This window comes from Cyanistes caeruleus, chromosome 6 (genome assembly GCF_971803275.1).
Source record: "Cyanistes caeruleus chromosome 6, bCyaCae1.hap1.1, whole genome shotgun sequence".
Classification (NCBI taxonomy): Eukaryota; Metazoa; Chordata; class Aves; order Passeriformes; family Paridae; genus Cyanistes; species Cyanistes caeruleus.
The window spans coordinates 50,219,111-50,363,289 of record NC_141706.1 but is presented as its reverse complement, the minus strand read 5'-3'; the positions used below and the strand labels follow the sequence as shown (position 1 = coordinate 50,363,289).

The window sequence follows — 144,179 nt, the reverse complement described above, 5'->3', positions numbered from 1 at the left end:
TTCTTTTATTACTCTGAGAAGCTGTGATGGGGCATGCTACATACCAGAAATGTTAGGTTTTGACCAGGTTTCAAAACAGATTGACTGAAAGATGGCTTGCAGAAAATCAAGCCTGTTACCCCTCTTAACCATAAAGCAATCATAGCTATTTCACAATGATGAAATTAAAACCAGAAAGAATCATGTTTAGTAAAATGCATGGGATGGTTCTTCACTTACCTTGAAGAAAATGTGCTATGGAGGCAAATTTTTAAGTGTTCTTTTAGATTGACCATGAAAAGACATGCTTGAAACTCTATTGAGGAGGCACATCCAGTGAATTGTTTTAAAACTGTAGTACCTCTGGCCTGAAGAGTTAATTGCAGACAAAAAATGACATTTCTGTTTGATTACAGCCCATTTCCTGGGCAAGTTGAATGTAGCCCAAGGTCAAGCATTTGCATTGTCTCCTTGAATGTCCCTTCTTTAGACCTCTTACCTGCAGTTCTGGCCTTGGCCTTGCTCCATTTTAAATTTGTTTTTCCTTACATTTATGCCAAAATTCCAGTGGATTTCTACCTTTCCCTGTGCAGTAAAGCCCTCTTATTTTTACTCCCCATGGAACATGAAAGCATAGAAAACAGAAGACAGCTTACACATTTAAAAAGTTAATTTATTTTCTGCATAATTTGTCACTAGATGCATTATGTTCCGAGTCCATATTGACTGGAAATTTCCCTCTTATTGTTTCAAGTCTATAGAAATTTAAAATTTTCAGTACTCCTCAGCAGCACTCTCATGCTTTGGGATCATTTTAGTGATCTCCACAAGCACTGGCAGTAAAACAGGGGATCTTGCTGGTAACTAAGGATTCAAAGCCCTTACTCTGCCCTTTCTCCCTTTTATCTGCTCTTCCTTTCTTAGCTTTTGCTTTCCCCTGATCACTCACTACTCCTAAGAACCTGTACATAGCTAACAGGCAGTCTGCTCCAGCAAAAATTGTTTTTTTTGAGGAACAACTAGTTCCTCACAAACCTCAGCTAAGTTTCCACAAAAATCAATGTTTTCTCCAGTCCCTGAAGTGGACAACACAGCTCCTGGACTCTTTTTTTATATTAAAAGACAGTGTCTGGGCTTTTTAACCTGTTGGTGGTTTATGTTCATCTATTTCATCAATCGAGATACAGTAAAACTTAGATTCTTGAACATATTGTTCTCCTTGGATTTTCTTCAGATGTCATTATTAGAGGTCTCACAACTCTGAGTGAAAAATAGGTGCTGCCTATTATCATGAAAAGAACACGGAAACTTTGCCTCTTCATATAAATTATTTTATCTTCACAGACACGCAGAGAAAAAAGGCTGAAATATCTTGGAGGAAAGCCAAGTGGCAGTGTGAGGTGGAACAAAATGATTAGCTAGACGAAGAGTAAAATATTCAGGTACAGTTATAAAAATGAGGTAGCTTTATGTGTACATGTAAATCAAGTATCTAAAATATAGAATCTTCTTCCTCTGTGAGGTTTTACTATGCTTTGCTTAATATGTCTACTTCTCCTGTCTCCCTTTGATTATTTGTACAACATATGTCTTTACTCAGCTTGATTTCTATATATTTCTCCAGTTTGTTGGACTTCAATTGCCACTTTAATTACCAAATTGATAATAACTTAAAGGCTGCATAACATATAATTCACAAATGAGTGAATAGTTCTCAGATGCTGGTTAAAAGTTCACAAGCCATATCCACCATTGCAATTCTCCCATTATCTGACAGAACTGCTCCTTAGCATTCACACAAGAAAACAGAAATAACCAACAGACCTACCAGAGGGATGTTTAGATGATTAAGTATTTCTTCTGTTTCATTGATATAATAGATGTCACAGCTGATACAGAATAGATATCAGCATATATATCATCAGGGTGAGAATCAGAGTACTGAAGACTGAATGTGAACCTAAAGCAGCCTGCTTCCCTTCATAATTACTTATCATTAGTAATTTTGTATATTAAAAATATACAAATATTTTATTATATTAAATATATGTTAATATATATGGATATTAAAAAAATAGAGATAAAAGAAAGAAATATTGTACTGTATCCACTGCACAACCTCAGGGATGCAAGCACTATATAAAGCAAGAAAAGAAATACAAAACACCAAATCCACACAAAATCTTCAAAGACACAGGGGTGAGTGGTATAACAGCTTCATCTTTCTTAGCACTGTAGATGAACTCAGCCCACACCATCCCATGTTTTTTTAGGTTGCCCTGCTGCAGTGTGTTTGTTCTGACTCTATACTTGAATCATCATCACTTTAAAGAAACAGGTCATCTTCCTTGAAAATATGCATAGGGGAAAGTATAGCAAAATCTCTTCCTTGCCATTAGAAGACAATAAAGACTATAGGGAATTCCTCTGCGAAACTACACAAGGCTTGACTCATGAAGGTAAAATAATAAGGATTTAATCTGAATTAAACAGAAGTGGATAGACAGACCACATAGCAGATTCAGCCCTAAGTCCTTCTCTATTTTTGCTGCTACATCTGGCTAGCTCTTTTCATAGCCAGTCTTGCATACACTAGTAGCTGTTCCAGAAGGGAGGGCCTGGGAATTCAGACAGGCAGGAGATGGATGAGGAGAGGTCTTCTGCATGTAGGATCAAGGTTGCTAATGTGGCTTGCTGTCTAAACTGCTGAAACTCTGATGGATTCAGAGCCCTTTCAGCATGCTTTTGGACACCTGAATGCCCATTTACTCCTACTACAAATGCACCATTTTACTGAGGCAAAGTTCTTTTGTGATGTTGAGCAGAACCAGAAATCAGATCCCTTATGACAATGTTTATATATTTCCTACAAGGCTTGTTTCCCCTTGTAAAATGTACATCTCATATGCCTTGATGTATGACATCACAGACCTCCATAAACATCTTTATTTTACTATAGTCCAGGTGTAGTCATTCACCTGAGTCAATATATCCAACACAATTAATTGAAATAAATCTATAAATCTTGAACAGCTGCAGCTTTTGGAGGAAAAAAATGCTTTATGAACACAGATCTATTGTCACCCCCCGCACAGTCACATTTTCACCTGCACACATAAACACACAGACACTCATCGTATATGACTCTGTAGCCATTCTCAATAGCATTCATTCCACTTTAAACCACCTGTCAAAACAGCCATTTAATTAGGTTAAGCTGTCTGGCTTTGTGAAAAGGTTTTACTGTACTCTGTTGTCTTTGCTATAAAATTAATAGTTTGACCAACTTCTGAGGGGACAGGTTTTTGCACTTGTGAAAGTCAAATTAAAGCCACCTTTGCCAAACAGAATAATAATAATATAAAAAATAAAATGTTGATGTCTGAAACTTTGAAAGCAACACTTCATTTATAATCTTTTCCTAGCGCCAAAGTACAAATTATGTAACAAAACAGAGCTGCAGCTGCAAAGAAACCGAGAGTGTAACCTGGAGCACGTTATCCTTGGAGTTCTTGGGGCAGTTGCAAGACAATGAAGTCAAAGGACTTGGACTTTTCTCTGCACAGCATGTTTGATGTGCAGTTGATTGAGGAAGAGGGAGTGTCTTCATTTTCCTGTCATCTCTCTTACACCTTTGTAAGTCTCATTCCTGTGACTATCAAGGTAACTTTGTGCTGGCCTTGTGAATCACAAGCTCCCTGAATACCGACTTAGCTGAGATGGATCAGTTGACTCAGTTGAGTGATAACCATTCTGTCAGAATGATCTTTTTTGTCAAGGGACAGCACTGAAAGTGGAAAGCAAAAGGCAGAATTGTTGGGCATTGGTAGTTACGTCCTGCTAATTGCTAAGGAGCACAGCCTCCTGCCAGCAGAGGCTGATTTCAGTGGGAGTAAAAATGTCCAAATTCCCATCTTTGCTTCTACCTTGATTTGCCTGGGGTTTTTCAGGTTTTTGAGGTTCTGAAATATAATTCAAGAGAAGCTTCCATTTTTCATGGTAATTAATACTGGTGTCACTTGCTAATACAAGTGACAGTACTGTGCTGAAAGTCTATTATGTATGCAGGACATGTTCTTTAAATTTATAAAAAAATTAATATGGTCCCTGAGGCTCGTACAATTTAATTAAGATACAGTTATGAAGGAGATGATCAATTAAAGTTTACCTGACAAGGCATATGCCAGTTTTAAAATTTTATTTCACTTTTGAGCTAACTGGTTACTTACATGGATTGCCTACTAAGATTTTGGCCAATTTATTTATTTGTATTGAAACTGCATGGTATGAAATTTATTTAATTGGAATGACAGAACTCTCAGTACATTAAAAATCAAATAAAGGAAATGATAAATTAAAAATATTAAACAATTGCAATTATTAATTAACTTAATCTTTTGCTAGTTATCCATTTTTTTTTATTTTTTTTCCCTGGGAAAAAAAAATTATTTTAACTGTTGCTTTGATTTGCTCGCTCACAGAAGGGTGGGCCTCTTGGGATAAGATAAAATAACTAGGTTTTATCAGTAGCATTTCAAAAGTACACTGCTTTCAACTACTCAAGTCTGCACACAGACTATCCTAAGGTTCACCTATCCGACAGTTACAACAGAATATAACTCAGGTGAGATTTCAAATATGCCTAAAAAGCTTAATATATGAAAGCTTGAAGAATAACTTCTATTTCAGTGTAAGTATTGCCCAGCTTCTATACAGCTGTGAAATAAGCTACTTCTGTTCATACTTCTCCTAATTCTGTAGATGCACTTTCACAGCATAAGCTGAATTGGAAGGGCCCCACAAGGACCATCCAGTCTATCTCCCAGCCCTGCACAGCACCATCCCCAAAAAGCTACAACATTGTCCAAATGCTTCTTGAAAACTGTCAGCCTGGTGCTGTGACCAGTTCCCTCACCAGGACTCTATTTTGTTTTGGTATAAGCCAGCCTCAATCAGCAGTTTGCATTCTACCTTCCAAAGTCAACAGAAACTGGTTTTGAACAAGCCAGAAACCCACATATTTACTCATTAAAAAAAAAAAAATATCATTCAACATATTTTATTTCTGCTAGCTTTTCATCCAAGCTTCCTTCTCTTTATTTTTTTTCTCTCTCTGTTTTCTGTAAAACTGTATGATATGAGTGAAGTAGGATTTGTTTTCCAGGATCATATTACACTTCCATGTGTGGCTTTCTTAAAGTCTTCCTGTTTCTCCGATGTTGCTCTAGCTGAGCAGAAGCTGTGGTTTACCAAGAATGTTCCCTGGAATGTGCAACTGCTGGTAACTACAGTTTCCATAAACCTAGGAGTTCTTTTTCTGATAACCAGAAAATGTCATGCAAATAATTATATATTTTTATGCATGATTCTACTTAGCCAATACCAGTTTTCTGAATCCAAGTGGAACTTTTCTGCTCCAAGTAGATTGCATTGCTTTTAGGCCTTTCCTTGCTTCCTTTATTTGTTGTGCAATGCCTGAACCACTTCTGTTTCACAAAGTGTTTATTGTAGACTGCTAGAGTGAGGTTTATCTGTTCATTTCTAAGATTTTAACTTTATGTGGTTTGATACAATATCTAATAAGTACTTTCAGAAAAAAAAAAATAAATAAAATTTATACCCCCTCCTCATGTTCCTAAGCATATATTACTGCAGTTTTCCTTTTTGCCAGGTCTGTTATTATACAGCTGCAAGGCATGATGCTTTGGTAAGGTGATTTGACAGAAAAAGAAGTACAAAAAAATGTTCTATGGAGCAACAATGCCCTCAATGGTTCCTGTAAATCTTTCTAAACTTTCATAAAAACCTGCATAGCTTTTGTGTCAAAGAGATTTCCTGTAGATTTCCTGCAGATTTTCCTGCAGCATCATTTCCTGACAGCACAATGAAGGTGTCAGTTGTGGCTCTGCTGGTCTTGACTTGTCAGCATGATGTGTACCGAAAATACACAGTGGAGATGTCCTACAGCTGGTCACATTTTCTGCCTTGTTCTTTATTATCACTTTGTGCAGCACCCAAGATTTAAGCCCAAAACCATTAAATTACTAAATATATGAGCAAATATCCTGGGTTCACAGAGTTTTTGGACCCACTTTCTTAGGTCATATATCTCTTTATTTACTGTCAAAGTCAGAAAAAACCAGCTAAACTTCTATTTCCTTGCTACTCTTTTGGAGCACCCTGGTTGCAGTGGAAGCAGTTTATTTCTAACATTGTCTTACATAAGAGGTTTAATAAGTCTTTTTTGCATTTAGATGAATGTTGGCATTTGGTTAGATTACCCTCAGAAACTGAGAACAGTGCTGGAAAAATAAATAAGGCATAGACATGTTAGGATGCTTTTCCAATATACTCTGTTCTCAGCAGCTCAGCTCATCTCAAAAAGGGATGTCCAAGAAGTCATGTCCTGGGGCATTTGCTGTTCTGGGTTCTGATGGGGTCAGTGCAATACTTACCTAACGGTGCATGAATCTAAGTTAGCAGTTAGATTTAATATAGCTGAATTTATGAGAGCAAGCAATTTAGCCTGTGCCTGAGCTACAGACTGAAGCTCATTTTCCTTACATTCCCTCTTTGCTTGCCCAAACAATCAGCCCAGTGGTGCATAACTTCTTTCATTTTGCAAAAATTCTATGCTGGGTGGTATGACAACTCAATATCTTATTCTCCTGGTTTCCTTATATCCTGGCAGCTGTGACACTACTGCTGCTAAAGTTTTAATTTTGTACTGGATCGTGGTGTGATTGTTAATGCTTGTTCTTCATCAAAAGCATAATGGATGGGAGCAGTAATTGCATGGAGTTAAAAGGGGTTAATTGGACATGCAATCTTCTCTGCAGGTTGTCTGCTTGGCTGTAAAACCTTGTGACACTGCAAAAAAACATCACCTCAGTAAAAATATGACGTCTCTATATAACATACAAAGCACACTGACATAATTCTGACACTGCACTATGCTAAGCCATTAATAATGCCATGAATAAATTTATATAAATATTTATATAAGTTCTGAATTCATTTTGTTAGAGGTTCTATTGCCACAATTTAAAAAAAAAAAAAGGAGAAAAAATGTTTTCTTTCAGAGCATATATGTATTTTATAATCCAGTAAATGCAATTAAGGAAAAAAAAAGTAACCTGCATGCCTCTAAGTGTGCATATGAGAAAAATGGGGGAAGAAGGAGAGAGGAAGAGTTCTCATGAATTTGTTTATCTGCAGATTCCTTTCTCCCTCCCATTTCATTCAGGTCATTTTCACTTTATAGCTTTGCAGGAAAACAATGATCAGTGTCTGAAAATCACAAGGCCCTGAGCAAGCACTAGGCACAATCCTATTGCATTTACATATCCTCATGTAGCTGCTGCTGCTGCTGCTCCATTCAGCCTCTAAAGGCTCCATGTATTGATGATGCTCAAGAGTTGTAACTGATGGCAGAGACAGATGCCAACAATTGTTATCCCAGTGCAAAAATTTCCTGCTGCAAAAGCAGCTGACATTAATGGCCCTTCTGTGACATCCCCATGAGTGAAAAACTCTTCAGGGAGAGTGGAAAAACTCAGATTCTGGCTGAAGTTATATACTAAAATAAATTTTCATCTTCAGTGCCTCTCAGAAAATAATATATATATATATATGTGTATATGTAATGATGCTTAAGAGTTGGGGTGACTTTAAGGGATGAAAATATTTCCCCATTTTAGTTGTACAAGAAGTATGTCTATTTTATTAAGGTTAGAAACAACTCTGCGTAGGGTTCTTTGGGATAGGAGTGATGGGACTGATTTCTGTATGCATAAGTGTAAGCAACTGAGTAGTTTGTTTATTCACAAATTCATTGTCCCACCTGACAGCCAAACTGATGGAAAAAGTACAGATAATATCCACAATAACTGCACATACAATGTTTCTCAAGACAATGGATGTAAACAGAAGACAAAATTATTTATGTTTAAAATACTATTGTTTAATACTCCTTATGTTTAAAAGCCTGTTAAATATAGTTACAAAAACTCTAGTTTTGCTCAATAGTTTTACACTAGCATAAATTAACTACTCACTGCAATATGCTGCTGTTTGATAATATTCAGAGGGACAAAGTATGTTGATGATACTGTGTTTACCACATTTTCAACCATGTCTTCTCATAACCTTTTATCCCATCCCTGTTTTGCTGGCACATTTACAGAAAGGATGTGAACCAGAGTATTCACATTGACAAAGTTTTGTTGATAATTTAAAATAATTTTAAATAAATTTAAAATCAATTTTAAATCAAATATTAAACACATTAATATTAAACACACTGTATATTTTTTGATGAATTCAGGAAATAAACAATAATCCTCTGCAAGAAGCCCTGTTTGCTTCACTGTGTGCCAGATTTTATGCTACAAGGATTTTGTTTATGCATCAGAAGGGAGATACAATTCATAATAGCAGCCAGGGTGATATCCCACACTTCCTTTAAGGCAGTGCTTTCTCAGTATTTTGCAAATTATGATTAAAGTTCACAACCTCATTGGATTTATAATAAAGTATTGCCTATCAATCATAAAGATGAACAGAATTATGTTTTAGAGAAGAGTTCACTCTCTCAAGCCCTGCTGTAAATAAGACATGCCAAGATAGCTTTGAAGAAATCTTTCAACAGTCCTACTGGGTACGGTGGCTACTGTATTAGAGATGCAACCAATAGTTAATAAAGCAGCTCATAAATCTGCAATCTATTATCTGGCCATAGAAATGATGCAGCTCCTTAAAAGTACATAGAATTGGGTTGTATTGAATGAAATTAAAGGGACACGGTCAGCCTGATATCTAACCAATTACTAAATATGAGCTAAAAGTGCTTCTACAGAGGTTTTTAAAATCACTTCTTGCTTCCTAGAATTTGCAGGGGGATTATTTCTAGGTAAATCACATATTTCTGACTGATGCTGGCAGGTCATAATCCCAAATTTTTTCTACTCTTATTGCTTTGAGTTTCAAAGATCTTAGAAATGGAAGCTTTCCTTCCCTACAGAGAATAACCATTCCATACAGACTTGCACAAGATGTAACAGATTAAAAAGATTCTTTGTGTGCTTCTCCCAAGATGCAAACACACATAAAGAACTGCTACTGTTTGGCTGCAGGTAAGTACTGTGCTGGGAAGAACAAGGAAAACATTAAAATTGTTTTAAAGTGTTTTCTGTTCTGTTCAACCATCAGAGAAAAACATTGCAGGGCTGGTCTCTTGACAATACAAATAGGAGATTCTTCATTAGTGGTGCTGTGCATAAATAGACACATTATACCTATCTGAATGGGAAAGATGAGTTCCTTGTGTGGGGGAAAAATTCCCAAATAATTTATGGGATTTGGAGTGGTACTGTACAGAAAGCAAAAGACACAAAAAACCTTCCATGGAAGTAAAGTTAGGGTTACAAAGGAAATAATTATTTAGCACAATTTTTACTGCTCAGGTGGTAGTGACATGAAGAAAATTTAATTCTCACCAGAGTCTTCAGTATGCTGGATCTCCTCTGGCAACTTCAAGCCTTCACAAATTTTATCCTATGTAACAACTGGGAAATGTCTAACAAATATCATTATTCAATAAAAGACTCCTGAAGGTTAAAATGGGATTAAGACATCTGGGAGAGAAAATCTTAGAGATTGTTTTTATTTTTCAGGTGCCAGGTAAAAATTCAGAAGATATTTTGAGACATGCTGAAAACCACAGAGAATCTTTCTTTCTGGACATTTTCATCTTCAGGCAAGTGTGGACAGCGTGACTGTGTCATGACAAGCTCAGAGTAACCTCCAAAAGTGTCCAGAACAGGATATCATAGATAAATCTGACTTGTGACAAATCTCACTCTCTCCTCTGTGAAGACTAATATGAGTAGGTATGAAAACGAGCTACTGTTCCATTAAATTCTCTGCATCATCCATATCTGATTTAGTTTTTTTAATCATGAACTCCCAGTGGATTTACAAAGATCACTCTGACTGTTTATGTAGTCATACTGAGTTGGGTTTTTCACAAAGCTAGATAGACAGTGAAATTTGTCTGAAGTCCTACTCTAGAGAAGCAGAAAATGTGTGTCTTTGCAGAGATGTTGTTTAGGTAAAGATCAGGAAAAATACTACTTAGAAACCTTGATGACGCTTTAAAGTAGTTCATTAAAAGACTAAGTTGTTTACTGAGCATGGGATTCTTTGTGAAACTTTCACTGCTTTTCATAAAAGTCAGTGTTCCCATGAAAGAAGCTTTCATCTGCGGCAAAGCAGACTCCTCAAAGTGGTTATTCCAACTCTATAGGTGTCTTGAGCATATTAATCATACAGGGTGGAGGGGAGGATAGAGCAATATTAGCACAAGCTAATTTTCAGGTTTCATAGAACCAGAGAATATGCTGAGTTGGAAGGGGTCCACCAAGATCTAAGTCCTAGTCCTGAGCACAAAACCCTGAGACAGTACATGCCTCCTTTGGATGCTATCTAATAGCTTCATGTCTTTTGTACCATGTGGTGCCCAAAACTTCATGCCTTATTCAAGGTGAGGCCACACAAAGCAGAGCAGAGCAGGACAAGTCCCTCCCTTGCCTGGCTGGTGATGCTGTGCCTGATGCCCCACAGGACACACCTGACCCTCCTGCCTGCCAAGATACACTGATGGCTCATGCTCAACTTGCCATCAACCACAACTCCCAGCTCCCTTTTCGTGGTGTTTCTCTCCAGGCTCTCGTTCCCTAGTTTAGGCACACAACAAGAGTTGCCCAGTCTCACCAGCAGAATCCAACACTTGCCCATGTTGAACTCTGTATTTTTGGTGTATTTTAGCCCATAAAAAATCTCTCTAATTTGTGAGGGTCTCTCTGCAGGACCTCTCTGCCCTCAAGGAGGTCAACAAATACTCCCAATTGAGTGTCCTGGGTTTGTGCTGAATGCACTTTATGAAGATGTTGAAGAGAACTGGACTGAGGACGGAGCCTTGCCAATACCACTTGTGACTGGCTGCCAGCCTGATGTCACCCCATGCACCATAACTCTTGGTGAGCCAATTGCTCACACACTGTACAATACAGTTATCCTGCTGTGTGCTGGACATTTTGTCCAGAATGATACTGTGAGAGACAGTGTAGGTAGCAAAGGTCTAAAAAAGCACAGGGTTAGAATAAAAGTAAAATTAAAAATCTCATCACTTGCATATGAGAAGGACTACAAAACAATAATATGAAAATTCCTGGACTTATTCTGCGTGCAATATGCAGAAATAATTGAGTCTCAGCAGTAGAATGCTGCCACTAACACATAAAGGTGACCTGCTATTCCTGAACCTCTGCCTATGGTGTGTATCAGGTCACAATGCATCTGTCCACATCTTCCTGTAAGGTAGAAATCCTAGTAATATGTACTAATGGAGAATACTAATAATATTTCTCACCTGGACTTAGAAGAGAGCATCTTGCTTTGTGTTTGTGTGAGCCTTATTTCCAGGCTCCAGTAGAGTCACAAAGCTCTTCAGAGCCAGGGATAGTGGCTCAGTGTGACATTTAAGCAAACTCTGTGCCATGCTTACCTGTAGTCTCAATGGCCAGAGACTGGCCTTTATGCCATTTGCACGTCCTAAGTCACTTTTTTCTGCCTTTGAAATCAACGTCCATAAAATGAAAGATTAATGAGATCATCTGCAGCCATCCCTCACACAAAGAGCATTCGTCCCCTCATCACTCTGCCTGCACCAAAATGACACACCTGCTTCACAGAATGCTCTGATATCACAGGTTCTGCAGGGTCACTTCCCCAAACCTGGATTTTAAACTCATGTGCCTGAACAAACTAAGATATCTGGTAAATTATTAAGGCAAATCTTTCAGTACAACCACAACAGATCAATAAAATAATTGCTATAAACAAACTCGGTTTCCAAAATTGTTTCCTAACTTTTTTTTCCTGAAAAATTGCACAAAAAGTAATTTCCATATTGGGAATAAAAGGAGGTTTTGCAGAATAAATAGAGAGAAGGAGGGAGGGAGGGAGGGAGGGAGGGAGGGAGGGAGGGAGGGAGGGAGGGAGGGAGGGAGGGAGGGAGGGAGGGAGGGAGGGAGGGAGGGAGGGAGGGAGGGAGGGAGGGAGGGAGGGAGATAAAAAAAAAAGAAAAAGAAGGAATAGGAGATGTCTAACTTTCATTTGCACACAAAATACATTCTCTAAAGTGCAGGAAACTGAATACTACATCCTTGGTGAACTCCTGTATTAAGTGATTTATATTAAAGAAAAAGTTTCATCTCACTCTATACTTTCATAAACTGTTTATTTTGGTTACAAAGGAAACTGCAAATCTGCAGTTGATAACTGATATTTCTCCTTTTTCTATAATCAACTATTTAACTAAAAACCATCTGGTAACCTTCCATAAGCATTCATCTCATTCTTCAGATTTTCATTTCAAATCATTTGTTATGATATCCAAAAGACCCTTGCTATAAGGGGAAAGTAAATTAATCCATGTCCCATTGTTTCTTGCTGCATAAAACTAAATCCTATGCTTCTTACTCCTTCCTTTGGGAATTCCTGTGGTGCAGTACAAAGCATGCATTAAAGAAGAGATGTTTTAATGGATCATTAGCTTTCTTACTGGAGACTTCAGCCAACGAAATATTTTGCTGTGGTCACTGGTAAGCACCAAAGATATTAATGGATGTGAGACACATTTATGTACAATTTTTTTCTGTGCTTCTACAAAGTCCAATGCAGAGAAACTTAAAGAAGCTTGAAACGGATTAATATTATGGGCCTGATATATAGAGCTTTTGCCTTTGTCAAGGACAACAGGAAACTCAAGTTCCAGTCTTTATTCAGGCCATAAAAGTGACTTTGGATCCTTTCTGATTACCAGGTGTGTCCTACAGTAACTGTTCTCTGTTCTTTTGTGGGTGCTTGCTCTCTTTCTCCCCGTTCTTTAAAAACAGAGCAAATAAAAGTTGTCATATTGAATAACCTGCAAGAATATTCTATTCTTGGAAAAGAACTATCCAAAACAGTTCTTTTTCATACAACAGTAAAGCCTTTATCCACTACTACTTACATGAACCTCATCATTAGTACCAACACACTGGATCACTCTCACCACTGAACTGAGGCAGAAAAAGGTAGAAAAACATCACATTTAGCATACCAGACATGAGGCTAGCTGGTGCAACTTGATTAAAAATATTTAGGAAGCAACAGGAGTCAAAACTATCTTGAATCAATGTCCAGAGAACTAATCTTGACAAATGATAACTCTAGCTAAAGTAAATTAGGGGATTAAAATAATACCATTTGTTGTTGTTTTTTTTTTTTTCATTTATTTCTAAACAGATTTTTTAGCTATTTTGTACACTGAGTCCAGCGAATGAACACTGCAGCTCTTGACAAGTCTGCAGTGCTCTGTCTTCTTTTTTTCTCTCATATGCTTCTCTGCCCTGTTTGAAGGAATCACTTTGACATACTGCATCAAATAAAAATCCATACATAGCGTTTCTAGGTAAAACAGACAAAAGAAGGGAGAGGGAAGACAATAATAAATAGAAAAACAGCCTAAATCTGAGAGTATTTGAAACCTTATTTCTCTGTCTGTATGTACATGTAACAAACAAAAAGCTAATGTAAAGAAGGGACAGTAGTGAGAAAACAGACTGTAAATTTGTGAGTCAGGAGTCTGGATAGTGGAGTAGAACAAAAATAATGATCAAGCTTTGGGTGTGGCAGTCTTACCATTGAAGACTCTCATTTCTCTTTCATCTCAGCTCTTGCTATAAAACCCAGTGAAATGGATTTTGGAAATTGTAAAGTTGATTGGTAAAGCTGAATTTTTCTTGGGAAGATGAATACTGTGGGTATTGCTACTGACTCTCACTCTCCCATATTCTGTCCTGCTCACTCATGGAGTCCATTTTTGGAGCACAAGAAAAACCTTTCTCAGCTAGCATGACATTATATTTTTTACCACTCTTTGACACTTCCATGGCCTGTGATCACAGTGGAATTTTCTCCATAAAGTGATATCATCTCCACATGACTAAACTAGAGTTGAAAAACAAGTTTAGGAAGAAAACAAGCCAAACATACCTGACCCCAGCCTTATGTCAGGAAGGAAGGTGACCTGAGACTGCCATGCAAGGGGAACAGGTAGAAGAGGGAAAGGTTCCCAATGGGAGTATAAATTTCCTTGTTCATGCTCTTTTAAATAGTTTGTGTGACCTCTAGTGGCCTTTGCTGCCTGCTGTGTCCCTGTGACTTCAATTTTTGGAAGCCACCTGGACCTCCTGATTCAGCAGCATATTCACATGGATGTTAGATACTTCTAGATTTCTTTTGTGGAAGCACAAGTCAGACTGGGGTTAGACATAGCTGTATCCAAATTATTTCCTTAAATAAACAAAGGGGAAAATATTTTTAATTAAAATAAACATGTCAGCTTCCCTTTTCTCCCCAAAGAACCTCTCCCAAGATAGATTCACAGAATGGTTGAAGTTGGTTTACTTCAAGCCCCTGTTCAAAACAGAGTCACCTAGGACAGGCTGTTCAGCTCTATGCCCAGCTGTATTTTGAACTATCTCAAAGAATGGAGACTCCACGGCCTCTCTGGATAATCTCTTCCGCTGTTCAGCCACACTCATAGGAAAAAAAATCTCTCTTTTTTATGTTTAAAGGGAATTTTTTTTATTTTTGTTTATGACAATTGCTTCTTTTTCTCTCACTGTGTTCCTTTGACGAGATCTAATGCATATTTTGGTTAACAAATGTGAAGAACATATGATACTCACAGGAGAGACAGATTAAAATAAGAGATTTTAAAACTACACACACACACACACACACACACACAAACACACATATTTTTGCAGAGTGGATTTTTCTTCCTTTCTTTCTCTTACCCCAGAAACTTCTAGGGCCTCTGAGCTGTAGCACACTACACACAGTTCTCACTCTGTGCTTTGTTTGACTTGGCTACATATTTGCTCCCTACTGCTCTCAGGAGCCTCCTCTTCTCTGCTCCTTCTGGATGTTCCCAGATTGCCCTTTTTATTCCATCCCTGCTGACCTGTCACGTTCTCTGTGGCATCCCCCACTTCTGTACATTCCAGCTCATGAAAAGGCATAAATTCTCCCTCAGTCTCCAAAAAGGAGAGAATTTTGCTGCAAAGAGAATTCAAACAGGTGGTCGTCTTCTTCTATGTTTTTCAGTCCTATTTACTAATGGATCACAATATAAATAATGTGCTGTAGAAAAAGAACAAATAAACCAGATACCTTCCATCATTGCTGGCTTTGCTGACTGTTATGTATAAATGACAAACATTACTGCTAGTTTTCCAGGATACTGGTGTGATTAGATTAAGATGGAAATTTTCCCAAAACTCCCAGTGAAAAAGATGCATTAATCCAAATGAGAACAGTTTCTTTTGCAGGTTTAGTATTGCACTAAGCTGTGAGCTGCAGATGGTGGGAGTACTTGTGTAGTATACACAGACAGATGATGTAGTGAAGGTATTCATTGCTTGAGTCATTTTATGGTATAATTTAGATATTGATAGATTTATCTTTGTAGATATTTTTGCACTGCATATCACTGTCTTGTCCCTATTTCACAGAAAAGGAATTGAGTCAAGGACAATAATAAAGATCATTAAATGTAGTCACATCAATACATTATACACACTAATGCTAGATTACATACTAGAGCAATGGTTTGAATCACTTGGTTAAACCAACACAGGAAATTTTTAGGAGAAAGGATGATGTTCCAGCATTTTAAACTTTTTGTTCTTATCTTTTATGTTTTTTTAACCACAATGTCTTCCTCTTCTAATGAAAAAAATTTGATATATAATCCCCCAGTGTATCACCGTGTCATCAACCTTGATTAACTTTAAATAATGAGGATGGCAGTGGGAATAATATCACATTAAAACACCACCGAAAATGAATAGGTGAATTTAATTTTCTCATATATAGAAGTAGAATTTTCTGATTCCAACAGCATATCTTAAAGTAGGAAGCTTTTTTGCAATCAGAGAAAAGTTAAAATTAAAATGCTGAATTAAAGCAAAGAAAAGCAAAATGCAAAGCTAAGCAACCCAAAGAACAACAAAACAAACAAACAAACAAACAAAACCCAAACAAAAAACACAAAACAAAACAAAAATCCCCCAAAAACAAAGAAAAAAACCAAAATTAACAAAACACACAACTCAACCCAACATTCATCCTAATCATCAAAATATATTTCAAGTCATCAGATTTTGATCCACCTTGGAAATTTTCAAACTCAAGGAATATTTATTTTGATCTTTTTGGCCTTTTGATTTAATAACTTGCAGTACAATTGAATTCTAATTCTCAGGTATGTCCAGAGAGATGACAGGTGCTGAGCTGCTCAGGCTGAGCAGATTCTGTTGTTCTAGGAAGAAGAAGCTGATGTTTTTTCCTAGTTATGTTTACACTGTGTTGCAATTAAATAAGCATAGCAAATATACATACCTAGTTTTTTAGGTTTTAGTGATTTTTTCTTCCTAAAGAAAAATCTGAGTCTTTCCCTCTTTTTGAGAGATAGGATACAATGTAGTGCTAACACTGAATTTTTATTTCTGCTCAGCTATAAAGATGGTTTATAAATGCTATCTCTGCCATAAGGTAAGCGAAGATAATAGACCTGATTTGTACACAGCATATGGGCCGTTGTATCCAATTTATTTCCAATTTTATTTCTTGGATTTGCCTAAGGCCTGTGTTCTGTTTGTATAGGATTTCATCCAAAAATGAATCCTAAAAACATCTCTTCAAAACGTGCATTGCCTTTTTTATTAACAAAGTGTAATTCAGACAACTGCTAAACTATCCCCCAATATAACCATGAGTGCGTCCACTTGAATCGTCTCTCAGACTAAAAAAGAATGAGTTAGATTAAACTACTTTCAAGATTATTCTTTATTAAAGTATTATTATTCTTTATTAAAGTAGCTTTGCCTTTGAAATGGACAAAACAAAGTCACAGAATCTAGAAGAGAGTTCAGTTCCAGAATTTTGTCTTCTTTATGATGTCTTAGTTTTACTGAAGTCCATTAGTGCTTAACATAAAATTCCTTTGTAAGAAATCCTCATTAACTTCCAAAGGGTTTCACCCCCAACATTTTTCAATGTCAAAATTTACCACACAAATCAAAAATATGTCATTTTGTTTTTTTTCTTTTTTCCACTTCTTGCACTCTTCCTATTTGGAACTGCTAAAGAAACCAAAGCCAGAATGCAGACTGTGATTTATAGATCTTGCCACAAATAAGACCAAAACTATGCTTTTTCTCCCTTCTGATTGGGACAGCTTGAATGGCAACCCCATCTACCATGACTATAGAAATATTAGAAAGGTCTTACCTCTTTTAAATGGAGAGTCTGTTTTTATACTCTGCCTGGGGGAAAATTTACCTTTTGTTTCTAGGTTCCAAGGTGACTAAATGAAATGAAATCCAGAGCTGGGTTCAGAAGGAAAAAATATTTTCTCAGAATCTTGAAAATTTTCATTGTATCTACTTCCCCAAAGCAGTGAGTAGAAAACAGAGTGTCATTTTCCATACCCATTTCTAGTGAGTGCTCTAAAGAAGCTATATTCCATTAACTCATTAGAAGATTTAAAAAGAGACAGCTGAAGGTGTACAGGGTGCTCCACATCCCATCTGGTCTTTATCTCCAGAGACAGTATTGCCACTCTGGCACACATTTCTTATAGGTAGCTCAGAGGAAAGGGCTATGAAGTTTTACACCTATAAAGGTGTAGTTGTAAATATTATCCAATTCTATGATGTTCCAGTCCCCTCAGATGTTAAGAGGTAGTGTTCAGGTTAAGTTCTTAATATTCAGATAAGACCTCAAACTAATCTGAGATATTTGCAGTAATTTTAAAAGCCACGTCCCTCAGGTATCTATGAAAAGACATTAATGTAGAAAAAAAATTAATGAAAATTCCTCTTGTCATCACATGCACACTGAAGAAGCTGTAAGTCATATTAAAATAAAACTGGAAGGTGGAAGGGACTCACAAGATTATTGAGTCCAACTCTTAAGTATATAACCCATTCAGGGATTCAACTCACAGCTTTGGTGTTCTTAGCACCATGCTCAAACCAGCTCAGCTAATCTCACAGTCATTCATACATGGATTCCATCCACATATCTTGAAACTACAAATTGGCAAAGAAGAATTTGAAGATAGTAGAACAATCAGTTTAATTTTAATTAATTTGAGTAGTTCATCAAGCTAATCAGATTTATAAGCAGTTGAGGAGAACCTGATGATTAATATTGGCCAGCTCTGACAATCAAGGACAAACAGTAACAAGACAGTCTCGTTTCTATGATATGAAGCAGTACACTGTTTTCTGAGAAGCTCCTGTCACACATGGAATTTTCATGATGAAATTAGGGATGTACAATAGAACCATTCTACATGAGACACAAAACTAGCTCCTGCTCAGAGTGATCAGCAATTGAAGGACAGGATGCCGTTCAGAGGGACCTAGACAGAAGAAGTGTATGCCTTGGAATCTCATGTGGTTTAACCAGACCAAGTGCAAGGTGCTGTACCTGGATTGGGTAAACCCTCGGTATCAACACAAGATGGGGGATGATGTGATTATGAGCAGCCCTGCCAAGAAGGATTTGGGTGTGCTGGTGAATGAGAAGCTGGATTAGATCCAGCAAACTGTGCTTGCTGCCCAGAAAAGCCAATTGTGCCCTGGGCTGCATCCAAAGCAATGTGGCCAGCACGGCACGGAAGGTGTTTCTGCCCTTCTACTCTGCCCTCAGGAGACTCCACCTCAAATTCACCTCCATCCTCAGCACAGGAAGGATATTGACCTGTTGGAACAAGTCTGCAGAAGGGTCATCAGCTTGATCAGAGAGATGGAGAACTGCTCCTGTGAGGAAAGGCTGAGAGAATTGGGATTGTTCAGCCTGGAAAAGAGAAGGTTTCAGGGTGGCCTAATTGTGGCCTTCCAGTACCTGAAGGAAACTTGCAGGAAAGATGAGGCAAGACTATTTGCAAGAGCGTATGTTGATAGCACAAGTGGAAATTGGTTCAAATTCAAGGAGAGTAAGTCTAGATTAGATTTTAGGAAAATATTTTTTACTGTGAGGGTGGTGAGGCACTGGAACGAGTTGTCAAGAAAAGTGATGGATGCTCCCTCCCTGGAGGTGTTCAAGGCCAGGCTGGATGGGGCTCTGAGCAACCTGGTCTGGTGGAAGGTGTCCCTGCCCACAGCAGGGGAGTTGGAAGTGGATCGTCTTCAAGGCCCCCTCCAACCCAAACCATTCTATGATTCTATGATTCTGTGAACTAACAAAGCACAAAGAGAGGTGGCAGAATGGGATATGTCCATATTCATATTCAGGGCACATTGACAAGAATATAGTTTAGAAGATTAAGAACATGTGAGCTCAGAAACCTCTTACATATAACAGAACTTTTTTGACCTGAGCATCAAACTGAGTTTTTAAAATAAACAGATAAAATTACCATTAATAAATAGCCAAGCCATGCAATATTAACTTTTGAGTCTTACAGAGACTCAGAAATTAAATTTCTGAAAGGTAGTAGAAAATTTAATAGTTTTGAAAGACACTTCACAGACATAAATGCAAATAATTAAAAAAGTGCTTCTAGGGACATTCACAGCTAAGGAACAACACATCTGACTTTCATGCTGGAAAACAAAGTATAAAAAGAAATAGAATTAATAGAGAATATATTGTACATGAGCAGGTCAGTATAAATAAATAAAATTTTTTGTCTCACAGAGTCACCAGAACTCTTTCAAGGACCACTTAGCATATGGATAAAACATGAGGAGAGAATGCTATCACAAGCTGAGCAGGAATCAATTTTTCATTGGTGCATTGTGACAAATTTAATGCCAAACCTAAGTAACAGCTGTGAGAGAGCAACATAACTCTGATTTCCTTAGCATTAGCTGCATCTCAATATTCTATGTAGTTTTGTTGTAATGCACTCTGAAGGGAAAAAAAGAATCAAACAAGCTGCTTGGACATATTCATCAGGAAAGAAAATATCTTAGAGGCATGAACAATAATGATTGAACAAATCTGACCTTGCATAGTCAAGACATGACAGAGGTTAGAAAAACTAGCAGTTCCTACAACCAAAGAAATCATGTAGAAACAGCTAATAAGTGTTATTTCATTGTCCATGTCCAGGGCTAGTAGGATAAGTAATAATGTGTTTAAGTTTGAGCAAGGGTTAGACAAGGTAACTAAACTCCAAATTCAATTCCCCAGAACATGATACTTTTTCACTAAATAGAAAGCACAGCATGGGTACCTACCTGGAATGTCATCACATAGAAGAGAGGGAAGGATTACAGGGTTTAGAATACACTTCCTAGATTAATTTTCTATGATTCAATAATTATATCCACACATTTCAAGTTCTGTTTCAGGAATTTTAATCTAAGCACTTAACCTCAATAATTGCAGTAGTTTGGTTGACTTCAAATCTTATATTTCCAACAAAATGTCTCTGTTTTCCCACCAGAAAAGCACAGGTCCAGTGTTTGTTGACAGCTTCTAGAGTATTCCTCAAAGATTAGTTTGGATTAACTTTATCCCAAACCATCATCAAAGTGTTGATTAATATCATGTCTGGTCTCAGTCAGGAGCTGGTAATGAACGACAGGCATTTTTTTCCAACTGCAGCCTTGAATTAGGCATGCTTTTCAAATTGTGGGTTGGTTTCAAATTTAAGGCTTTTTATGTGGAGATGTTTTACATTGGAATGTACACATTTAGTAAGCAAATGGGGAAGAGAACTTTACTACTAAAAGAATTCAAGATAAGTGAACAGGCAATTGTAGCACAGGTGGCTTTTCATTTCCAAAGAACCCAAAAAAGCCCCGAGCACCACTGTAATTTAATAAGAAGAATGTAAAAAATATCTCTGTATACTTACAGGTAAACAAGCTTTGGGGAAAGAAAATTATTTTGGAAAGAAAGTCTTGTGGAATCCAAAAATATTATGGGTTTGAAGAGTTCCTAAGAGAAGATTTACACTAACAAATCCAAAACAAACAAGCAAAGTTCAGTGTGTCTTAGAAAGAACATAATATTGTCCAGAAAGAAGCCCTCAAAAAGTAATTATGCTCTTAAATAGACACCTGTCTTGAATGAGTCTTCAGTTAAATACTAGGGGCAGAAAAATCTTATGTTAGCATAATTCAATAGTGTTCACATCACCCCTCCTTTACAAGGGTTTATAGCATTGCTGTATATTTAAATGCATAAATAGTTTTTATTTGCATTTTACCATAATCTAGTTCAGATTGTGGACATTAAAATAGAGTTAACAGAAAGAAATTTTAAATCAACAGATGTGGTGATCCTTGAAATTGAATTTTTCTCAAGTTCATAGCTTCCCTAAATATTGATGCAAGAAATTCGAAAGGTAAGAATTCTATTCTTTAAGCTGCATGGATAAGAGGCTACATCAGGAGACTGAGAAAGAAAGAAATATTTGTCAGTAGAAACTGTGTGTCACTATAGAGAGCAGGACAACTAAAGCCTGACAGTCCCAAAGGAATTGCTCAGAAGTGCTGCAGCCAAGGTATTTTCCTGTTCCTACTGCCAGATTATTTGAATCTCAGTCTATTAAACAAGCATGAATAAGTGTTCTGAAGGTACTGTCAAGGGGAGATACTCACTTTACAGAGCATGCAAGAGAAAAAGAGGAAGGTTTGTTTCCATAGGATAAGATAGAACAGGGAATTTGCAAAATAAAAAATCCTCTGCATGACTAAGGAATGCTTTACCCAAGAGAATAGTCACAGCTAGAGCTGTAGCCACACAGAGAGAATAAAGTGGCTGCTTTTGATGACAGCTAAACAAGATATAATATGTCTGTTGAGAACATAGACATTGAATATAGGACTGTGAGGGAGAATAAATCACTAAAATAGACAAAAGCTTTTATAGTCCAGGAATACATCATGAGGAAGGGGGAGTGTTATTAAGACAATATAATTGGAAGAATTGGCTGGGGAAAAGAAAAAACTTATCTTAGAGCAAGAGTGGGGGGACTCTCATTAGTGGGAATTACTGCTTATTTGCAAGCACACTGACTGAAAAGATGACCTCTCTTCCATAATAAATGCTGAATGGCTAAAACCAGAAAAGTTAGGGATAACAGCACAGATAGAGCTGCCAGCAAGCCAAGAATATCTAGGGACTACAATCCTAGAGCCACTGACACAAATACTGGAAGAGGTCAGAGTAGTTATGGAGATCAAAGACTATAGTGCAGACCTGAGGAGGGAGGTGATGCACCAGCACACACCACAAGATTTTATGTGTCACAAAAGAAAGTCGAGGTAGACCTTGTCTTAATGTGCCATTGCAGGCATAAAATAGAAATGGCTCATGGAAAAGGAGCAGAGAGATATACACAGAGGTACTACAAAGATGAGGGGATTAGTCAGAGGCAGACCTGTAGATTCCTATACACACTACACTTTTACAGATATCACATTATGATACTCATTTTAAAAGTTCTTCTTTTTCATGCTGACAGACATGGTAAAGTAAGCACTGCTGCAGCTTCTATAACCAGACTCAAAATGTGAAAAGAATATTTGCTTCCAGGAAAGCAAATATTTATACTCTCTCAGATGGTCCAGCAGGCATTTTGATGGTCTCCATCTTATAAGTTGCCCTTATGGATCAAGCTAGATGGAGAAAAATACTCTGCCTCTAAACCTGGCTGGCAATTTTGCCATCTAACATCTTAAATCAAGTTCCTTGCCTTTCCAGATAACAATGAAAAAAACAATTTTTATAACCTATTAAATAATTATAAAATGATGACATTTGTCTCCTATTTTATCCAGAAATAAATTATTTAATAGACATTTTTGCTAAAAGTGCTTAAGGCTAAATTGAAATATATGCAAGGAAAAAGATTATAATGGCAGCATAGTATTACCACATTTGCTCCTGGCTACTGCAAGGTCCTTAAGGAATCTCTGTGTTTCATGTGTTTGTACACCCATAAACAGAGATAAAGCACAAATCTTCAGATCTCAATGGATACTTTTTGTGAAGCAGAACTAGATTAAATGGGGAACTTCAAATATTCAGAGTGATATGTGGTATGATTTCAAATGCACATTACATTTGACATAATAATATATGACCAAAAGCTAAAGGGCCTGGAAATTGTGGTACAGCCAGAATTGTTTCAAGAATTCTCTTGAAGTGGAGGTCTTGTTGCTACCCTTAATCCTTGAAAACTCCATTAAGATGCAAACTTCTTGGGAGAGAAGCCTTTGAGGAAACAAAGAGGTTAATGAATCTACATACAATGACAGGAAGTGACACATTCAGGCTGTACCACAAGCAGTGCACAATAATAATTTGAAAGTCTATTACAGATGTAAAGAGGTTATAAACCTATTTACAGGTTTGTAGGAAAGAAGAGACACTCCTAAGCCCTCCCCTGTCAGATACTCACCAACAATGAAAAGACACTCTTTTAAGAACATAATTCTGCTTTGGGATGTGTCTCTTCCAACAAGGACACATTTTACATAATCAATAGAAAAATGTTTCTAATAAAATTGCAGGCTGTGATGAAGATACCATCAGACAAAGTTGCAGTCAGTAATAAGAAATCAGGGATTTAAACAGTATAAATATGGACTAAGGCAAAAATAAGGAGTTCTTGAGACATAGTAAGAATATTTTGAAAGTTATTTTTCCATATGACTTGGCAATGGCTGAGCAGAATGGCAACTTTTCATCTATTTTCTTTTTTCAAGACAAATAATCTGCTGGTAACTTTGAACTGATTCACCTATATCAACTGTACTTTCATTTGGCTTGATAATTTTATATGGTCAGACTCTGTTCAAAATGTTCAAATCTGCATTCACTATAGACAATTTGTGAGATCAAGATATCATCTCCTTGTCTGTCCAGTGCCAAATTAACGTTTCTGTATCCAGCTAGAGAGATGCCATGACTGGCTTGGCAACAGCCATTTACAGAAGCAGCTACAGAGAATACACAGAGCTGGATGGAGTCTTTGAAAAACTAAGATCTGGTTGTTAGAAGAACATCTGATGCATTCAGAGTTAATCACTTGGGCCACCAGAACAAACACCTTTCTAGTCCCCAGGCAAAAGGGACAGTGGACTGGGAAAAAATATGAAAGGTGAAAATCAATGGCTAATAACATTCTTTGGACTGTGAAACCATGCTGAGGAGTGTGAATATTGGAGGCATGACATAGGAACCTACTCTTGTTGCTAATTGTCTTTTTAGAACTTTATTGCAAAGATATTTTTAGTCAAAATAAAGATGAAATTCACCTTTCTTAACTGTAGGAACAAATAAAGCTGTAAAAGTAGGACACTGAAGTAAGGTCAGAATCAAAAGATGTTGTTGTGGGATTGATTTTTTCTTTTTTTAAAAGTATTTCTTAGATATTTCTGTGGACTGATGTAAATTAAAAGTTTCAGCATTCCATTTCATTTAAGATACATCAAAGTGCTGAAATTCATATATGTCCTTTGAGACCAAAATTTACTTTTTCTCCACATTTCTAGGCTTCCCTTCAGTGGAATGAGTTCTGATTCAAAAGGAAATCAGTATTGTATTCTCTTCTGAAAATTGTTTGGGTTTTTTAATTCATTTGATTTTATCACCAGTGGCATAACTGACTATATTGGTATTTTGACATCTTTTAAAATTAGAAACAAGCAAAAGTATACAATTAACATAACCTTTTTTTATCCAAATTTAAAATTGTGCAAAGAGGTTTGAAAACCTGTCTGATTACCAAATACTCCACAGAAAAAAAAAACAAAAAAGCAAACCACACACAAAATGTATACCTTTAATATTTTTGTTATTTTAATACTAAAGTCTGATATTGGGTGTCTTGATTCATAGATTTTTAATTTATAGACTTGGTAATGCCTCACTAAATCAGCCCATTTCATCCCAGATCAACATGCTCCAAGGCTACTAATGTGCTGCAGCAAATATAAACTGCAATTTAGTTCCTAAGAAAACCCAAGAACTTAACATAGTTGTTAACATAGTTTTTTTAGAAGTGCTGTTTAGTTTGAAGTTTAACTGAATTAGAAAAACAAAAGTACCCATATTCTGAAGTGCAGAAAATGGGCTTGCATTCAATGCAAGCAATATTGTTATTAAACAATATGCTATAATAAACAGGCTTAGAGTAATGTCTTGAACCAAACCTCTGTTGAAAGGCCCCTCAACACACAGGATAATTAAAATCTACATTTAAATCTTACCATTTAGGACATATCTGTTTAGCTTAACATATGCCAAATTATAGGCCATGAAATTTCTTTGCAAAGACATCTTTTTAAATGCAAAGAAGCTGTCACAAATGCCATCTATTTGTTAATGTTTTAACAGAAGAACAAAGTGATGCATTGGGTGAATTACATCCTCTTATTCTGCTCTTATTCTTCTTATCCTTTCTGGTTTTCAAATTTTCAGACTCTGTCCCTAAGTGAGGCTTATGTAATCATCCTGATTTTTCTAATATGTGGCATTGCTGTAAACTCTATATGTAATTTGTTTGATTTTCTTGCTCTTTTATCACAGCAAAACCCTGTTATTCCCTACTCAGCTGGTCTAGTGTAATTCCTTGGACGATTTTCTTGCAGCATCACTTAACCATTTTTGATTGCTTTACACAGAACACAAACATTTTACGTTCTGTGTCTGTCTGTTAGATTGCCACACCTGTTTTTGTTTTGTTTCATTTTGTTTTATTAGCCTGGTTTTAATGTTTTTAGTTGTTTTTAAGGAAGCAATCAAATAAGAAGTATCACAAACAGCCAGATTGCTTTAGAATGTGTGAAAATTGACGGAGAGGTAGGTCAAAAAGACTCTGTAAATGTCTATTCTCAGGGAGAGAACTCAACCAGTTGGTCTGCCCGTGGCCATGCACTGGCTTATCACTACATCACCTCATCATTATTTTCTTTCAGTCACTGATGGCAGCTTTTGCCTATTAACCAGCCAGACTCATATTTAAATGGTGGAAAATAACATGGACAGAGCTAGGAGAGCTGTTTAGGCACAACAGAGATATTACACTAGTGGTGGCATTGAACTAAATGTAGGGACAGAGGGGAAGTGGACATGAGAAAGAGGGGAGAGAAGAGTGGAGAAGGAGATGGGGCATAGAAATGGGATTAAGAGCTACAGATACAGACTTCTAGTACTTCTCTGTACTTGGAACACTACATCTTCTACCTATAAACAGTGTAAACACTAAGCGTAAGGGAAACCATGGAAGTATCAAGAGGGAAATTTCCTAATAAACAGAATTTTTCATTAAAAACACAACAGCTGAAATAGCTAACATTTAGACTCAGAAAAATGCTTGAGGAATACTTAAGACTAAGCAAAGCTTTAGCAAATGAACAGCAAAAAAATCTTTGCCAGATAAATTGACAGAGTTATCTAATGCTATTTACAGCCATATTTGGATGAATGGGAAGGGCACAGAAGTGTGACTGGAATTCATTCTTCCACTAGCTAAAAACAGATTTCTGCCAGCTTGAATGAACTATTTTTTGCATCATATCTGGGATGGAAGAATAAGTGACATTCAAGAATAAAAAAGACATACGTAGGACATCCAGCCGAGCAATGATCAGAGGCAAAGAATCATATTCAGGAGTTTGTTTTTGCTACATTAAAAGCCTGCTCTGAAAACAAGTTCAAATTGTTTCATTTGATCATTTGAGGAATGTAAGCAACACCAGTAGGTTTTTCAATCAAATTATATGGGCTTATTTTCTCGCTAGCATTTTTTTTTTCAAAATTCAATATATGGATATTTACAGCTGAAGCACAGATATGCCTTCAGTTATATTAGCTCTAACAAAACAGTTATTATAGAGGTTTATTCATTTCAGCACTATCTATTTAGTGATGTTTTATTTAACAGCAGAAACTCTGAGAATGTGTAGCAATAATGAAATCATGATGTTTTCTTTTGAGACTGGGTTTTCCTCCTTTAAGAGAGGAAGATTTTATTTTTGTAAAGGCAAGGTGATTTAACCATCTGATAACCTTTAATTAAATTAAAATAAAGACTATCATCCTATTACAAATTTACAAATGCATCAAGCAGACACATTACTCTGTAAGAAAGACAAGATATAATTAGATGTTCACTAAACAAGATGTAACAGAAAGACTGCCTTTCAGAAAACAAGAAAATAAGAAATCAGGACATTTTGGGAAAGCTGCAAAGGATTCTATTTAAGTAATAGAAGTATGGAAGAAGCTCCACAGAAGACACTAAAAATATCTCCTGATATTCTCTTAATATCTGTCTAGTAATGCATTTAACTTTATTCTATCAGATTCTATCAGATTTCTGATACTGATCTCTTTAGATGGGCAAGCAATCAACATGTAACATACAACCACATAAATGTATGCTTCTGAGAGAATAATTGAGTGATCTGGAATATAGATCCACTGCAGATTAAGCAACAATTCCCTACATTTTTAACTTAGAGAGCAATATCTCAATATGAGACTTAATTAATCAATTACTTTAAATGTTGGTAAAGTTGAAGATTCAGAATCTGTTCAGAAAAGAAAAAAAAAATCTAGAGCACGAGAATAAGACTTGAGGAAAGTCTTATAAGAAACGTAATCTCATTAGAGAAGCCAACCATCACAGTGAGAAGGATAGTGTCTTCTAAAGTAGAATTGACAGCTTGAAAAGACTTCTCAGAAACAGATTTCTGTTATTTAAATTAAGGTTGCAGAATCACTGCAGAAACTATTACTTACATTGTCATGGGTTCCCACAATACGTTCTCTTTCAGAAGGCTTTGTTTAGACTAAGTAATAAACCTTAAATTTTAGAGCAGTAGTAGTAGAAAACAAATAAAAAAACAACTTTTTTTTAACCACACTTTTGTGTTTTCAAACTCTTTAAGCAACTTCATAGGTATTCCTACAGCTACATTTATTTACAAAAATAAATTCTTTGTAATCTTTCATAGGTTTTCTTACAATCATGCAGGTACTAGTCTCTAGAGTACAGAGGATGTACAGTGGCTTTATTAAAACATTTTAAACTCATACACTATGTGTCCTAGCCTGTAGCTCAGTATTGCAGTATTTTTATTGCTAGAAGTGGGCCACAGGATTTGCACTGAGTTTATGAGGCCTCAGGACTATGGCTTGTCAAGCTTGCTTTGTGTGACTTTTTCCTCATCTACCTGGAACTTTGTTTTGACCTAGTTAAGCTGTAACAGTCTTTTTCTCTCGTAAGTGGGTAGCTATGTGTAATTTGTTTTAATATGGCTTGTCTTCCTCTGGTATAACCAGTTTCATATATAGTTGTAAAAAGCAGTTTCTCTATATAAAATGAGATATTTGTGAGCCTAATGTAATGAAGCAATGCAGAGAATCACAGGGCTGGTATGTGGGCGGAGTCCTTGAGAAGAGGAAGCAAAAGAAGTATAGAGGAATAGCGGTGTGGGACAAGAGCTGAGTCACAGCCTGGCACCAGACACCCCATGGCTAGGAACAACTCATCAAAAGTCAGTCAAAGAAATGCAGACCTGAACAAAACTGGGGTTTGGGGGTATGACAAGTGCAAATTACTACATTTTATGTAGTGAAATTGAATGTACTCTGGACTTGCACAGCAATAAGGAAGAAGCTATGTGTAAAAGACCATTAAAAAAAGAAACAAATATTACCTCAGCAGATCCTAAGGTGAAGAAGGAAACTACAATTTCATCATAGTCTTCCCTGCAAAATAGTTTGGGGGCTGGTGGTTTCTACATGGTACCATAACATGTAGGTGGATGTCAAAGAAGAGTGAAAGCTTCAACAAAACCATTAGCAGCTAGGAAATGTGTGATACACTTCTAAATGTATTGTTATTGAGTGTTGTTTTGAATTTTTTTACTTTGGTTTGGTTTGGGGCTTTTTTAGTAAAGGTGGTATTCTTTTTTATGCTCTTTATTTTCTTAATATTCTGTCATTATTAGGTGTTGGTTGGCTTTCTGATTTAACTTTTCAGTTATACTAATAATGAAGTCCTAGCTTTATGTACAACCATTATTTACTTCTTTAGCTATCATATTTTTTAAGTAGAAGTGTGGACATCGTGATGATATAATTTCATTATATTTTGTATATTGTTACTGAGTTCCTATGGAGTCCATATATTAAAAAAACCTATCAAAATGTTAAAGCAGGTTCTTATGTTCTATTAAAATGGCTCTAGGCAAGTTTTTCAGCAGAGCTGCATATTGTGAAATAAGAAAAATGCCTAGCTTTTACCCAGTGCTTATCTCCAGGTTAGTAAAGGATGTATCATTTTCCCGGTTTTAAGGATGAATCAACAAGTATCCAGGCTCAGGATCACTAACATTTCGGTGTCAGAATTTGTCTTTTCAATGTACTAGATGACAATGAGGATTAGAAATTTATATGTGGATCTACAGAAGAAATCATAACTGACCTAGATGGTCTTCTATTTAAATTATTCTAATCTGACAATGCTTTTTGGCTAAAAAAAAATATGCTTCAGGATTCATTCCAAAACGTGAAACTCTTAGAATAATTCCCTTTGAAGAAGACTGTAACAGGATCCACAGATTATTCCAGTCCTTTCAAATTCCCATGCAATTTACATTTTGTTAATCTTTTCTACAGAGATGCATCCAAGTATTCTTTAAAGATGTGGATACCCTATTAAAAATATTAAGATAAATTCTTATATAATGTGCAAAACTAGAGCCTTTAGCATAAACTTTGAATTTGCCATCAGTTACAAAAGCCTTTACTTTTGTCAGTTTAATTTATGGTTTGAACGCTTTTTCAGGAATGTAGCATGTGTAGCTGGCGGAACAGGAAACTGGAAAATGTGGATCTGATGCTCAGGGAGCAGATTCCAGTCCCCTCTTGGCCCTTCCTGCTGTTCAGCAGGCACTAGAGGTGATTCAGCAGGGAGCCATTTGCTGATGCACGTGTGTTAGACGGGATGCTGCAGAAGCACAGGGCAGGCAGAGTGATGCTGAGGAGAGGTGACAGCCGTGATGATCATCCATCACACCATTGGCATCCTCCCCTTCACAGCACCTGCTGAGGGCTCTCAGGCAGCTGTGTGGGGGACACTGCGTGGCAAACTCCTTGTGGGTCACCATCAGAGGGCTGAAAGGATCTGTCATAATTTGCCTCTTCCCTCTTGTCCTGCTGCCCTGAGAAAAACCTGCACATGGAAAAATGGCATATGCTTCACATGATTGGCTCCAGCCAGGGTAGTCAAGCAGGAAAAACAAAAGGAAAAAGCCTGCAAGCAAATCCAACAGAGCATTACCAAGGGAAGCAGTTGAAACACCAGAGTATTTAGCATGGCTAAAAACCTTTCTGAAGGATGGCTTCTGAAACACGATTTTTGAATAATTATGAGAAATATGATGATCAAAATGTTTTGGAGGTCATAGTGTTCATTAGAAAACAGAACTGCATTTTGCAGCAAGAAGTAAATTCTAACTTGAGGAAATTCATGTTATTTCAGGCATATCATACACTGCACTAAACTAATGCTGTTAGTGTTTTACTCATAACTTCATTATTTCCTATGATTATTTCACTTATCCTTCATCAGTTGTCTAAATCTAAACTCAAATGAGTGCATGTCATCCTTTAGAATTAATGTGAAGAAAGCATTCATCTGACAGTGGATTTCTCTACTGCTTCAAATTAACATCAGTCTTTCAAACACTGTTAAAATTTTTCTCCGGATCCAACTATTTGCTGGATTTTTAGGGCTTGAAGAAATGTTTCTCCAAACAATTTATCTTCTATAGCAAGTTGGAGGAATGTGTACTGTGATGCTTTGTTTTAACCTATAAGCGTGCAGCTTCCCAAATTCACTGCAACACAGCAGACAATTGTTTCTTTGGGGAAGAAAATGGAAAAAGAAAATTCAAATTTTGAATAGAAAATATATGAAACAAAGAATTTTTCCCAACCCAGGCAAAGATTTTTTTAATGGTGTACTAATTTAGTCATTTAAAATAAGAAGTAACCCTAAATGAATCCCACGGTTAGAGAAAAAATAGAAGCAATTTTTACAACGTTATATTTACCACAGTTGTTTGGTACTCTAGGTCTGAACAGAACTATTATATTTTGGCCCGTATTTTTTAAAAAAAATATTTTCATTAGCAGGATTTCTGTCTTTCAAATCTATCTCTCTCTCTCTCCACCCCTGCTCCAAATACTAAAAGAAGTTTTGATGTTCAGAGTAGTTCATTAGTGGAACTTCCTAAACTAGAAGGAACTTCACTACTTACATCAATTAATTTCCTATTACTCCAAAGTAAAACACTAAAAGAACATTACCCACCAAATCTCTAACTTTGCCTGTAAGAGCAAACACTGGCTGTTTGGCTCATCTCAGAAAGAACTTTTTCAAAGATTTAGATTAATGACTTGAGGTGGATGAGTGGCAATGAATGCTGCCCACTTGGGCTGCTACACACAAATGTATTTGCTCATGTGTAAGACAAGTGCTCTTTTGGGGCATTCCAAAAAATCCTGTATGAAAAATCAGGTTCTTATGAAGCAGAAGGTGAAGAGTGATTTAAAATTGAGGGAAGGAAATATAGACTACAGAGAAAAATAATTACAAAGAAAGTTGTCAGTAAGGCTAATGATGTAGAAATATTCAAATTTATCCCTTATTGTCCATACTGGGTTTCAGTTTCATACGGCCTTCTCTCACTTTCTCCTCTGTCTACACTTTATTTCATGACCACACAGAACAGTCCTGCTATAAACTGATTCCTCAGATGTGCTTTGAGCATTCCCAAGTGTATTCCAAAAAGTGCACACTATCTGCTTCCAGGAGCTGGGATAATCTTCTCTGTAATTTTCAAATTTTAGTGCATAGGCTGTCAAAGCAGATAAATTATTGAAAACATGCTCTTACTAATACTGACATTACAGTTCTTAAAAAAAAAAAAAAATCATGCTATTCTACCTCTTTACTCCCTTGAACAATCTAAGGTGGAACTGAATTGATGCATAAATCCAGAGCAAAAGATCCACTATGGACTCAACATCCATATTTATAATACAGATATACATACCATATGTCCATATATTTGTATATTTGAATATTTGAATATATGTAAACGTAAAAAAAATTATAAATACAGCATGACTGTGAATATGTTTATGTGTGTGTGTGTCTTATGTGTGTGTAAAATGGTGAGAAACTAATAGTGCAGTGGACAGGTACAGAGTAAATTACTACTAGAGCAGCCCAAAGATGCAGGCAATCAGAAATGAGCTTTGTTTTCCTTGTTTTAATCTTAAATGTAAACCCTAATAAATCAGATAACCATGTGAGGCATCAAGCAGCAATCTGCCCTCTAAGGTAATCATGCTAGAGAAGGTTGATGTGACATAGAAGAAATGAGGCAAAAAGCAACAGAAATTGTGAGACTGGTGCCTCTGGATTTTTTATAGCCTGGATATAAACTGAATTGATATCACAGTAGAAGATCATTACTTCATGACAAATGGTTCACTGTATTGGTAGGATTTCTCTGTGACAAATAAGCAATAGTACAAAATTCTTAGTTTCAGGCATTAAGAAAAAAAAATAATTTGACAAGAAATAAGGGAGAAAAGTAATAGACATCTAAACTGAAAATAGTGTCTGGTCTGACACATTGGCTAACACAATGATCACATCTGCTGTGGATTGGAATCCACTTGCCTTCATGGACCTCACTAATATTTGCACTGATAAAAGGAGAGTCATCAAAAATGTGACCATTCAAACCTGCCTTGTTGCACACTCTTTGAACAGTGTGGTGTATGTAGCTGGCACTCCAGAACTTACAGGAAAGAGTAATTAAATACCCACAAAACAAAGTAAAACCCAGATCCTTCCTTGCTCTTATGGGCATGAGTTTTGCCTTTTGACACAAGTCCTCCAAGAACACGAACCTCAGTGAAGGCACCTCAGTAGGGTCCTGGGCAAAGCAAATGTCCTGTTTAATGATGCAGAACACCTGGAATTTGCTGCATCCCTTATAATATGATTCAGCTCTACTTCTGCCAGATTCTGTAGTCATCAAAGAGAAATGGTGACTGCATGTATTTTCTTTCTGTTCTGGCCACCTCGTTTCTTGAGGGAGATCTCTGTGAAGTAGCTGTATTTCCTCCTTGATCACTGCAGAAAGGAATCTGATACTTGAGTAAGGAAGAAGAAACCTTTGTTCCCTTCTCCTTGTGCAGCTGCTAATAATCATCTGTAAAACTGAACCTATGAACCTAAAGTTCCTATAACCACAAACCTGAGTTTACTCAGTGTTTCTAGCTCAAGTTCTCAGCATGAGTATTGCAATTAAGTGTTGAAAAGTAATTAATTCAACTGAAAATTGATATCAAAATTCCATAAGATAATTTTTCTCAACAGTATTTTTAAATTTTGTCTTCTGTTAGAAAGAATATGACAGTCTAACCACTGCTGTAATTACAGCAGAAAATAGTTTAAATTTGCTCTACTTCAAATTTGCTCAATTTTTGTAAAGTTAAATTACAAAAAGGAAAAGTTAAATTACAAAATCAGAAAGCTCTACACATATACTAATTTCCCATGAAAGCAAGTATTGCACACAAAGTAGTCTATTTCTCAAACTCTTCATAGCCAATGAAATAAATCAGTGCATACCAAGACTTCAAATAAACATCATGACCAATTTTTAAAAAAAACAACAAAAAACACTTGCTTTGAAACTAACCTCCAATGAAGATGTAAGTAAAAAGCTGTCTGAACAATGTTCTTGTGAACTGGAAATGGAATATATGCTCCTAGGGAAGGGAAATATGAAAAGCTTCAATACTTTTATGAACTCCTTTTTTAATTGTCTAAAGTACTTAGCTGTATACTATTAAAATAACTACAGTACTATGGAGTATCTCCCCTTACTCAGGTTTCTACTTGTCTGTTTTTCTAAATCATCTGTTCTTGATAACTCATACCTGCTTCTTGTCAGGTGTAGTGTTTTCTTGAAAACCAAATACTGTGTATGCCTTGCTTCTGCAGTCCTCACAAACACATGCTAATGTCCTGCTTGAATAAATGTCATTGCTCACATCAGCATATACTGCAGAACTTGACTTCACATCAACTCTAGAATTTTCTGAACAGGTTTCCTAAATGGGGAGAAATTCCTAGCATTTTCATTGTAAGTCAGAGAGCAATGAATTATGCATTGGCTCCTGACCTGTGAATGCCCAAAGCAGCTTGTGGAAATATATGAGGTCAGGATTATAAGACAGTCGTTTAAATTGTTTGACTTTGTAGTCAAACCAACACTCTCCCTTTCTTTCTTCTTCTCTTTTTTTCTTTCTTAATATTCATGCATGCATTTTTCAGTCACAATTTAGCCAAAATATGAGATTATAAGAAAAAAAATGTGTTTTTGTGAAAAAAGAACATTCTTGCTATGCTCACTGGACCATCTGTGGCTTTAAATGCTCTTATCTTCCATGGCTTTATATTGGCCAACGTTGCTCAGCACATACTTATCTCCCCACTCATTTTCTGCACAGTCTTTTTCACAAATTTCCCAGCTTTTCATAAGAGAGACCTAGGCCTTCTGCCTCATTCAGTTGATGCATTTCATTTGGGGATAGATAGTGTGACATATGTGTCGTAATGCATGTTTTTAATAATCCTTCTGTTATATATTATTGTGATTTATAGTTGAAATCAGTGGAGGCAGGATTTCACCATAAATATGTGCTATTTTTTTTTTTTTTTTTTTAGGAATGAAAGTTATTGCTAAAAAATTCACCAAATCTTTCTCTGTGTAATGGAAGTATTTTAGTAATTTTTTAATTTCAGCCTTTGAATATCCATGTTGACAGTGGCATTTCAAGTAGAATCAAAATATTTGTTACATACTTTAATTGTGGAATGCAGCTTCTCTATGTGGTACTGTAACTCTTCTTCAATGGAAAAACTCTTTTTAAAGTGGAATATTAAAAATTTTGATTGAACAATAATGAAAAATATTCCTCCATGTGTTTTCTTTGAGAGATCTTTGTAGCTAAATCCTCTCTACACAAGAAATTTATGCACAATTGTACATGTATAAACAAGTCCAGATAACTGAGCTTAGAAGTATTAAAAATAAAGTCTTATCTTTGCTACAATAAATAATTTTGGGATATTAAAAGATTACCTGATGAAGTCAGTGGTTGTCGACTCTTTTTTTTAACAGCAAATATTGTCAATTGAAAATGATGATGCCCTCATTGTCAGAAATACATAACTGATGGCAGGCATTTCTCATTTTCATTATCTCTTGTTCACCCTCCTGTGGTAAGTAGGTTTAGTTGCCAGGGTCTAATGTGCTCCAGCAGAAACACCAAATGAGGGGAGGCAGAACTTTACAGGGAAAAAGAGGCAGGACTAGGTGTGGATGTACTGCACACCAACCCTTGGTTTTACATGATACTCGGGGTTAAGAAAGCGACTAAGATAATTTGTTGAGGAACTGTGACACTCAGCAATATTAAATCTCTAAGCTTTGAAATAACATAGCTTGCAACATTGAGCATTTCACTTTCTGTTAAAGCAAAAAATTAGTTCTTGTATATGGAAGTAGGAGAGGGGTAATTTCCATTTCTAAGTAGCTAAGCCATCTCTTTATATATAGTATATATTACCATATATGCTATGTATAAGATTTGCTTTATACAAAAATTTATTAAGGCTTATGTATGAATGCTGCGCATTCTGAAAATTCAAGAACAATTTTGAAGGGAGAATTGGAAAAAGATCATATTTCATGTCAAGGAAACAGATTAAATATATAATAATAATTAAAAACACAGTTTCATGATTGTCATGGATGAATGTCAAACACATTTATCAAATGGCTATGCATATAATGAGTCACAGCTTCCACATATATATTTTTTATAGGCATGTAGCTCCTGAAGTGTACCTATTAATTGCAAACACTGGAGTACAGTTTGTTCTCGTTTTACATTGCTTTTCTGTATGCATATTAGAAAGAGATAACTTTTTAAAGATAAGATTAAATCTGAGAAACTGAGGTAAAAAATTATTTAACTCTTTGAGAGACAGAAGACATTTGTCTTTTAGAAAATGAAGAGAGGATGGAACAGACAGAAGTTTCAGTAGAACATCTGAAAATATCTCCATGAATGAAAGTACAAAATATTGATATTTTTTGTCCCTTTCAGATACCCACATCCTTATTTTAATTAACTTGCTCATATAAATACAGCAAGATTGTTGTATTTTTTTAAATAACTCTTTACTGAATATGTCAACAAGATAATATATAGTGTATAGTGAGGTTTTGAAGTTAACAATGCGTGCAACATGGCAGATTGCAGAAAACAGATAACGCAGACTTCAAACCATCTATTTTTCCATGTTAAAGATAGAAAGTATACCAAACACAGAACAGAATCAAGTGTGCATATCTTAGCTAAAATCAATTTCATGAAAGATCATCTTCAGATATTTGGGATCAACTCATGATAAAAATTTGTTTAGTAGCTTATCTGTTTCTGAGAGGATCAGAATTCAGCTCTCACGAGGCACATTTCCACAGAGCCCCAGTGTAATAAAAGGTTGCCAAATCTCTTCTGTGCTAGTTTTCCATATGGACTACTAGCCAGCGTCCCTTTAAAGAGCAAAACATTCTCTGCTGTACAAAAGTTTAATGCCAAATGCTTCAATATTGCCTGTAGTATCATGTGGGATACAAAGTGCCCTGTTCAATAGAGTTCAGGGAAGGAGTAATCATCAGCTTCCTAGGATTATCTCTGTGTTTAGAAGAGAGCATCAGGCAGGATTTGATGAGGTTCAGAGCCAGCAACTTTTGGTTTTGGCACTCACTTCTGTTTAGTTTTTCCACTGAGCTGTAAAGACAAGTCATGTGTAAAACCATTATTCTCATGGTCTAAAGAAAAAAAAAAAAACTTTAATATTTCCATGTTAAATTTAAGGTGAAGAAATACTATAAATGTAGAATTCAATGGGAATTAACCACTTTACTGTCAAAAGCTGAGACTGAACTTTCACTTCAATGCCATTAATAAAGTGCCTTATGTAAACCCTTAAAACAACAATATCAATATGCATGAAGTTCTTTTGTTTGCAAAATTGAAATGAATGAATTTTTCAGAGGGAGAAACTTGCTCTCATGAAAAAAGGAAAATGATTCAGAGAAAAATATAGCTGAACTACTCTAGTAGCAATTTTCATATGCTATTTCATTTTTTCTGTTTTACATGATATTCACTATAGTCCTTTATTGGCTTACAGGGAAAACTGCTAATATATTTTCAGTTCAAAGTAGCTTATACCCTAAATATTCTTATAAAGAAATTCAGTAATAATATTCCAATAAGAACCTGTTAACATGAAGTCCATGCATTAATCAGGTGTTTGTTTCTGCCAGCAAGCCACATGCAAGGAACACTTGTTAAAATGTCAGAATCCATGAAAATAAGGACCTCTTTGTAAATAAATATGTCTTTAGAAGGAACCCAAGCACTGGTAACAGCAGTGTCATGATACTTCTTTAACACAATTTCAATGTTTATTTTATTCTACTCACCAGTCTTTCTGCACATCTGTGTCAACCATTAGCACTACACAATGGAAGACGGGTGAGATTTTGTCTGAAAAAAATAACTTGTCCCCAGATCCAATGAACTTGATCAAATCTGGACTTCAAAGTGAACATTTTGAGTGAATTGTACATGCACATATTTGGCACTTCTGCTCTATAGCCTTTAGTTATTATATATGGTCAGATATTTGTCCTAAGTGAAGATCACCCAATTTTTACAAAGCCTAAGGAAAAAGATGCTAATCTTGAACTTTAAATTTCAAAAATATCATTGTCCATTTTTAACTCTGACTTTTCCCACATACTTTACCTAGTGAAATTTGCTCACTAAATGCTTATCTAGGTGGGAACTGAAATGAAATCTCAGGTGTTTGTGTGACTGGCACTTTCAGAAATCCCTAATTCTATGGTAGGCTGAAATACATTGCCAAATACATTTTGGAGCTAAGGAGCAATTAAACTGGGAGAAACATTCTTCAAATGACACATATGACACTTCAGTTGCCTACAACTCCAAATTTTTTTCGATAATATTCCCTGCTCTATCCACAAATTTCAGTATAAGGCGCTTGTTATGCTTTTTTCAGAAGAGTCTTTATAGTAAAGAATCTTTTATCCCATACAAATTGATATATTTTTCTTCATAGTGAAAGGAAGCATAAAGTATGTTATCTTTAATATCATTGCAATTTTTGATCAAGGTGAGTTATAGTCTACATATATAAATATACATATATGTGTTTCATCGTTCAAGATCAAAATGAACAGTTTGTAAATGCCTTCTGCTTTCACCCTCTTTGATAAATAACCAGATTTGTTGTCATCAGGTTGGGCTTGTGGATCATTCACCTGCAGTACAGGCCAAACTCCCTGAATTAAGTCAATTGCTACAAATAAGGTGCCTATGGTACGCTGATGTCCAGAACTGAAGATTCCTCCTGCATCAGTCACTGAAGTACAAAACACTAGAAGCATGTACTTTCCAAGGAGGCCTTTTGAAACCAAATGTACAACCAGTTATTTCATTGAAATTAAATACTATGTCCGCACCCAATGGGAATCACTGGCTCTGCTTAACGTCAAGCAAACTCCAGCATGCAACAGAGGCATCAGGAGCACAACTATTTGCTGCTTGTCTTTTGAGCTGTGGCACCTAAAATATGTTAAACAAAACAAAAAAACCCAAAAAAAAACCAAACAAAAGACACCAAAACCAAGAACCAAAGCTCTAAAGTATCAGCCTTACTATCATCTTCAGTAAACAGATCACAGAAAAAACCCTCCACTTTGCATAGACATTCCTACCTAGAATTATGTCATTTGGAAATATATGGTAAACTTTTAATCAGCAAAATTTTAGTGACTTAAATATTACAGTAGCCACACAGGTTGCTTAGAATACCTGCTATAGCTGGCAAAAATAGCAAATATATAGAATATAGAGTGGAATTTCAAAATGTGATTTTTAAAGTTGTTGGTGGGAGGATGTGGTTCCTTACAAAAATGGTTGTACTTTGCCATCATAACTGGGTTCATTTTGTCATTGCAGAAAATTAGTGTTATCATGTGATTTGAGTTGCAAAAAATACATGCTTATATACTGCTGAGTTTCAAGAATGGGTTGAGTGAAATGAGAGACGGAAAGGATTAAAACCATCTCTTCCATCATAAGGAGCTTCATAAAGTGAAAAAATCTAAGCATTCAACTGTAAAAGTGCTTCAGCCTTTATTTCCAATCCACATGCAGCAACTTTCTGTCTATCCCTAAGTGATCACTGTAAAACTTTCTCTTTGGTTCTCTACTACCTCAGGGAAGTTTTGTATCTATCTGTTTCTCTTTTTCTTTTTCCAAGGTGATGTAGCTTTAGCTTGTCCCCAAACTCAGGAGAAAATTAGCTACATTAAAAAAGCAAACTGAACCCCACCCCAAAAATCAGATTCCACTACAGTTCTCGGCAGTCAATGACTTAGCAGAGTGGCTGAAACATTACATAATTTTGAGAGCTGCATTATGGTTTTAATACAAACGTTGTTTTTTGCAATAGTGCATGTAAAGCTCAAGGACTGAGAAGGTATTGCAACCAAAGAATCTGAGGGTATGAAAAAGCAAATTCTAAACCCACCTACTGCTTGTGAAGCAGAATCATTATGGGAAACTCAAAAATGCTTAAGGTAAAAGAAAGGTAATTCAGAGGGACACTGTGTATCTGTGTTCTCAAAATTCCCCAGTCAATCAAATGCTTAGCTAATGTCAGTCTCTGTATACTTTAATTGGGAAGGAAAAAAAGCAAAACAAACAAACAAACAAAACTCACCAAGATTTGTACATGATTTTCCCCACTGAACATATTTCAGTTCTTTATAGCCCTGGGGGTCTTTCCAGTACTAAATAATTTTTTAACAATATATTTCTTGTTTGCTTTCTCTTTTTGTTATTTTTTTTCCCACCTATTTCTCCGTAATGAAGATAACTCAGACCGTTAAGTGGAACGAAGCTTGAACTATACAAATTATTAGCAAAACCTTTCCATTGCCATTATATTTTGCAGCATGTTTTCAGCAATACGCACTTTTAGATTTCAAATTACATGAACGTGTACATGAATACTGCAGAGCTTGGAGCACTCGGGATTTCCCTCGCTCTGGCTTTACCTGAACATGCTATGTCAACAAATGATGATTCATTAAGAGGTGCAACTTAATGACAGCCCTCTTTTACACACTATTACATGCCTTCACCTCCCACTGAGAAGGGTCAGAGAATGCCTAAAGCTTTGAAATCCTAATAAAAAGCACGAACAGTTTCTAAGATAAGGTATCTAGCACTGGGGAAATTTTCGGAGCAACTTTTGCAAATAGGAATCAAGGTCACTTTGAGTTTGACACTGAGCTCTTTCCACGTTTCCTATTCCAAGTAGATTGAAAGGAAACTAATCAAACAAGAAAGTAGCTTTTTTGGCAGCGCTCCGAACTCCAGCATTCAGTTGGAGGTGAGAGGTGCAGAATTGACAAAGAGGAACGGATGTGTTTCCAATTGTTTGAATCTCAACAGCAACTGCTGGGTTCAAGTCAGAAGAGTTGTGCCCATTTTATCTGAATTACTTTTGTCTGCTCCTAGTGACCCTGTTTTAATATGCACTTATTTGCCTGTATTCCAGGACACCTAGAAACTTAACATCCCTCAGACTGCTTCGACAGCAAAGTGGTTAATGTTTGAAGAATGAGTCATTCTTTGCCATGACATTGGGTTCTTATTGTACAACCCTGTACAGTACTCAGCAATATTTTTTTAAAGATTTAAAAAGCAAAGAGTTACAAAACCATTTGCAATTAACTTGAAATAGAAAAGATAGCACTTTTTTTTTTTAAATCCCATTATATAGTACACCGTATAAATTACAGAGTATTCAAATGCATAAATGCATCTGTGTAACATTTATCAAATGTAATTTTTTTTCCATTATCCTTGGGGGGCTTATTTTTTCTAGAGTTCTTTCTCCTTGTCCTAGAGACCCCCATGCTCCCTCACTATCACGTATGACAGTGCTCCAGGTCTGAGACGTTGCTGTTGCAGTATCGCATGTTGTTGGGGATGTGGCAGTCTGTGTAGTTAATGCCCCCGTTTGGGGTATAAATGGGCTGCAGTCTGAAATCTCCTTTAAGGAGCTGATCGTTATTTAAGGAGACAATCTGGAAGCTGGTTTCCGTCATCTCCAGGATGGAGTTGTCCTTCTTGGTCCCTGCCTCACAGTAGTCATCTTTCCGACGGCCCCGGTTGTATTTCCACTTCTGGGAGGTGTAACGACCTTTTTTGTGCATGTGCCAGCAAAAAATGCTGAGCAAGACCACGAGGACAAATATCACTGCACCCCCAATCAACCCTGCCAGCAGAAATGGGGAGCCTAGGTTCTGAGAAGTCGTCTGCTCATGGCTGGAAGGGATGTTGCTGCCATTCAAAAAGGAAGCCTTGGTTGTGGCTTCTGAACAGACAGTGTCTTCTCCAGTTCGGTAGTTGTTGTAAGTATCCAGTGGAACCAAACAAATCCGGTAAGTGGATTTGGGCTCCAGATTTACCAAGCTTGATTGCTGCTTCTCACCGCTGATTATTCGTTCATGAACAATTCCTCCTACCAGACTATGGCCCATTTTAACCCATGTGAGTTTATACGCCATCACGGTAAAAAGGGACATCCAGTTGACTTGGATGCAAGTGTCATTCACAAAATGGATGGAGAGCTGAATCCATTCAGACAAAGGAGGCGTCACCCTTTCTCTGTCCTCCCTGTCAGGCACAGTGGGGAGTGTGGCTATGATGGGAGTGAGAGGGTTATATTTACTACTTGAGGAAGGAAATGATGAGCTGGGAACTAATGTAGTTGGCAGGGTTGTAGCTGGGACTGGGGTGATGATGAGTGGCAGACCAGGGGTGGTGGTGGGGCATGACAACATATTCATATTGAGCTCCCTGACTGCCATACCTCGGACCTGCTCTGGTCCCTGGCACATAAAACCCCGTACATTGATGGAAGCAGGGATAAATTTGAGCCATTCGGTGACCCACTTAATACTGCAGTCACATAACCAGGGATTATTCCTTACAGTGAGCTGTCTCAGGTTATGGAGATTATCAAATACTCCCTTTGCCAACATCCGAAGTTGATTGTTGGAAATATCAAGACGTTCCAGTTTGTGGAGGTTTGAAAAGGCTGTAAGTGGTATATGGGTTATCTGGTTGTCCTGCAAGTAGAGTCTGAGCAGATGTGTACCTGGAAGATCGGGAGGAGGGTAAGTCAGTGAATTCCGAACTATTGAGAACTCCTTGAGCTTGGAGAGGTGGCTAAAGGTGCCTTCAGCTATGCCTTTATTAGTAAGGAGATTGCCATCCACAATCAGACGCTCCAGACTTGTAAGATTCTGGAAGGCCAGGTCTGAAATGACAGCAATTCGGTTTTCATCTACACGAAGCTCTTGTAAGTCCAGCGGAAGGCCCACTGGCACACTGCTTAAGTGATTCTTGGACAAGAACAGAAGCTTGAGGCTGATGGCTTCCTGGAACGCCCCATCCTCAACGCCAACAGTGGAGATGGAGTTGTCATCCAGGTGCAGTTCTTCCAGCTTCAAAAGCTGAGCAAGAGCAGCACGTGAAATGGTCTGAATGTTGTTTTCCTGCAGGTGGAGAACCCTGACATTTTTGGGCAGGTTCATGGGGAATTCATCCAATTGATTGCCATACAGGTAGACTGTGTGCACAGACTGGACATTGTGCAACTCTGCAGGAAATCCAGCATTATTAATTTGGTTATTATGGAGGTAGAGGACGGTTACACCCTCTGGTATCCCAAGAGGCACTGAGGTCAAGCTTCGTTCATTACAGTAGACAAAGTTTCGGTCACAGCGGCAAACTTTTGGGCAGGCCAAAGTTTTGGAGACCTGTATGTAGAGCCCCAGGGAAAAGATAAGCCATGATTTCATGAGAAGAACCCAATCTGTGGGCAACATTTTAGTCCACGAACCCATTTCTACTTTAAAGAAATAAAGTACCAAAGTGTTTAAGAACTGATAACGATACTAACGGACAGGTAACAAAATCTCAGGTCATTAAAGCTGGCTTCTATTTATGTCCAGTGTTCAGGCCAGAGTTAAAGTCCTGGAGGCTAAGCATGAAATAATCCTTTTATAAGTGGCCTACCTCCTACTTTTGATAAGGAAAAGAGAGTCTTATTAGCCAGGTTACAATGTTTGTTGCCTTCCTCCATGTGTGCTGAAGGTACCAGTAGCCATGTCTTTGCAGATGAACAACAGGTTACTTTAAAGCTACCATAAGTCTCTGTGCTTGGAGGGGTATTTCACTGAAGTCTGTTGGTTTCTGTCAGCTTTCTGATGTCAGCAAAGTCCTCATATCCGCTATCTGTCAGATCTGGCCTGCCTGTAAAAGGAAAGAGAAAAGAAAAAGCTGAATAGCATGAAATGCTATTTAATTTAATAGGGAAGATCAAACCCATTAGAAGACTATTCTAAGGCTGAGCTCTTTATGGATTTCTGGGGAAAAAAAGGGGAGAAAAGGCATTAATATTAAACATTAGCTTAATATTTCTGTTAAATAGTCTTGAAATAGATTTGATGCAAAGTCGTTGTAATGACTGAAGGACTTTCAGTGACTTCAGTGAAGACTAGATCTATTACCTCCATTTGCATACTATACCTACATACTTTGTCCTCTCACAGTCTGTTTAAAATTCTAGAGCTTAAAACAACCCAAAACCAAAACCATTTAGCCTGAAATTTTTTGGTCAGGTAATTATTTCTCTTTTGAGGAACCACTGACTTCAATGACTGCTATTCACTGATGCCTGACAGAGTAGACTCTAGGCTGTATTATTAAATCACGCTCTATGGTTTTTTTCATTTTCTACCAGACTCTGGAATATTCTGCTTCTATTTCTGTAATAGCATTATATATATTCTCCAAATTAATGCAGAAAAAATGATAATAGAGACTTATGGGGAGAGTCCTTTAAACAAGTATGGTAGTCCACAAATGTAAGATACCCTGCGGTAAGACATGTATTTGCTAAAACTGTCATCTTGATATTGGTTCTGATGTGAACAGTGCTGTCAATGGATTTCACAACTTGCTTTCTGCTAAATGAAAGAGGCTCACATCTGCTAAGTTTTTGCTTCAGCTCAAACTATGGCAGTTTTGCAAAACACTTCCTTTGAAACCATAAAGGTTAGATATGGCTTTTAATTTTGCTACACAGTTATCTGTGAATGGCTACATAAACAAGTGTGTTAGCTTTAGTACAGTTAAGTTCCTTAATGTGCATTTTCAGCTTGTAAGCATGCTTTTTATGTTCACAGCTACTATTTATTATTCAGACCTATAACCAAACGTTCCCACTCTTTAAAGCATGCTATGAAAGGTACTGTGTCATTTGATGTCGTCTTGTTATATGCTGTTTCCAAGATTGTCATGCCCTTCCCCCGCCACTCCTGCATTATACATAGCTGGACCTAATGAAGGATATCAACCTTGGCAAGTACAAAATGTGCAGCTCTCAGGGCACAGTAATTTACCAAGTTTTCTTTATCCAGATCAAAACTCAGGCTGGAATTCCAAGAAAATGGAATTTTAGTGACAAAAATCCTGTTTCAAAATGGTGATTTCTTTTTTTTTTTTTTAATATTTATTTAAACAATTTAAGAACATCCAGATCATTCAGAAAGAAACTTACTTTGGTCATCCATAAAACCTTGTTCTTCTGATAATGCTGTACAGTTTATAACATGCCCCTGATGCTACTTCTGGGAATCCTATGGACTGGTATTATAGAGAGCACCCTTAGGAGCCAAATTGTTATAACCCTTCAACCTTGTACTTATAGATTACTGCATTTATTTAGAGAACCATCAGGTATCAGCCTCAAGGTTCAAACAGCAGGAGATAAAAAAGTGACACCCTGAAAAATCCTGTTTATCATTATGAATGCAAATTTTAAAGGTATGTAAGCATAATACTGCAATATAGCCCATACTGTATATTGTTCTTTTATAGAAACAGTATGATTAGGTACACCACTGTTCATGGTTTTCTCTCTCACAGGCATATTTCAGTCAGGAGTGATTTCTTTTCAATTATGCCAGATGACGTGATACTGTAGAGAAACTCTTAACAGGATTACATTCTAACATCAGCCTAAGTGTGACGGTTTATCCGCCTTTAATATGGCCTGGCTCCCATCTAGATCACAGTGCCCTGATCCGTCATGACACTCTCTTTTTAAATGAAAATGGATCTGCAGAGCGTCCTCTGAGATGACTGGGACCACACAGAGTAATGATAGTTGCTCTCTCACTGTTCCATCATCATCATCAGAGAGAGAGACAGCCCGTACCTCCTAACAGATCCAATGCTCCGCACTAAGCTCGCTTCTGATTGCAAGTCCAGCTACTGATTAGGTTTTATTTCACTCCCAGGTACAACAGAAAGCCCAGCTGAGAACAAGCAGGCACAGGCAGCTGCAGTTCCTGGTGTGCTGGGAATGTCCTAGGAAGGGACTGTCATATTTAAACTGATTTATGCATTCACCTCATTCTAGTACTCAGTCCAGTGCACCTCTCACATAAGCAGATGTGGCACCTGAATTAAAGATTTCAGTAATGATTCAAACAAATTAAGTCAAGCACACTGTACTTCTCATTAGCTATTACAAGAAAAAGTGATTTGATTGGACAGTCACTTCTGGAGTTTCTCTCCTTTTCTTGTTACATGGATTTTGTTGTTAGAAATCTGTTAAAACTCTCCTAAAGCTTTCTTCCCTTATGGTGGAAAGAAAAGTAGTCCTCTTATTAATGCCAGTATCCTAAACTCTAGATATCAGTCCTTAATAAACTGGTACAATAAAAGTCAGTACAGATTGTATCTATTTGGGACTACTCTTGATCATATTAAGCAAAAGCACAAGTTCATATCTAACTAGATACCTATGACTTCAGGACTGACTGTGGTGTGGCAGAGGTAAAGAATGAGGATGCAAGGATAAAACTGAATGTATTTAAGTAACTTTCTTGGAAAGGGTTTTACTTCAGTAGACTTTTACAGCTGCTTAATATTAACTTAAAATAGGGCTCACAGTTGCTGTATTTTTCAGCATATCTCAGGGATCCTAATGCAAAAGTGAGTTCTGTCTCTGTGTCAGAAATCTCTACCCCAAAGATATTAAAAAGATCAAAGAGTTGGAAATCTGCTCAATTAAAAAAAAAAAAAGAAAACTTTTTGAAGGAAAACCATTTTCTGTAAATTCCAAAAGGCTAGAAAAGTGTGAACAATTTTTCCTTCAGTAAACTGCCAAAATTGAAGGCAGGTAGAGTCACTCAGCTTCCCTGACCATTCCTGGCACGCTGGATTTCTAAAGCAAGCTGTTTTCAATATAACTGCAAGTACTAAATTGAGTCTCTCTTCGACCTTACTGCTTTTTTTCAGAAGTAAACATTTGGAGTGGAGGAATTAAAGGCATTCCTTAGCTGTTGTGGTTGTAAATCTTGGGACTTGACTGACAAGCTATAGGTGGGAGTAACTTTGCTTATTTGAAGTCAAAAAGTTCTATAACCCAGTCTAGGTAGGAAAAAAGTCAAGTGTCACAATTAACTTAAAATTAAAGAAATCAACAAGAAAATGCCTCAATAATAACACATCTGTCCATCACCAATTTGGTAATTTTTGTTTCTATATCCTCCCATGTACACTTGATTTCTATTATTTCTCACTATATCCTCCTTAGACACAAGTTATGTCTTCCAAGTGTGTAAGACATTTCCTGCCTTACTGCTGCCAGGATATTAAATCCCATTTGGCTTTAAGGAATGATACAATGAAGTTAAGAAAACCACATTGAAATAGATGAGAAAATAGTACTTGTTTTAGGTGGCCAAGTCTGAAAATTTGGCTTAGCAGTTCCTGCAATCAGTGAAAATATTTATTTTCATAACTTAAAATGCATTTCTGATCAACATTTTTATCTCACTGACTTTTTTTAAACCTGCCTTGTTTAAATTCCCTTTTGTCATAACTGATGATAGCTGGAAAAGAAAAATTCTGACTTTATGTACTGGATAAAAGATAAGGTGTTTTGATTAAAGATATTTTAAAGGTTGAAACATCTGGCTGTGAGTTGGTAAGGTGGAAGTTTTTTAATATTTGTACCTTTATTGGTCAGAGTTCTCCATACAACTTCCAGCCATTTGTTACCCTGCTGTGCATAGCCATGAAATAATTAATATATTACTGAAAATAATATTCAATTACAAGTTTGTGGCATCTAGGGGAAAAAAAAAATCAACTCACTAGTAGTCTGTTTGTGGAACTTTTCCCTACCTCACCAACTGGTATATTTCCTCAGTGGCTCTGCCTATGCTGTCTAAAGAATCTCTAAAGCTGCCCTTGGAACCAACTTTACCATTTTTCATTCTGCAGTCTTCCAAACGTGTAGTCAAGGTCCCTGTGGCTACCTGAGAACCTAGTGATATTCAGGGAAGATAAAAGAGAATAAAGGGAGAAGACAGCATACAGAACCAAGCCTGCATTTAAACACTTACAGCCCTATAAGCACAGAGTTTCGAGGTGCTCCTAAAGCCAGGCTGTCTGTCTTCATTAGCCTAGACATGGTTTACATTAAGGCTATAAATTTTTCCGAGATAATAAAATTAAGAATACTTGGCTATTCTTTCTTTCAAGGAATCAAGAAAATAATAAAAAATAGGTCAAAGGAATCCAAGGCCTTTTTTTTTCCTAACAGTCTAATCACTTAGCACCACTTTTCCCAGCAGTTCATCCGTTTATCTGGACCTGAGTGCCATGCAACATAAATTGAAAGGCAAACAAAACCAAAACCAAATGGTCATACTTATTCTTTTCACTATTACCAGTCAGTGACTCTTATTTAGCACTGAACCATTTGGCATAAATTTTCTTGGCTGTACTGAAGACCAGGGTTATAATCAAGTCATAATCTTACTCTAGGTAATTATAATATACAGTAAGTACAAGGCTATTATGTCTGGAATTGAATGACAAACAGAAAACAAATCTAATTCCATTTGTATGAAATCTAGTACAGAGTTCCTTGTTCTCAAGAAAAATATGCCTGTGTATCTATCAACTGGTAACAAGAAAAATTACAGAATAATACCTGACAAATGCCTTTTTTCCATATGAGTTCGTATCTATGAGTGTACACATTAATGAATATCCTTGTGGTTTATTTTTTGGAACATTTATTTGGTTGGTTTTTTGTTGGTTTTTTTTAAGTGATTAGAAACCTTGAGTGATGGTTTGCTGAACTAATTTCTCTCTGAGTTACTTGGATTTGAACTTTGTGTTCAAATGTTAATATGAGTCTATTATCTCTGCATGAAAGGCATGGGGAAAATGACCCAAAGGAATCAAAACACTTTTACAGGAAGCCCTTTTGCATGCCTGCTGTTCTGGCTGCTTCATAGCTATGGGTGTGTATTATGTAAGAAGAGGAGGTAAGGAGAAAGAAAAAGAGGTGAAGAAAATTAGACAGAGAGGAAGAAACCACCCTTGGTACCCTCTTCTAAAGCGAGTGTTGATGTCAGGATATGGATCAGTAGCTGGTATAGGAAGGAAAGAAACCTTGGAGTGTTTCTGTACACTGTTACACACACAACAAAATCTATATGAACTGATTTTGGCAGAGAAGGGCATTATTGTCTTTGCAATATTGTTAGCAAAATGATCCAGCAAATGTACACATCTGAACTCTTGTGCATTTTTCTACTCTGATCAGGATGTTTCTGGTTTTACTTCTCAATTTGCATTTATAATTATTCTCAAAACCTCAGATCAGGCAGCCTGAGGATGCAAGTGAAATTGATTTGGATCTGCCTTGGTGGAGACAGGAAAAAATTTAGAGACCAGTACATTTTGCAACGATGGGTGTAAAGACATAATTTGCCATGCTTCTCTTTCTGGTTCTTTTGTAACCTTCTGGTCCTCCAAGCCTTTTTTCTCTTTTTAGCTACATTCCTACAAAATATTATGCAGACACACTGCCCAGAAGGATGCAGGCTTGAGGAAATCCCGTTTTAAAAGGCAGGCCATTACAGTGAACACGAGAACTATCTCTGGAAATCTGGGTAGTGCACAGGTTAAACAGGACTGATACAGCCCGATTCCTGACTGCCAGGAGAGGGAGCTAAGCCAGCAGGAAACCTCCTCTCCCTGAATAAACAAATAAATAAATAAATGCGGGACTTGTTTTCTTCCCACCTTCTCTGTCCTCACACACATGCACATACTTGGTCCTCAAAGTTGTCTGTGACTGCTGACTTGACTGTTACATAGCTGACAAACTGAGTTGTATAGGGCTTTGCTACTGGGAAAATTAATGTTCATGTGGTCTTGCAAAAACACTATTCCCAGATTCACAGTTCAAGACTTTTTTACTTGTAGGTTGCTACAGAGTGGAATTACTTCATAGGCATTAGAAGACATGTAAGAGGGTGGGAGAGAAAAGAGAATAAATAATGGAAAAAAGATAGGTTTTTTGAGGGGGGAAAGCTCAGGGAGAATAGATTTTTCCTTGCACACATTAACAGGAACCAGTAACAGGTCAAGAGAGAGAACCTACTACAAGACATAATCATTGGAGTGGCTGCTGCAGTCCAGGAAGCAGAGCTGAAATAGCTACAAGATCAATAGTATTAGTGCCTCAGGTGGGGCCATGAATTCAAGGCTGCCAGTCATCTTGTCAGGCTCTGAGCTGTACGACACACCCTGCTCAGCTCCTCAGAGTCCTCCATAAATGGGTGTTGAAGTGCCAAAGTTCAGGTGTGCAGACTACCTAGACTAATGTTATCACCATTCCTGTGTTTAACAGTTCCTGAACTGTAACAGAGGGAAGTTATTCTGAAAATTTGACATTGCACAACTTCATCAAGACTACCTCACCTGTGAAAATTAACAGACCTCTGAGCCCAGAAACAACTGTGTTTGCAATCATGTGGCAAAAAAAAAAAAATCCTTGCTCGTGCACACATAGGTAAATAAAAATTTTGTCATTAAATAGTCTTAAAAATAAGACTCTTTTTAGTGATAAAACCCATAAATGAAATACTGTAGAATGTCTAGTAGAAAACATGTACCTAAATTCATGTTGTGGTTTGTCATATCATCCAGTCTTATCTGAATGACTGTCTGCATGAATTTATCATGCATGGACCAATTTCTATTGATAATTTCATCTTAGGCATCCTAGAAATGGAAAAGTGCCCACTAAGAATGTCCTGCCTGTGGAGTCCTAACATAGAAAACATCCAAGCTTAGTACGTCAACTAATTGTAACTGTTAGAGTACAAGTTACTGAGGACACACATGTCAAATTAAAAAGCAAAATCTTTAATTGCCTCTACATGAGCAGACAGGACACCCTCACAGAACACAAGGAAGAAGAAAAGGTGCAGAACTCCAGGTTTTTATCCAATGTGAGCTTCTGAGCTGTGTAGGACTTCGAGGCAGCCCAAAGTCATTGATAGCTCAAGCATCTTTTTATAAAGAAATATCTCTGCTTTCATTATAAAATTGCTGATTGCTAAAAAATTACTCCAGATGGTGACCATCATATTTTCACTCCAGTGGGCAAAGAGGAACAGATGATCACCTCCAGGACTCATATTAAATGGAGTATTGCACCTACTAGCAAAGGGTTATTGGTGTCTTTATTAACCTTGCCCCAAGGCCTACTCTAATTTTTCACCAGTCTAATACTGCAGAGTTCAAAACTTAACAAATTTGTCAAACAGTGAGAACAATCTATTTAGTATGGCAGTAAATTAATTCCCCAGTCTTTCATCCCCAAAAGCTGTTCTCATATCTTAGGTGAAATAGTTTTGATGGATCTTATCTAGGACTCCATAAACTCATGAATGTACCATGTGATGATGTGAAGTTGGTTTGAGAAAGCTGGAAGTGGCAGATGAAAAGAATCTCACGTGAGGAGCCATCCAGAACATTTCAACAAAACACATTTTCATTAAAATATATTGTTTCACTGAAGCAAAAAACGTGTGTAGATTTGTCAGTTCTGATAATGTTTCCAATAGGAAATGTGCCTGAGGTCCAATGTTTTCTGATCCTTTGTGACCAAAGACAGAGAGGGAAAAAAAGTAGGGGAAGAATAAAAAATCCACTTTTTTACACAAAAACGTAATTTTGGACACAATTCCACTTCATAAAAGCATTTGTAAAATAGTGTTTACATTCCACAATTTGAAACCACAAAAATTGTTGTGGAATTATCTGCCTCTGGACAGCTGCACTTAACACAGTGAAAGAAATAGAAAGATAATCTTTCTTTGCCTTCTTGACCATTTTCCAGAGGGCTTGAAGCTTTCCTTGACAAAACCAGACACGACTGCTTGTGAAAAACTAATAATACTAAACTAATTTCAAATAATTCCCCTTTTGGAACACATACATTCTGTACTGTGGTTAGCATAATGCATTTTCTACTAAGAAAAAATGATGGCAACCTGCTGCTTCTTTGCAAGCAAATTGGTCCCTACCTATAAATTATTCTACACTGTGAAGCAAACAGTTTGCTTTTATCTAGAGATATGTGGGCAGCCTGGCAAAACGTCTGTGGAGAATTTGAAAAAGCTGCTTTTAGTGACCTAAGTGGCTAAACATTGCTGCTTTGGAGACAACATTTTGACACATTTTAAATGTGTTGCATGGTGCTACATCATTGATGAGATCCTGAACGGCGTCACATTACCTTGTGGGGTATCATTCATTTAGGAAAATGAGCGTGGGCTGTCATATTCTTGTCTTCCATATTTGGAGCATATGGCCTGGAGAGAAAATATGGCAGGAGCTGCCCCTCAATTTCTTAGGCACCTCAGTATAAATAAAGTTGAAAGTGTCATCATACGTTCGTCTTTCCAACAAAGGCAGATGGAGATCTCTCCTTCCTAGTTTAATATTACTTAGCATGCTGCTCCTTCACAGCTCTAAGAACTACTCCATAAACACTTCTAAGGAGCTATCAAGAAAGATTAATAAAGTTGTTTACACTCTTAACTTCTGCTTCAGAGAACCTATCACGTATGGTGCAGTCACTTATGGGGCTAGTGAACAAAAGATGTTCCCCAGATATAGAACAAATCTCGCTTATATGATACAGTCCTTGTAACAGGCAAATAGAAGGTTATCAAACAAATTTCTTAAATCATTGCCATCAGATAGCCAGTTAACAGCAAAGGGGAAATATATTAAAATGATGGATAAAGAATGTACAGCTAAGCCTCTGAAATCCCTGTTCAGCTAAATAGCTGAATTATTTATCAACTGTACAATATCTCAGCATCAACAGTGCCTGACAAGAGCCTGGGGATCTGGATTTGTTATCTTTTCCCAGTGATCCAATTACACTTTTCTGTATGCACAGGTGGAGAAAGTGCAATAATCTCACTGCACCCTATATGACACAGCACTTCATACAGGCAACAACTTGTGCTCCTACATATCATCAGAAAAGAAAGTCAGTAATATGAAACACTAAAGGCACAGCTGCAACTGTAACTGTCTTATAGCAATACAGAAAAATCCATACACTGGTTATCTGGACACCAGTAAACCTAGTGATTTTTCTGAATACAGAGAGGAAAGAAAGGCCAGAGAAAGTATAGGAGAAAAGAGTTTACCAAGAGCATTACAGACCATTAACAGATTTTTTTTTACCTCACTTACTTTTATTTGGCTCTGCCATTTATTTCTTGCTAATTGTTATTCAAGATTCCAGTAACTCTATGATAATAACTATTTTCAGTGAGAGTCCTCTTGTCTCTTTTTAATATTTCTGGTCAAGTGCATATCCTTAGAATGTGTGCATCTCAGGACTAAAAGGATTGAAGAAATTATGGTAGGATTAAAGAATTTCTTTGCAGCAATGAGGATGTGAATCCTCCCCAAGTCTTGTTTCAGACAGAGAGCAGAATCCCAGGTCTTCCTCTGACAGAGTGCAAACTTTTTTGGCACTCTGATCTGATTTGGCTCTTGTTTAGTGAAAGGGTGCACTACCACCTTTATCTGAGAGACATTCAGATATCCCCTTTAAACTTGAAAGCTCCTTGAGAAAAGAAGGCTGAACGGGATAGAATTTAACATGGGGCAGCTTAAGTTTTAGGAACAAGTAGAAATAAGAGCAAGCTAGATATAGTAAATAGACATTTCTAACCCAGTGATTCTCAGCTGTGGCATTAAAACCACAAGAATCTCATGAGAACTCTTCAGGGATCACAAAATGATACATACAGGCAGTGTTAGCCAGCAAGAGCACTGTTCCTGCAGGATGAAGGAGCACAGATTATACATTTAAACACTGACTGGAACAGTTTACATCAACCAAGAAACTACTATCTGCCTTTAATTTCTGGCAGCAGCTCAGTTCCCTGGGGAAGAAGAGACAGAGAAGAAGAAGAAATGGTGTTTACATCTGCAGTTATGATTTAAGTCACTTTAAGTCACTTTTCAGTCTTCCTTCTGCTATACTATTTCCTTGAAGGAGCAGAGATGCTGCCAACACAGAAGGTGCTCAAAGACAAAGCAGAGCCAAACTGACATAATTTCCAGAAGCTGTATGTGTTTCTCCAGCCAATTTTTCTTTTGCCCCATGCTGATGACTGTAGGACTGAATATTCTGTGTGAATAGTTTCACCTGATATACCAAATCACAAGTCTTCTGAACATGAACAGAGAAAGCAGGATACAGTAATGGCAATAGGTCTAATTTTGTCCACAATGTACAGAGTAGATACAGGAAAGAGTCTGCCATCTTTGTGCATTTATGAAGAAGCAGCTCAGAACAGAACAAAGTCCTGCTATTCTGTCCTGAAGCTTCTATCATTATATTTTCTCAATAACTGCTTTAAAACATTTTTAAAAGAGCTTGTCTAAGCTTATTTCAACTGTAAAGTTCAAAGCTTTTATGTTGAACGAATCCTGACAAAGATGGAAAAGAACACAGAAAGAAATTCTGCTTTCTTTTTCCACTTCTCCCCTTTACCTTTGAGGTCTGTGTGTGGTTGGATCAGTTGATCAAAATTGCCAGGAGGCCCACAAATTACACATACCCATAGTAAAGTAAAAACCATAGTCCTCTGCCATTAATGCTTCATGGTGGGTGACTTTTAGCCACGTTCAGACAGCCAGCAAGAGACTTGCAACCACTTAAACTCTCTTAGTAGTTTTTAAGTGGGTCCTAAGAGGTACAGAAGCCTGGAGCTGGCCTTCAGCTCAAACGCAAATTCCATCTGACATGTGCCAAATCATTCCAGGCAGCAGAGTCCTTATCAATATGTGTCCATGTGCTACTTTTCAGCACAGTTGTTATTGCAAGGAATCACAAAAGCATTATCAGCATTTTGTGCTTATACAAAACTGGACATCTCAAACGAGTTCAGAAAGGCAGAGAGGCAGAGCACAAGAAAACCTGAGAGAGGGCCAGAGGGAGAAATATATAAAGAAAAAGTGAGATAGAGTTTAAAGCTATTCTACAGGCAGCAAAATATGCCTGCTCAAAAATGCAATTATTTTTTTCTTCTGTTTGTGAGCACTCCATTTTTTTCAGGTCACTGCATGAATCAAATAAGAAGACACTCATGTTTTCTATACAGGCCTCTGGGTACTTTAAATGAACTACATATAAAGATCTGCTGCAGGATTTGGGGATTTGCTGATGGGTTTTTCCTTGTACTAAAAACTGAGGTAGGCCACTAATAGATGTATCTTTTTAAGTATGGGAAATCTTGGATTTTGGTTTATGTCTGCACCAAAATTTTACATACTAAATGCACAGGTTCCTCACATACACTTCTGTTAATAAGGTGTATAGCTGGCATAACCCATTGAAAAAGACAGTGTTAGCATTGCATGCAATCCATGATATTTTCAGCAATATTATTTCTGCTCATCTGCTCTGACCTCTACATGTTCTTTTTTTTATAGGGGTTTATAAATTAAGGGAACTTAAAAGCAAATCAACTTTGATGGCCATGGAAATATTGCTATTGCTACATGCATAGCAGCAGGCATGGGCTTGCACCTTCCAGTTCCTCTGCACACACTGGACAGGTACATGTGTACGTGGAAGCAGAGAGATGAAGAAAAATATCAAACTCCTCTGCTTTATGGAGACATGAATGGCAGAAGAACCTATAAGCAGCCTGGAAAAAGGATTTTGAGAATTTGAGTAACTGCAGATGTTGCTTTGATTACACAAAGAAAATTTCCTTATAGTGCAAATCCCATTTTATTCCACCTGTCTTTGGGCTACTGCATCTCCGTTGTGTTATGTAGAATACACACCTTGAAGAACAAAGTGACACTGACAATTAGAATAAATACAAAGAGGGGAGGCCATCTGAGGCTTCACCCATCACCAACACCACCACCACCACTCCTTCAGTTTGGATTTGGCAAGATTTTTTAGATGTCTCACTCCAAATTCATCCAGACATCTCTGACCCGTTACAGCAAATAACTGGCCTTCACTCAAAAAGTAGTGTGAAGTAGTAAAGGACAAAAATAAAACAGCTACCATTATTCCAATGGATAAGACTTATTGTCTCATATGAGTTCAGCCCACCACAGTTGAGTCTGTTTACTGTAAGGTGTTATTTTAGAAATTATTTCCTTCCTATTGGAATCAAAATAAACTGTACTTCCTAATACCATACATTGTGAGAGATGCTGCCACATGCTCTATCCAAACACATGCTCAAACTAACCCACCCTGGCAGCAGCTACCTTCAAGCCTTTTGAGTCTCTTGGGAGATATTGCCCTCTGTTCCAGTGAAACAGAAAACCATCCTGTATTCAAGAGAAAAAAAAAACAAAAACCTGTTTCTATATTCACTGAAAATATAGAATTTCAAGCATTAGCCCTCTTTTAAAAAAAAAGAAAAATATACAAATCTTCTGCTTAAGGCTTATATGAAGGAGGAAATCTTGTCAAAGCATAGTGTTCATTACTATAACCAATAACCAGCTACTTTCAAAGCACAGATAAGGACTGACTAAGCACATGCCAATGTTTAAACACATTCACTGTGGCTGTTTCAGTCACTTTCTGAGTTCACTTCCCACAAATCACTGAGCTGCACTGGAACAAAAGAAAATGTGAGGTGATTTGAACAGGTACCTGCAGCAAATTAACTGCAAATGCCAGCCTTGACCTGGGAAGATTATGACTCATACTGCCCCACAAGAAGCATTGAATTAAGAAATTTTTGCATAAAATCATATTTTGAATACCAAGAGACATTGATATTCATTTAAATTAGTAAGATATAAAACAGGAAACAAAAAATATTCCTTTACATAGCAGATAGTGAAGTGAATATTTCTGTGGAAAGAGTTCCACAATTTATTGGTCTTTAAATAAGTTCCCTTAAAGAGAAGACAAAGGGGTGCCCCCTCTAATAGTTCCACTATATAAATACTTCCAAATATTTCAGGCACTTCTGGATGGGTACAGGGGGAAACTGGATGGCAAAAGCAACTCCAACAATTTCTTGTCTCCGCTGGAGACAAAACACTGAGATGGACTGCTAAGAATTCAGCTGAGAATTTCTTGTTTTACTCAGTCATATCTTATGGTCTGAACTAGAGGGTGAGCACAACAACAGAAACACAGCAAGCATGGACCTGTCTGTTACATTTCCAGAGTATCTGAGACAGAAATTAGATATGGTGCAACCCCATGACGTATCTGAGAGCTTAAAAGTCATTGAAACAGCTCAAATTCTGCACTTTGAAATTGTGGATGGTTGCTAATGACTATAAGGTTAAACCTAAACTGACCAAATAATGTATTCTCAGGAGCATTCCAAATGCAACGAGGAGGGTGACTTTACTGGTTTATATTGCTTTTAAGGCCATGAGCTTTTCAGGCAAGTAAGAAAATAAAATGGTAAAATGATGATGCAAAAAAATGTGTTTCCAGGACTAAGTTATGGTTCCCTAAATAGCAATGCTCTGCTTTAGCTTTAGAGGACTGGAAACTATAGAGTGAAATAGTGACCACAGAAGGAACTGAAATGTATCATCATGTTTTATATTCTTTTCTTCAATGACCTCTGCACCTTTCCTATAGAGAAAAAACACAAGACAACATGTCTGTATATAGAATTGTCTTAGCTTGAAACTAAGACTGTTTTGAATGTAGTGTTTCAGTTAGAATATACCTGTAATTTTTATTTATCTAGTTTTTGTATAAATGCCTTTTTTTTTCTATTCCATTTGTACTCTTTGTATTATATAAATGGGATCTTTCTACTCAGTGAAACTTTGGTGAAAGAGGTCATCCAATCAGCTGCTATATAAAGCCTATATGAAGTCTGTGAACTTTCTAGGTTATGTCGCTTCTTTTTTGACTGCTGGGAAGGTTGTCAAACACAATCCTTTGAAGAAAGACTTGCTCACCATCTCACTTCACCTCCTTTGAGCTAAGATATTTAGAAATATCCTCATCTTCCACTAACATATAGAATTCATAACTTTACTTGTGTTTCAGTGTAAGGAGAGTTTAGAAAAATTTTCTCCTTTTCTAAATTAGACAGTAGCAAGGGAAAATTCAGAATAAATATAGTGATAAAAAGAAACAAAAGGAGAGGATAACCACACCTTTCCTTCTGACTGTGCTTGATTCCTTTCCACCACCACCCATAACACATCAACATCCTCCTGTCAATGTCTTTTCCCTTTTTGTGGATGAACACTTCAAAAACTTCCACTACTCTCTGCCATTGTTAAGCTAAGCGATAAAAATCACAATTTTATAGTTTATTTTCTAGGCAACCACTATTTTCCTGTTGTTTGAATGTCCTAAAAATAAATAAATAAAATCCAGAGATGCTCTCTTGACAGCTGTGGTACTGGCACTTAGCAAATGCTTGGTAACAGCAAACAAGAATTGTTTATTTTCTTCTCTAAAAAAACAAATTTACAAATTAGTGATCCCAGAAGACAATTTTCTTTCCATGTTATATTTGCAGCCTCTCTCTCAGTCAGGTCATCTTTTGCATCAGATACTGCAGGACATAGTAAACATCATCTGAGAATGTTAACACATCCATGAGAGTTCAAGTACTGCTTTATTCCTGAAGCATAATTATATCCTGGGGTCTGTTGGGCACAGTCACACCTGTCACTGTACACAACATTATTCACCTTTTCATCATCCTTCCTAATCCAAACTAGGACAGTAGTGTCCAGCCATCAGTCGTTAGAATGGGCTATGAGTATGGTGAAAAATGAGGTGGCAACTTAAGGCTATTCCTTAGGAAAAGCAGAGTCCAAAGTGGTGTGAAGAGGCAATGTTTGTGTGATGGGTTTTTTTTTCCTGATGCCAAATCTTTGATTAAATACTGAGCCAGAAGCAGTCAGGCAGGCCTCTAAAAAGGCAGCTTGGAGAGTGTCACTGCACTGATAGGAAAAAAACTCCGCTTTTCAACCTCTCTTCTTGTTACATGCTGATTTTTGCAGTGACAAGCTCTTTGGATGAAAACTACCTTACAGTTAGAAGCAGTAGATAAAGACAGGATGGAAAATGAGATCATCCTTCCAATGTATGGCAAGTAGAATACCCCTGCACCTCTAAATGGTGCTGTTTAATTGGTGAAGTAATTAATTTTTCTAAGAAATGCTACGGTAGCCTGGACACCCCTTAGCATTTACATTTGCAATCCTTATTCTCATACCTATAATCACAAAGTCTTGCATCTCAGGGAAGACATGCTTAAGTACTTCTGGACCCACTGGTTCAAGGAGAATATGCCATAAAAGACATGACAAGCTTATTAAGATTCACAGTAAAATCAGGTTGCAAGTCAGAACCTATAATCAGACATAACAGCAGTGGATGTGTTTCTTAAACTCAATATGAGCATTAAGTAAATATGACTGATTAATTCAATTATCCTACCTGGCTTCCCACTTAAATATTTATAACAACTTTATCTCTCCCAAGCATAATAAAAGGTAAAATGAAGCTAAGCACCTAAAAACAGCATTCTCCATCAAGTTGTGTGGGTAGGATGTCCCAGATATCTCACTACAAAGGTAACAAAAATTAACAGGATAAAGTGCTCTCTGCTGCCTGTGTTCAACAGGCAAAGAAACAGGGTTTGGAGCAGTACCACAGACTACATTTAGCCAGTATCATGGTAGAAACAGAGGACATTTTCCTCTTCTGGTACTTTTTTTGAAACTTTTAAGGTTTTGGATTTCCCTCCTCAAAATAAAGAATCCAAAGGTCAGGCCTCACATGTTTATGTGCTGGCTTTGTGAAGTTTTTTTTGCTAATACCAGCTACAATCAATTATATTCACCCTAGCCCTCACTTGCTCATGCCAGTTTGGGGTTTGCAAGCTCTGTCCTGGATAGCATCACTGGCCATGCCTCTGACCAGATGGCAGTCAGCAGGAGGGAGCTAATTCCCTGCTTTGTCCCTACATCCAGGGACTGGAACCGACCTCCTGGGTCACAGAGTCCAGACTCCTGCTCTGGCAGGTAACCCTGCCATGGAAAGGCAATATCTCAGCTAGGGGCTGATGTGTGCTTTGTTCTTCCTGCAGTGAATCCCTCCCAGTTTCTCTGGGGAGATAAGAGTATGTGCTTCAGCTGCTTTTGTTCCCAAGGTTAGCTAAAGATCCCTCACAAAGTCACGGCACAACAAGCATCGTTAGCCTCCTCCTGGAATTCAAAAAGCATTTTTATTTTTCAGTTTAGGTTGAGAAATTGAGACATGGGGCTGCGTGTTCTGTGTTCAGCTGTGAGCTGCACGCAGCTCTGTGGTAAATACATGGACTGCAGAAACTGCTCAACTGCACAGCCAGTATCAAAAGCAGCTCAGACTTTTCCAAGAAATACAGGATAAGACCCAGCATATGGGATATAGGAGAGTAAGGCCAAGGGCTTGAGGATAACACATGTGTGTGATTTAGTACAAATAATTGTACTAGCTTGGGTGGTTACTCTGAGCTACCTTCAGGACGCCTTCTTGCCCCCTTGGAGCAGACCAGGATAGGTACAACTCAAAGTGTGGCCTAAATCTGCCTCAGCCTTTGGGATTGGTGCTGTGACTCCACAAAACACAATGCTAGATCTTCTGCAGAGTTAAATAAAGTTGCTTAAGGGTTGCAAAGTGAGACGGGAGCACACGTAAAATTAAAAGTTACAAGTTCCTGTCTCTCAGTCTGCATTCAATCAATGAAACCACATGTCCTCTCTGCTTAGAAATACGGCTTTGAAGACATGGCCCTTAATGGCCTGAGGTTCGACTGTTCCAGCTTTGTTATTTTGGTTTGTTTTTTTCCTTTTAGCATTTACTACCAACCTCAGACAGTCATTCAAAGCAAGCAGAGGGAAGAAGACTGGTGGCACAGTGGGGAACTCAATTTAATAAAAGCACTTGCAGATATTTTTTTTTTTGTTTCTTGAAAGCATGTAAATAGACAGTATGATTTACAAGGATACAGGGAAACAAGCACACAACTTCCCCTGATGTTGTGGTTAAGACAGCTTGGAAACTATAGAGCTGTGCAGAGAACAGCACAAACACACACTGCAGAAAGCCAAGGCAACTATTCAAATCCATCTTTGTTTTAAGCACCAATTATTAAAGAGACAATGCTGGTTTTACCTTGTTTTCTCTGACAGTGGGTAACAAAAGGCTTTTTAAATGCTGAAAAGTTGCAAGTCTGCCTTTTCTGAATTGCAGAGGGAATTTGTCTTCTTGGCTTTTGAATAACAATGCAGAGTGAAAGTCAGAAGGAGCAGTTGCACGTACTATGTCAAGTATGCACGAAACAAAGAAAAATAAATATAAACCTGGAATATTGAGATTCATATGGATTGAAGTGTCTGGACTATACAGAATACATGTTTTAATGTGGCCTGGATGAGACATGGTAGAATTCACGGCAATTATTTTACTACATGAGTAAAAAAAAATAACCTCATGTTGCTAATGTTGCAATTATCCCAAATTCTTGAATCAACTATACTATGTGAACAACTTTGTGCCAAAGTTAAATAATCTTGTTGTCTTTCACCACTTGCAACTCTTTTTACTGTTCATAGGATGAGCCATCTTAGACCTCAAATGGAGATAAAAAATTGCAATAGCAAAAAAAAAAACGACCTTTTATCCTGTTCCTGGAGTGCTCTTTATTCAAATATTATGATTTTCTAAAATATATGTATGATTTTGAATTGTACATTTTTTTTGCAAATTACAGCTATGAGAAGGAATTATTATTAAAAGTGTCATTAATTGCAGTTGGTCACATTAGTCATGTGAAGAGCTTTTGGGTTCAATGCTCAAAATTTCTAGGATTGATTTTCTGGTGGAAATCCTTGCAGAAAGCTATGTAAAACAAACTCAACACAACAGCTTACGATTCACTGTTAAAGTCCCTCTCAAGACTCATGTAAATGTACACAAAAAGCAGGGAAAAAGAAATGCAAATATATCTCTCCCATTTTCAGGAATATCTGCTTCCAGGGCCAAATTCTGCTGTGATGAAAATCGTCATTTTATTGTGCTTGTCTGGCTGAGAACACACTGCATAATGTTTTGACACTTCAGACTGAAGTCTGACTGAAGTACGGCATGTACATTTGAAGAAATCAGTAAAAAGGAGATGTATAATTATTAGCACCTTACAAAGTTTTTTTTGGTTTTTTTTTTCAAGTTTGTTTCTAAACATATCTAAAATTTGTGGAGAAATATTGATTATTTATTTATTATTTATTGATTATTTATTTATCTATTTAAAATAGATGCCAAAATGTGATAATGAAGTTTGAGAATGTGAATGTTCTTCCTCTCTTATAAAAACTAAACCAAGCCAAACCAAACCAAAAAAACCAAACCACAACAACAGGTAAACACCTTCCACTGTAACTTTCTTACCAATGTTATGTGTTAATATGTCATCATAACATCTGTCATCTGTATGCTTTCTCAAGATTCAGATTTTTCTACAAAATTAATATTGATGTTTTAGTAAAATATTAAAAATACTTCAGTATTACTGCTTAATTTTGAAGTTCTATAATGCTCTATTTCTCATATTTTCTATTTTTTAAGTAGGTTTCCTTGTACTAGGCTGCAAGAAAATGTTCTTTAATTCAAGAGGAGCCATAAATTATTATAACTGATAACAGAAATGTATAATTTTGAGAAACTACTACAAAATCATTGTCATGGATTCCTTTCCCATGTAAGAAGTTTCATGGCTCTGATTCTATTCTACTGCCTTTGAAGTCAATGGAAAATTTCCCATTAGTTTCAGTAGGCCCTCTGTTTTATTTTCAGAAGTATTTTTTAAACTTTCCCATTTTGAAGTTCCCATGATTTAACCTTGGGTGTGACCTTGAAGGAATTTTTATGCCCAGGAACAGAGAGAATTACTGAAGTCAATGAGCCTGGAAGACTGGACAAAATATCATCACTTATAGTGCTATATTCTGTTAACTGCATAGAATGCCAATCACTTGACTTGATTTCTCCATCCCACTTTATAATTTGATATTTGTGGCTGTGCAGCTTATGCAATAGTTATACTGCTAACAATGGCAGCTCAGTAGAAAAACACAGTTAATACTTTGTGGAATGACAAGGACATAAAACTGCAAGAGAGTAGTTTCAGTATGTTAGGGAAAAATAGCAAAAAAGGCAGTTTTCTCCAAGTTTCTTGGGACTATTGTGGATGACATTTAGTGTAATAGGATTAAGAGAAATATTTTCAATAAAGCAGCTGAAACTTTGTTTTACATAGATTCAGTTGATTCAGGAAAGCAATTATTGCTGCATCAAGGGATTTTTTAAAGAGCTGAATAATAAACAAGATAATGGGCTCTATCAGTTTCATGGGATATTTAAGGGTGCAATTCACTTTTCAAAACGAAAATTTTCCCGAAGTTTCATCTGATGATGCAGTGCACCATTCTGCACTGTGTAAAATCTCACTGCCATGGTTTGATTTAATTGGAAGCAGAGATAAAAACACCATCACTAAGTAATATCAGCCAGAAATTTAACTCATTCCAGGCATTGCTGTATTTTACTTTTACTCACATCTTTCTAAAAAAAATCAATTCCCCCTTCACCTCCTCCGTCCTGATGAAGCTGTCATTGGTACCAGCGTAATGTCAAGGAAGAACCCAACTGGAACCCTGTACTGGATGTTCTTTCCCTTATTCTGTAACTGTGACCTAAGTTCACACACACATCTGTATTTCCACCTTTTCATTCCCTTTTTTTCTGCTACACATTTTTCTTCCTCCCTCATCTCTGCACTCCCCAACATGGAGCACAATCCACTCCAGGAGGTTTCTGTGGATTTCAGCAAGCATGGACTCTCTCCCTCCTGTGACTTACATAATGGCATTTGGATTTCTGAAAGAACTGTATTTGCTTGGAAAGTGAATAATTTTTTTATTTTTTCTTAATTTTTCAAAACAGATTTCTAAGGGGTTTTTTTATCCCTCTTAAATATCAAAGTAATTTTGTCTCAGCAGCTCCAAGCTCCCCTTAGATTTGTGAGCTGAACATTTTGTTTCCTTTAGTGTGCTGATATCTTTCCGAAACAGCATCAATGAAAAAAGCATAGGAAATAAATCCATCTCTCTTGAAAGGGCTCTTTTCTGCTAAATAAATGGATTTAAGGATGTCCAGGCTCTACCCATAGGAGACAGCAAGAACATTTAACACTTACAGTAAATGTACTTCTGTGCTAAATTACTTTTGACCTCTCAAGTGTAGTGGAAACATTAGGTAACGATGCTCCAGTCCAAATGAAGACCAGAAAATGCATAATCAAGAAGAAATAAACATTAGAAAACCTATAGAACCCCTGACATGCAACTAGGCCAGCTCATTACATTTGGTTTGACTTGATTTCATCTGTAAGTACAACAGTATCTAGCTGACACTTCCATGCTGAAGGCCAAATGTGGAAAGGTTCTCTTGACCTACTGGTTTTAATAAAACTTGTGTCTCAATGCTTCTTTAAAATTAAAGGTTTGGGGAGGCTAGGTATCAAAGGAGTACTGGATACCCGGAAGTAAGCATCACATACTATGTTTACTTGCAATGAGTTGAACAAAAGCATCACTAATTTGCTATTAAACATTGCTAAGTGATAATTTACTGGTGAAGTATTGCAGATGGTGAGTTCAGGAATCAGGAATGAAAAAGTGGTGAAGGACTCAAAAAGTATGGAAAGAACAGCATATCATGAGACATCTTTTATGGTTACAAGTAAAATATCTTCAAGTAAACTTCCCTTCTGCAATTAGGGCCAAGGCAAAAATGCATAAAACAGAGAAAATAAATTGCAATTCAATAAGGTCTCAAAAAAGAATAGTCAAATTCTACAGAAAAAACAGGATAAACTTGTGATGAGAATCCTGATTATCTAGTATGTTACTACCTACATGGGTTTGAAAACATTAAATTTCTTAATTACATTATATTTGTTTAATATAATATATTTAAAAGGCTTTGATGGTCTCCCATTGTATATATTTGCCCTTCTGTTGAGATAAAAAATTCTGGGTTTGGGACATTTTCTACTGTTGACTGCTGGACAACAGCTGTGAAGGGGAGAAGGAATGGATGCACCTTGTCCTCTTTTCCTTAGCACTCTTCTGTGTTCCTTGGAGCAGCACAGTCTTTTAAGTGCACACTCAACAAGGATGAAAACAAAATGCTTTCAGTTAAATCTATTGCCAGGTTTGGGTTTTAACCCATTTTCTCACTCCACTTATATTTGGAGAGAAGGCATTTCTATCCTTCCTAGTATGGGTACTATTGTAGTTCCTATGCTCACATAGGAATTAATACATTCACAAGATGTTGTTCTTACTTGTGAACCTCATGTTACTTGTGTTGCAAGAACTGTTTTGACTTTTCATCTTAAACTGGGCTTTAAAACAAATTTTATGGCCTGAGGCTTATAATAGTAGGCAAAACAACCAGTGTGAATGGTGGCAAGGCTCCTTCTGGTATTTTCTACCAATATTAAAAATACCAATGCAGAATCAATACTCTTCCCACACCTCTACTGCACATAATGCTGCCACACAGGCTTTGTAAATCCCTGGACCTCACATGACCCAGGCTCTGAAATCTCTGCTCTGCTTTGACTCCTGACCTATTGCTTTAAGGTAACTGGTACTTTCAAAGTTTAGAGACACTTGATTTTCCTCTGCCAGAGAAAAGCTGGACTGCAAGACAAGTTCAGAACGTACCTCTACAGGGGAAACAACATGCACATGAAAAATCATGGAAGCATTGCTAGAGCCATGCAGGAGCTCGTGCCTCACTTCACTGACAGTGTGAGCAGAATGTGGCCAGTGTCAGATGGTGGAGTTGATCAGGAGGGTTCCAGTGTGCCCCAGTGTCAGTGATGGGTGTTCAGCACACCTCCCTCTTCTTGGACTAAAGGGGGGAAGGCATGTATCCTTCTGGAGCCTCTGGCCTTCATCCCCACCTCAGCTGTCATAACCACTGTAAAAAGTGAGCAATGTTCTCAGAACATTACCAGCAGCTTCAGACAGATTAGAAAAGGTGTGTACTTTGTCTGATAATACCGATTATATAAAAAAGAGAACAGAAATGACAATGTTTAACACTTTGTATTACAACCAAATCAGAAACTGAATTGTTTGGGGAAAAAAAAAAAAATCACAGGATTATCTCTTAACTAATATCAGATTTCTGCTGTAAACAACAGATATGGAAGTTTCTGAAGGAAAGGCTCACTGTAATCCTTTGTAAAGAAATTCCTAGCCAACTTAAATATAGAATTTGCAATTAGCTACTACTGTAACTATTGAGTCAAAACCCAGATGGGAATATTAGACGCGAAAAATCAAATTCTGTAGTTGTATTGATTAAAAATATAGAGATAACTAATGCTAGGACTACATTTAAATAGTTGTTTGAATATTTTAATAACGTTCCCCATTTTCAAGCATATAATCCTAATAATATTCATTTGTGGGTGTTTCCTAAATGGCAAATTATTATACCTACCATTTAGAGACCATAATTACACAAAGAAAATAAGATCTTAAGCCAGAAAGAACTGTCAAAAATTAATGAAGCTTAGAGGTATGGTAGGCAAGCTCTGAGAGAGATCAGGAAGTTTTTCAGACTAAGAGCTGCTAGCAGTGCATCCACCACAGTGACACTTGATTTACTTGCCCTTTTACATTTAAAAGCATGTCATAAACATGAACAATTCGCCAAACATTTTGGTAGATAAATACTGTGGGACAACTCGTTGAAGTTAGTTGCCACCAGCTGCCCTGGCTCCCTGGAGCCAGGAAGGTAGTAAAGGTGGATCTGGATTCACACAGATGTGGATTAATATATATTCTTCTGGACGTATATTCTGAAAAAGAAGGTGCCATGATCATATTCACATTTCCTGGTTCAGATCTCACAGTTGTCAAAAGCTGTAAGTATCTAGTAAATCTGGGAAAAAAAATTGTTAGGGCTGAGGTTTCCAATGCTTTGGAAAGTATCAAGCATTCTATTTGTCATTACTATTAGAGAAAAAAAATAAATTTAGAATTATAAAATTCAACATAGTTATCATTTTCACATGGATTTTTTTTTCAGGTAAAAATTATAAAATAATCAGGATTTAGAGCTAGGGTAGTTCATATTCACCCCAAAGCGGTAAGGGTCAAATGCAATTAGCCCTAACTTCCACATCAAAGTCAGACAGATCTGTAAGAGTTTCTGCATGACCTGTTCCTAGCTTCAGCCTATAAAAGTTTAGATTGGAAAGAATGTCCAGAAAAGAACACAGATAGTAGATGTGGTGTTAGATTAATATATGAGGAATTATTTGTTTGAAAACTTTGAAAATACACTACAAAATCCTTCAAACTTTGGCATGTTATTTCAAATTAATCTCAGCTGGACCCGACAACTGCTACCAGCTGATGGCAGCTCTGTGTGAGATAAGGAATTAGATTCCAGTGCAGCTACCACTGGGTACAGCCAAAACCACAATTCCTGTTTGGAGTAACTGTGCCCTTTTGAGGCCAAGAATCCCCGAATAGTAAGGGAGATGAAACTATCCAGTTATTCCCTAGAAGGCCCCTCTGAGATAAGGTGAGAGACAGAATGAGATGATATGTATGTGTGAAAGGACCATGAAAGCATGGCTCGTACTTCCATAGCACCTGTGCTGCATTTCTTCTTTGAATAGAGACATTCATGGTTTGAGACCCTCAGTCTGATAAACCAGCACTACCACAATTAATATTTGAAAAAGTTGAAACTAAATTTTTTCTACTCACTGAAATGACATGATGAGAAAATACAGAATAGAAAATACAGTACAACATATAGGCATGTTAGCATATTTTCTACTCTGTATCAAAATGAGAAGTCATTTAAATGTCTTTATTCTTAACCTTTTTAATGTGGTATCAAAGAAAAATCTTCACACTTATATCACCCTTCACCAAAAAAATGAAGGGAAAAGATTTCTCTATGCTGAACATAGATTTATGTATGACCTCCATTAACATTAAAGAGAGCCTTTAGCTAAATCCCCAAGCTATGCAGCAGACACCTACACTTAATAATTTAGTCAAGAACTAAAAAGAATGTAGAATAAGAACTAACAAATAGAAAAAAAAAATCAGCAGAAGTCAAACAGTAACAGGAATTCCAACGTGGGGCAGCAAAAACACTGCAGAAATTCATAGTTTGCAGAGGAATGAGGATGCTGGATTCAGTGTCCTGAAGAGGTAAAAATAGAGCTGGTGTGAAAAGGAGTGACAGAAATCCAAGAAGCCTAGAAAGCTCACTAGCCTATGATCAACTCCAGAAACAGTGGCCTCCATGATGGTGCAGGTTGGAAGATATGGTATTATTTTCCAGGGATGAATCAAAGTGACACTTTGTGTATTGTTCTGTTAGTGGGTAATTAGCTTCACGGGAAGAAATTTATCTGTCCTTGCTTCAGCAAAGGCAACAAGGAAGAAGATATATATGAACAACTCTGTGCTTTCCCAAGCAAAAAAAACCTCAAATACCTTAAGCCAGATGAGCTCTTGTTGTAGCTGGCTGTATATTAAACACAATTTTGTAGCATAAAAGTTCATTCTTTCAGTTTTCCTCTTTCTTGTCACACTGTAAGTGCACTGAAAGAAAATGAGACACATTCACAGATGAATATGTCAGTTCTGGCAATCTAAGCTGTTGTACCTTTTAACAACTTCTGTTCTCTTATCCCACGTCTTGTAAGTTAAATCCCATATCAAATCAGACCCCTTACAAACAAGTACAATTTGATGTAAACAGAAAACTAGATTTAATGGAATCATATACCAAGAATAATTTTGGGCCAAACTCTATATAACAGAATTTCTGCCAGTGAAGGTCGTCACATAGGAGCAGAAAATCTAATAAACTAGTTTTTACTATGTTATCACCTTAGGATTTAACTATAGACAAACAAATGTCAGAAGGTATCATTTCCATGCCATGAGGGGCTGCAAAGATATATATTTTAAATTGAATAGCTATTTGAAAGGCAGAAAAGAAGTTGAATTTAAAGCAGTCTGACCCAGGGTAGCTGGTAATATCTAGTATGTAGTGTGAGAAAGTATTTTTTACACCTGGAAGAGCTTTGCTGCAGAACAGGGTCCTTATGCAGGGCAGGCAAAATGATTAAAGATTTCATCTACCACGTGTTCTAGGAAAAGGACAGCTTCCTAAGGAGTTGAACAGGAAGAATTAAATTCAAGTATTAATTTAACATGTAAAGGACTTCTCCAAATTGTAATTTGCACTGTGATTCTGTTAAGAAACTTATATTTTGTTAACATTTGTATGATTTGGTTAGCATTTGTGTGATGCCTGTTTAAAAAATGTTCAAAACCCTTCTGCACTCATTCAAATCACGAATCACAGTTTGTTTCTGCTTCAGTTTCTCTGTAGTGAAGTTCAGAAATTTATCTACAATTTGTAAATTGACACTTCAAACGCTTTTTCCCTCTTGCAGATCAAGATGCCTTGGTTAACTCAGCGTCCATTTTGTCTTCTTATTTTGCATTCAGTCATATCTACAGTTAGATTATTTCTTTATGGATAAAGAATCACTAGAGTAAAATGTCGACAAAAAATTACAAAGACCATGTTTCAGAGTAAAAGTTGTAATCCAAAAGTTGCATAGCATTAAACAGAGAAGAGAACAGAAGAGCTGTGATTTATGATTGATATATTGAAAGGAGTTACAGTCACCAAAACAAAATAAGAACACCATTGGAACAGCTGAGTGCTTTTCCCTCTCCCCTCTTCCCCGCTTCTCACTCTTCTATTATTGAAATTAATACATTGATGTTGACAGAGTTTATCAGGAATTTCTGAACAACGACATTTTAAATATACAGAATTTAATTTTTTTTTCTTACTTATAAATTGAAGAGCTGTCATCATTAATGCCATCATTTTGAAAAAGAAGTGAGAGTTCTAAAGAAAATCTGAAATCTGTTTTCTGAAATTTGTCAATAGGAAATACACTGTATGGGTGTATGCAGGTTTATGTGTACATTTTCCTGTGAAGCTTTTTTTCTCTTCCTCTGCATATGATACAGACTTACCCAGAGAAATGGTTTCAGAAGGGTTAAAGGCATAATATTAATGCTGTACTACACTGATGTCAGCAATTTACAGCAGGATGGTGGGTCCAGTGCCAGAAGCTATGGCACAGGAGAGAATGTTATTTTAACAGCATGATTCTCTATGAAAGCCTGTCATCTTCTGTTCCTGAGCCTTTGCTAATGTACTGAGGCGACATGCCCAGATAGAAAAGGAATGTTTTTCAGCTGTTATGTGGTGGCTATTAATATAAATACTGCTATACAATAAATATGATGCCACTGTTTGCCATCATTTTAAATTGACAATGGCATAGGAATCTCTTGGGACACTCTTTCTAAAGGGCCACAACCTTAATTCCTTATTCAGATGAAACTCTTAATAACCTAGCTCACAAGAAAGTTTCCTTTTAAGAATTTTAAGCCCTTGAGACCATCTGGGCACAAATACCATGCTGTGTCAGGCCACATTCGCTGTGACTGACAGGGCATAATGCAACACAAGTTTCTATTTTTCTGCATTGCTGCTCTCACACTCCTTAATATTTGCTTAGTATGCCTGACAATACCACAGTCAGATCCAGCACATGCTCAGTAGCAGAGAAGAGCTGAAATTCTGAACATTGTGACTGATGAACCATTTTGTCTAACAGCCCTCACAACCCACAGTGGATGAATAAAAAATTTAGCATTTAAGTCTTCCCAAAATTTCCTTTCTTTCTGTTATCACTTTCCCAAATCACTCAGCTGTACTACAAAGATATATGTACTCATTTTTTGAGACAAAGTGAAAGGCAAAGAGAAACTTTCTGTCTGCTAAGGAATTTTATGTATGACACTTTACCATTTTGTTTTGGCTAACAAGTTCTTGCAACATCATAGCCAATGACTACAGAGGTAATTCTTCAAGACTTACACACATGCCCTTTCTAGGCAAATCATCAACAATGCATGCTCTCGAGAAGAACATAATTCTATTCTAAAAGAAATATTTCTGTCTGTCCAACTCATCAAGGAAGGAATGTGAGTAACCAGGTTGAGCAGATGAACCTTAGTCACCTGAGCCAATTAGGTCACCCTAAGCAAATGGGGCACTTCAAGGTATCAGGTCACTCACAACATCAGCTTGGTGATCTGGGAGCAAAAAATTTCTGTGGAATCACTGGGAAAAAAATCTACAGAGAAATACATCTCTATATTTGAATTTCCTACATGTCTGTAAAAATTAAATGCTTCTTGGATGTTAAATCAAAGTAACTGTTAATACTTTTTATACCAACAATAATGTGTAACATGCATGTATATATTAGTGCTCATATTTGAAATACGGCGGTGTAAAACTGGTTGTTTTGCCTGTTCATACCTACTCATACATAATTCCTGCTCAGAAAGTTCACCACCTACCTTTCATGTACTTTTTGCCTCCACTCACCCTGATATGTTTTTCTGCCTAAAATACTGGAAAATGCAGAAGCACAACATTATTTCTCTTGTACATTAAAAAAGAAGGAAAAAGGTAGGGGGGAGAAGGGGGGGACGGTAGATCTAAACCCAACTCTCTGACTGCATGGCCGCTGGAAACAAAAATCAAAGTTTTACAATATCTCAGCAAAGGAAGTAGCTAATCACAGAAATAGGTGATCTACTAGTCAGAGAACAGAGCTGCCATTTGTACAAGCACATGCTGTAGAACTAGAGGAGGCATCCTGGGTCAGTGAATCCAATTCCCTGCTATCATAAATAATCATGTCATATAATCCCATTCATCTCATTTGAGCTCCATCTTAAAACCCTTTTTATGAATTTGCAGAATAAATGCATTCATAGCTGGTTTATATTCATTTGTTCTTGTGTAACCTTGTCCTTTAGCAAAAAATAACTCATCTTCCTCCTGCCCCCCATTTATTTATAGAAGGCAATCATACTTTTTCTCAGCTATTATTTTGCTAGGCTAAATCCAGCTCTTTCAGTCCCCTCATGTAAAACAGCTTCTTCATTCCTCTAGTTATCAGAGCAGCTGGTCTATGTACCTGCTCCAGTTCAAACAGGTTTTTTTTTTTTAATACTCTCTTCAATGCTCCAAATAGTTTTAACCCTTTCTGTTACTAATGATCAAAATTTCATTACCTACTGGAGATAGTTCACTTCGTGCATACAAACCTGTCCCTCCTTCCTTCCTTCCTTCCTTCCTCCCCTCCCTCTTGGGCAAGGCACTCAAGTGTTTTGTGATTGACTCACACATTCAAGTCTCCCTTCCCAGCTGTTGTTCCCCTAGCCTACAAGTTAAACCTTTTGTTACTTAAAATGTTTCAGCATTTTAATAATTCCATCATAATTCCATCTTAGAACAGTCAAAGAGTTTTCAGATATTGTGGCAGTACTCTCATGAGAATTTATCTTATATGTGTACCACTGGTTAATTTTATTCTTATAAACTAAATGTCTAGATGAAAATGCTAATAATTGTCAGCATCAAATATAAAGTTAGACGAATTCTAATAATATCTATGAAGATAAGTTACTGCATTTTTAAACTCTTCCTTTTAGTTGTTTTACACTTAAAAAACTCTTTCCAGTCTCTAAGTCTCTAACTTTCTTTCTCATGATAAAGAATTTCAACAGATCAGATGTTCTTTTGAAGTCTAGATAGAAAAAGTACATTACCATTTTCTTCAAGAAAAGCAGTTATCTTGTTAAACACAGCTATCAGGCTAGTCTAGCATGACTCCCCCTCTATCTCTAGCTAATGCAAATTGTATGCCATCCCATTTTACAAAGATATTTATATTCTTAAATATTTGTCTCAAAATGTGTTTTAAATCCTTACTTATGAGAAGGGTGAAGACCCGCTAGCCACACTAACAAAGATAGTCACTTCCTTCTTTTGCTTCCTCTAAATATCTTCTCCAATTAGTGAAGAATGCCATGGACTTACTGTTCCAAATCTCCCAGGTGAAATTTACGCATCCTTAATACTTGCTGCATTCTCAGATGAAGAAATATCAGTTATTAAATGCATGCTTCCACCAGCTTTTCTCTCTGCCTTTGCATTTTTCAGTGTCATCCCCACTAAAAACTCAATAACAGAGCTCTAACCCTGAGCTTAAGACTTAATTGAACTTATTTGGAATGAGTTATAAAATGAGTTGTGCTATGATAATAAGTTATTATAATATTATTATTGTTACAGACTAATCCTACATTGTCAAAAATTGCTACTGTTTTATTACCATAACTTCATAATTCATTAAAGCAAAAGAGAAGAATACAATACTGCACAGGCTGAAGATTATAATCAGAAATACATGCTGCATAAGAAAGTATTTTGTGCAAAACATCTTAATAAAACATAGCTCAGTAACATGGGCTGGTATCTTAGATATATGCAGATTAATCAGAATTAACCTGGCAGGTAAACGCTGAAAAGACACACAGTATTAGACAGAATGAGAAGATCAGTGTTAAAAACATACAAGAAAAAGAAGATAGTATAACTTCTTTAACCATATGGTAAATGGCACTATTCTGAGTAGGAAAAGAATTGTTTGATATGGAAAATATATGCTATACATCACAGAAGGGAGAAAAAGGGCAAGACAGACTAGTCAAAAGCAGTGGCCATCACCAAAGGCTTCAGAAAGTCCTGAAGATTAATGCACCACAGATCCTAAACTCTTAATTGTTCACATTTGTTACCAGGTTTCTGAGCTTCTGCCCAGTTCCTGAATGATTAACTGCTGTCTTATTCACACCCATACAAGGGCACACAGAATAATTTTTTTTTCCTACCTAAGAATGTCTTGTTATCCATATAAATAGCTTACACTTATTCTGATCATAAATTCTGCAGCACTTAGAACTAAGATAGCAAGATAGCTCCTAACTATAGAGAATACAATCACTTTAAGAAGCAGTTGACTTCCAGACCCTTGATCTGATCTAAGGAAAAAGACACTTAAGAATATTCTCCTTATCTACCTAATGGCTTTTGTATTATAGCATCATCTCCCTTCTGAGCTAAATACTTCTATTTTGTGAATGTCTCCTTACAATTGCAACAAATTATATTGTGAAAATGTCTGTTTCCTTTTTTGGGGGGGAAAAAAATAAAAGCAATAAAACTGGAAAAATATCTCTTTTACTGTTAACTTCAGTTTTGAAGAATTTGAGATATTTAGATTTTTATGGGACATTTCATGCAAATACAATCTTTCACTACATCATTAAGTGTTTTAGAGACAAAAGATGACAATTCTGAGCAAAATTTCTGGGATTGGTCAGAATTTTTAACCCACTAGGACCAGAGGTTAAATTACTTGACCAAGTAAGCTCAGTGAGTCAGCAGCAGAGTCAGAAGAAAAAAGCCCCAGGAGTGAAATTTCATCTTTTTAGAGCCAACATAATTTTCCCAACATTTCCTGCTTAGCCAGGATTTCACTTCAGTTTCTATAATATGCTTCTGCCTCCTCTAATCACTAAAGCACAATGGCTCTAAGTGGCTCTTCAGTTACTAAACTTTTAAAGGCTGTTTTGATGGTGTTGCTGGTGATATTTTTTGCCCTCTCATGTACTTGATCTCACATGATTTTACAAAAGTGCTCATCAATCTTACTTCAGTAACACAAGCTTAGGCAAGTAGCTTGATTTAAAATTTACTGACACTATAATCCCTTTAAATAGTTCTAGCACAGCATTAACTTATTATAGAGAATGACAGTATAATGCAAAAATTGAATAAAGTAAACTATAAATAAAATTTCTGAAGAAAGACAGATCTCATGTCAGTCTATTTGCACCAAAGAACATGAGGGCAATGTACCACATTTGTGAAGTTTATCTACAAACACTTTAGCAACTTTTGTTTCTACATACAGGTCTAACAATGGTAACATTTTCTGTCATAAATATTTGGAAACTGTGAAACAAAGAAAATAAAATAAAGAAAAAATTCTGAAATTTTGAGCAGTCTGGAGAAAATTTAATAGCCCAGAAGATTAATTTTTTTCTTCTTTTAACAGCAAAAAAACTGTTCAGATATTTCCTTACAATAACTTTTTTTTTTTTAGTCATTACTATACTTGATAAACTTATCACAAAAATTTGTAAATGCCAAATTGCTTATAGTCATTTTGCAGCAACACTCAAAAATCAGTAGAAGCTTAGCTGTGGCACCTTCAATACTTTCTTGAAAATCCCAATTTGCTGATGATAGTGACTGTTAGAATTTTGCTCGATATGCTTGAGAAATATTTGAAATTGAAGAAATGATTCTTTGATTAAGTGGTTATATTTTTAACCAATTCAGATGGGCATATTTTCCAGTGCAATTTTACCAATGACATTCAATCTGGACAGCTAAAGTTCTCACATTGCTGAGATAACGTTATTGCTATTAATAATCTCAAAGAACCTCTGAGTTTGAAGGCATTGCGTAGAGCCTCAGATGGCTGCATAAAGGTCATTATTTTAATAGCTATAACATTAAAAAGACTGGAAATTCCATACACTTGGCTTCATTGTCCTGTATGTTTACCTTCAAAAAGCCAGAAATTATTGTGACAGGAAGAACACTTGCAGGAAACATAACACTACATAAATGACACTCCAGTGCAAGCTAACCTTATGGTAATATAAATATTGATGTTATTAATTCCACCTAAAATATCCACTGAAAGTATCCAATTAGAAATACACCTGCCTGTCTTGTGTGCAGTGTAGCAGTTTATGTCAACAAGGCATTGCTTCTGTTGCAATGTTCTATTTTAAACAGATTTATAGCTCTGATGTCCTTCAGAAAGGGAAAGGAAATTGAGGAGATGCACAGTGGGAGTGAGAAAGGACCAGGAAAAGAAAGAAAACCCAAATGCACTCAGCATTAATAACAGAAATTACATAGTATCTTTCTACAGATTTCCACAGAGTGTGATTTCAGCTACTGGCTGCACTTCAGGTTACTTCTCCTGTGTGAACGTGGTTTCCTGACCTGAATGGAAATTTAAACATTTTCAAGGGTTTAGCAATTAAGGCCTAAGGATATAATATCTGAAAGATATACATAACAGACCGTATGAATAGGTGCCTGGACAGAAACTCTACCAGTGTTCACTTGACTCTCACTGATATTTCAGTGCCTCGGGTTCTAAATTACCTAAGGCTCCAATTGAAGACAATCTTGTAGTCAGTGCATTCTCTGTCAGAGGAGAAGATAGGAATCCTATGGTATGGCTCAACTCTGATCAATCAATTTTGCTATTCCAAATGACCAAACACGGTTAATTAATTTATCATAAGCAGTGAGAAGGTTTCCTTATGCCAGCTCCGCCTGCTCTGCCACTGCAGACGTATTTTCAACACTAATACATCAGTGGTTGTCAAAGCTAATTCCATCTGTGCCTAGAAATGAGGTTTACATAATTTCTTGGAGACTATATATTAATTTTTGCTTTTAGAAAAATATTCTGATGTTCTGCTTATTTGAGACAAAGGCTAAAAGAATAAAGATGGCATTCCAGCTAGTGGGACAAGTATCATGATTTTCAGTTTCTCAAAAGATGCTCAGCATTTCTCATTCTTTTTTTGGATGATATCTGGAAACAAGCATGTTTCAGAAATGCAGTTTATTAGGTCTGTGAAGAATTTGAGCCTGCATGTTCCAAGTGTATATGGGAAATACATATAGATATATTGAATCCTGGTTTTATAAACTTTCTTTAGATCATTTAGGTTCAAACTAGTCTTTACATGGTTTTGATTAAAAATGTTAAGATGCAGTACTGAGCCAGAATCATACTCTGAATTTCTGTGTGGTAGCTTAGATTCCAGGTGCCCATATAAGAAATTCTTGTCTCCCTTTGTGATGCATTCTTGTCTCAGTGCCCATGTTCTACTGAAACAGGAAAAGGAATACATCCTTTTCCAGGTGGCTTGTAGGACTTGACAGTAGAGCTAAATCTTGTAATAAAATCACAAGTTAAGCTTTTTTATGTGGCCATTTATTGGACAGATGCTCCTTTGCATGACAGGGAAAGCATAAAGACCTCATAAACATATTTAGAGTTTTAGCAACTACTCAATGTAGCCTTAATTAACCATAAGGGACATGGAAAAGGTAGTCAGAAGTTACCCTGTTTCTTTGATGTCAGTGGGAATTATCTGTATTGATTTTTCTGAAGGACAAACCATCACCTTTGACTCTAGGAACTTCAGTCACTTTTATTAAAACAGAGAATCTTAGCTGTTTCAGTGCTATTATGCCACACAAATACCTAAAAATACCTAAATACCTAAAACATCCAAATTAATCAATTGCCTGTCACAATGGACTGGTATTAAATTTCAGGGATTTCTGCAACTCAAACTTGAGTTTACCAAATAAGGACACCAAATAAGTAATTCTGCATCACTTTAGATATGTCATTCCACCAAATCAAATTGTTTTATTTGAAATTTATTTAAATATTTCTAAAATTTTCAGCCAATTCTGGACATAATATGGGAAACAAAACTTATGACTGTGTTAAATTTAGGAGGAATGGATTCCCCATTAATGTCTTACATTCTCTTTAATTTTTTGTTATTCTGGAAAGGTAATCAGATCAGATCATCTAGTTGACTGTTTTTTCTTCTGTTCGAGTCCTGAACCAGCATAAACAATCTAAGAAAATTATATCAGTACTGACCAACTGAGGAGCAGAGCTGCATGTTCAGAACACAAGAGTATATATTCTAGCATCATCAGATACACTGAATATTGAATCAGTAATTGGATGCCATATTTCAGCCCACTGCAGCTCGCCCAGTATGATATTGCAGCATTTTCTCTTCAGGAAACACTTGGGAATGAAAATTTCACATATATATGAGAAATTGCTTGGATAAACTGCATATTACAAAAAATTATTCTAACATACTTTATTAGGGAAATTAGTTTGGGAAATTGTAGCAGAGACAAGTTGTGCAAACCAAGATGTTGGAGACATGCAAAAAAGCTTTCCCTTGAAATAAATATTAATTCCTCCCATGTCTCTAGAAGGAAACTGGTTTTGACAAACTGTATTTTGCCTCTATTTCATTTAATTATTCGCATCAACATTTACCAAGGGGGATTGGTCTTTGCTTAAATTCTCATTGCATGCCAGACTACCTGCTGCCCATTCTTATTGCTTTTATTACTTATTGCTGTTGTTTTTTTGAACTTTGCAAGCAATACTGCTACAATTTAAATTTAAAAAAAAAAAAAAAAAAAAAAAAAGTTGCCATGAGAGAACTTGATCTTCAAAACCAGCTTTTACTTCAAACTGTCTCAGATTTATATTTTAGGCCATGCTAGGTTTCAAAATTAATCTTTCTCAAAAACAGCTAAAAATATAAACGTAGTTCTTCTTAGTCCTTTCAATGGAGATAGTTGGAAGAAATTTCCACTGAAAGAAATTTATTTAAGTATGTGTGCAGACCTTGCAAAATGGTTATCATGTTCAAAACTTATTGACTTTTACTGGGATTGAAAGTATGCAGAGTTCTGAAGGACTTGACCTCAGCTGTGGAGACTGCTTCTCAAATTTTTTTTGATCTAACTGGAAACAGAAGGAGCCAATGTCATATTCAGCATGAAACAGAGGCCTGCATTCCACAGCACTAATATCTTAGTCACTTTTGGGAGAGGGCAGGAAGGTAGGGGAGAAATTGAAAAAAACTTCTATTGCTTTAGCATGAAATGACTGTGGTACAACTGCATGATTCTTCAGCTTTGGGTAAAAATAAAGTAATCATAGATACTGTTGAGTAAGTAATGTTTTTAAGCAAGTAATTTTTTATAAAGTAATGTGGAGTTAATTGTCCCAGTAGCAAAGCCCCAAGAAGTCAGCTATTCCTGCCTGGAGATATCTGTAAAAGTGATATATACATATGTTGCAGTCACGGTCTCTTTGTTACAGTATTCTGCAGATTTTTGTTGTACTTTATGGAAAGCCTTACAATGTCCTTCTCCTATACTCCAAATTCATTTATTTATATAGAAAAGTCAGATATTTTGAAGCTGCAGTTTCATTAGGAATGATCTGATTGTAGTAGCATTTTTAATGCTCGGGCTGGAAGCAGACAATTGTTTTGTTCAGTTTATTTTTATTATTCTCCCAGGCCCTTCATGTAGCAAAATGGCGATACATACTAAGCACATGTAGGAGCTTCTCTACAGGATGGCATTCTAATCATCAAAATAAATCAAGAAGCTCTACTCAGTGTGAAAATTTAGCTGTTTGTGGAACGACATTTTTTTTTTAAGTTTATATTAAAAAGCAGAGGGTCCTTGTCTCTATTACTTAGTATATTTAATGAAAATTTAACACACATGAATTTAACACACAAATGAATTTTTGAACATGCTGTTTGGACTAAATATAGTGCTTTTGATTGTATTTTCAAAAGTGTTGTGGATTTTTGGAATTGCTTTTTAAACTACTATGGATATAGGTAGCATGCACAAATAGGCAGATCACTGTAGCTGCCCATTTGATTTGTCAGTGTACTGATATCTGTATATTGATTCATAAACCATGAGCACTCTCTACTTCAGGCATTTCAGGTCTGTACATGCTGTGTTTCTGATTATTTACAGCTCCAAATATGTTTTGCCTGTCAATTGTTCTGATACAAAGATATTCATCTTCTTTCTGTTTTATCCTATAGGGGAAGATTTTAAACAAGGATTAAGTCCCTTCATTTTAATTTATGTAGATGTAAAATAATTCCAGATTTTAAAATAAACTTATATTTATACCGGAGAAAAATCTGTGGTGAAAATGTGACCAGTCATACTTTAGTTTTTGCTATTTCAGGTTTTACAATTCCTTTTCCCCTGTTGGTAATGATACATCATCAGAAGACTTCAACAGTGAAAAATTATGAGAAAGATCCCACTCTATTTAAGAGCAGGAATATGAGATATGGTGTTATTTATTTCCCATTATTTTATTTGCAGCATAGCAATTAATTTAAGGGAGAAGTTCCCCAAATGACTGTCAGCAATTATAGAACACGAGTACTTATTTATAATAAGGAGAATCTTCCTCTTGGAAATTGCTTGAAAAGCCAGAAATACACTGGGATCATGAATTCGACTTGTGTAATTACCTGAGAGAAAGGAAGAGGAGATTTGTTTCTTGTCAGATCAGTTCAAATCTCATTTTCCCACTGCCTAAAATGACAGCTTTGTACTGATATCTATTAGTGAACCTGTGGACTCCTTCCTCTCTGATAAGAGATGTTAAAATAGATGGAATCATAGTACCGTGAAAATGCAACCCTTTAATCTCAGTGGGAAGATTTAGGTATCAGCACATCTAGGGCTTCAAGCATTAGAGGTTACAACAGAAGGGCAAAGTGAGGGAGAGAGCAAGGGTGGGAGAGAGATGCTGTATGTAACATTTCTAGAAGAACCATCCCTTGGGAGTAATTTTTGAAACATTGTTATTTGCAGTTGGAATATGAAACACAATTTATGTTATTTTGCTAATTCTTTATCTAGACTGTGCATGTGTATCAAGTCAGTGGGGTTAAAAACATGATCGATGCACCCATAAGTTACTGTGTGTACAAACCACTGCCCTGAATTTCATGATCAGAAGGGAATTTAAAGATTTTCAATTCTGACTGACCAGGTCTCATGTTGAGTATTAATAATTCTCTGCATGCTATAAAGACATGTAATCTTATTGAACATCACAGAACACTTTTGGAATGGCAGCTTTCACTAAAGTTTTATTTATATTGGCGTTAGGTTAATATGGTGATGAGCAGAATAAGATCACATAGAACAGAATGCAATGTGGATCATTAGTATTCACTTTGTTTTATATCTAGTTACAAAACATTGTACTAGTTTCTATAAAGGAAACAATGACTAAAGAAATGACACATTTATTATCAGACATTAGCAGCCTCTGGGGAACTACTGAAATTTGTACCAGAAAAAGGCCACTAAATCCTGAATGAGAAAACATCACTGGTTAGCAGCTAGCAAAATATTACCGTACATTCTAGAGATAAATATTCACTGCAACGCAGAAATACTGGATTTTCTCCAGTAACATTACAGCAGTTGCCTCATGCTTTTCTTGTCTTTCTTAGACAACACCACCATCAGAATATGCACAGCTATAAGCCTAACTAAAATTTAAAAATGGCAAATTGATAGAGGATTTCTGTCATTATCCTCCCTGCTCCTGCAATAGAGGGCTCCTGCAGCAGGAGAAATTATTTAATTCATTAAAACGGAATAGTTCAAAATTTACTGCAAGTGGCAAAAGTCCACTGTTGCATTGATAAAGCCATTATGTCTGTAGTCCTCTAGCAGGAGATGACAGTTAGGCTGGTAAATATTTTAGAGCCATATTGCATGCCCAAAATGGTCACATGCCTGTGAAAATCAAGCTACATTAGTTATAGCAATGGTGGAGTGCATGAAAAATGTCACGGAAAACATGTCAGTCACAATGGGCACAGCAATTGCTATGAGATGGATATTAGGATCATAACTGCAGTAAAAAATAGATGCCTCAATAAATTACTGCACAAATGACTCTGAAACTCCAAACTGTGTGGCAAATAACTACAGCAGCGCTGTAAACCCGACCTTAGGCAATTGCATGCCCAAGCATTTCCAGTTAAATCAAGAAAAAAAATATTTACTTTGTGTGAGAGATTTGAAGAGCAGGGTCCTCTATTGATTCTGAGGAAGCCAGGGCACAAACAGCAGTGTCAGCTCCCAGAGTGCAATCCTTTCTCCTTATTGTTTAAGAAGGAAGGCTGGCCTACAGTCATGGCTCTAACAAGGAGCTCAACAGAGAAGTTTTCGGTTTTATGTTGCGGATAATTCAGCTGTAAACTGTTTGAGCCCTGATTTACACAAGTGCTACTACACATCTAATATCAAGCAGCTTTCTGAATCTGCATGTGCATCAGAATTCATTGACCAAATGCTGTTCTTCCTCCTATCTCATGTTTACATTCCCTCTTTTTATGTCAAGGAAAATACTGTAGCGTTTGTTTCTGATAATGTGCTTTTTACGAGGACTTGTACAGTGTGTCTGAGGCTCACGTCTGCTGTGTAAGAACAGAGGAAGAAGAGCATGTGGAGGTCAAAGAGCAGTTTTTCTTCCTTACCTAACAAATCTTTTCACTTCTGGCGAGGGCTGGAAAATAAGGCTCTGTTAATAGTGGTAGGTTTACCAGAGTCTACCTTTCACTTCATATAGATCACCAAAGACTATGCTTGAATTTCAAATAGTAAGAAAAAAATTTGTATTCAGCAAGAGAAAAACTGTGTCATTTACTCCCCTTGCAAGTTTTTTAAATATTGCACTTTTTCGTTATTTCTTTTAGACTGTTAGAAAAAATTAAGCAGAAACTGTAACACTTTCTGTTGTCAGGAATGACATGTTGACTTATTTCTTACCCTAGTAAGGGTATTTTTATTTCCACTTGTTCTTCATTTGTCTGAATTGTCTAATAAAGAATTTGCTAATTTGACAAAATTTGAGTTTTCTCCAGTTTCCTAAAATCAATTATTTAAAAACATGTTTGGCTAAATTTTAGTGCTCAGGAAAAGGGAAGGCAGATACCACCAAGCAAATCATCACACACGAGTTCCCTGGCACAGTTCCACTGAAGCAGTTCAGTCCCACACCTGTCCTGGAACTATTCACAGAGCTAATCTATGCAGTAGTTATTCCCGTGTGGGCAACTATCCATGAGAGGCTTGACTGAGACCAGCCAAATTCATCTGCCTTGTGTTTTATTACTCACAGGAAGCTTGATCTGAAAGAATGAAGGGCTAACATGTTAACTCATACCGTGCCATTTTTCCCATGAGCTTTTTTTTTTCTCTTTTTCAGTTACAGTATCTGAATTCTAGTCAGATTCTTTACTGGACTTTCTGTGAGATAATAAGTAAGCAAATAACCAGAATTACATGGTGTTCCAAATATTATTGCTACCATAATACTCATGGAGAAGGCTGACACTGTAAAAAAAATTGCACACCCTCACTAACAAAGCAAGGACATATATCTTTAGTATAGCCTTCACCATGAATTATCTCCTTCCTTCATATAAAGGGCTCAGACTTGGTGCTGATGCTGATTGTGGGCATTTGGTGTGCCTGGGGGAAGAGAAATGCCAACCCTCCCATATGTACACGCACAGGGAGTTTCTGCAGCCACTGCTGGTTTAGTCCTCAGTCTGCACCACTTTTATCCCCTGACTGCAGAAGCCAGCGCTGAACTCTGCCCTGCCTTCAGCTGCAAGAGGCAAAAGCATGCTGCAGACCACAGCCTAGAGTTTGATCAATGTTTGACCTAGCCAGTGATTTAATCAACAGGACAGCGTGAATGCACTGAAAAAACATCACAATTCTGAATGTTACAGCACACAATGAACATTTTCTCCATTGGGTTTCTTACAAGCAACAGCAACAAAGATCTGCTTTGGTGCCATTTGGTCCCATGGCACTGTCCACCTTGCTCCCCTAATTCAGTCTTTTTTTGTCACATAAGGGATCTCTAATCTCTTTCAGATGAGATGTCTAAAATAGCTGCCAGGATCTATATTATATACTTTAAATTACAAAATATATTAATTATTTCCCCTTGATTTATCCATATAAACACACTTTCTGTGAATAAATCCATTCCTGAGAGGAAAATTTAAGACTAGTTTCTCACTGACTGCTTTATACATCCCATCTTTACTCTGTATCTGTATTTTCTTATAGTCAAAATGCATCATTTCTAAAGATACAGAAATGAGAGCACAGAATAATATTAATAGGGAATAGGCTAAAGAACAACAGACCCACAAAAACAGCAAGGGTTCTGTTTTAGATATAACACTCTGAGAAAACATTAACTGTGTGATAATTCAAATATGCTATGCCCACCACAGAAACAATTAGGGGAATGCAACAGATCCTTTTGTCCCATCTTAGCTTGTCCTAGAAGGTGCACAGTCCTGCTTCTCCCTCTCATGGCAGTCATTTTCTTCTCAGATGAATAACACCTTAGGTGGCTAAAACTGTGGGCACTAAAAAATTCTGATTATGTTGCACATAAACTTATCTCTGGACTTCATTTGGTCTGGACAATTTTGATTACTCACTTCCATACTATTTTTCAGCTACTTTATAGTTACTTTCCCTTTCAAGCTTTTATCTTTCCTTGGCACAAGACTTCAATACTCAACTTTCAAAAATTATATGAGAAATATTTAAATGAAAATAAAAGCTCCTGTGAGCATTATTATTTCAGTTTTGATAGTATCTTTAGGATACTTGTCCTCAATGCACCTGACATGACAGACATAAGAGGATGAACTCCAGCTTAAAGATCCTTCTTAGCTGAAGAGCTAACTAAAAATTCTGATTCAGCCTATGCTGTCGTATGTATTTAAAAAGTAGAGACAGTGAAAGAGAGAAATAGGAGAATAGAATGCTGCTACCAGAATACAAACACATGTCAATTAAAGTAACCCAGACAGTGGGAATGTAAATTTCATAGCAAGGCTCCAGATCTTTTTTTTATTTCTTATTGTATTAAACAGGAGATAATCTTTTAGCATGGCACTGAAAGAGTTAAAAAGATTGCCTTTCGACAAGCATTGGCTATCAATCAACACAAGACAATATACAGTGCTATATTTAAACACCCCTTCCCAAGATTGCCAAGTGTTTTTTCACAAGACTTAAGCAGCCTGCGAACCGACACTGATGCTATCTGAAATTTAGAAGTGTTTATTCTCCCAGTGCTCAGCAAGGATCATCTTTCTGCAGCTGGCTGGCTGTACTAGAGGATGCCTTCTCTGGGTCAGCACATGCATAACCAGACAGTCACTCAGCAGCTTGTAAAATATGATTGCATGTGAGATATTGATGGCCTAAGGGAAGTTCTGAATATCAGAGGTTCATAATTAGAATATCTATGCATTTGATTCAATAGAGTTTCCATCAATGTCACCGACATGAGTGGTTATGAATTTCAGAGTCATCCCGGCTCATACGGGCTGATTTATGTACTTTATGTACTTATGTATTTATGTACTTTACAGTATTATTACTGATTCATAATTAGAATATCTATGCATTTGATTCAATAGAGTTTCCATCAATGTCACCGACATGAGTGGTTATGAATTTCAGAGTCATCCCGGCTCATACGGGCTGATTTATGTACTTTCAGTTTTGGACAAATGAAGGGTGAAGAGTTAAAACTCTTGTACCTAGAGACCTCCTTATCCTTTGAAGAGCTCTGAAATTTATAATTGCCTCTCCTGGTACTCAGGATCAAGCTCCACACTTGGTAACTCATGACCTATTTATGATCATGCCATCCATCCACTTTCAGTCGTTCTGTCCTCTTATCTGTAAATCCACAGTCACACCATGTAGGATGTGTGGATCTGCTGATAAGACATTTTTGCAGGAAAGAGAATCTGGGCAGATCAACAGTTCTGTTGCCAGAGCTGCTGGCAGCAACTCTAACATCTCATTTATTCCAGATTTATAAAGATCCACTGTGCTGATCTGAGAACAGAGCTCAGCGCTTGACTTCTGTGATAACAGACAAACCTGTATGTGGTACTAAATATAAAGTTAAATAGATACTGATAAAATTATCCAGTGTGAAACAGAAAACAACCATCTTGTTAGCTCTGAGATTTCCACAGCTCCTGAACTGTGGGCTTGAGAGCCCTTTGATTTTGCTTTTGGGTTTGTTTTAGTGGGTTTTGGTTGTTTTTTTTAATTGTTATTTGGTTTTCTATGAGAGAATTTAACTGGAATTATACATAACTAAAAACTAAGGTTCTAAGTTATCACACAAGAAGGGATACAGAACCCTGCATCAAGAATTTAAAATTAAATCAAATTTCAACATTTTTCTTAAGACTGTATTGAATGGAGTAATACTTGTGAAAACTGTCCTGTATTAGCTGTGGAGGGAAAGTACTACAGTAGAAAACCAAACAAGCTAGAAAAACTCATATTAACAGTTTACATTTCAAAGTTCTGCAGTATCAGTCTTTGCCCCACTACCTAGTCAAATAATAAAAAAGGAAGATGTTAACTAAGCTTCAGGAGGAAGCAGATTTTATTAAATGATCTTTTGTTACTCTAATTCTCTTGAATATATCTTTTTTGTTGGTTTTTTTTTCTGTGTTGTGTGTGTGTGTGTCCCCAAATGCATGCAGTTCCATGTTTATAATTTTAAATACATAATACCACATGAATAAAAAAGATTTTAAAAAGGAGATTTTTATAGGGTTCGACATGGATAAAGGAACTAGAGTAACATTACTGTCATGCTCTGCCACAGATGTTTAGGCATCTCTAGGCAATTATAAGGGACTCGGCTGTGTCTGTGGCATTCAAAGGGCACATTCTTAAAAGAATGAGAGGTGTCCATTATGCTTCTTTCTTTCCTAAGTATTTCCACAGCTATAATAGTAGACACTTCTCTCCATGAGTGAAGACTGTAATTCTGCTGCACTACTGATAAACAATAAGGTTTTGAAGTTAGTTTTGTTACAGTGAAAGTAATTTCTCAAATAATAATAAAAAAAGACTTCTACTGGCAAACTGCATTTTGCAATTTACTGTTGAACTGTTCAAGAGGCAGCTCTTCACTGAGCAGCATGGCACAGGGCCAGAACGAGCTATTTCAAAAATCACTGTTAGGCATATACCAATTTGATACACAGGATTTAGCAATATAGAGAGAATCACTGTCTGTATGTGATCAGGTTCTGTTAAATTTTAACAGTCCCTCACTGTATACCCATCTTCAGTGCGAGAAAATTTGTTCTTAGAAAACTAAATCTGTTTTAAAGAAGGAGAAATTTATCAGGGTGGATAATAGCATGTTTTATTTGCTTAGTTTACTTATTTGGTTTTGGAAATAAATTTTCAGGGGACAGTTAAATGATAAAATATTGAAAAAGTTTAAATTAAGGAAGAAAATGCTGTGAGCATATTAGAGAGAAAAGTGTGAGCTGCTGGTTAGTCTTTCCTGTCTTTTCTGTCTCCACTTTCTCTTCTCCAATGAATAAGGTGGGGGCTTGCAGTAATGGATCTGTACAAGATGATGCAATATGAATATAGAACAGTAATATATTTAATTGGAGTCCTACAATCACCAGATCTAAGATAACATCAATTCAGGTATCAGAATGTTTTGGCTTTTATTGGTTTTGGGTTTTTTTGTTTGGTTGGGTTTTTTTTCATTTGCTTTTTTTATTTTACATAACAAATGATGAAACTTAAGAGCAAGTTATAAACTGATATAGCTTAAGAAATAATGTGTAGTCTTGGAGCATTTGTGACTAACTCCAAAGCTAAGTGGTTAAAGATAAGAATAAGGCTAAACCTAGATGATCCAGTGAGATGGCCTGCAAAACCAGACGGACAAGACTGTTAAATAGGGTACATTTAGTTGGATGCAAATCTCTCAATGACACAAGAAGCACCACCTAGGAAAAACTTCCTAGATCACAAATGAAATTATAAGGTACTGCTAACAAATACTCCTTCATTTAGAGACATCTGACATGGTTTCAGTTAGTGTTTAAGGCATGAAACAGGCTCACTGAAACTTCTTCACTTACTGAAACCATAATTCATTAAATGATATGCACACACGATGTCTTGTCTACAGTTTTTACAGAAGTATAGGCTTTGTGCCTGTGACAAACACATACACTGCTACAATCCTAGTAAAGACCCAATTCTAGTAAATTAAATTACTTTTACCTACATAGCTTGTTTTCCTGTACATGTGTGAAGAAGCTGCTATTAAAAGCATATATACATTAGGATAACCAGAGACATGCTGTTGGGGTTGTATCATCTTCAATTACAGCTAAATGACATCACTTTGGGTATTTAAATCATTACTCACATGAGTAATACCTAATAATGAGAAGAGTGTCTGTGAAATTAACTTGCCAGTGAAAGAGAGAAGGATTGAGTCTGAAATCAAGTACAATAATTTTAAATGCAGTTCTTCAGCTGTGAAGCTGTATTTCATAAGCACAGGTGAGTTTGCTACAGACTCTTTCCATTGACCTCAGGAGCAACATCTCTTGGGAGCAGCTTTTTTACCCTGTATAGAAATTTCCAACACACTGGAGAAAAAGTACACCTTTTTTCTTACTGTTTAATTTGATTTGAAGCTCACCAACAAAATTGATTTTGAAGTAATTTTAATTATATACACTTTGAAGGGTCTGAGGGAGAGACCTCTATGATGAGAAAGTCACAGCCACCTATATATGTAACACATACAAAAACTGTATATATGTGCATGTACATATATATAACCTACTTTTCCTTTTCAAAACTGCATATTAATTCTCATGTTCTTTGAGAATGATATTGATTGAAATGGTTTTTTGGTGTTAGCTTCCAATGACATTGTAAAGGTCATCTTTTTCCTCTATAGGGAAAACATACAGGAAATCTTAAGAGAAAGAAATATTTGTACCCTGAACCTACAGGTCTGCAGCTGATGACCCTGTGACTGCAGTTTGACCATGTTCTGGTCCTCTGCAGCCTGTGAAGAGGGAAGACTGTGCCTGAGCATCACATCATTCCCCCAGCACTCCCAGGAGGTGCTGCTGGAGCACTTTCCCATGCAGACAACCCTTCCAGAGATGGTGTCCCTTGGAGAACTCCTGGGGAACAGCTTGGCCAGGTAGTGCTTGCTAGTGCAGCACTGCAGGTACTGTCAGAAAAAGCTCTGCTCTTTAGTTTAATTTGACCTGTTGGTTTTGTGAAGGAATGACAAAGGCTGCCAGTGAGAACTGGGAGTAACACTGCAGTGCACTGATTTCTGTTTTCAGGAGGTGCTGTTGAGGCTTTTCATCCAGAGATCTCACCATCCCTGATCTCAAGAGGTCATGTAGTACTTCCATATAGTTCACAGTATTTACCACAAGAGAAGTGTGTAGCATTAGCCTGCCCAGGCCTTCCTGAACACAGATGTACATGACAATGAATGTCTTATAAATCAGATATGGAATTTAAAAATCTTTTGCTTGTAATGTTCCCACAAGATCTCAGACATTTAAAGAAACATGAAAATTTTGACTGAAGAGAATTTTTGGAATTGTTTTAGTTTAATTTAGACATCTAGAAGGAACCAGCTTGATATCTATATGAAATTTTTAAGATAATTAGATTACCAATGACAACTTTGACACTATAAAGAACTTTGTCCAAAAAGAACTTCTGTCACCTCCTCCAAACTTTTTCACTGTGATATATTCAAAAATGAATGATGATAAAGGGAAATAAGTACTGAATTCTGTGGCTCAAGGTATGTCTCTGCCTGGGCCAGGATTTCTGAAAACACAGTGCAGACCATCACAGTAATCTACAGATTATTTTACTTCAAAATGTTTTGACTGCAGTCTTTAATCCAAAACCGTTGCATCGAATTACAATGATAACTTATATTGTGAATAGTTAGCTGGTGTTTAAGAGTTATGAAAATTGCCTGTTGACTTGAAGGCCAGACCAGAATATCATCTGTGACATCTAATATTCTGCTTAGTAAGAGGCAGATCCTACAAAGCACTGACCAGGGCCTGTTGGAAGCAGGGCACCTCTCACCTGAGGCCAAAGTAAAGCCATCACTTTTCACGACCAAATCTGGCGATGATCTGATCCTGTATATCAAAAGATTTAGGTTTTTTCCTGAAAGGACTTAGCAATTTCAAAGACAGTACCTTTGAATGATAAACAATTTTCAGTGTCATATGCCTTTTTAAATACATCCTTGCATTAAACTTGGCTATAAAAGGTTTACCAAAAAAAACCTAAACCTAATAAAATAGTCATATCTTGAAGTAAAATATAAAGAAGACTGTTTCTAGGTAGAGTTGTTTCTTTTGAGAAGGGAAACTTTACAGACCTTGCTCTGCATCATGAAGTTTTCAGGAATGCTGAATAGACCATGATGGATTTGTTTTAAGTCATGCTAGTATTTAATTTTGATGCAGTTCAAGGGGCCACATCAAAAGAAGGAATCAAAGACAGAAAAAAATCAAACAAGCAACCTGTTAACTCGGAAAATCATCAATTAATAAAAAAGGAAAGGTATAAGAAGGTCCCAACACCTTTCACCCGTGGCTGAAAATATCAGATTAAATTGTAGTATTCCTGGGGCATATTGTTTGATGTGATTAGAATATAATTTGTTAAACAGAGTAGAGCTTTTATTTCAAACACTTCTTTCCTGAGTATCATTGACAGATTAAGGTTTAGGTTTGTTTAAAATAAATGAATAAAACATGTCATCATTTTAATGATGATCTTTTTGTGGTTGTTTTTCTGTAAAAGAAGTCAGTAACTTGAAAGGTGTGGGTTACACATAGCTGTAGGGAAACTGAAGCTCATATCTTCAGTGTATATTAAATTAGTGTTCCTTACAAAAAATAACAACTTATTCTATTATATTATTCTTTTCTACTTTTTTTTTTTTTTAGTAAGAGAAAAAAAATACAAATATTTGTTTAAAAAAATAAAATAAAAACCGATTTTTATACCTTTAGGGCAAGTTCCAACTCTTTTGGTTTCTTGAGGAAATAAATAAAAAGGTTTGCAGAAAGACTCCTAAAAAGACTGCCCAAGGGGGAGGGAAGGAAACACCTAAAAACATCACATTACCAAGCGCTGAGGTAATCAACTACAATCTGAGAAATGTCAAACAGTGGTATTCATCTACTCAAAGATTTTGCTGATCAAGTCCTTAACTGCCATTTACAATCACTAACTAAAATATGGACTATAGTTGTGGATATAAACAAGAGACAAATTAGTATTGGAAAGCTGGGTTTAATAATCCCCTAAAAGAGTCCATCTGTTTTATAAAGACCCTTTTTCCCTTGATCTCTGACATGTATTCCTAATATAGACAGCACCGGATTTTTTTATTTATTTTGTTTTTTTACATTTTTAAAACACCCTGCTACTATAAACTCTACTCATAGAATATCTGATCTGAGTGTTTCTCTCAAGTTTCAATTATGTAAGCACTAAGGGGCAATAAAATTGCACACAGGTTTAGCCTGCTTTAGAGTAAGCATTATAACATCAGACAAATATAAATGCAGTTCCTTTCTTACTGATGTTCAATAGCACTGGTTACTTATTTTTCTAATTTTTGCAAATATTTATCATATTATCACTGGAATAGCTGAAACATTGAAAGGACTTTCATGTTTGGAACTGGAGTTCAGTTTTGTTTTCCTGCTTAAAACACTAGAAAATCATATTGCTTGCAATGAGACAGATAACCTAATAAACTAGGTGATTTGCAGGTATAAAAGACTAAAACAATCTATAGCCTGTGTTTCCAATCCACTGTGGTGAAGGGAAAAAACACCATTGACTACACCCTTTTCACAGATAGAGGTCACTAATGGACTGGATTTGAATCTGCCTAGTGAAAGCCTGAAAGTTACATGAAAGTATCCTAGACAAAAATGAACTCTTTTTGAGATTAAAGAGGTAACAGAAATGATTAAAAAACAAAGCTCTCACCTTCCTGAAGAAAGTATTATCTTAAGTGTGCCTTCTTTCTAGTCCTTTAAATAGACAGTTCAATGCCGGAAAAGCCTCACAGTTGTACTTGTTTCAACTCCTTTTTGTTTTCTTCACTTGTTAAAACTATGTCTCTCCTTCTCTGCTGCGGGAAGGGTAGGGAAGTCAGCCCTAATGACATCCCACATTTTAGATACTGCTATTTTAAGCAGTTGAATGCAAGCACATTCTCGATTCTTGAAGGAAAGCATAGCCTATGTAATGCAGATTCCAACTGGAAGGGTGTAGGGTTGCGCAAAGGAGATATGTCTACATCCTAAATCAAACTCTCCAGCAAGCCAGGATATAAATGTGGCTTGTAACAGTGGCTCAAATTAGATCCAGACTTCCCCAAGCCAAACACAGATAACATCACCTTATACAAAATATAGGGTGTACTTGTGCGTGAGGAGCGACTCTTAAGAAACCTGGGTGCATTCCAGCACCACTTCTTGCTAAAGCCTTGGACTTTGGAAATGACTGTTCTAGTCACAGGTAGTTTTATAGACACTCTATTTGCACAGTGCTCTGACTTGTTTTACCTACAGTACTCCAGGCCTGAACTCTCTTAACTGCCTCGCTACCATATCAGGACACAGAACAACCATTGAAATAGCTTCTTGAAATCTCACCTCACATTATTTTCAGAAACAAGACCAACACTAGCATTCTAACATCACTTTTGTCACATAGAAATAATGACTTTAAAATCACATCTGTTATGTCTTTTTTTATTATGCAATGTTTAGATCTTTTTCATTATGCAAAGTTTATGTCTCAGTGATAACATTGCATACATCATCACTTTCAAAGAAAGGAAAGAAGGGTGGGTAGAGATATAGGTACAGTACCTTTTAAGAGTTTTGAAAAAAAATGCCAGGATGAATTTTTCTCCTTCCAAAAATACATATATTGAAAATCAATTCATTATCTTTGTCTTAAACTACAGATATATAAAGGTCTTTCTTTGGATAAAGACCATGTCAGTGAATGATGCAAGGAATTAAGTCCATGGAAATTTGTGGAGGGTTTTGCATGGTTAGTTTGGTTCATTAAACCCAAGCACTGATCAATCTCAAGCTCTAAACTGGCTTAATTTCACTGCAAGCACTGTAAAGTTAGTTACAGTAAATAAACCTCTCTTTAACACACACCCTGACTTTCGGGGGAAGGGGGGGGAGGGAATGAATCAGAGAGGGAGAGGGAGGTAGAGAGGAGAGGTCTGACTTGCTTTTAGTATGGTTTCCTGCTCCTCATCTAAGGAACCTCTCCCCTTCTATTTGGCTGAAGGCTGCATTGCAAAAAGCAGTATCTGGAGAAGTATAATCAGTACCTTCCACACACAGTGCAGGAATTTACACGGATTTGTGCTTTGGATTTATTAGCTTATTGTAAGCCTTAAAACAGATTTCCTCCATTAAAATTAATTAAAAGCTCCTGTTGACTGCTTCCCACTCTGAAAAGAAGGTGGAGAATCTTACTCTCTTAACTTTGTTGATTGTTTATTTATCTTTTTTATGGGGTTTAATACCATATTCAAGAGCAGTCTTTTCAGCTACTTGACTTCCTTTCGCGATCTGCTATTTTTGTTCACACACCATCCCCAAGCACCCAGCCCCCCCCCCCCCAAGTATTTATTCTTATTTTGTCAGATCCCCGCCAGGTCTCCGAGCGGCTCCTTTGTGTTCCTAAGTCTTGATCGGATTCTCTTCACCTCGCCCCCACCCACTCACCGCCAGCCCCGCTCCGGAGCTGCTGATGGGGATCTGACGGATCCTCCTGCCGGGCGCAGCTCCCGACTCTCCCCGTAGATTCCTGAGCACTCGCCAGAGCCGAGCTAAGCCCACTCCCTCTTCCGAGCAAGGCTCACCTCCAAAGGTCCCGTTTCCCCGAGCCACCTCCCAAGCAGAGCCGCCGTGTGAGCAGCACGGGCTCTCTGCCCGTGTCCCTGCCGCAGGGGTAAGTCTCGGCTCTGCCCTCCCCACGGGCTGGGGGCCAGGCTCGGCACCCTCCCGGCTGGCGGTGAAACGCCAGCGGGAGCCGGGAGCTCCCTGCCAGCCCCGAGTCCCGCTCCGGAGCCTCGCTCGCCCGGCCACCCTCTAGCACTTGCCATGGCCATTCATAAATCCCCACTGGCGTGAGCCCGACACGGGGCTCTAACGCGGCGAAGGCGGTGTTTCTGACACAGCCTGAGCCCGGCTCCTCAACTTTGCCATCCGGGAGAAGGCAAAGGGCACCGCGGCTTTAAATGGCCCGGGGCTAGAATTACCAGAAAGGAAAAGAGTGAGAAATGAAATCCCAACTGTACCTGGCGGTGTCTGGGAATCCCTCGCCGGCACCGATCGTAATCCCCCTCCGCGCCTCTGGCCCCCCACACCAAAACTTTGCCGCCGCCGCTCCTGGGTGGTGGCCGCCGCCGCCCTCCGCCCGGCGCCGCTCCCGGCCGGCCCCGCGGGCCCGTTCCCCGCCGGCCGCCGCCGCTCCGAGCGACCCCCGCGCCTCCCGCGCCTTCCTCCGCCCTTACGAGGCGGCGGCATCGTCCTACCCCCTGCTCCGCCACCTCCTCCTCCGGCGCGCAGCCCGCGGCTCTGGCATTCCCAACGCACTTTCTCTCCTCGCTTCGCTCTCTCTTTCCCCCGCCGTTCCTCCTTCTCCGGTAAAAATATAAACGAGAGGGGACCGCGGCTACGCTCGGTCTTGGGGTTTCTTTCTTTCTGGGTTGATTTTTTTTTTTTTTTTGGTTGTTTGCTTTTTTTTTTTTTTTGTCTTTTTCTGTCCTCTGGAAATGATGAAAGGATCACATGAGGAGCAGGCACGGCGACTCAGGACCCTCGTAAGTCGGAGAAGGCATCGGACACATGTATGTGAGTATACGTGTGAGTGTGTGTGTGTGTGTGTGTGTCTGGCTCTCTGCAAGTCCTGCGCCTGCCTCCAGCCGGGATTGCAGGCTGATCTTAGCAGTAATGATGCCTCACATCTCACTATTCCCTGCTAATGTAAGTCGTGCCTTTTTTTCCTCCCTGCCTGACACCCCAGGGAGATGTTTACAGTAATGAATTCAGTTGATAGCCATCTCTCTCTCTCCTGGAGTCCCTCCCACATTTCTAGTTTAAAGAATGCTTGGAAGGCAGGGCTGCAACCTAAAGCTTTCCAAGAGGCAAAGTCGGGCTAGATTTTCTCTTTTTCTTCTTTCCTTATTTCCCTCCCCGTCCCCCCCGTCTCCCCCGGCTGCTTTTAACCCCTAGCTTGCTGAGGACAATTTAGCGAGCTCTATCGGCTTGGGCTCGCCCTCTCCCCCTTTTTCAGCGATGGGAAGCGGGCGGGCGGCGCTGCCGGGGGGATGCAGGGGCTGCGCAGAGCCCGATCCCCGCCCTGCCTCACGCTGAGCCCGCCGGGCCGGCGCTGAGGAAGAGGAAGGTGCGGGTATCGCCGTCCTTGGCGGCGGGACTGCCCCGGCACCGCTGCTCCGGGCGGGTCGGAGCGGATCGGGAGGGAGGCCGGCAAGGGAGCTGAACAACTCCCCGAGCGGCGCTTCTGGGAGATGCCCTCGCTAGCAATAATTACAGCCGTGCTCTCCACCAACATGGCGATATTTCATGTGCAGCCGCCGCCAAGCCCGCCTCCCCCACCCCCTTCTTTTGCTCTCCTTCCTCCCTTGCGAACTTTTAGATACGCAGTACCAGTATTCAACAAATACAACACAGAATAAAAGAATCTCCGACCCTCAGGGAAGAGTCGGACCTCCTCCAGTATTCTGTCTGGTTTTCATCATCAGTCATAAAGACTTGAAAACCTCTGGAGAAACCGCCTTTTGCCCTAAAGCGGGAACAACACCCACTCCACCCCCCACCCTCCTATTTCTCCTGTACACTCAGTGCATATGAGAGTGTGTGTGTGTGTCTGTGTGTCTGTGTGTCTGTGTGTCTGTCTGTGTGTGTGTGTGTGTGCATGCCGGGCTGTCTGCGCTTGTTTCGGAGTAACCCTTCCCCCGCCGTCCAGCTCCCCAGCAGCCTTCTGCCTCGTCCTGGCAAGTCCACTTAAAGACAAAGCTATTTAATACCGAGAAGCACTTGAGCGATACGATACAGCCGTCACGGTCGGATGTGGGGTGTGCCAAGAGAATTTGCCTCAAACTCCTACATTAGTAATGAAAACGCACAGCGCAGCTTTTGCTGCGAGTTACTTTAAGAAACGGGCTGAGGAGGGACGGAGGAGAGGGAGCTGATCAATGCCATGTGGCCAGGAAACAGAAAAAGGAACCGAAATGCCTCGGAGTTGGCTTGCCCCTCACCCCTGGCTGCTCAGTGCCTTCTATTTGCTCGGCCGTACCTCAAAAGCTGAATTACTCGCTATTAGCTCCGCGCCTCCTTCGCCCTTCGCTTGGGGGGGCTAAACCACTCCCGGCTTCAAAGGCTCAGTGGAGCCGTAGCGAGGAGCCCCGGCCAGCCCAGCCGCAGCTCCTGCTCCTGCCCCCGCACTCGCCCTGCCCTCCACCCTCCTCCCGGCCTCCGAGGGGCTCCGGAGAGTCCGGCTGGCCAGCCCGGAGCCTCGCCGCCCGCTCGCTCGGGGGAGGAAGAGGACTTGTGCCCTCCTACGAGGAGTGATGGGGGTGGGGAGCGAGCACGGCCAGGGAGCGCAGGTAGCCAGCGTTTCTCGGGGGTCTCAGCAAGAGGAAGGGAGATAAGGACGAGAACCCGCTTCCCTCCCTGCTTCTCGCCCCAGGATGGAGGGGAGGCAGCCCGGGGCCCTCCGCGGGTCCCAGGCGGCCGGGAAGAAGAGGGTGTGACACCGGTCAGTCCCGCGGCCAGAGCCTGCATCCCCGCCCCGGAGCACGGGCTGCTCTGTAGGCTCTGCTCGCAGCTGCCAGCTGGTCCCGAGGGATGAAAGGATCAGGAGCCCCTTAGAGTACAAAGGCTAATGTTCTAGGTATTTTTTGACTTTTTAAGATCTTTCTTTCTTTATTTATTTCTTTGCGTCTGCATACTTTTCAGAGCTCTTATTTGAGCACGATTTATATATGCTTCATGAAGCTGATGGACAGCTAGTGCATTTTCTAGCTGGCGAAAAAGACCCTCTCTTTCTCATGTTTACTCCACCTGTCCCTCTGTTTTCCACGTCCCCGATATTAGCAGCCTGGCGTCAGCACAGAAGGCAGAGCTGGCCATTGTCGATCGCAGGTATTTTTGCCCTCTGTGCCCCTAATCAGGGAGGAAAGTGGGAATGTTAAAAACTTCTGCAAGGCTGCAGGCAGTTGCCCTGTTCCGCAGTCTCAGAGGGATTAGAAGGAATTATCCCTGTCTCTCTCCCTGTCCCTGGACCCTCAACCAGACTATTCTTCAAATCAGTGAATGGTACTCAGGACACCTTTTTTGGTCAAATAAAGATCGTGTCAATTCAGAAAGTGACTTAATCAGGCGTTACCTGCTCCTGCGGAAAGGGGTTCCTTCTCTGTAGGTCACCCAAAGCCCACCGGGTCCGGCAGGTTGAAAGGGGAGAAAGTGGCAGAACAGCTGGGCTCCAGCATGGTACTGCTTTAGGGATCACCACCGAGGGCTCTGTTTTCCATAGCTGCCACTGGTCACCAACACCCAAGGTTGCTCTCAAGGAAAGGAGGAAAGAAATTATCTTCCCAAAGTGCTCTCCAGGCGGTCGTTTGACCCTGACACCCACGGATGACACTGAAGCACACCCCGCTGAAGCGGCTGAACGCCTGGCAATTTCCTGTCTTCGGTTCCCCGGCGGCCCCGGGCACCGCCGCCGAGCGATCTTATCGCCGTGCCATCATCATCACTCACCGCCGGCAACCAGAGATGCCGCGCTCCTAAGTCAGGGTGACAGATTTCAAACGCGGGGCTGCAGCGTATCCAGCCTCAGACATATTCTTCCTCAAACTTTGCCTAGCAAGCAAGTCAGTGGCTTAACCCTTCGCAGCTCTTTCTCTCGCCCGGAGACCGAGACCCCAGCAGAGGGAATGCTGCTTTGAGGGGCACGCGGGACAAGGCGGCTGCTTGGCTGGAGATGCTTTATTACGTGCCGTTTTCTATTCTTGGCTATTTTCACTTGAAACAGATGAGAACCGCCAACTCCAGGGAGCAGATGGAGGGCTTTTCTGTGATTAGGGGCTGGAAAAATCCTCTTGGCAAAGCAGATCGCTGGGGACTCACCTGTGGTCCCTCTCTGTCACCGAGTCAGCAAACTCATCTGCATGGCACGAATTCCTCTCATACGCACATATACAGACAGAGCTTCTGCACTTTCCCCAGCCAGGTGTGGTTAAAAGCACAATTCCAAAAGTGCCATTTCACTCAGATCTCGAGATTCAGCTCTTTTACAGGTTATTAACTACAACAGAGAAAGGAGCAAGTGAGAAAGAAACGTATTTTCAGGAAAGAAAGAAAGAAAGGAAAAAATAGCCTTTTTCACATATGCACTTTGTACTCAAAGGAAATATTTACCACCACCAAACTCCAGCCTGTCAGAACATGTTTCTTCCTAAGCACAAGAAACCTTAAAACTGAAAAAACCCATGTGCAATTCAAAGATGAAATAAAGTGCTTGAAAGCTTTCCAAAGTGTGTACCACCAGCCCAGAGCCCGATGTCAAGACAACAGGGAAATAAGATTAACAAACTCTATTGATTGCCTAGTATTCATTTTTATATATTTTTAGTGCATTGTGATGCGTTTGTCACCCTTCTCTGCCCCAACCCCCCCTAAAAAAATTAAAAAGAATAATAATAATAAAAGTAAAGTGGGGACACGACCTCTGGCTGCAGCTCCGGGAGGTCCTTCCAGAGCCCCTGCGGTCATGCTGTAGGAAGGCTGGAGAAGCAGGTAGATGTGTATGAATGGAAATTTCAGCGCTTTCTCCATTAAATGTGTAAGATAAGGCTGGACAAGGGAGGAGAAGAATCCTACAGTAAGCAAAGGGACAGGAAAAGAAAATATTCTCCTCCCACCCACATTTCTAAGTTCCGATTTTAAGCACAGCAGGCAAATAAAATTCTTCAAACGAAGAACCCCCGGCCACACTCAACCCTTCCCCTCCACGAAACTGCCCCAAACCTGACCCTTTGGACACGGCATGTATCCCTGTGCAGGCGGTGGCAGCAGGTGAGGTGAGCGGGGCCCGCGGGCGGCAGGAGGAGCCGCAGGTGCGCAGCGGAGCTCCGCGGGCGCGGAGCGGGGCCGCCTGCACGTCCCGCGCCGCGGCCAAGGTGGCAGCAGAGCACAGCGCTAGGATGGACACGGCCCCCCTCCGCTCCTTCCAACACGCTCTGCTTAAAGTGCTGCGCACCCCTTCCCCCTCTTCCCCGCTCCCCACGTAATAGTCTGATTTCTTGGACTTTAAACAATTTTTCCCCCTCGCCGTCACCAGCCTATAAATGTGTCAAGGATGGATTTATTTATTTATTTGCTAGCAAACCGCTTTGCGTGGTTGAAGAGCTGTAAACTGAAAGGAGAATATAGAAATGTATTATCTTTAAATTATCTCTGATCATACAAGATGGCTAGCCTGGAGTGATGGTCCACTGATCCATAATACAACCTCACTTATCTTATAGAAAATGTAAGATGGGATAACACTAAGAAATGTTATAAAAATGAAAGTGCCTTTTTAATATTTTTTTTTTCTTCCAGCTATATTGTTAGATTGATTTCTGCAGCTTGCAAGAAAGAGGGTAAAAGGAAATGAAAATAATTTTGTAACTGGGAGGTTGGTCTAAATCATAGTGAATAATTTCAATTTTTGTCAGTAATGTAAAATTTTACTTCAGGCCTTAAATTCATGCAGCTAACAGAAAGGGAAAAAATTACTAAGTATATTCTTCATCAAATTTTGGAAAATCATCTTATTAAAAAAGGTTTTGAGGGAGGAAAGGGAAAGAAAAGGGGATGGGGAAGGAAAGAGAAAAAGGAAAGGGATAGAAAGAGAAGGAAAGGGGCAGAAAGGAAGGGGGAGGGGGAGGGGAGGAGAATGGGAAGGAGAAAAGGAAGGAACCAGGTAGACACAGTTGTAGAATATTGATGTTTCTTACCATAGTTTCATGCTGATGACAATTGCACAAATGTAGATCAATCCAACCAACACTTGGTTGAATTTGATAAAATTAAGGTAATTAAAGTGGCTAAAATCATGACATAAGAGTCCAGCAGTCATTAAACATTGTTATGCATTGTTTCTTAGTGGTTTTATTTGTTTTTTTTTAATGTATAGAAAATGCAAAGGAGAATAGAATAATGAGAAAAACTGAAATCAACACATATATGAAAAAATAATTTATGATTGACCTACCTACCTACCTACCTACCTACCTACTTACCTACCTACCTACCATGGTGAGTGGAAGGCATAAGTAAAACCTTCTGAATAACATACAAATAGCCAACATGAGTTTTTCCTTTCACATTTTCTAAGCGTAATCATTAAGATCCTTTTCATTGTCATAGCCAGCTTTTAAAATAAAGGAATATCCTCCATCTCTGGTTCTGTCATTTCATCTTTATGATTCTGGGAAAAATAATCCATGCATTTCTATCAGACAAACTCTTGCTTCGCTATATAAAAAACACCTCAGTGAAAGTCACACAGCATTCATTAAGTTTCCCCCTTCTGCATTCAGCACTCTTCTTTTATTCTAAGTGGAGAAGCCTAGAAGGCAGACTATCAATCTACTGTAGAGAAAACATCCCTTTCTGATCACAAGGCTATCTACCCAGTCTCCCATAGGAGCTCAAGAGCTCACTCATTCTAATTTCCTACTGATTAAAAAATCAGATTTATTTGTACTTTCTTATCCACAGGTTTGGCAAGCTCAAATCATTCCTTCACTTTTGTCTTTGTCAAGTCCATTTCTGTAACTTTTTTTGTATTTTCTAGGAGCTAGTTACAATTATGACAGAGTGCCTCTAAACGATCAAAGAGGAGACAGTTTTCTTTCAGCCCAATAAACATGAATGAACATTAGAATTATGAGAATATATAAAAGCTGGACAGGAGAACATTATTTTTAAAAGATTAGCCTGATCCAAATCTCTCAATATTATTTAAAGAGACAACATAAAAAAAGTGCTAAAATTTATAACATAGACCCTAAGGCTCATGGCATAGCTTTAGCTTTATATTTGCTTGATTTCCATGCCTCACTTTGTAGAAGTTTAGCAAACTTTGATCCACAGTATTACAAAATATTTCGAGCTCTATCTGACAACTTTTAACTCTCTTTCAATTCCAGATACTTATGTGTAATAGGATACAATGGAAAACGCAAGTTTTCCATTGAATTTTCTATATTCTACTGATTTTTGTCCTAGATTCTGATAAAATGGTAACATCATGTGGTAAAGTCTTCTAGTCTTTTTTGTTTATTTATTTTAAAACATATTGTAGAAAGGATAGGTGAAAAGGAAAATATCTTTCAATTACCTAAAGAAAAACCTATAAAGATATTACCCTGACCAGAAGGGTCAAGAAGCAGAGGCTAGATGATTACACCTCCAAACTGAGAAATAAATGAGCAATACTCTTGGGATGCTGGTGCACCAAGAGGTCCTCTTTCCAGGGGCTATTACTAGAGGGCAGAAAAACGTGTCACCATGGTACAGACCAATTACCTGAAAGGAAAGGAAAAAAATAAAAAGATTAGGCAGATGGTATCTGTTTTGCATCCTGATAAATTGGCAGTAAGCTTTCAGGTCTTCAAGAGGATTTTGAGGCAGTGAAAATATCTCGAGAAACCATTTGTCTTGCTCTTTAGCAGTGCAAAGCACCCACGTCACAGATTTGTGGACTGAGGGGGATAGGAAGGTTGTCACAGCAGTCAACAACTTAAACTCTTTAAAAACCTGGGACACCAGATTTTGTTCAGACCTAAAATTTTCCTTAGGATTTAGTAAAAGAGATTTTATGTCACTTCAATAATCTCTTTTAGACTTAAGGGAAATGTTGTCAGGAGGAACAAGGATCTGTGATTAGATCTGCTGAACCAGTGAAGGTACCCATCCAGGTAACCATGGCCTGCTAGGAGAAAGAGAAGGGATGTGCATTTATGAGGGACACGTTACATTGAAGAAGAAATGCAGTGCTAAAAGTTATGAGGCTGCTTACTAAGTGATGCTATGAAGAATATGGTGCCTAGTGCCAGTAGAATTTTTTATTTCATTCCCATAGTATAGCAGAACAGGGAAAGTCTAAATTTGCTTCGCTGATGGGATGCTTCTGGTGAGAAAACCCACTGGCAGAATTGCACCAGGATTGCAATTTTAGGGTGGACTTGATTCAGCTAGGAGTCATTGTTAGGCAATTCCATTCCTCTTGTGGAATTGTGTTTTCCATTCAGCAGTCTTTGCAATTCTCAAGACCTTGAACAACCCCTGAGGAAAGGCCAATTTTGCCTTTTATATATACTATATGCATTCAACCTCTGAGAGAGTACCGACCATTTTATATAAAATCCCAGCTATATGCAAAGATAATAGCACTGGGAAATTCTTTTCCTGGATCATATGTATACATATATATTTAATTGTCTTGCAGAATGTATAACTAAGTCATTGAGGTCTGCTTCTTCTTTGCTTATAATTCAAACAGACCCTTCCTCAGTTCACTACGACTTTTTTATTCAGTTAATTCTGCTTACTTGGTGGTGACAAATTGCACTTGAAATCTACCATAAGATTATTTAGTTAAACATACCACACTACTCCTAGGTGGAGTAGTTATGAAGAAGAGCCAGGAATATACCCCCAGGATAAACTGAACTTTTTTTTCTTGCATCATAAAATGATTCTGCTTTCTGTGCCTCAGGCAAAAAGAATGCTAAGAAGTTAAGCTATTCTTTTTGGTAGGGTTAGAGAAGAGAGTGAAATCCTCCCTGGAGAAAATGAAGCAGCTTGAGTGCGTAATCGTTTACTGGTGAACTTTAGTAAGTCCAAATGATGAGTTAGAGAGAGAAGAGTTTTCAGGTTTTGGCTCACTCTTTTTAATTTTGAAGCATATGCATATTCGTCAGCATTTGTTCATCAGAGAAACAGATTTCTGCAAGCTCAGAGAAGCTGGGCTTTCACTATAGGATCATCTTTGGCATTTGTTTCTTGCGTTTGTCAAACACAACTTGTCTTAACCACTATTGAATAAAATAGGCTAACTATCTACTTCTATTGCCATTGTCTTTGGATTTCTCAGGTCTCAAAGGTCATTGTGAGCTATTGAACACTGTTATGGCCACTCTTAGCACTCTCATCATTTTTAGCTTATTGCTGGGCTTGGTGTAGGGAACAGCAAGGAAAAGGGAGGATGACCTGGAAACTGAGATCCCAGAAAAAGGAAGCTCCCTCAGCCAGTCTTGCAGAAGTGAGACAGGGCAGACAAAAAAGGGGGCTTGGTAGAGGGTTCATTAATATTCATAGTCAGCCAGGATAGAGATTCAGGCTCCGGGTTCACAGAGGACTGCAGACAAGACTAGAAAGAAGGCTATCATGCCTGTCCAATGTCCATCCGGAAGAGAGGACTGGAGACATGCACACCTCCAGAAGTGACTTCATGTGGTCACCCCCAAGGTGACACAAAGTCCCTGCACCAGGGCAGAGTTGAAGAGAAGGAGTGAGGAGGGGAATTCCCAGGGAAGGTTGGATCTGATCTCTCCCATGGCTATCCCCAGGAGTCTGGATTTATGACAGTAGCCACCACACTTGGCTTAAAAACATGTAATACATAATGAATACATAATATCAGTTCTCTGAAGGGCCATTTCATAAACTCACAAACAAGCTCAAGCTCTTTCCTGTGACAATATTTAGTTTTACCAATCTCTTCTGGATAGTCCATTGCGTTACATATTTGAAAGATAGAATATTTCATCTACACGTAGGAAAGTTTTGAGCTCTTTTCAGATCCTATGAGTGCTTCTCTTCTCTTAGTCTTTTAATTGTTGTGCATGAGATTGGACAGTCTCAGAGAGGAGATACACTGTTACCATTTTGAACAATTGTCTCATTATTTCTCTTATAATTGATGATAATATGTTGGAGATAATTTCTAGAGTAAGGCTATTGCTTGAGACATGCAGACATTTGCAGTCATCTAAACTGAGGAGGTTTAGGCAATTATTGATCAGCACTTTCTGCTGTGCTCCTGCAGGTATTGTTTTGCAGCAGTTATTACTGAGATGTATTCTTGAACCTCTTCAGATGACAGCAAAATATGTGCTAGCACTGACTAGGGTCAATTTTCAGCTTCCTCTTTTTTTTTTTTTGCTAGGCTGTAAACTGATAAATATCAGGAGATGATGCCAGTCTAAAAAAACTCTTCCTATTGAGGGAAAATGAGGAAAGGGATGAGTGAACAACTGGGGGAGGTAACCAGTGCTGCTTGATTCCCCACTGCAAATGACTCAATAGTCACAGCTCTAGTTTTAAGGTACAAAAAAAGTAGTCTCTAACTTTTAAGAACGCTAATCCTAAAACTAGAAAACAGTCAAAAACCCCCAACAAACCCATTAACAAAGTAAGGGAACAAGATAATTATTGGTATTGGAAAAAGGAATTCCTAGTGAATATTGGGTTAGAATTCTACACTATGTCATAGAGTCCCATCATGATTTCCCTTAGAAATGCAGATTTTGAATCTCATGATTTTCAATTTTGTGACTAAGAAAAGATTGGAATTAACACTTCTGGTTTTATTTCACTTTTTGTTACTTCTAAAGTTGCATTTATTGGATTTTTTTTATTCCCCCTCCCTTTTTTTTTCATATTTTAAACTGCCCAGAAATGCTGAATAATGTTAGTGCCATGTGATACCTGAGCTAAGGAGCGTGTTGCAGCCGGTACTTGTGAACTCTTCATTGCCTGTAGCCTCAGGCCAGCGTCTACTGTCACCTGCCTTATCCTCTGATAGAATTATTTGACTTACCTAGGCTTATTTCAGGTTTCCAGGGGATGATATTAAATTTATCATTTCCTAGGAATTTGTTCTTGGAGACATGTGAGTAGATCCTTTGGGAACCTCTCTTCTGTAGCTGTACTAAAAGACAGACCATTAAATTGCTTCTACCTATTTGGTTGCTATGACAAATCTGGAATTCTATACTTGGAGATAAATGGACAAAAAATGTGTCCTACTGTTGCAGGGCAAACTCTATTGAGTCAGCTGAGTCAGATCACACTGGCTGCACAACTTTTGATGCAATGAATCAGATAATTGGTCTAGCTGTGCCAACACCCTTCTACTTCTGGCCATGCCATTGTTTGACACTTTAGAGAAATGTGCAAAAAATCCATAAACCACCTGGCCAATTGTTCAAGTTACATATCTTGATTAAAAAAGTTATGGATGAAAAAGCAGAAGTCAGGGAAACTGATGATATTTTTCTAGTTGAGTGCTCAGTTAGACACCTTGTATTTAACAGAACGTGAAGAAGCTCCCTTTTGTTTCTCAGTTTTTTTCTAAATGATCATATTTTATGAAGCATGCACATACTAATCCAGAGACATAGACAACTGGACTATTAAGATTCATTAAATGAATTGATTTGTCTTTTTCTTTCTGTTTCTTATCTCTTATTAATGATGCACAATGACATGTCTCTCATTTTTTTATCTGTTTTCATCCATAGTCCTCATATTTTATCTCGAACAAAGAGTAGTCTTGTGTCACGAAGGCTCATCAAAGTCATAATTGCTCTTCATTTATCTGCATTGAACTGTCTGTCATCTGTTAGCATTTTGAATGCTCTATACGACTTTCTGCACTTGTCTGCATTCTTCCTCATTTACTTCTCCTAGACCATCCATTACATCTTGCTAACTGATTTCTACTTTTAATTTTTTTAATTACTAGGTGTGTTTGTACCCTTCTAGCAGTTTCAACCCAGAAATATTGGTAATGTTTTTGTTTCTGCATTTAATTTATAGTCAGCACTACTATTTGTCTGCAAGACTAATGTGCCCCAGCAGGGAAGGATAAATCTCAGTATTGAGAATCTGTAATACACTGTAACAGCCTACACACCTTTTCCTAATCTATCTTTATGCTCTGGACATTAACTTTGACATAGCCTAAAGCTCAAAAGAGCTTATTGTAAGTAATTTCTGTAAAATCATCAGCTGATAATTACTAGATTGGTGGCCAGAAGGGGATAAAGGCTGTTACTGATGATTTTAATTTCTTCTTAGTTTTATCATGCATCATGTTTTACTTTTAGTTAATTAAATATTCCTTTTATTTTTTCTTATCATACCACTGCTTATGCTTGTCCTTTTCCTCCTAGGTACCTGTCTCATCATCTTTACTATATCTTATTTTAAAAGACATGGAAAAACTGGATTACAAGGTGCTTTACAAATTAGATAAAGAACTCAAATTTCAGAAGACTGCTTTGAGGAAGTAAATGTGGAAATATTAATTTTGAGCTGTTCAAATACTGTGTTCTTTATTTATAAATTGGGACAAATGAGCATCCTTTCCTTCACAAGGAAATCCTTCTTATGAGTAGGTGAAGGCTATCAGACAGAAGGTTACTGTAGAAGGATAAAATAGTGTATACTTTATATTTCAGCTTCTGAACTGAGGTACATTGGTATAATGGAATCAATGAAACTATGGTGTTTTATATAAAATGAAAACAAATGTGGATGGGTTTGTTCATTTGTTTTTGCATTTAGAAGAGAGTCAGGCAGATAAACAGTGGTATCATTACTTCATTTAAGCAGGTTTCAGAGGCCTAGGAACTTTGTTGTCTTGAGCTCAGATGAACAAAACACTATTTAGTGCTTGGTAATTCTTTAGACTAGAAATAATATCAGGTCACAAGAAATCTGCTGAAACTCAGTTTACATTAATATTACTCTGTAATTAATTTTTCTGCTTTCGCCAAAACTGAAATTTCTGATAGTGTGCAAACTATTAAATAGCTTTAATAAAAAAAACAGAAGCCAGGTCAAAAGGGACAAATACTTCACCAGCCTTCTTAACTTTTCATATGTTGTTTTAATTTCATTTAATTTTATAAATACTAGAAATACTTTATATCTTTATATACACAGTACTATGAAATTAAGCAAGCTAATCTTTAATAGGTGTTATATTTTTAAATTAGCAATGGAAACATCTAAGGGGTCTATGAAGCATTCCTACAGTATGCCTAACTTGATTTTTAAATGCTTTTATTGAGACAGGAAATTTTGACTGAGAAAGAGCATATAGCTTGGAAACATAACAAGATAATCCATCATGATTAATTATTTTCAATGTTAATTGTACATTTGAGTTTGTCTACCTTGAATTTTCAGCTATTGTACCTTACTACAGATTATGATATATGAACCTTCTCATCACAAACAAAATGGAATCTTCTCTTTAACTTCCTTAAGTAACAAAATCTTTTTTTCCTCTTTTCCACTCTTTTGTTGGTTACCGGTTCCTTGTCAACTACAGCATCACCCACCCACACATCCCAGCTGCCACTCTCTCATTTTCCTTCCAAAACAGCAGAATACATCACCTGTTATCAATGCTGCCATTCATTCTCAAGAAACAATCAAGAAATAGGTACATATCCAAGGCTCCTGGCAGCCACCAATGTTTGAAAGATTGAGGAATTCTATTTCTACTCTATTTCCTGATCTTCATCAGCATAGAGTATAATCTGGCTCTGGAAAAACTTCTGAGCTCCAACTAGAAACAGCTAGTAACACAATAGAACAAGTTTGTAGTTTTGCCTGAGCAACTGGTGAAAAACCAGATTCCAACTGCCCTAGCTAGAAAGAACCCCATTTTTCTGTCCTTCAGGGCCACAGACGAGACTTTATCTCTGGCTTCCCATGTTCTCTGCTTCTCTGGTGTTCTGTGGAAAATTCTTTAATATTTTTTGTTCAGCTTGCTTTTTCCTGCCATATAATTTATGCTGCTAAATGCTTTAGCACAGTCTGGCCTACTGATTGTCTATTCTTCATTGCTATTTAATGCCCTTTGCCTCCTTTCTGCCAATAGACTGGCTGCACCACTGCTGCCATTTGTGTCATTGAGATTGTTGTTTTATTCATCTGTTCTGAAGTATGCCGTGGATTAACTATTCCTAATACTTCTTAACTTGGACTTATTTATTGCTTCAATGGACATAGCTCTTCTCATGTTTCGTGATTTTCTCATCTTGTACTCCTCTTCCCTCCTTCGTTCCCTTACCCTTTCATTCCTTAACCTCCTTTTATCTTAGCACAGAATCTCAAGCCCTAAATCACAAAGTGCAATGTAATAAGCACAAGCGGCTGAGCTGTTATAACTTACAAAAGAAAATGAAAAAGGGTCAGCGAAAATGCCCCCATTAATCTCTGCTCTTGCATTTTATACAGCTGTTTCTCTTCCTGTACAGGACAGATAGCAAAAGATGCCAACTTTCAACTTCATCCCAACCTGCTTATAGGCAAAGACAATATGAAGTGGAAGATGAACTGACCATACCCCATAGACATCTTCTAGAAATAACATATTCATGTTTATTTTTAGGGTTTTTTTTCCCTCCCCACAAGCTGTATATTTTTAAATTTTCTCTTTATGTGCTACCACGAATGGTGTTTTTGTATCTAAACACAGCACATGATATACCAGGGAAAACTGCAGTTCTCATTCTCAGGTCTGCTTAGTTATGGCAGGTGAAAGCAAAAACTCTCTTCTTTTGAATATCTGACAGTGTCATTTAGGGCTACTGTCTGCTCAGCTGGTTATTGCTCAGCCTCTCCAACTAAGAGTGACTGCTCATGTTCAGGGGTTTCTGACTTTCCTACTCCTGCTACACAACTGCCTGGGAAGTTCATGAGAGTAACAGGCCTGAGAGTTAAACAGGTCTGGAGCCAGAGGGTGACTGGCTATATCTGGGACCTTGTGGCACAATTCCTGATCAAGAGGAGGGTCTACTGCTCTGTGTAGTTGTCATTGAAAATCTTCCTCATGAGTCAAATTGAGGTGAAAGTATTTTTACCTGGGTCCAACAGTGTTTTAGGCCACATATCCCAAGTCTTTTCCTATCTTTTGGTAAACAATGGGTTTCTGATGTCTCTGAAACTTCAGATACCGTCTGAAGGTCATCTGCCAGAGCACAAAAGCATTTTGGGAAAAAAGAAGGTTGTGTCTTATTTTACATTTTGGGAATGCAGTGGCAGTATTTTGGTCACGTTTTGAGGAAGGATTATGACAGCCCTCTAAAATTAATCAACTCCCACTTCTTTCATCCAAACATTCACCTGTTTTATGCTGTATTTTCTATGTGTCTGTGACCTCTCACTTTTCATCTTTCCAGAGTGAAAGAGTGACAAGATGGCTCATAGCACCATACATGATTTGAAAGATATTTGCAAAAAGAGCTCCCTAAAGAAAAAGATGCAGGGAACACTATATTTCGCACTATTTGTGCAGCCTTCAGTGGAAGTGTGAGAAGGTGGCTAAAGGGAAAATAAAAGTCATGAAAACTGAAAATATGAGGAAGGGATAGAGGCAAGTTTGGGAGCAGTGAGTATCTGAATGCTGTTTCCTTTTAACTTAGATTCAATGTGTTAACCAGCAGACTGTTTTTTTAACCTGCTACTTTTTCCCTTTTTGTTTTTTCTTAAAAATTTTTTATTTTCACTTGGATGTATTTCTCAACCCATGAGAATCCAGGGCAAGCCAATCACTTTTCAGTGTTAAATGCAAATTAAGGTTTTTTGCTTCATTACCTTTTCAAACATGGTATCTTGTGAAAATAATTTTTCCTTAGCTCTTTCTGACACAGGCAGAGATCTTAATATATACAGTGTATAGTGTACAAATGCAATGTATACACAAATAAATATATTTACTTAGCCAGGGATCTGTCTGTACCCATACAGTCTTTAAGCCAAATTCAACATTTATATAACTTGTCTCTCCATATAATTCTAGTGTGTTTGGATTAAACAAGTCTGCAGCTTTCTAATTGTCATGGTTTAACCCCAGCTGCCAACTAAGCGAAACTGGCACATAATAAAAGATCTGACTCTTCCTTCAAACCCTGCACAGACCGTACATCTGGGAGATGATTTTGGAGGTGTGAAGAAGAGAAAACATCATTTCCTGGCATGTGTTTTACTCCAGATGAACATATCAGCACACTCTTTTTGATTGCTTACCTGCTGTTAGTGCTCTGTGAAGGGATCCCGTCACCACAAGACTGTTTCCCACTCGGGTTAGTGGAAATTATCAAATTGTGTGTCAGCCTTTTACTAATCCCAAATCTAGTTGGGCAGTAATGAGAGAGCAGTGTCCTTTTTAGGCCAGTGTGAATCACAGACCATCTACTCCGGGTGTTTTGTTTGGTGGCTAATCACTGAATGCTGGGTGGGGAAGGAGTCTTTTGGTATTATAAGGATAGATATTCTTCCTCTTCTCTCTTCTCAGAAGAATATAAATAGCTGAAGGCAAATCCTCATGGACTTCAGTTTTTCAAAAAAATCCATAGGAATCACAAGTCATCATGGCTGGCAGTATGTGTCTTACTGTGTTGAAACCTCAACAACTTTGTTTTCTTACCAAGGTCTGAACTCTCAAGTAATAAAAGTAATGTCAGTCTGACTGCCTGCTTGTTTTGCCATGTTTTGCTTCTTGTTTAAGAGCAGTAGTTATATTCAGAGCAATTAATGACAGCATCTCTTAAAAGTTGAAAAAGCCTTACAAATGATGAAAAAGTTTTGATGTTTTTTCAGGAATGGTCCTTCACACTTTCATTCTGGATTCCTGCTAAGGAAGCAGTTGTTCTCACTGATGTAATCCATGGTTTTGGTAATATCTGTTGCAAAGTAGATGGCAGATTGTCTGCATCCTCCACATCTCAGTAAAAGGTTTTCATTGATAGCAGCTGTATTAGTTTTTAGGTCTCATAAAAACATGCAGATGAATTTTGCTACTGGTTGGAGAAAAGTTGAATTATGAGCAAGTTGCTGCAGTGACCTTGGCAGATCCAGTGGTTAATTGTGTGCCTACTGGAAGTCTGTGTGCATCTCTGGGTGTTTGTAGCAATATCTAGATTTTTTATCATTGCTTTTCATAGGTATGCTGGACTTGTAAAAGACTTGAATAGTAAACAGAATTCAAAAAACTGTTGAATATATAATGATAGAAGAATATCATTATGTGACTGGATATATATTTACACAATGAAGAATAATGGTTCCAGAGCCTGCTAGGTGAATTAAATGTATTTCTTAAAGCATTCCAATAATACTTTCATAGTATTAAGGGGTAAATGGTATAATTACAATTAAGGACATTTAAATGAGTTTCTTGTGTATATTTATGCGTGAGCCTCATGCTGCTAGATAGGATTTTTCAGCAATTACTACCTAACCTCTTTAAGAGTGTCCCCTTTAATTCTAATGGGAAGGAAACAGGCTGAAGAGTCATAAGTAAGGCTTTAATTTAATTTTCTTAGTGATCTAAAGATAAACAAAATTTTGAGATAACTCACACTTTAAATGCAACAAAACCAGGGAGAAAGAGGTATATTTAATGTAAATTCACTGAACCAGATCTCTTGAGACCAGAGGTCACAAGTATTTGTGAAATATGTTTCTGATGGACAGACATATTAAGCGCATGGCCAAAATGTGCAGCTTGATTGGCACAAATGCCATGGTCACTCGCATAATTGACATGGTTATTCCAGAATGTGCTGTGACTGGAGTAGTTTATTTTCCTTAGTGGTAAATAAGCATAAAAAAGAAAATTTTATTCAGAATGATGTGTACCAACTCTAGTTGTATCTTGAACAAGTGCTCGGGAGAGATACATTCAGAACAAAATCCTCAACAAGACAACTTGACATGCAGAATATATTTCCTTTTCCAGGGGTTTTCTTCTCACACTTACTGCAGTAGTGTTTAACACTGGTTCAATACATTGTTGAAGTTAAGTTCAGCTCATTGTCAGATGAACTTTATCCTCACAGAACTTTAAAATTTCCAAGGATGCAGACTGTACTCTTGGCAATCTATTTAATCTTCTTTCGCGGGGAAAAAAAAATTTCCCTATATTATGAGAAGTCAAGGTGGTCAGGTAAAGCCCACAGTGACTGGAAAAAAGAGAACCACTGCTATAATTTTTCAAAAATGTAAAAAGGAAGACCCAGGGAACTACAAACTGGTGAACCTCACCTCTGTGCCTGGGAGCCTGATGATGAATTGTGTCCTTCAGGGCTCACCTTGGGACCAGTGCTCTGTAATATGTTTATGAAATATATTATGTAATATGTTTTTGAAAGACAAAAATAACAAACAGTGAGATTTAGAGCACCCTCAGCAAGTTTACAGATGACAAGAAGCTGAATGGTGGGGGTGACAGAAAAAGAGGATGGAAAGTCATCCACAGGGACCTGGAAAAAACTTGAGAATGGGCCCACAAGAACATACTGAGGTTCAATTAGTTCAAGTGCAGGGTGCTGCACCTAGGCTGGGACAATCCCAGACATGACCACAGACTGGGAGGAGAAGTTTTGGAGAGCAGCCTGAGAAGAAGAACTTGGGGTTTTTGGTGGACATGAGCCCTCAGTGTGTGCTTACAGCACCAAAACGAAAACACATCCTGGGCTGCATCAGGAGGGGCTAGCAGGTTGAAAGAGGTGATTCTCCTCTTACTCCCCTACTTCTTCTCCTCTATCTCTCTCTCTATGCTCTCATGAGACCCTATCTTCAGTGCTGCATCCTTCTCTGGGGTCTACAGCACAGACCCCAGACATGGACTTGTGGGAGCGGGTCCAGTGTGCCACTAAGCTTCTCAGAGGGGTCGAGATCCCTCCTATGAAGACAGACTGAGACAGCTGGGGTAGATTTCCCTGGAGAAGAGAAGTCTGTGGGGAGATGTGATGTGGCCTTTAGGCACTTCAAGGGTACTTATAAAATAGAGGGGATAGTGATAGACAAGGGGAAATGGTTTTAAACAAAAAAAAGGAGAAATTTAAGTTAGATGTTTAGAAGAAATTTTTACTGTGAGGGTGGTGAGGTACAGGAGCAGGTTGTGTTGAGAAGCTGCAGATACCTGCCAGTGTTTAAGGCCAGGTTGGATGGGGCCCTGTACAACCTGATGTAGTGGCTGGACTTGTAACGAGATGAAATTCAGGGTCTCTTGCAAACCAAGGCATTCTATAGTTTGATGATTCTATGATGCTCTTTATCAATCTTTATAGGATGCAGTTGGATAAAAATGGAAAAAGTAGCTTTATAGTGTTCTAAAAAGTGGCCTGTAAATGGAAATAAGCAATTGTCTTGATTTCTTGAATGTGCTCCCCTCTTGTTCCTACAGCTCAGAACGCAGTTAGCCATTTCTGTTGTAGATACACACTGATGGCTCATGCTCAGCTTGCTAACCACTGCAAACTCCAGGAATTTTCCAGCAGAACTGCCTGGAACCAATCCATCCCAGCCTGTAACTCTGTAAAAGGCTCTGCTTCCCGTGTAGAGGACTTTACATTTGTCTTTGCTGAATTTGATAAGGCTCCTGTTCACCCCATTCCTTCAGCAAGTCTGGGTCCCTCCACTCTCAACTGTATTGACTGTTCCTCCCCTCCTGGTTGTCACCTGCAAACTTGAAGAAAGAGCACTTCATCACCTCCTTCAGCTTTTCGTTAGAGACACTAAACAAGACAGATATGTAATGCAACATTAGTGTTTCAAGAATTCAAGTAGTTCATTCTGTCTTTCTGCTTCTGACACTCACAAGCCTCCCTCTGAACTGTTCTTAACTCTGACCAGCTGAACCAAGCGTAAATTGATGGGCTCTACACCAGAAAATGTCTTTTATTTCACTGAAAATGTTGTCTGAATGAAAACCAAAAGATTGTGTCATTCATCATACTGGGCATTTTTTCAACTAAGGGATTTCAAGAAAATCTCTGGTTCAGCAAATGCATAAAAGAGAATCTTTTGATTTTCATAGCTGTACAGTGCAGCACTAGCAGGGTAAGCTTGGTGTGTAATTATAATTTCTGAGAACAAACTGAAATAAAAGATCTTTGTGATGAAATACGTACTCTAAAATGTGAGTGCTATATTCTATGGATTGTCATTATTTTGAAGTCTTAAAATAAATAAATGTTTCCAGAAGCAAACACAGGCTATTTAGATGCCAAATTCCTTTGTTTTCTTAAGTGTCCCTTTGAATGCATAGAATCCAGCATTTAGCACTTTTTTAGCATCTAATTAACTTGTTATCAGGGAGGAAGTCACAGAGCAATGCCATTCCCCATTCTCATAAATACCAGAATCTCTTTCAAAACTGTGGAGGCAGAGCACTAATAATAACAGGTTTCTTAGCTTTACTCTTTCCCTTCCAGCTCTACACCATACCTTAAAGAAATCCTCCCTCTAACTCAGGGGAAAAAAAAGGCAACAAAAAACAAATCTTAAAAAACCCTCCATAGAAAGATATAACCCTCAGGATTTTTCCTATTATTAACGTACATTATTCTTTTATTCTGCTTTGAGAAACCTCATTCTTAGTACATTTTTAAGTTAATGGAGATGAGATTCTGGGGAAGATGAACTAGGGAGTTTGCATATTTTCTATAACTAGACTTCCAGGAGACCAATTAATTTTAACTGGAGTGATAGAAGGACAGTTCTATTATTCACCTTTTCAAAGAGCAGAACAGGCTTTGCTTGTATTGAGTAGGCTCATCAAATTTACATCACCATTTAATTAAATGTTTGTAGCAATAATTGACCTCAGGAGTAAGTAATTTGGTAATAAATAGATTCCACTGTTTCTAAATACTATTTTACTGACTCTGAGATGCTATTCATAGCCTCATAGCTTTGCCACAAATCTCATTAGCAATTTACTTAAATGCATATTCCATTGTAGAATTGACAGTGAATCAGAACGAAGTTTAACAATAGAGATTTCAGAGCATGGTCCAAAACAGAGAATAACATGCATTTCTCTGAAATTTTTTAGGGACATCCCACAATGGAGATATGAAAAAAAAAAAAAAGAAAACAAAAAACAAAAAACCCAAACAAAACCAAAAAACCACCAACAGAAAACCAAGCTAAAACCTGATTTATTTAGTGTCTTCATGTTTTTCTATTTTTTTAAAATCTGCTTTAATAATTGCTTAAAGAATTTGGTGCATATCTCAATTTGAGTTTGATAGTGGTTCAAGTAAAAAGGCAGGACCTTTTTATTAGTTTTGATGAAATACAGTGATAACCTCAAGAAACCAAAATGGACACACATTTCATGTCCTCCCTCCTCGGAACTATCGATTTATTACTCTGCTTTTGTTTAAAACCTATGAGCTAAGTTCAGAGGTGATGCATAAAATGCGTAATTTAGAGTTCTTTATGCTCAGTTAGACACCTTAAGACCTACTTACACTCACTTACTAGAGTATAAGTCAGTGAAATGGAGTGTAAATTGATGTGATTTACATGTGGAGGAGCTGGCAGAGTGAGAAGGTATTACCTTTAGGAGAGAATAGACTTTGTATGAGCAATTTCTAGTGTTCAGCTGGTTTTCTTGCTACTCCTCTGCACCTCTGAGTAAAGATGTCTGCATCTGACTGCTTAAGGTCCTGTGATTTCTGTAAGACTTGCTGGGCTAAAGGCACTGGTGAAATATAAGAATCGTGATAAAAGCTGTGTGCTGAGGAATGAGTGGTGTTTATAAATAAGTAACTAAAGGCTACTCTTCCCATTCCTCTTTGTGGTTAGCTGTAAACCCAGCAGTTTTGCAGTTACTTGTAATGACTGCCCTCATCCATGGCCCTGCTTTCTGCTGGGGAGATTTTTACATCCAGTGCACGCTGCGTGTTTTGCCCTGATGCCGTGTTTGGGAAGCTGGCAGGTAAGAGGAAAGCTCCACCATATTTTCTGTGGGATAAGAACATGCACCTGGCAGTTACCATGCTGCTGTAATTTCACACTCATACCCTGCGGTAAGTTGCTCTTTTGCCAAGTGAGCTATGTAAAACCTTGTCAGCTCCCAGAATTGTACCACTTGAAACATGTCTGTTGAAACACTACCAGTACAGAGGCAATCCCTGCAGGATAATGAACCATAAATCTATTAATCTCAGTTTCTACTGCCTTAAAACCTCTCCTGGTAGTATATCAATTTTATAATTAAAAAAAAAAAACAAAACAAGACCTGACCAAAATACTTAGCCTTAGATCAAGACTATAACATAAGCAAGATTCAAGTTTCAAATTAATCTGAAGTACTATGAAAATAATGGGATAAAGCATAAAGAATAAAGGAAGAGAAGTAATGGAGATATAAGCTATCCTAGTAAAGACTCTGGGAAGACTTTAGCCTAGGCTCCTCTGGAAAGTTTTGGAGCATATATAGATGAAGCGTGAAAACAACAAAACAAAAAAATGCATCTAGCTTTTGCTTCACTGGCAAAAACAAATGCAATTGTTCTGGCCAAAAAATATTTCAGAAAGTATTGTTCATTTTGTTCAAAGATCTAACACTAGCTTTTCTTTTTTATTTTCTTTTTTCTTTTCTCTTTTTGTTGGTTTTGTTCTGGTTTTTTGTTTTTATTTATTCCACATTTTGATATAAAGCCCTTATCAACTCATTATTTTAGTTATATATTTAATTACACAAGATGATAAAGGTATTCATTTGGGTATGATCTATACGTAAGCTTTTTGCTAAGTATATTAGTATTAGATATTGATAAAGTTAAATTTTATAGGCAGAAAGAATTTAGCCATTATATGAGGTATAATTTTTAGGTACCATAAGTCCTCTTAAATTCTGTTTTTTTTTCCCACAGCTAAACTGTAAATAGGTTGCTAACCACAATAAGTAAACCTACTCTAGGATTAAATTGCTATTTCAGTTTGCATTCAAGTCTCGATTTATACTAAGAAGATTTTGCAGTGCAGCCAAAAGCTTTTGGTGCAGGACTGAATCCAGCTAATGCTTTCTGAAACTGTAGTCAAGACAAAAAAAATAATTTTTTGTTACATATTAGAATGGTCATGTGTTCCAATAGAAATTCAACTCCCTTTCTATACAACTAGCTTCATCTTTATTAGAATTATAATTTTCATTCTTATTTTCAGTTGTTTCTAAATAAAGCCTTGCAACCAACCTTGAATTTACACATGCACATTTCCCAGATAGCAGAATTTATTTTAAAACAATGAACATTAATGTCACCTAACTTATCTATAAAGTCCTTCTTTGAATAATAAAGACATGAAGTCATCAAAAAAATTGACTAATTGGTGGCTACAGTTACAGTCCATTTTCAGCTCATTGTTAAACCATGTACCCCATAGAACCCCCAAATATTTACCTAATTAATAATTAAAGGAATATCCTACCCGTTTATGTTTCAAAATAGTCAACATTATATTTTAAAACAAGTGTTTTAAAATAAAAAAAAAATATAATTGAGGCTAAATATGGTACTGAGTTTAAAAATAAAGAGTCTGGGAGATCCTGTAACTAAAGAGGAAATGAGGGTTTATTGTGTTTCTCTTTATTAGAAAAGAAATATGAAGTACAAGGAATAAATTTAGAAGAAAGAGAAAATATGCAAGATCACTTACATGGTATATCCCCAAAGAGGATAAGGAATGTGAGGCCACTTGGACTTACTGCTGATGTTCATGCGAACAAATCTTTATTTTAGGGGAAACTGACTCAGCAAAGCAGATAGCTGCAGCAAATGTCAGTGAAACAATTTTCTGTGCACCAGCAAGGCATTGGAAAGAGTTTGTGTGTGTAAATGCAGTTAAAGAAAGCAGCAGTCTGCCCCCACAGGGGCTCTTCCAGCGGCTGAGATCAGCAGGATGGTTTGGAGCAGGGTGAGACGGGGGCCAGGCGCAGGCCAGCCCTGGCTGACCTGAGAACTCCTCGTAGCAAGGTCAAATGAGTGCAAATGTCGATTTGCCAGCACCACTGTGACATTTGAAAAGTGTGACAGTGGTTCTGGAATTAACTAAAGGGAATATAATTATCTATGATATTTATGTGTCTCCAGTTACTGTGCTGTTTTGGTGCCAGCTGTAGAGCTGGGATAATGGCAGTGGCCCAAGGAGATGCTTCTCTTGCCGTGGTTCTTCTGAGTACACAAGGAGACATTTCTATATTTCTGTCTTCCTGCACTTTTTCTATTTACAGGATACCTGGGGATACCATATTGTGTCCCTAGGATTCACAGTTAATATGAAAAAAGACAGAAAATAAATAAGAATTATGGGATTTATTTCATACAGTCATTGGAGATATAGATTCACTTTGGCACATATTAACATAAGAGTTCAGGAAGTAGATTCAGACTCCTGTAAAATGAAGTCCTAAAAATATTTTGTAAAGAATTCATTGTCTACGTTTAGTAATTTTTAGATTTCAGTAATTTTTCTTTTTCTTTCTCCAGCTTCTTTTAATCAATTTTCTAGGGAAGTTTTAACTAAAGTACTATCTGAATTGTAGGGTGAGGTTTTTGTTCATTTCTGTTTAACAGACTTCAACCAGTTAAATTTGAAGAATTCACCAAACAAAATTAAAAGCTATTTGTGAACACCTTCATCTCCCCACAGTTCTAGCAAACATTTTCAACAGTTTTTCACTAAATTCATCAGCACTGGTATCAGGCACGGGAAGAATTTTAAACCTGAATAACTGCATAGCTGTTAGCAATGCTATGTAATTTAAGAACAACAAGGTTTTGGGTCTATTAACTGATTTTCTGCTTTGTAGAAGCCATAATAGCCCTTGCATGAGTAAATTAGGCATTTTCTTCAAACATTACCCTTATAATTTAAGAAATTCCTATATATACAAAAACGTGCAACATGCGCCAAATCCATCTACTTGTTTGAGCTAAGATCCTTTTTTTACAAAGAGAGTACATGGCAAATTGTAGATGTTTATTGCATAGTTGCTTACTGACTGTGATTCTGCCTTACCTGTGTTTTTAAAGAGCAGATTCATTGCTACAGTATGAAAATGGTACCTCACTTCTCTAAGGTGGTTCTGTACCTTTAGAATTTGAAATATTTATAAAATCTGATGCCTGAGGTTTATACATTGACATAATCCCAACCTTTTGTTCTTGTTCTTTGGTTTTAAAGGTCAGACTGTTGTATAATGTTTTTGTTCAGGGGATGCATATTTTTAGGGTGAAGAAAAATACACCTTCAAACGTACAAAGCTATACTAAAATCTAGGACCCACATTCTCTTATGACTAAACTACTGTATCTTCACTGAAGTAAAAAGAGGTGCTCCAGATTGTCAGAAGTGTGAAAAGAGAACAGGGATCCTTCCCTAACATGCATCACTGTGAATTTTAACACCATACATATGTCTAAAATCCAAAGAAATTCGTATCTATATTTGGCTTTGGAAGCACATGAAATTTGAGTGAGCAGTTTTCTCAAGCAAGAATTAAAAATAGCAGATAGAGGTATCTAATGCAGAGCAAAATGAAATAAAAATGGCATATGAATCAGTGAGCAATTCACACTATGACCTTGTTTATTGGTTCATGAATAGTTTATGTTCTCTCAATCTTTATATTAAGCAGAATTATTCCTGATTTTAAGACAGTACCTGCATTGAAAACAGCATATTCCCTGTTCATTGGCAGGTCTCCTTTGGGTCAAGTTTTTTCCTATTGTGTTTATCAAATAAATTCACATTTGATACTATAGAATGAGCTAAGGTAATCCACTGGAGCAGTATAAATGTTATACCTCACCAGCTGTTTTTGGCTTCAACTCTGAAGGTCATTATTGGTACAATATGAAGAGAAGTGTAATGAGGTGTATTTACTTAGGAAATGCCTAGAGCAGAGTCACAGCAAGCCAGGAAGAGAGGAACATTTCCAAGGTCTAGTCTAATTGATTGGAAGTTATCAACTGTCCCACACAAAGGGAGAGCTCATGAACATTTCACAGAGTAGAAATACTCATTGAGATCTTTAATGAAAAGCAGAAGAAAGTCTGTGTTTCAAAGGAAATGAAAGTCAATGGGTCTGTCATATCCAAAGTTTCCTACTTTCCATCTTTTTCCATGCCTAAGACTGTGATGCCTGTATTTTGGGTTTGGGCCCATTCCACTTATGATCTTGCTGAACCTTTCTTTTTTCATCTGAGATGCAACAAAGGACAACCATACACTACTGAGAAGAACATGATTCTCTCCAGCTCCCTTTTCCTTGTGCCTGTAATATATTCTTGAAAGATATGACATTGTTCTCAGGAAAGATCTATTTTCTATATGCATTAGCTAATCCCATTAAAAACTCCATGGAGTATTTTTCATTTAGGCACACAGAAGAGCAATTTTTCATTGTTTGGAGAACTCCATCTGTATTGTTTTATTAAACAGAATGAAAAGGAACAATCAAGCTCGATCAAAGCACTTTCAACAAAAGATCTCACATGTACAGCACCACAGACTAATCCCCCCTTATGTCAGTCACTGACTCCCTACAGGAACACTGATTTCACAGCAAGAATAGAGTGGTGAACTCTCAATGTCCTTTCTATCCCAAATTACTGTATGATTCTAAAATCACATTTTGGTTTTCTTTGGTCCAGGTTATGATGCTTAAAACTGAAGTTTGGACCTCTCTGTTACTGCAGGAAAAGATTATAACCTTAAGAATAATTTCCTTAAATGAATCTAGTAACTCGCATGCTCAGGAATCACTGAGTAAGTAAATGAAAAGAGGATTTGACACTGATCTGCAAAACAAAAAATTAAATGCATTACATTTCACCATCAAAACTCTCCTTCTTAGCTTCAGAATTACATGTAAAGACAATTAGTGGGCTAGTCAAGTAAATCAGATTTTAAGCTGTGGTTAAGAATCTCAGAAGCCAGAGTACAGCCTGACTGTTGATGTAGCCTGGTATCCCACCCTGACAGCACTGCATGGAAGCCATCCATTTGGGATGCTGTCTCTGTTTTCAGGGTGTACCCCAGTCATCCAGGTTAAAAAGGGGAAAAAGTAGAATTTAAGGAGGTCTTTCTTTATTTCTCTCCACTTCTTGACTCTTTGGATAGGATTACATGGGATAATATGAATATCAGTGATATGAACATCTTTCCTCGTTTGTCCGCATTGGATAATCATTAGTTTGGAGTTTGGCTCGACTTGGATTTGAACTCTGATTTTTGCCTGTTGGTATGTTTTCAGCTGCCTCAGAAAGATGACAAGATAAGTGTAAAACTCTCTTACCAAGGACACTAGCAGACAACAGCCAGCACAATGCATATGCTGTGACAGGAACAGCCACAGCTGTTTCAGGAGCACTGAAACTCTCTTTTTGGTGTAAAGCTAATGAGAATTAACTTGGAAAAGAAGGAAAGAAAAACTAAAAAGATATTGCACTGTTGCAGCAATGATTTTTCCAGCTATGTTTTATAGACCAAACTACATTAGCCACTTCACCAGTGTTTGCATCTGTGAAAAATGGAGAAATAATTCATGAATTCCAGGAAGAAGTTAGAAATACATTTATAAATTTGTTCATTAGAATTTTTCCACAGAGAACTCGTAACTCAATTTGAAGACTTGACGCATTTATAAAACTCCTGAAAGGTTAATCTCTGTGCCCAGTGTATTTCTCATATCTTTATTTCAGCCTTCTTAGTACAATATCTTTGTAATCTTCTTCATAAGATGTGGCTATGGATGCAAAGTTTTATTTTGCCGTTGTGTCTTTGAGCAATGCTTAACATCTCTACACGTGTTAATTATAAGCACAGCAATATCAGTTTCTGGGTCCAGGGACAATTAAAAAGGGTACCAGTTGTAAGGGACAACATAGATAGATGGAATTCTAGCCACTATTCCATACCCAGACAATGGCTTTGCTCTCATGTCACGTTTTTGTGACAGTGAGTAAGTACTGAAAGAATGAAATAAGCTCCAAATTTCTGTGTAGCAAAAGCTGTCTCTTGAACTTTGCTCTGAACTTCTGATCCCATAGAGATAATGTTCTTCCTAGTGCTGCTGAACTTCTAAGCTATAAGTAATAGCCAAAGAACCATCTCTGCACTGTCTTTTCTCCAGAGAAAATTTTCTATTTGTGCCCATGAGTAAAAAAAAAGGATCTGAATACTACTTTTAAACAAAGCTTAGGAATCAGCCACTCTGCTTCTCTACATGTCTCTGACTATATTCTGAAGTACAAAAGAGAAGAAAATTGCTTTAGTACCCTTGAGGATATAGCTATTAGACACTAATGTTGCTCCTTTTGGCACAGTGGCATAGATAAAGAGAGACAGTCAGAAAATATCAACTTATCAAACACCTCAGCAGAGTGAGACGATTATATACAACATATTTATATAAATTATTTCACCTGCTTGCCTGTATATAGCTTTGGTTACTGTTATCTCCCAGAGAGAGTCATCCAGAGATTATCCACATAAACTGTGCTAACATGCATTAAACATTAGCTCAGCATTAGCTCAACATTTAGTAATAATAACACTGTAATTTTGCAAGTAGGACTGAAAAAAAGTGGTGAGTTATGGTTTACAAAAAGTAGAGTAGAAGAAGATTTTATGGTTATTTATATATTTATAGTTAAGGTAGGACTTCTGAAAGCAGCCTGCTTTTTTCAGTGTTGCTCTATCTTTTCATAGTCACAGATTTCCTAGGAGGATACCTGTTGCTCAAAGAGAGGGTTGTGTGATCTCATTCTGCAAATATCCTTTCTTCTCCGAGCCAAGATATTTTAACCATATTTCCATTAAAATTTTAACCAAATTTTATACCTCAGGGCTTTTGTTTCACTGGACAGCTGGTTGTATGTAGTTATCTCAAGTCAGTGCTCTCTTTAATTTCCCTTCCAGTTCTCTCCCTTGGAATAGTTCATTAGTGAAGTACTAGACAGAACTGGTTAGGTTTTACCACCAGTGGCCCCAGTTCTTAACTCAGTATGGCCAGAAATAGGATTGACTTGCCTGAAATCAGCTGCAGCACAAAACCAGTGGTACAGAAAGATAAGGTTATAGGCACTTTATGGAGTATTTGTAGTCCAGTAGACCACTGACTTTAATGGCAGCAAGGGCAAGATCATGATTTCATATCTTCTGAAGGAAAATTATCTTAGTATATACAATTTTTACATAATTTTAGGAAATCTGTGGATGCATATCTAGTTTATTTTTATTTTGTTATCTTTTCCTTGATTTTTCTTGCAAGGCTTGAATAAAATATGTATCAGAATCTTTTGAATGAAGACTGAGGGAGCAGAACTCCTGCAAAAGGTTAAGAAGGTGTACCACTGGTAGAGAAAGAACACTTAATGCTTTGGTGGTCTGAGCCCGTGAAACAGCAAGTTCTGGAGATAATTAATGAGAATTCATGACTGATTTTTAGTTTGAATATTATGGCTATAAGTAGAGCCTTAATACCTTAGTGACTTGGTAAATTGAGAGACCTCAGCTTCTTCTTTATAGTTTTTTTTTCTGTAGCTTTTCTAACAATTTGTGGGCATGCAATCTTCTGGATGTTACATATCCTTGTTTAAGAAACTTAAAATAGGTTTGGTTAAACATAAAGTGTGAACCACTGCACTGTGGTGCTACAGCCACCCTTGCTTCCTTTTTCCAACATCCAGATCTACAGCCCTCCTTGACAGAGTCATCAAGGTTCTTTTCTCTTAGGAAAGTTAATTTATACATATCAGATTTCCTCTAAGGGTGAGGCTTCTAAACAGCACCCTGCATTTTACATAACTAGGACTCTGGGAGTGGCTTTCTTCCGTACTCTTTGATACTGGAGTGCTGGCTTTCCTGGGCTGCCCTCTAATTTCAAATGATTTTGGTGAGAAGAGATTAAAGTCTGTCATGCCAGAGATTTGCATGGGCACTTCTTCATTCCATATGCAACACTTTGGTTTAACTTTTGATGGGAAAGTAGAGCTCAGAGTGTCTGACCTATTTATCCCTTTTCTGTTCCCTTTTTTGAGATAAAATTGTTATATAGATGAATAGCACACAACAGAGAATGCGTGTTTGGTTGCTATGTCACTTTTGGTAAATCAAAGAGAAAAATCTTTTGTAATCAGCTAGCCTTTAACTTAATAACACTTTTGATAAATTGCTTGTATACAATAGGTTATCAAACCCAAACATTAAAGATTTCAGTTTGACATTGCTGGAATGAATCATACAGACACGAAAGGCCAAATTTACAATTCTTTATCTGGAGTAAAGTAAAAAAACCATATCAGTTTCAAAACCTGCACTAATGACTAAATAAAGAATTTCAAGTCTGGCCTAAGGAAGTTAGAGCTAGAAGCATAACTGTTCATTACAACAGAATTTACAGTTTCTTTACCAGAGAGTTTCAGAAAGCTGTGGATCACTGTTTATAATTTATTGTATACTACCATTAAGAAATACCTCTTTACATTCTTTTTTTTTTTTACCTTTTTTTTTCTTTTCCTAATTTATTCCCTTTTCTTGTAACTTTTCAGCTTCCCACGTACACAACCCCCATGATGGATCTGCTACACTCCAAATCATGTGAGTGACAACAGGTTTGACAGCCTTTGGGGCGGTGAAGGATCTGGCGAGAGCAAGCCTCCCCAGCATGCTCATTAGGTTAGTAAGGATATTGTCATGGATGGCAGTGCCATATATTCTTGTCAGCCATAAGTGTAAAGTGATTGCAGCCAAACCTTTCCTCACAACAAAAGGAGAAACAGCTGAAAAAAACCTGCTTGAGATAGTGAGTTGAAAGATTATGATGCTTTCTAATTTATAAAAGAAGGCTCCTTTCAAAGTACTCTGCAGCCATACCTGCTTCTTGTTTCTATCACTTGCACACTGTAAAGAGGCCTTACAGTGGCTGTAAATATAACCTATTTGGATTTTATAGTCTTTTATGCTGCTGGAACTTTAGGCTGAGGCTTTAGGATAAACACAAACTAAAGCCAGCTTGTTCTATTAAGACCTTCATTCTCCTGTTTCAGAGATTTCCCACTCAGAAATATGGAGATAAAACATCTTTACTGGGTAACTCTGACTGAGCAAGGGAAATATCTACTTCAGTCTGCCCAGAACTCAAACACACCCTGTCTTCAGCAGCTCTGTGTGTGTGTGTGTCCTTCCTTTAGGTGGCCAGCAACAGCAGACCCTCTCCAAGGGGATGATAGCAAAGTAGGTGTTATCTGGCAGATTCACTGGAAAAAGGCGTGTGAGTGCTGGCTGTGATATGGTGGAAGGAACAGGGAAACAGCTGTCAAGCACAAAGTCAGCACCTCAGCAGCTGGAATCTACCAGCAATTTCAGTTTATGCTACTATATTAAAACAAAAATGCAGTCAGTCCCATTTCAGTTTGCATTAAAATGTGCTCTTTACTAGCTGCAGAGGTAATAATCATAATAACTATTGCAGGTGAACATTTACCATATTTGCTCTCCTGTCATATCACATCAACATACATGACTAAACATCCTGAGGTGGAGAGATGACGATAGTACATCTTCATTTCCTTTGCACACCCTCATATTAGCCAGGTAAAACATGATTTCCACAAGCTTCTTTTGATAGAGGTAACAGGAATTGTTGTCTGTCTAAATCCAGCAAGTGAAGGGCTTAAAGTCAAATGACATTTTCTAGGTCAGAAAGAGATTCAGCTCCTGTATTTTTCAATGGCACGCCAGAACCCTGACTTCTGCCTTGTGCTCCCACAGCTAAATTTTATCTCATAGAGCTGAGCAGTGGTGATGAATGTGCTGTGGAATTTGCTTTGCAAAACAAATATTTAACTTTCTGCACATCACTGAAGACCTGATAAAACTCTTGAGTGTCACCTAACTAATTTCCTTCTATTTTTAATTGAAGAACCTTTTTATTCTTTTAATCTAAATATATGGTTCAAATAAGAATGGAAAGGCCATTTACAGTCCTTTAAAAATATAATTCATGAAAATAGGATTCACATAGAGTGTTCAGAGTGAGACTTTGAAGGAAAAAAAATCCTTTTAAAAGCACCAGTTATTTCAAAAAGAGGAACCACATTTATGATTAATCAAGAGGGCCAATGATTCCTTCTTGCTTTTGGGTGTGGAGAGGCAAATGGCCAGGAAGGCAGGGCTGGGCTGTGTGTGGGGGTGATGTGAGCAGCTCTGCTACCCTGAGTGATGCTCCCCTGTGCACAGGCTGGTGCTGCAAATTCCATGGTGGGGAAGGGCAGAACAGGAGCTGTGTAAGCATTCCAGAGAGCAAGGTAGTGAGGTAGAGAGCTTGTTCCCAGCAAAGACATGGGAATGCTGGCATGAGTAAATCATCTAGCTCCATTCTACAAAATTGGAGACTGGAGTCCATGAAAGGCGCTTTATTTCCTGTTTATTGTTTACAGTAACTTCCTATGAGAACTGAAGGCTTTCTTATCTTAGGGCAAAAAATTTAAACATATCACAGTTGCTGAAAAATATATATCCAAATGCAATACCAATAGGAAAAGTCTGTCTGAAAATGCCAGTGTGTGGAAAGGATTCTGCACAGGGAGTTTTATACAGTTTTTTTCTCTACTCTTTTCTATAAATTAACTTAATATAGTACTTATTTATTGTTTGCATTTATTTAGATTACTCAGTCTATAGCAAGATTCTAATCTGAAAAAAAAAAATTGGACCTTTTGTTTACTTCAATATCCAAGATCTTCTAGATTTAAGTTTTAAATTTTTTTATAGTAAATTTTTTTTCTCATCTCCCTAGAAAGCAAAGGAGATCATTTATAAGTCTTGACATATTTAATCTTGTTAAGTTCTGATATAAAAAAATCCCAATAAATGTAAATCATTTGAGGGCTAGGAAGTATTAAGAAAGAGACTGGGACTGAAAAGGAAAAAGTCATTGTATTACCATATATGTTATTTAAGTGCCCATAGATTCAACATTTAATTAATTTCTGGTCATTTTAACATAAAATGGAATACAGTAATAAAGAAAAAGTTCATTGAAAGGAGACAAGGGTGATCGAGGAAATAAATTGTTTCTATATTAAGTACATACAAATACATTAAGATTATACAAAACAGAAAAGACACAAAAAAGGGGGGAATTACAGAGATCTAAAGCAGCATTATTTGCCTGGGGAAGGCATGTTTATATGTAATGATTATTCACTGCTTCTCTAAATGCAGGAAGCAGTGGAAAACAAATTATATTTTCATATAGTAGGCTTAAACCAAACAACATGTTCTGGTTTTTTCCTACATAAAAAAAATAAAATATTAATCTGTTCAACTTGGTGTTAAAATATTTGCCAATGCCAAAAATTTACATAAATTAAAAAACTCATTAAGCAGACTCAGAGAAGAGTAATCTATGAAAGGCTAATAAATATAACTTAAAACCTGCTGCTCAGGAAGACCTTGAACTTCAGATCAGAGGAAGTTGTTAGATTGTACTAAGAAAGTAGGTCTTTAATAAATTTGTCTGTGTTTCTGTGCTATTCTGTAGAGGAACTACTCTTCTTGCATTTCCCTTGATCAGTCCTGAAAGCTGGAAACTACATGTAAGTTTTGTCCTACCCAACAAAATTACCTTTTTTCTGGAGTTCAAAAAACCTGAACAAACATCTAAAATTTAGCAAAACTAAATATTTTGATTGTCAGAAAAATGTTGGCCAGGTTGCAGTGAATTAAGGTTAAAAAGAAACAGTAAAAAGGCAAACTACCTATTTACAAAACAGAAAATCTCATTTGCCACCCACACCTATTCATATCTATTTGCAGTCATTACAGGTAAGAACATACTGCTGGTGAGGATGCTTAAACATACAATTACACAAAAAATGTAGCAGGTAAAGTAGTAAAACATTCAGAATAAGATAATACAAAGGTTAGGCTTATTTTATATTGGACTGTGTTTAAAGTTTTATTATGGGTTTTGGACCAAATCCACTGAAAAATTATAGAATCCCTTCCTCTTGTTTTTGTGATGTTTTACTGTAGGATTATTTTGTTATTCTCCTTGCCTCAGTCAGTTTACCTAACTTTTTGCTTCCAGTCATCTAAAAGAAAAATTTACAAGATGTATATTTTAGTAAAACAAAGTGACTGAATTTTTATTATGCTCGGCTCTGAAAAGAAATTATCATTTCTGCTCACTCTTTGCAGCTAATTATTTAATCTCCTTCAAATTCTTAGTAAGAATAAGCCTTCCTTTTCTGGTGACTGATAGAGAACTTTTCTGATCTATTAAACTGAGGCATACCTAATCTTAATATCACACCACAATGAATTGAATAAAAAAAAAAAATTAAAGCACAAATCTTTTAGATTTAGAATGTGAGGAACAAAACTGATTTAATTGCCTCTAAAGATGGTGTTCTAATTGTGCAAATTTGATTTCAAATTACATCTGGAAAGTCCTAGTTACTATAGATCATATTTATAGTGATATTTCCACCCTTTTGTTTTGAAAAATCTGGGTGTTACATAGGTGTGACCATCCACCCTTAAGGAGAAGCAGTTTTGTTAAACTATCTGAAATCAACTAAACCAACTGCAGCTGGAAGAAGCAGAGAAGCTGTTACACAGAAACTGGGGCTTTTTTTTTTTTTTTTTTTTACTTAAAAATAAGCCTTTTCCTTTCTGTCTCAGAAAACCAGACTATCATTCATTTCAATGACAAATATTTCCTCTTCTTACAAAATCTTGATTTTTCCTAGCCCTAAGCAATCGTGTCTGTAATCATGCTACTGAAATGAGGAAGTCCTGAAAGACCAGCAGACTGAGAGATGACTGAGAAGTTGGAGCCATGGCTATTTGTCTAGGTAAGATATCCTTCTGTTATTAGTATGGAGAAGCAGTGATGATCTAGCACAGTTGGAACTAGATCTGCTTGCTCTGAACAGCTGGCAGAGCAAAGGTGAAGCATCAGCTATTTAGTGTAATTCCGTGTGTTATAAAATCCAGAGTGTCATGGGAGTGATGCATCGCCTTGGCTTGTCAGACTGGTCCTTCTGTGGTGCAGATTATGTCTGAGTCTGTCTGAGTTTTCTCAGTGTTTGAGATAAGGAAAGACTTTGAATCTTGCTAAAATCCCTTAAGAAACCAGACACCTGAACTGCAAACAGATGACATAAGCAGCAGCAGTCAATAATTTGGAGGTTTATCTCTCACTTATACAATTCAGTGGGTGTTTAAACATTGATTTTCTTGAAATTACAATCAGGCTCCCAGGTTCTAAATTAATTTTTAACTAATGTACAAAAGGAAATGCTCCATTAAATTGCTGCTACTGTATTACTTGTCACAACACCAACACCACCTTCTGCTGTTGCAGAGGCCTCAGTTCAGCAGTCTCTCATCCTCCAAACTGCTTGAAATCAATAACACTATATTCAGTCTCCCAGCAAACAGTGAAAAGTCTGTTAGCCTAAACCTCACACAGAGCAAAAAAGAGATGGAAATTTATGTGATTGTTATTTACATTTAAGAGTAAAAAAAGGGTTGAAAAATGCTCTTTTAAGGCTGAAGTACTAAAGTTGTGTTGTTTATCTAGGACTTGGTGTCATGAATTTCCTTTGGTTCACGGACTCTGTGGGCTCCAAGGAGGGTAAAAAATTCTGACCTGCAGCCTGAGGTCAAAGTATAAACCTCTTCCTGAAGAGTTCAACTTTCCATAGAGCTGCTGGACTAGAATGTATTAATGTGATGTTCAATTTACCCTCATTTTCCTTACATGAAGGGAAATGTGGACATTCAGTAAAGGTGCCAATCAGCTGTGCTTGACATGACTGGACTAGGTCAGGAAGTTGCAAGTTTTGTTAAGTGCCTTCAGTGCAGAAGCAATTAGAACCTGATAGCCTTTTATTTCGCTTGTCACTTTCAGGTATTTTTAAATATAATATGACAGAAACAAATGCAATGGGGTGATTTTTATTCTACCTAGCTCATCTAGCATTGCTGTCAAGTTAAGTTATAATTTTGAGAGGAAATCACCAAATAACATATTTAATGGTTTTGCTATGATAAATCACATCATCATTATTCAGATAGAAAATCTAAAATAATAATACTATCTTCTCGATTTTTTTTCTATTAATTCTGCTATATATCAATGGGAAGAGAAATGACAGCTGATATATATCCAGTACATATAAATGTGTTTGTATGTAGCTGCTCCATATTCCATTTAAAGGTAAAGCAGCTTCTGTGCATTCTATTGCATGTTCTTATAGCTGTAAATGGGCATGTGAAAGCAAACACAGTTGCATATCAACAGCTTAGGCCATCAGTCTGCACTGACCCTTTGAGGTCAATGAAAACAATGAGTTCCATGGGCTTTTCAGTTAGATTCTGAGTATATGTACCTCTTCAGCACAGATGTTTATTTCAACTGCAGAAGGAAACAAAAGTATTTACAGGTAACCATATCATCCTTAAAGCATGAGAACTTTGCTTTCACATATGAACCAAAATTTGCTTGGTTTGTTTCAGAAGGCTTTTACACAGCTTCACTTTAGTTGCAGTAAAATAGAAACAAAAATTTACTTTAAACTTTTTTGTGTCCTTGCACAATCTCAAAAAAGAATTTGGTGGCTCATGAATGTCTTCAATTAAGTAAAAATGCATTTAATTTGTGTAAGTCAATAATTTGAAACAATCATGCTTAGAAATTTAAATTAACATAATGAGCAGAAAAAATGTCTCTTCTAATCTTTATATTGTTTTAGGTTGAACATATTTCATTGTTGACTTTTGAATTTGTTACTGGTTGAAGTTTAAATTGCAACAATGAAGGAATATTTCTTTCAGGTTTAATTTTCTCCTTGTTTAATATAGCTGTCAAGTCATGAGAAAAAGTCAGATCATGCAAATAACGTTTTTAAACAGAAAAATATTTTATAACATGGATAAACTTCATTTGTCTCAGCTTTAAAAAGGAATAGATTATTTAGAATTCACAAATCCATGAGCAATAGATTTTGTATCTGATTTGCTTCTTTTGTAAAGGCAAGCTGAAGCAAACTATTTCCTGCTGGTGTTCACAATAAGCATATCTCCTGGTTTCCCAGAATGATTCTCTTGAAAGAGATAAAAATTGTCCAGGTAAAAGAAACCTTGAGAGGATCATATTTGGTTGAAATTAATGATTCTTCCAAAATTACATTTCTTATATATGGGATGCAATTTGCAAAATTTCATTTGAGGTAGAAAAACCATCACCATAATGCTAAAATATCTCATTTTACCATTTCCATAACAATTAAGTTTTGCGGTTGATTTTGCTACTCACATTTTCTATTTCTATTGTAGTTTTTTTCCCCCACTCTGTAAATTACACTACTTTAAAAGTTTAACCAGACACAGGAATTTTCCCTTCCTTATGTCACCTTGTTAAAACTTACCTTCCTGGAGGGTTTGGAGTCTTGAAGATTTGTTATGCATTGACTTTTTTTTTTTTCCAAAAATGGAGCTTCCAGCCTCTCCACAGCTCTAAGAGTTGATTTTCTAATGCCTCTTTATAGTTTGATTCAGATTTCATGTAAAAGAGTGATAATTCTGCGAGGGGATCTCTCAAAGTGTCCAAAGCTTGGTGCACCTGCAGTAGAGGTGCACAGACCAACTGAGGAGGTTGTATGTATCCATCTCAGGCAATTCAGGACAGAGCTGGCTGTCCAAACTGAGAAGCTTGCCTGGTTCTGCTGGTTATTTTTAAAGTAAAACATGACATCTGAGCACCTCAGTGTAAAACATGAAATCTGCCCACCTCAGTGTAAGGAAAGTGAGGTTGGACCAGATGACCCCACCATGGTCCCTCCCAACCTTACCCTTTCAGTGATTCAGAGAGAACATCAAACTGATTTTCTCTTCAGGAGGATGCTCAGGGCTGGAGGTGAGACATGGCAGGCCACTGGGACATAGGTGTGAGCGACATTTCTGACACGTTCCTCACCACAGAGGCTCCCTCTTGGCTAATTATTGTCTATTGATTGCCGAGCTGGGTGGTTCCAGCCCCCTGATTGCCTTTAGTGTGCTGCTGTGGGGGCTCTGGCTGTCTGAATGCTCCCTGCAAGGGAGCCTGAGCACCCATTTTTTAGAATCACCTAAATCCTTTGTCGACACAGGACTTTGGTAAAAATAAAACTCCAGCTGAATGAGAGGACATTTATGAGTATCAAAAATGAAGTTATTTAGCAAAGATAATCTCCTGTTCAGATACCACAGCACACTATTTCATAGTGAAACTTTTGAATTTTAATTACTTGACAAATCTGAAAAAAAAATTTTCTGGATTGATTGTCAGTTTTCTGTATTTATAGTTTCAATTAACTTCACTGCTTATAAACCACTGTTTATGTTAAATATTTTTTAAAGCTATTAAATTTTTATTTTCACACAGTCTCTTGGGTTTTTTCTTTGTTTTGTTTGATGTTCCACAGAGATATATAGTTCCTTTAAGAAAAAAATAAATTTTACATTACTTCATACTGCTCATTGTTTTGAATCTTTGCTGTGTATTTCCAATAACATATTCAGGCTTTTTTGAAAGTATTGTTTTAACTGACTGCCAACATCTGAAAGAGCATTTCAGGACTAGTGCTTGAAATGTATATAGTTTTTCCAGGCCAGTTGAGTAATAAAAACATATTTAATTATTTCCAGCCTCTCGAATGGTGTACAGTGTAATTAACTATGATTTGGATTTCCAGGCTAATTAGAGCAAACTGTAGTACCAAACTAATTGGACACAAAAGTACCTCTGAAGAGCAATAAAGCAAGTTTATCACTTGTGTTTCATAAAAGTAACAAGAAAGTGGGATGAATGCGGTGGATATAAAAATTTAGGAAAACTATTCCTTGAAGATGATCTTCAAGGCTAGATAAATTTCTGTCCATTTCAGAATCAAGTGGGTCTTTGCCTTATTTGATTCAAACCTCCTTCCACTGAGGTGTAGCTGCCCACCAACATGCTGGACCTCATCACACAACTCCCTGTACCATCTCCTCCTTAGGCAGGAAAATATTTCCTTAGAGCTACTTGGATTCTCATGAATCCACTGACACATACTCTCAAGGTTTTATGACATCTGATATTTGTCTGAAAAATTTTGGGAGTGACACTGAATTATATGAACTGCAGCTTTCTTAGTGGGGGGAAAGCTGTACAGGAGGGAAGGGAAGGGAAGGTTTGGGAAGGGAAGGTTTGGGAAGGGAAGGTTTGGGAAGGGAAGGGAAGGTTTGGGAAGGGAAGGTTTGGGAAGGGAAGGTTTGGGAAGGGAAGGTTTGGGAAGGGAAGGTTTGGGAAGGTTTGGGAAGGTTTGGGAAGGTTTGGGAAGGTTTGGGAAGGTTTGGGAAGGGAAGGTTTGGGAAGGGAAGGTTTGGGAAGGTTTGGGAAGGTTTGGGAAGGTTTGGGAAGGTTTGGGAAGGGAAGGTTTGGGAAGGTTTGGGAAGGTTTGGGAAGGTTTGGGAAGGTTTGGGAAGGTTTGGGAAGGTTTGGGAAGGTTTGGGAAGGTTTGGGAAGGTTTGGGAAGGGAAGGTTTGGGAAGGTTTGGGAAGGGAAGGTTTGGGAAGGTTTGGGAAGGTTTGGGAAGGTTTGGGAAGGTTTGGGAAGGTTTGGGAAGGTTTGGGAAGGGAAGGTTTGGGAAGGGAAGGTTTGGGAAGGGAAGGTTTGGGAAGGGAAGGTTTGGGAAGGGAAGGTTTGGGAAGGGAAGGGAAGGGAAGGGAAGGGAAGGGAAGGGAAGGGAAGGGAAGGGAAGGGAAGGGAAGGGAAGGGAAGGGAAGGGAAGGGAAGGGAAGGGAAGGGAAGGGAAGGGAAGGGAAGGGAAGGGAAGGGAAGGGAAGGGAAGGGAAGGGAAGGGAAGGGAAGGGAAGGGAAGGGAAGGGAAGGGAAGGGAAGGGAAGGGAAGGGAAGGGAAGGGAAGGGAAGGGAAGGGAATTTCCTTAGAAAAAGAAAGGATATTTCTATCTTGTTACTTTTTTTTCATTGCTCTGTCCCTATTTTTGTTTTCTCATTAAAAACAGATAATTTTGCATGAATAAAGATAATGAAGAACTATATTTACATTTCTTTCAAACTGCAGCCTAAATCTTTCTCTCTGATTGTGTGACATAATTTGGGGGTTGACTTCTGAGACATAGTGCACAGCAGAGGGAAAACTCAGATGGGTTTAATTTTTACAGGCCTGTTAGTCTCACTTCAGTGCCTGGTAAAGCTATGGAGAAGATTATTCTGGGGGATATTGAAAAATGCCAGAAGGACAACACATTCATCAGTCATCATGGCTTCATGTGGGGAAAGTCCTGCTTAGCAAGCCTGTTTCCTTTTATGATAAGGTAACCCACCTAGCTGATCAAGGGGAGCCAGTTGATGCAATCCTGAATTTCAGCAATGCTTCTGACATTGTTTCTCACTATATCCTCCTGGACAAAATGTGCAGCCCTCAACTGCATAAAAACATCATGTGATGGGTGAGCAAGTGTCTCTTGGGTCGAGTGCAAAGGGTTGCACTGAGTGGGTGCTGCTGCCATCCAGGCACTAGTGGGGTTCTGCAGGCCTCTATCTTAGGCCCAACCCTCTTCATTAACACGATGAATATCTTCTTTAACAAATTGAATGCAGGACTCAAAGGGATAATAAACGAGGTTGTAGATTATACAAAATTAGGAGGAGCTGCTGGCTTTCTTAAAGAGAGGCCCTGCAAAGAGATCTCAACAAATGAGAGGTCTGGGCAATCGCCAACTCTATGTAGGTTTACAAAGATGAGTGACAGATTCATCCATGGGGAATTCTGAAATAGGGAACCCTGGGTGTATGATAGGATGGGGAGGGAGCGGCTGGAGACCAGCACTGCAGAAAGGGGCCTGGGGGACCTGGTCAATTAAGTTATGAAGACTTCACACAAACATGAGCCAGCAGTGCCCTGGGAGCCAGGAGGGCCAACGCTGTCCTGGGGGGCATCAGGCACAGCATGGCCAGCTGGGAAAGGCAGGGAGGATTGTCCTGTGCTGCTCTGCACTGAGACGGCCTCACCTCAAGTGCTGGGGGAGTTTTGGGCACCATGATATAAGAAAGACTTTGAACTATTAGAGGGCATTCAGAGGAGAGCCAAGAGGATGATGAAGTCACTGGAGGGGAAGCTGCAAGAGGAGTGCCTGGGGACACTTGGTCTGTTCAGCCTGGAGAGCAGGGGACCAAAGAGAAACCTTGCAATTACAACTTTCTCGTGAGGGGAAGAGGAGAGGCAGACACTGATCTCTGCTCTGTGCTGACCAGTGACAGATCTGAGGGAACAGGCTGAACTTGTGTCAGGGGAGGTTTAGGTTGGGTATTAGGAAAAGGTTCTTCAGCCAGAGGGTGCTTGGGCACTGGAACAGGCTCCTCAAGGAAGCGGTCACAGCACCAAGCCTGACAAAGCTTAAGAAGCATTTGGACAATGTTCTCTGGCATATGGTGTGATTCTTGGGACTGTCCTGTGCAGGAGTTGGACTTCACTGATCCTTGTGAGTCTCTTGCCAGCTCAGAATATTCTGTGATTCTTTAAAGCCAGAGTTTTAACTGTTTTTAACTGTGTCCACTGGTTTTAACTGTGGAAGTGAGAAAGTGGCAGAAATTTTCTTATTTAAAGGATGGCTGCAACAGAAGCAAGTTCCTTCTTTGGGTATGTTAAAATCTTCAAAGAAAAGATGGTAAATGTAATTTTGCTTTTTTCTGCTTCAGTTCCAACCAAGAAACTAGTTGCAAAGAGGTGGCAAATGTCATGGCACCCCTGCCATCTCTCCCTGGAAATCAATATCTCTTACAGATCCATTGCCAGGGATCTGGCATCATTCGGCTGTTTTTCATGAAGAGTACGCAGCACTATGCCAAGATCCCTCCTTTAAAAGGCATAGTCATATTTGTTCCTTTGGTTTCAAACATGGGTTATGGCCAGTATTTCTAACTTGATCTGGGTTATAAAAGGAGCGTTAGAAGAGGAAAGCACATCAAAACCTGACATGTCTTTTAAATCTTAGCATCTGTGATAATATTTGTGATTTTTACAGTGTGGGGAACTCACATTGTACATGTTCTTACAAGAATCCCATGCTATCACACCTGTAACAATGATGATGCTGGAAAAATTAGCAATGGCCTGAAATGTAGTGGTGTCTGCTCATGCTTAAAAAACTGATGCTATACAGTCCATAATTACAGTTAAACTGTAACCTGAGACTGTTCATACCCAGTCAGACATGAAATGAGACTTTAAGTCCCGGAATCCTTGACAACAGTGCCATTCCCATTGATATTATCTCCAGTTAAACTATTCTCACTGGAAATTAATTGTCAAAAAATTAAAGTAGAGAAAAAGCTGCTGTGCATGCAGTTGTTATAGAGAGAGATTAAGAAATATTTTCCCCAAACATGTCATTGAACCTGCACTTGTACAGACTAAATATAAAATGTTTTGACATTTTTGGACTTTTACCTAAAATGGCTCATGGCTAACTAAAGGAGACAATTCTGTTAGCCTTGATATACAGCTGTTCAAATAATTTAAGAATTAGGGAGATGACCTACAGGACTATTTTCATTTGAGCTTTTCTTTTTTAAGGAGCTAAGTCTGTGTTTTTCCTTTAATTCCTCTAAGAGATGTAGACCTTGTGTCGTCAGCAGAAAGAAGATGAACAATGTAAAAACTTAAGCTTGAGAGGAAACAGACACAGAAATGAGGTTTTTTGGTTTATTCATTGTTGTTTTTTTTTTCCCAAATCCTTCCCTTCCCACTGCAGTAAAAGGCAGGAACCATATCTTACAGTGGCAGAGCCCAGAGCATGCTAATAGACTTTACTGGCCCTGACCTGTCTCCTCTGAGGCATTCACCCCTGAAATGGTCTCTTTTAAGCTCAGGTTTTTGAACTTAGTTTTTTCCTGTTGTGAGCATGTCAGTCCTGTTAGACCCCTTGTTAGGTGTGTTGTGTTGTCTCTAGCTCTCTCTCTGTCCCAAGTGTTTTTTGTCCCTGACTGGGATTTCTCCTTGTCATGCTGGTGGTTCCTGTTGCCAGCACTGGGTCTGCCTGTTGTGTTAGGCTCCAGTTCCCCTTGGCACTCAGCTGCTAAGGACAGCGGTCCCTCCTGTTCCCTGAGGCGCAGTGCATACCTGCCGTGTATGTACACGTCCCCAAGCAGTGCTCTGGAAGACAGGGACAATCTTGATGCCTTTGCTGTTATGTTCTGGGAAATGTTTTTCTTCAGACCATTGTTTAGTGCATCACTTTTGTCTCGAGCAGGAAAGGAACAATGATTTTTCTTAAATAACTAAGGATTACATGATAATTTACAATGCAGTGACCTAATTCTCAAGAGTCAGTAAAAGCTGTTTCTACTGGTTTCAGGGGCAGCTGGGGTTCAGCTCTTCTGCAACTCAACCCCCTATATATCAAGGCCCTGGCCTAACATATGGAAAAGTTTCATCAGTTCCAGTTTTTCTGTTGCTCTCTAGGATGGTTTGTACCTTTGGAGGTAACTAAAGCATGGAGTAATTGGGCTGTGCTCTTAACCAGTTCCTATAACAGAGGCAAGAAACAGATGATTAAGAGTTATGCTCCATGTATGCCAGCCAGGGGACAAATATTTTTGCTGGAGGTGCAGGATGAATTGACTTTAATCCAATTTCTTCCTTCACAGCAGTGAAAAGGGGGTGGAGTGAATATGTATGCCTAAGAACAGGCTAACCTCGCCTGTGTCAGTCCTGTTGTGTCTAAATCTCCACTAATACTGAAAGAGCATTTGAGTCAATCACCAGAATACATTGCAGATAAATCTAGGGATGGGTTTAAGTCCTTTGCATTTTTCTGTGGTAGCTTGAAAAAGAGATTAATTTATCCACATGATGCTCTTGGTTGAAGTGAAATATGCTATACTAGTCCAACACAGATGAGGAAAATATTTGAGGTTTACTTATTAGCACAGGTTTAAAACCCCTATCAGATGCTAATTTTCATTTTGCAAAAGCTATTCTGCTTGTGAAAGAAGGAATATCTCAGGTTTTCATAGTTCACAGTGAGCCACTTGTTCAGACTCGAATTAGACTGAAGGAAATGGTCTTTTTCTCTGGATTGTCAGCTGATGTTCAATCTCTGCTAGCAAGGAACAATTTTTTGTACATTGTCCTCATTTGCCATCTGGGTTTTGACTTAGTCTGTGAAACAAATAAAATTATCAGGGGGAAACAGCTCAAAACAGAATTCTTCCCTGTATAATGGTCCATTACATTTCCCTTTTTAGGTAAAGTAAGAGATTTGTGTTGGGAGGAGCCTTAATATGAGCACATACATGTGACATATATGGAATGTATTTCAAGCATTTTTCACAGCTCCTTGATTTTTAGTGAGTTATGATTACTGTGCACATATGGCTGAATAAAAGATTGGTTAATATCAACTTTGATTTTCATTCATCCTTCATCTCCCCATGTATATTGCGTGTCACCTTTTCCTTTATTCATCTGTGCTTAGATTTGTTTTCCTCCTCTTTTAAAATGTTCTTTTGTTTCCAAAATAAGATTAAATTAAGTGATACTACCACTTATTTTGAACACTGGCACTGCATGATATAAGAATTTTTTTTATTAAAAACTGTTATGTTATGTGTTAAGCACATAATTGGTAGAAAATGCTGTGTGAAATGCAATGCAAAGAGAACATGCAAGTCTTGGACAGTTTCCAGAAAATTTACCCTTCTGGTATGTTCTTTCTAAGTTTCAAGAAGTATAAAGAAGAACAGATACTTTATTTGATAAGCTAAAAATGTGCATATAATGAAATTATCTGGAAATATCTGTCATGGAGCATTACCAAGGTCATGTTCACTAACAGGGGCTTATCAGGTGTTAGTATATATTGATAAATGACAGGATTAAAAGGGACTGCAGGCAGTATGGCATCCATACCAACAGACACTTTTCTGTGCCCTGCAAAGATGAAAATTGAACTAAAATGCTGAAAGTGAAAACTCTAAGAGTGGTTAATGTCATTATTGCTGTGCCTCGTCTTTGTATGGCAAAAGTCTTGAGTTTTGAAACATTAAACAAACAAATGTCTTGTGCAATGTCCTGGAGAGCTAGACAGCAGGACCGGGCTTCCCAATAGTCAAGACTCTAATTTGGGTAGGCACAGGGAATCAAAAAACAGATTAGGTACCGTGTCTAGTCAATAAGAAAAACAGAAGGCTTTTGTCTGATTCAGCCCCTCTGCCTTTTTCTCTTCACTTCTAGGCTAAAGTCTCAAGACTTTTCCATGTTTATTCAATCTTTTCCTTTTAAATGGTGTTTTGGGTGTGGGATAGAGTGAAGTTCTTTATATTTATTGATCATTATGTTGAGATAGCCCGACTGACACTCTGAAATGGTAGTCTGAAATTCAAGCTCATGTCATTCTATGGATATCCAGATCAGCATTTTACAACATACTAAGAACAAACTGCTCAGAAAAGCAGTAGATTGTATCTTACTGCTTTCAAATCAAGTGTATGTTTTGCTGCAATTACATAATTGACATAGGCTCTCTGTCATTGATCAGTAATTAAAATCTTTAGGTTATAGCATGCACACAATCTAATACTCACCTCTGGCCTTAAAATCTGTTGACAAGAGTCTTTGACTCATAGGTCAACTGCTAATATTTATTAGAGTTTTCAGCAGACTATGATTTCACTTTCACTATTTATTTCTCTCTCTGTACACATTATATTGGTACATGCTTGAAATTATTTTCCCAGTTGTGGAATTTACCATTTCACAGAATGGATAGAACTGTTCTCAAGATTTACCATTGCACTTAGAGTCCTTTTCATGTATTGACAACTTGTCTGGCATAATTGTGATGGAAGGAGATTGTTTTTCTGACCTTTTCATCCTTTTCATGGATGAGTGTTTTTTTTCTTGCATTACAGTAATATCTACAAGCCAGTACATATCCTTGAACTTACTGGTTATTAATTAATGCCTCACCAGACAACTTTTTGTTTTTATATTTATATAGTATTAGCATGTTTCTTCCCCTCCACTTCATTACAGATCATATTTACACAAATGCTGGATGCCTAGACTTATTTTTCTATACACACAGAAATAATAGAAAGATCTGTGTAGGTCTTTACAGATGGGAATGGTCAGATCATATGAAATAAATTGCGAAGACCATATTGAAAATCTAAGTCAAATGATTCTTCTAGCAATGGCAATATTTTGTTTACTAGAAATGAGCTTCAAATTCAGTCTTAGTGAAGTGCATTTGACTGTTTGGAAGGACTGCAAGAACTGTAAAGGCATTCATAACTATCAGCTGAACTTCAGGCACAGGCTTGAGGTCTGGTGATAGGCTGGAGAAAGGGTTGCAGCAGGCAGTACATTCTTGATAATGGGAATATCATGTACTGCAGTACACCTCACAGACTGTTTGTTTATACCTACAGTTTACTACTAAGTACAGTTAGGAAGACCACAGACAAAAAATCAGGCCAGAAGAAAATGGCACTTAAGGTCTCTGTATCTTCTTTCTATTCTCCCACCCATTATGCCCTACAGTCAGGATATAGTAAGGCATTTCTCTAGCAAAAAAGGATGTCTTAAAAAAAACCCAAAACACCCAACCAACCCCGTGTAAAATTTCTGTGATCCTTTCTGTGTATTTATATCCCAAAGATTTCACTTTCCTATAAAATCTCAAGTTAGCTGTCCTCCCACTCTGCTGGGGAGTGAAGTGTGTCAAGTGAAGCATCTCCAAGCCCCAGAAGAAAATGCTATCTTTGTAAGCTTCTCTGCAAGACATCTTCCTGATAGGATAGTTCTCTTTCATCCTCTCACTTAGTCTGCAGCAGTTTTCCCACCCAGTCTGCCCCTTTTCATGTTTTATTTTCCCAAGACTTTCCCATTTTCATCCTTAACCTATGAGCACTTTTTCCAGATGTGTGGCAAACACTGCCTTTTCAGAACACAGTTTTGAAAACAAAAACATTCCAGGGCTAATTTCTCTCAGAACATTGATGTCTTTGTGTGAGTAGATACCAGATGAGTTCAGAAGCTTGGGGGAGGCCTCTCCTTTCAGCCTTCCTGGTAATATGAGTCAAAACTCTATATACTCAGCATGAAGAGGAAACCTGCTTCCTCCGGCACCGGATGGGGCAGAAAAGTATCTGCAGCTGAGCTGATATTATTCCTTATGGTGGTTTAGTTGTTTATTTTGAGATTTTGCTATTTCATGATTTGGTAGAGTCATTCTGTAATTATTACAAGGTGTGCAATGTTTTGAATTCCTCTTAGCAAAATGCTTGAAGCTGATTTCAGTGACAGGTTACAAATTTGAAGACAGAACTGGGTCCTTTGATTTAACCTTTCTTCTCTGATGGGGAGATGTGACCCCTGTAAATAAAGTAGTACCTATTGAGGCTGCTGGAGATCATGGCCCATGTTTATGGAGGTACAGTGCTTTTTAATGAACTGCTATTTTATCTATAGTGAAAGAGGCTGGGAAGATTAAGGCACTAAGAGGATTGGATGAGCTATATCTAGACAGTAGCATTAATTTTGTCTTTGAGAATGAGAGTACCAAAACATCAGTAAGATGAGAAAAAATTTTCAGAGATGCCTTGGGACAAAAGCTACTAATAAAAATATTTGTGTGTTAGGAATTTCTCCTGAAACTCTGAACATGCTGGAGAAAATGTAGACTTCAATTGAAATTAAAGAACCATAAATTATTGACTGTTTCACAATATGTGGAGCTGCTTTTTAAGGCATTTTTGTTAAATTTTGCTTTGAGGCTCTTGTCTTTCCCTGAGAGTCAATCTAAACCCCTCTTTTTATTCAAACAGCTCAAATATTTTCAGATTCTTTCTTAGAACTTTTTGGACAGAGCCTGAAATGGCTTTTGGCTGAATTAACACACATCCAGGAAATATCTACTGGCTCAAACCAAGTCCAGTGCAGCTGTTGTAGAGATGTTCTTAATCTTAAACATCTTGGAAAGATACAAACTGTAGTAATGGATCATGACAGCTAAAAACAAGGTGCTTTCCGGTCTCTGTCATTACTCAGACTTAACACTACTTGAATAATGTCAAGAATTATTTGTGAGTAATATAGTGCACAACAGACTCAAATACTTACTGAATACACTCTTTCTGCTTGTGATCCATCCTAGCAGAGACATAAAGAAAATGTAGAGAACATTTCCTTTCAATCAGGCTTTTCTAAATGCAGATGAAAAGTGTTGGTTTCTAAGAAATGTTTTTAAAATAACCAGACAAACATATTAAGTAGCACTTGTATCTTCACAGTTTTTGATCCCAAACTTAATATTTTGACAAAATGGAATTGGTTTTCCCTGCCCATTCATTTCTTGCTCACAACTCTGACACTTACAATAAATTGCAACCTATTGTAGGTAGATGAATAGGATGAAATTTAAGCAAAATACAGTGATTTCCTGCAAGTTGTCAACTATTCATGAGAGAATAACTATCTTTAGTGTTAATCAGCTTGGATCCAGAAAGAAGCATTAATTGTATTCATCCCGTTGTTCTACGTTATGCACAAACTTGTATAGTACTTGATAATTTTAATTTAATTTGTATTATCTAAAAGATTTTTCCTCATAAATGCATAAGAGACAGGGTGAAATTTTTTCTTTGATTATACACTTACATTTATGTTGTTGCATGTCCTTTGGATTTTCAGTTTGAAGCTGAGACCTACCTTTTATCCTCAGAGGTTTTAGGGTGACTGTTAATACTGCTCATGAATTGAATGTGGGAGATACTTCAATATTGACAGTAAGTGTGAGTGACATTTGATTAGATAGATTGATTAGGTTAAACTACTCAAGTTTGTCTTGTCAATTGTAAACTTTGTTTCATTCCCTCTCCACAGATGATAGATTTATATACTGTATACCATCAGATCAATATTTTTTAAAGACAGTCAGTTAAAAATAAAGTAAAAAAGAATTTGTGTAATTGGCTCGCCAAGGACTACAAATAAAATTATGGCAGGTTGAGGTTTCACTGGAGTAAATTATCTGTCTTACAGATTATTAAGCATAACTGGAAAGATAATCTAATGTCATTACAAGATCACTTGAAGAATTTAAAATACTTTCCCAGAATGATTTTCCTGGCATCTATTTAAGAGATGTTCACATAGTCCTTGTTCTTTAAAAAATCCACCACTGGAGTTACTTCAGAAAAAGGTTTCACTTAAGGATGTTTTAATTTCTAGTCATGTTTGTCATGTCTTGTCTCAGTAATTAAAACTGTTTTTTTCTCCTCTTTTTTCTCTCCTGGTTTTTTCCTCCTTTCTCAATTGGTTTATTTACTGTTTTTTAATGGATTAAAGTGTGGCTTCCTGGTTTAACATTCTTTAATAAGTGTTTCTTGAATGAGGTATGCATTTTATTAGTGCTTTCACAACCTAAAAGAAATCCATTCTGACTTCCTGGGATTCCCTCAAAGTCAGCAGAAAGGCAAGCATTCACCCTTATGTAATTTACATTTATGAGAAATGTGGTCAATAAGGGATAAGAAAGATCAGTTTTTGGAAGAATTAGGAATATGATACGAGGTCACAGAGATTAATCTCTGTGTTGATAGATTTCTCCTGAATTTCCTATTCAGATGAATTGGTACCTGTGAAGTAGATAGGATGCTGCTTTGCCAAAATGGCTTGTTGGAGTCTTTGAGTTTATAGATTATTATTGTTTAATACTTTGTAACCAGTAAGGAGACTCCTTTCTTGTTGCATTCTGAGCAACAATTCCTCCTTTCTGAGAAAAGAGTGTGGTGTGATTGTGAATCAGAGTGACTTGGCAGGGCATGTGAGCATTGTTTCTAACAGGTTTTGCAGAACAGTCCCTTTCCTTACACACCATCTTTCCTTATGAAAGCTGCAAAGCTGATTATGACCTCTCTGCACTAAAAACAAACCCAGCTAACGTGGTTGTGGGTTCTTTGGGATCCTGGACTAACTGCCTGTTGCTCCAGTTTGGCCTTGATACTTTCTGCATCTTTGCTTACTCTAATTTCATTCATTGCAAGCAAGGTTGAACTTGTTTGCTAATAGAATGAGGAATCTCTGGAGTTTTCAGCAGGCAGTCTGTTTCTGAGAAAAAAGTCCACAGAATTTCCTTCTCCAGCTCCCAGGATGGCTGATGTTGGATCAACCCAAAGATCAGGATTAGTAAAGTGGAGTTTGAGCATATGTAGCAAGCACCCTGTCAAAACTGATTGGATCATTTTTACTTTTTTGATGTTGCAAACCCAGAAGCTATAGAGAATGTTCCATTGCTATAAAAATTCATTCTTTACTACTCCTAACACTAAACAGTGTCCTCTAAGGTCTAAAATATTTTATCTAACTATTATGCCAATTTAGTTTTAAATTGACTTCTGAATTGAAGATGACATGCTTTCTTTAGCTGTATTAATTAATATATTTTCACAGTAAGGCTGATTGATTCTAAACGTTGTCTGCTCCATTAACCTGTGACAGCACACAGCATTACACCCAAACTTCTTCAATACTTGGTACTACAATTGAAAAATAAAAATGTTTGTCTTACAGGAGAATATTTTTGGTCAGTTAATA

At 37.6% G+C, this 144,179-nt stretch overlaps 1 protein-coding gene and 3 long non-coding RNA genes across 12 annotated transcripts; 2 read left to right on the top strand and 2 right to left on the bottom strand.

Annotated features, from left to right (window-relative positions):
- Positions 1–39,585: 39,585 nt before the first annotated feature.
- Positions 39,586–98,447, bottom strand: FLRT2 (fibronectin leucine rich transmembrane protein 2). 8 transcript variants are annotated; one of them, XM_023927737.2, is made up of 3 exons: positions 98,361–98,447; positions 97,019–97,939; positions 39,586–43,674 (listed from the first exon to the last, which is right to left on the bottom strand). In XM_023927737.2, exon 3 carries the CDS (start codon positions 43,263–43,265, stop codon positions 41,280–41,282), a length of 1,986 nt encoding a protein of 661 aa, XP_023783505.1. In that variant the 5' UTR covers positions 43,266–43,674; positions 97,019–97,939; positions 98,361–98,447; the 3' UTR covers positions 39,586–41,279. The 8 variants fall into 8 exon arrangements, with proteins under 8 accessions (XP_023783505.1, XP_086748115.1, XP_086748114.1 ...); XM_086891989.1 differs by lacking the exons at positions 97,019–97,939; positions 98,361–98,447 and adding exons at positions 68,404–68,511; positions 94,143–94,524; XM_086891988.1 differs by lacking the exons at positions 97,019–97,939; positions 98,361–98,447 and adding exons at positions 68,404–68,511; positions 93,468–93,546.
- Positions 94,168–110,185, top strand: LOC147652678 (uncharacterized). 2 transcript variants are annotated; one of them, XR_015287692.1, is made up of 3 exons: positions 94,168–94,457; positions 99,815–99,936; positions 105,867–110,185. It is a non-coding gene; the product is annotated as an uncharacterized LOC147652678 (long non-coding RNA). The 2 variants fall into 2 exon arrangements; XR_015287693.1 differs by having other exon boundaries at positions 94,321–94,461.
- Positions 110,186–126,437: 16,252 nt separating this feature from the next.
- On the bottom strand, positions 126,438–131,522 carry LOC147652677 (uncharacterized). Its single transcript, XR_015287694.1, has 3 exons — positions 131,385–131,522; positions 130,962–131,155; positions 126,438–129,949 (listed from the first exon to the last, which is right to left on the bottom strand). It is a non-coding gene; the product is annotated as an uncharacterized LOC147652677 (long non-coding RNA).
- LOC111929922 (uncharacterized) lies at positions 128,156–131,957 on the top strand. Its single transcript, XR_002864941.2, has 2 exons — positions 128,156–128,381; positions 129,113–131,957. It is a non-coding gene; the product is annotated as an uncharacterized LOC111929922 (long non-coding RNA).
- Positions 131,958–144,179: the final 12,222 nt, after the last annotated feature.

Bases quoted from the DNA above. Each gene is read 5' to 3' on its own strand.
- FLRT2 (XM_023927737.2), bottom strand. From the start codon at position 43,265: ATGGGTTCGTGGACTAAAATGTTGCCCACAGATTGGGTTCTTCTCATG.